The sequence below is a fragment of the Glycine max genome, chromosome 9 (assembly GCF_000004515.6).
Source record: "Glycine max cultivar Williams 82 chromosome 9, Glycine_max_v4.0, whole genome shotgun sequence".
Lineage (NCBI taxonomy): Eukaryota > Viridiplantae > Streptophyta > Magnoliopsida > Fabales > Fabaceae > Glycine > Glycine max.
The window spans coordinates 40176060-40299983 of NC_038245.2; the positions used below are offsets into that span (position 1 = coordinate 40176060).

General features: G+C 31.7%; 7 protein-coding genes, 1 long non-coding RNA gene and 3 pseudogenes across 23 annotated transcripts; 3 read left to right on the forward strand and 8 right to left on the reverse strand.

The window, feature by feature from the left end:
• Positions 1–14337: 14337 nt before the first annotated feature.
• LOC102660226 (uncharacterized) lies at positions 14338–19411 on the reverse strand. 3 transcript variants are annotated; one of them, XR_005886380.1, is made up of 10 exons: positions 18613–19411; positions 17342–17441; positions 16783–16874; positions 16549–16682; positions 16224–16276; positions 15732–16072; positions 15527–15653; positions 15166–15440; positions 14982–15077; positions 14338–14696 (listed from the first exon to the last, which is right to left on the reverse strand). It is a non-coding gene; the product is annotated as an uncharacterized lncRNA (long non-coding RNA). The 3 variants fall into 3 exon arrangements; XR_005886379.1 differs by having other exon boundaries at positions 16549–16874; XR_416046.4 differs by lacking the exon at positions 16224–16276 and having other exon boundaries at positions 16549–16874; positions 18613–19410.
• An 8054-nt stretch (positions 19412–27465) lies between these two features.
• Positions 27466–31305, reverse strand: LOC100781448 (beta-amylase 1, chloroplastic). The gene is made up of 4 exons (XM_003534038.5): positions 30546–31305; positions 28857–29067; positions 28646–28756; positions 27466–28483 (listed from the first exon to the last, which is right to left on the reverse strand). The coding sequence occupies exons 1-4, from the start codon at positions 31127–31129 to the stop codon at positions 27680–27682; spliced, it is 1710 nt and encodes a 569-aa protein (XP_003534086.1). The 5' UTR covers positions 31130–31305; the 3' UTR covers positions 27466–27679.
• Positions 31306–33819: 2514 nt separating this feature from the next.
• On the reverse strand, positions 33820–47090 carry LOC112997782 (probable cyclic nucleotide-gated ion channel 20, chloroplastic). Of its 2 annotated transcripts, none has more exons than XM_026123791.2 (13): positions 46854–47090; positions 42725–43237; positions 41734–41931; positions 41511–41609; positions 40256–40393; positions 38863–39111; positions 37914–38180; positions 37465–37610; positions 36954–37031; positions 36111–36240; positions 35299–35545; positions 35038–35200; positions 33820–34073 (listed from the first exon to the last, which is right to left on the reverse strand). In XM_026123791.2, exons 1-13 carry the CDS (start codon positions 46860–46862, stop codon positions 33953–33955), a joined length of 2358 nt encoding a protein of 785 aa, XP_025979576.1. In that variant the 5' UTR covers positions 46863–47090; the 3' UTR covers positions 33820–33952. The 2 variants fall into 2 exon arrangements, with proteins under 2 accessions (XP_025979576.1, XP_040860911.1); XM_041004977.1 differs by lacking the exon at positions 46854–47090 and adding an exon at positions 43563–43849.
• A 2622-nt stretch (positions 47091–49712) lies between these two features.
• Positions 49713–59635, reverse strand: LOC100794895 (probable cyclic nucleotide-gated ion channel 20, chloroplastic). 4 transcript variants are annotated; one of them, XM_026123793.2, is made up of 13 exons: positions 59365–59635; positions 58203–58761; positions 56555–56746; positions 56348–56446; positions 55629–55766; positions 54475–54723; positions 53745–53993; positions 53220–53365; positions 51479–51556; positions 51089–51218; positions 50519–50765; positions 50223–50385; positions 49713–49982 (listed from the first exon to the last, which is right to left on the reverse strand). In XM_026123793.2, exons 2-13 carry the CDS (start codon positions 58701–58703, stop codon positions 49862–49864), a joined length of 2313 nt encoding a protein of 770 aa, XP_025979578.1. In that variant the 5' UTR covers positions 58704–58761; positions 59365–59635; the 3' UTR covers positions 49713–49861. The 4 variants fall into 4 exon arrangements, with proteins under 4 accessions (XP_025979578.1, XP_025979581.1, XP_025979580.1 ...); XM_026123796.2 differs by lacking the exon at positions 56555–56746; XM_026123795.2 differs by lacking the exon at positions 55629–55766.
• A 6653-nt stretch (positions 59636–66288) lies between these two features.
• LOC100795427 (probable cyclic nucleotide-gated ion channel 20, chloroplastic) lies at positions 66289–74807 on the reverse strand. Of its 2 annotated transcripts, none has more exons than XM_003534064.5 (13): positions 74649–74807; positions 73196–73708; positions 72168–72359; positions 71954–72052; positions 71045–71182; positions 70361–70603; positions 69829–70089; positions 69510–69655; positions 69325–69402; positions 68711–68840; positions 68125–68371; positions 67821–67983; positions 66289–66891 (listed from the first exon to the last, which is right to left on the reverse strand). In XM_003534064.5, exons 1-13 carry the CDS (start codon positions 74769–74771, stop codon positions 66786–66788), a joined length of 2439 nt encoding a protein of 812 aa, XP_003534112.2. In that variant the 5' UTR covers positions 74772–74807; the 3' UTR covers positions 66289–66785. The 2 variants fall into 2 exon arrangements, with proteins under 2 accessions (XP_003534112.2, XP_006587444.1); XM_006587381.4 differs by lacking the exon at positions 74649–74807 and adding an exon at positions 74456–74500.
• Positions 73686–90202, reverse strand: LOC100795955 (probable cyclic nucleotide-gated ion channel 20, chloroplastic). Of its 5 annotated transcripts, XM_014762214.3 has the most exons (15): positions 89838–90142; positions 88308–88813; positions 87503–87694; positions 86570–86668; positions 85532–85669; positions 84452–84509; positions 84255–84358; positions 83547–83810; positions 83058–83203; positions 82055–82132; positions 81150–81279; positions 80365–80611; positions 79514–79688; positions 76940–77098; positions 73686–73708 (listed from the first exon to the last, which is right to left on the reverse strand). In XM_014762214.3, the coding sequence occupies exons 2-14, from the start codon at positions 88806–88808 to the stop codon at positions 76966–76968; spliced, it is 2265 nt and encodes a 754-aa protein (XP_014617700.1). In that variant the 5' UTR covers positions 88809–88813; positions 89838–90142; the 3' UTR covers positions 73686–73708; positions 76940–76965. The 5 variants fall into 5 exon arrangements, with proteins under 5 accessions (XP_014617700.1, XP_014617698.1, XP_040860913.1 ...); XM_014762212.3 differs by having other exon boundaries at positions 73687–73708; positions 84255–84509; XM_041004979.1 differs by lacking the exon at positions 89838–90142 and adding an exon at positions 89437–89571 and having other exon boundaries at positions 73687–73708; positions 84255–84509.
• Positions 90203–93850: 3648 nt separating this feature from the next.
• LOC100810686 (pentatricopeptide repeat-containing protein At1g20230-like) lies at positions 93851–96991 on the reverse strand (annotated as a pseudogene).
• A 252-nt stretch (positions 96992–97243) lies between these two features.
• LOC100796475 (glutamate decarboxylase) lies at positions 97244–101849 on the forward strand. The gene is made up of 6 exons (XM_003534066.5): positions 97244–97432; positions 97569–97773; positions 98506–98706; positions 99206–99674; positions 100502–100554; positions 101123–101849. Exons 1-6 carry the CDS (start codon positions 97338–97340, stop codon positions 101594–101596), a joined length of 1497 nt encoding a protein of 498 aa, XP_003534114.1. The 5' UTR covers positions 97244–97337; the 3' UTR covers positions 101597–101849.
• A 917-nt stretch (positions 101850–102766) lies between these two features.
• LOC100797006 (pentatricopeptide repeat-containing protein At1g73400, mitochondrial) lies at positions 102767–108859 on the forward strand. 5 transcript variants are annotated; one of them, XR_001382767.3, is made up of 4 exons: positions 102767–102842; positions 103009–105026; positions 105108–105191; positions 105429–105812. XR_001382767.3 is itself a non-coding variant. In XM_014762216.3 (2 exons), exons 1-2 carry the CDS (start codon positions 102787–102789, stop codon positions 104765–104767), a joined length of 1815 nt encoding a protein of 604 aa, XP_014617702.1. In that variant the 5' UTR covers positions 102767–102786; the 3' UTR covers positions 104768–105812. The 5 variants fall into 5 exon arrangements, 1 of the variants encoding a protein (XP_014617702.1); XR_001382768.3 differs by having other exon boundaries at positions 105117–105191; XR_005886381.1 differs by lacking the exon at positions 105429–105812 and adding an exon at positions 107222–108859 and having other exon boundaries at positions 103009–105191.
• LOC100811226 (DNA polymerase epsilon subunit B-like) lies at positions 108422–111052 on the forward strand (annotated as a pseudogene).
• Positions 111053–112864: 1812 nt separating this feature from the next.
• On the reverse strand, positions 112865–114685 carry LOC100797546 (protein-S-isoprenylcysteine O-methyltransferase A-like; annotated as a pseudogene).
• Positions 114686–123924: the final 9239 nt, after the last annotated feature.

The window sequence follows — 123924 nt, forward strand, 5'->3', positions numbered from 1 at the left end:
AAATTAATTAATCTAGTTATTAAATATGAAGTGTAAATATTTATTTAATATTTTTAAGTAAAACCATTTATTTATATTAATTAATTAGTAGAATTACAAACATTGCTTTCAGGAAAAACGCGTACGTACAACAAACCTTTTAAATTTATATTAGGTTACTTAGGAAATTCTTAAGACCTACATCTCTAAACCAGCTCCAATTATGGTATTATCATCATTTACATTGCTACATATAGCAACTCATTTTCATGTGCGTGTGGACATTCTTTGATATAAACTGTAAAATTCATGAATTTATTAGCATTATTTTAAAACTTCTAGGCAGAGGATCCCATGTGTTTGTAGCAGGGTGTCTGAGTTAAAGGTTATTCGCTAAAGCTCTTTGTTCAAATTCATTAAAGATCATCATTTAACTCTGATCACTGATCATTATTATTTGTTTATTGTAGTGTGGTCTTGCTAGAGGTTTTATAAATTCTATTCATAAAAATCTAACGACAAACATTCTACAAATGATGTGCATTTTATGCCTTAATATAGTATAAGGAAGCTGTAGTAGCTAGGCGTATGGTAGATAGCTTATGGATTTGTAAAAAAGTAATTTTTTTAAATCTCATCACATGCTAATACCTTGTGAATTGGCCCTAATATTAGTTGGGATAGTAAAAAAAAATGATCACGTTAAATAATCGTATGCTAACTACGTGTATGTTTAAATTAATATTCTTAACTCATGTTAAAATATGCGTGTGTCATTAGGATCCATGATTCAGCATAATTTAGATTGTGTAAAAAAATGACTAAATGTGTATACAATAATCAAAATCATTAATGTGTATATATGCAAAATAGCCAAAACATATTAATATACAAATAACAATGGTGAAATTAGGAGGAGATTAAATTCCGTAACACAACGATATATCTGAAGAGGGAAAAGGGATGGAAAAGAATTAAAGGATATGATATATCACATTTAAAGAGAAACATGGTTTGAATGGAAAAGAATTAAAGGATTAAAAAAAAGTGGTACACTTTCACCTTCTACCTCCCACCGACCTAGCATCACCGGTGTTAATTTTTTATTATTATCAATAAATATTAATGTGTTAGTTTTATTAGAAATATTTGGGGGAAAGATTCAAACTTGTGATTCCTCTTTCTTTTCAACAAGTTGTTGATTAGTTGAATTTTGCCTTTTTAAATAAAATATTAAATTCGAATCTTCTAAATAAAAAATATTAATTAAAAGATAAAATTTCATAAAAAATTATTAATATGGATATACTCCATATTAATAATATGATAATAAAAAAATGGTGGATATTATTCTAATGTTGCCACACACGAAACGTTGTATTACTGACTATCAATATCGTTGGTAAAAGCTATGTTTGATTTTTCCTAATAAATATGTATTATTGATAGTTCAGTTGTTGGTTAATTTCAGTATGCGATTGATTAATTACCAATGAATAGGTTATTGATAAATTAGGTGCTATTACTTTGTGTAAAATGACATGAAATTACTTACATCTATGTTGTCAATAATTTGATGTATTAATTGTCTATCGTAGTACTATAGTAGAGAAAATATAAATTACTCCAAATTAATGAATGCACGACCATAAAATATTTGTCGTTCATCATATCAATTCATTTTCTTATAATGCGCGTTGTGGTCCGGAAACGATAATACAAACAAAACGTTAAATATCATTAATTCTAAGAATTTAATTAAAATAGTAAAAGTTCTTCATACTATAATTTAATCACACTTATTGCTATGTGAATAAGTTTGTTAATTTGCATACTAACAACTTAAAAAAAAAATCACTCTAAGAATAATGTCTGATAATTAGTTGATTGTACTGTAAAAATCTTTACATGTATGCACAATATATATAAATTAAACTATTAGTTTCGACAAATAATGTTTTATTAATGGATGAATGTTTGTAAAGGTATTAAAATAAAATATTTGAAATTAAAATGTATGAGGCATTTTATTTTATTTAACATTTTTTTAGTTTCTTAATGAATGATATTAGGATAGTCATTGTATGTTGAAACCCAGTCAGTATAAATCGAACAATTATCTCTTCAACAAATTGACATGTCACATGGTTAATCAGAGAGGCAAGCCAAAATTTAAAGTGATTCATTTAAATATTGATAAGATCGCTTCAACTGTTTAATGAAGAAATAACTTTTTTTTTCAACGATTCATTATGATTTGCAGGCAATCATTGCTGCTTAATTAAACTTTTAGTGACGAGTGAGAGCATAGAGTTATGCATGTACGCCTGTTGGTTGTTCAAATTCCAGAGCCAACACACTCCAATTTTTCCTTCAATAATTTTGGTGAAAACAGTATAGCATTTACGCAGTTGGTGAAGAAGATTTTTCAGCATTAAAACTCTACGGAGTCGAAAATTTTACCCCATATGCTGATATGCATACCTATCTAAATAAGAGTAGATAAATACACACTGAAACATAACTGTACGTATATGCATATAGTCTTTACTTTTCCTTTCCACCCATTTTCAATTTTCTTTAAAGGCTACAATTGCTATATTAATAGTTTTCCTTTCACGAGTTTAATTCTTATGTATTACAAATTATTTAATATATATATTTTTTTAAAAATTATTAACTAATAAAAAATCATTGTTAAAATGTTTTTAAGATATGTAATTATTATAAACAATAAATTTATTATACATATCATTTGTGATTAAATGATTATATAAAATTGGTTTACATTATTAGTGCATGTTGTATTTTTTTATTGATGAATAAATTAATGATTAAAAAAATTCAATTAATATTTCATAATCTTATTTTTCTCACACTTGCACATATAGCTTATGAAACAAATTTTATGATTAAAACTAACTAATTTAACTAGTAATCTATAATTGAATTTTACCACTCATTATTTTTTATTTTAATTTTTATACACTGTTAGAATACAAAAAATTGCACTGTCAAAAAATAAAAAATATTATAGATACCCGTTTTAAAATAATTATTATAAAATATAACAACTTATCACATAAGATAATTAATAATTAAAATAATATTTTTTTATACTATCATATGCCAGTTATTTATTTTTTTTCTTGAACATGATCGAAAAGATATATTTATGACATAGCATATGGATTTTTGGAAATTAAATATATACAACAATAAAAAAACCTTCCATGCACAGTGATCTTCAAAGGGGTCTTTTTCTTCCTTTAAGAGAGAGAGAAGATTGGGGAGCAACTTCTGACTAGCAATGAGAGAGGCAGGTCGTGATCACCGTGTGCCTTAAACAACACTTCTTAAATTTCAGTAACGAATTAAGTTGGATGGTCCAGACCATTTGCTTTTTTATTTTTGCTACTATTTGTTTTGAGATGATAATCAAATTGAAGTAGTTGAAAAGAAAAAAAAAAGGAGAAAGAAACAACGAACGAAGCGTGTTGTCTCTTTTTGAGTTGACTTTGTTTTTTTTTTTAATCCAACTGCAACGTATATTAATTTTCCTCCACCAGTGTGCTACTTTAATATAGGTCTTGAATCCAAAGTAATCTCCTTGTTAGACATTAATTGATCTAAAACTTGTTGCTTAAGTCATTAGTCTCATATTGTTTTCTTCTACTCCTTTCTTACAAATAATGGGTGACAGGGTCTGGGTGATATTCTCATTCTCATCTTCTTAAGTTTTACATAATTTAATTACTTTGTTCTTCCGTACACTATAAGAGACATTTGAAAGTTATTTGTTTGAATTTAGAAAGTGGCTTATAATTAAACTCATTTGATAATAATTCATTAAACAATGATGTTTCATTTCATTCTGTTCACTACATCCAATTTAATTCTCTTTTAAGCAAGAAAAATATGCATCCAGTTTGTTATCCTTTTTATAGCATGTTGTGGTGTGATTTACTTGAATTATGTGAATTAAAATTGTGTTTTTAATTAGGATGTGCCTTTTGACAATTTAAAGATGTCTTAGACTTAATAAGGTTAAATCTTATACATGGTCTAAGACAAATTACGTCGATATATAGAGTAAATTAAGTTTAATATTCTTTTTCTTATTGGTTCACTGATCTTAATTGTATATCTGAATTGTATATCTCTAGCATTCAATCTCTTAATAATTAAAAAAAAAAATTGCTTATTAAAAGAACTCATTAAATAAATATTTAATTAAGTTATTTATTTAAATCCACCCTAATGATATAATCTCACTTGAAGTTTTGTTTAAGTAAACCAGATGATGTATAAACATGAGATAACAAGTGTCTTCTGCGAAAATACTTCTACCGTTCAACTTAATAAAAACAGTCTCATAATGGCCATGCCTATTTAAAATTTATGTCTTGTTAATTTATTTACTTCACATTTTGTGTGTACATACATATAGCTAGTACTCATCATTATTCCGGCCACAGCATATAATTAATGTATATAAGAACTCTCCAAAGTCCAAATTCTTACATATGATATGATATAAAGAGCAAAAAAGTCTGTGTTTCTTGATGGCCATCACCATGTGGATGCATGCATGGGCAGAAGAAGCAGCATTAAGAGGAGAAGCTAATGAACCATAATTGAATCCAGTAGTTCAACTGACAATAGAATAGGTAGCTAATAGCATTATAGTATAACTTGGCGTTAGGTTTGTCGTGTTCCCAACTGCATGCATGTTTCTTGTTGTACTGTTAACTATGGCCTTCAATATATGAATATGTCTATTGTGTGCACATATGAATACGTACGAGAGTACTAATTCACCCTTTGGCTGCAGGTAATTAACAGCTATTCTTCAACTACCTCTTTTATGTTGCAGATTAATGCATGCTGATAGATTGTTTTGATACATATATACAATCACATTCAACCCAACCAATCATGCATTGGTGTCGTACTTTGTATTGGGTGGAATTAATTTTGGAAGATTGGTGTTTAAAAATCATTTGTATTTGGGAATTTTGTTTTGGATAAATTATATAAAATTTTAATTTAATATATTATTATTATTATTATTCATATTTTTTATCATATATTATTTATTGTAACAAAATAAATTATATATTATTTATATAAAAGACACCCATATGATAAGTCTCTTTGTTTTGAAAAAAAAAGAACTGTATTGTAATATTAGATGCCTTTTTTCAAATAAAACTATACAAAACACAATATAAAAAAGAAATACAGTAAATTAATTTTATAGTTATTAAATATCACTATTTATATTTATATATAAAATAATATTTACCATATTATTAGTGCTAATAAGTTTAGTTTTTTAAAATAAATATTTAATTTTTATATTTATTTAATGGTGGTCGCAAAAATAAATGCCAATTTTTTTATTGTTGTTAGTGACCGAAGCATATGGTAGCTAAAATATATAATGTAGTTTAGCGACCGAAGATTCTCGGTCGCAAAAAACTTATATTTCTGCCGGATTAGCGAACCATGGGGATAGGCACCATTGGTGGCTTTTTTTTGGTACGGTCGCTGAACTGGTCGCTTATGCGACTGGTAATATTGGTGACAAACTTCGGTCGTTATTCTAGATTTTTCTTGTAGTGTGACGTTCAAGGGTTGATTTTGTTCTAATAATATGGTAGAATTATTTTTAATATAAAGATGGGCGTGTAGTTTATATAAAATTCACAAATTAATTCTTCGTCTATACTTAATTTTTTTTATTTGGTGAGGATATCTACACTTGATTCTACTAAATGTAAAAGTCAAAATTTTTATGTTTTTCACATATAGGAAAAAAAAGAGTTTCTTATTTTATCGAAATTAATTGATTATATTTATTTGATTTTATCTTGAGAAGCAAGGGTTTTAACCTAACAATGTGCAAAAAATGACGTGCAAACCGTGGTAAAACAAGCATGCATATTACAAATGGTTGAGATACTGATTTAATTTTTTCTAAAGATAAATGCTATGAACATATGGATGAGAGAAATTTAATATATTTTATTTATTATTTTTAATAACATAAAGGAATAATATTATTTTTTATTTTTTAAGTAATAAAGGTCTTACTTTTTATTACTTTATAAACAGATTCCCTTGTATAAAATACTCTATGAAAAAGCATGTATAGTTTTTAAATGTAGTGGTTCAATTCCGATTCTGGTAGTAAGGCTTTCAACCGGACAGAATATATAGTGGCCAGATTATTACTGGGTTTTCAATTCAACTATGAATACAACAATGGGTAAGTAAATCAAACAAGAATTTCGGTTCATTTCGTTTTTAATGACCTTTTTTATTGATAAATAAATTATTCGTTTGAAAATTGAATAGCCGTAAGTTCCTATATCATATGCTTTTGACTTTTGAAATGGATGAACTTCTCCCCTCTTTAATTTTTAATTAAAAATATATCCTCCCTTAAAATGAAATAATATTTCAATTTTTCTTTAAAATTACACGATGATTGTTTCATGGATTATTTATTTATTTCCAAGAACATGAGGCTGAGAAAACTTATTTTCACTTTTATTATGAGATAATAAAATAATTGTTTTAAAACATACCATACATTTTTTAAAATACTCGGGAATAACATTCTCATGTCCTGAAAAAAAAATATTCTCAAAATTTTAAAAAATAGTCCATGAAATAAACACCGCGCGTCCTAGTCCTAGTGTAGTTCCATCACTCTTTGTAATGATTTAAATATGAATATGAAAAAGAAGAATCATAAACTTATCTTATTATTAGCTCATTTATAGATTTAAAAAATTAAAAATAATTGAAACTCCTCCTTACTTTCAATTAAAGGAATGATTTACTTCTTACAATTTTTTTTTTACTGAGCATGCCCATCACGATGATGAATTGACGATTCACCAAAATAGAAAATAAAAAATCCCCCCTATGGTGTGAAACAGCGTAATGAACTTCACCGATTGGCCCAACCTGAGCATATCAAAAGATGGGCTTTGAAACGTTAGTCCAATGTATGTTATCTCTAATGGACTTAGTTAAGCCCATCAAACTTAATTAGGGTCCAGTATAGTGCGAGAAAAATTTGGTTTAGTGTTTTTAGATAATTTTCCTTTAGAATTTAATATAGCTAATAATTACACATTTACACTTATTTTATCTTCACAAAGCCCTCATGAGTTTTATCAGAACTTTGAATACCACTGAAACTTTTCAAAATGATTCAGACGAATCCACCTTGAAGCTTAGTGGGGGCTAAGATGAATAAAATTTGCGCAATTTTCATTATTTCGTAAAATATGAGTGAAAAGATATTTCACTATACAATTTAGATTTTTGTTATTTATTTTAATTTTATGCTATTGTTTAATTGCATTTAATATATGCTATTAATAATAATGATAATAAAATCTAGACTGGAACAAAATGATGCGGCAGGAGGAGTCAGGATCAGGACTGCTAAGTTTATGGTGGCTACGCTTTCATTCATTATTTGATTTGACACTGTATTTTTCATTTGAAAATAAACAAATTTTGATAAAATGTCACATGTATAAGGCTTAAATATTATCATACCTACCTGGTAAAATAAATTATTTTTAATTTATTACTTAAAATTGGCTTATATATATATATATATATATATATATATATATATATATATATATATATATAACATTATTTATATTTTAATGTCTGATAAACAAAATGTTACGTAATTAAACTTAATCACTGTATCTGAATTGAGGCGGCAAAGTCATCTCCCTCACCCTCTCTCTACGTCATTTTCTCCAACATCCTTGCCACCCACCACCATTTTCTCTTCTTCCATCATCGATGATGGCAGATCTCACAACTGCATGGGAACCACGCGCCACGTCGGGATGATCACGACAACAACGGAGAGGAAGTGCATGAGCAGTCACGAGGTGAGGATGGTGCCAGAGAGGTCGAGGTGGTGGAGGGCAGCATAGGCGGAGAATGCGATGGTGGGGTGGGTGGCGTTGAGGTTGTTGTTGGAAATGTTGAGGGAGGCCGCAGAGGGTGGTGGCGGGGACGGGACCGGAGAGGTCAAGAGTGGTGACGACTCCGGTTGTGGCGTCACACGTGACGGCTGTTCAATTGCATGGAGTGGCGTCGCGGTGGTTCCAGCCGGAGAGTTGAAGTTTGGCTTGGAGGAGGAAGAGACCGTCTTTGTTTAGAGAGAGAAAGGGAAAGAGAAGCAAAAATAACAATAGCTGTAAATAATAAATAATGATATGACTTTAATTTAAATACATGTTAACTGATTAGACTTAACGACGTTTGATTATATCTATCATCATCACGTGAAACATAAAAGAAAGTCAAATAAAATAAATTTTAGATAATAAATTAAATATGACCTATTTTCTAGATATGATATACATATTTTAGCTCATATACGATCATCACATTGGAAAGGCATGCACTTGAGTTGATTTGATACTGATAGGCTTGAATAATTTGTTTAGTTTTTTTAGCTGTTATACTTCCTAAGTACAAAAAGGAAAAAAAATTGATCACTATTGTATAATGATGAGTTGGATTGTTATTATGATTGTATTGATTATTAGAACATCTTTAATCACGTTCTTTAATGGAGTTTTTGGATTCAACAATTTGTGTTTATCAAATATTATTATTTTTACTTGAGAGTTCTTTATATTAGAGGTTGGATTTTAAGAGTAAAATTCAAGAATCTGAATTAGGTTCTACTATCATTAGAACAAAAATGACAAAAGTTTTTGTATTCTATGTGATATCATGAGATTGCAAAAAATGATTCAAAAATAAAAAAATGAATTCTTTTATTAAAGATGTTCTTAGAAATTAAAAAAAAATTATAAATTTATTATTATCAACTAAATTAATTACCTTTTTAAATTTTGATGAATTAGATAATTGAATCGTATAAAAAATGATTTTTTACCCAATAATAGTAAATAATGAACAAGATGAAATAAATTAAATAACAATTACATTCTTCCTGGCATTTTTATTAATTTTAAATGGGTTCATAACTTCATTAAAAATATTGAAATGAAATAAATATATAATTTACCATATTAACTTTATTTTTCATTTTTGAATGAAGTTATGAACTTAATCATAAAGTTCATCAAATTTTGATTTTGAAAATGTTATATTATTTGTTCTGTAAAACAAAATATTATATAATTTGAATAAATAATGTTTATAAAGAACAAACTTTTCTGTCTCAAAAACAATTGTTAACCCAAAAAGTTTTTAGCTCTAAAATTATCATAATAATCATTAATTTACCCTTCGTTAAAAGGAATTCCATGCAATTATGTGGTATTTTCTCAATTGGTCAAATAAGATTTCCAAATTCGTTCCAATCACGCAAGATGAAATTAAGTTGTCAGAAAAAAAAAACATGAAATTCAGTTTTATCATATATTTTTAAGAAGAGGTACATCCGGTAGTCTGGTACTAATTTAGTGTAACAATATATATATATATATATATATATATATATATATATATATATATATATATATATATATATATATATATATATCATAAAGCTAAAAATATAACAGAAGAATTGCATAGAAAAAAGAAAGTTATATTAATTGAATAAGATGACAATACAAAGTAATATAATATACGTATTTAATTAGAAGATATATATACATAAGAGATGAGTATCATGTAAACTAATATATTTGCATACTAACCCTAAATGGATATGATTACATGATCTTTAATAACTAATCTGAATACAACCGATGTTATGAGTCAACAAATTAGATTGTACTTGTTCTGGCCAATGTTATGAGCCCATCTTGACCTACATAACCGATAGGACAAAACCAACATATTGTTGCAAAAGAAAAAAAAAAAAACATCATGGCAATATTGAACCCTACTTGAGAAGGTTTCCTATGGCGTACAAGCACTAATTAATACAAGTGTAAAGCACCATAATATGACGTATAACTTCAAGCAATGAACATAAAAAATCGCGGGATTCTTTGTGAATGCACTACTCATACGCTTGTACGAATGACGCCATCCTAATACTAAAAGAACTGATACAAGTATAAGCAAATACTAACATGCCTTAGGGAACTGGTTAAAAAAATTAAAGTCAAGACATTTTTATTAAAAATAAAAAATTACATTATTTATAATAATTTTCATAATAAATACTTTTTTTATTTTTAATTCTATAATCAATACCTAAAACAAGATCCTAAGTATAGTATACGATAATGATATTGGACACTCTAATATTTGAAACAACTTATCTCTTGTTACATCAAATACTAATTATATTTATCATATTTTTTTATTATTTCCTTTCTCTGAGGATATTAACATATGAGTGTTCAAGAATCATTTTCTAATTGCATAAACTAAATCAGCATCCCGTGCAAACATGGTAAATGAAAAAACAAAAAGGAGCAGAAAAAAAAATACAGTAGAAGAAAAGAAGAAAAAAAAAGTGAATCCGCAATGCACCAGACAATTATACGTGACAATTTTTAGTCAATTCATTTTACCTGTTCCCATTGTAAACACTGACTTGAGTGTTGAATTTACAAATCACCAAACCATAATTGAACCTGTAAAACTTTCCATAAATTCTATATCTATGCCGAATATTTTGCTTCCCTGAATACAACTTATTGCTAAAAGCATGTTTGTTTTTTCGTTCTGGACTCCTCAAACCAACATTCAACCAAAGGCAAGAAATTATTACTTGTTACAAAATGGTGCTTTGGAACGTGTGCTAACTACATCCAACGTGTTTACAAACTAGTGCATTTCCTCTCCAGTCACTGGAGGTGCCCGGCAGTATGAGATAGAAAGGCACAAGTTTGTGTGGACACAAGTTTGTGTGGACCCGACCTTGTTGCTGTTTCTCAAATTTGTTCATACTCACTTATGATCCAACATGACCCCACGTTTTTTATAAGTTGGGTTGGATCATATCACGAAATTCACAGGTTGACACAACTCCTGCAACATCCTAATGACACATGCATCATGTGTGGGAGAGAGATATGCTACCTCATGAATGGGGCATCTAGTATTCTGATCAAATGTAGTCTTTAAGATGTTAAAGTTATCCAATTTTATTTCTATTTTAAAATGCTTTAAAGAAACATTTAAGGGGAAGTTCCCCTTTAAATCCTCTAAAACCATTCAAAGAACAAAACATTCCCTCTCCTTTTCCATATTACTATACAGTATGAAAGGTGAAACAAATAGAACTAAGTTCATCCTTGTATTGATCAGAACCATAATTGACACAAGAGTCATAGATGACTTGGCTAGGCAGTTGAATAAATAAAGACATGGAGAAGCTTCAATTATATAGAAGATGATTTTTTTTTAACAACCAAAAAGAAATTTTTATATCCCAATGGTACCTAAGTCATATTACAACAATATGCTATTAGTAAACAATTTTAACCAGCTCACATATTCTCCCCCACCCAACAGACTATAATATAATTCATTTTTAAAAAATAGAACACGTGTACCCAATAGCTAGCCCAACGAACCCAAACCCTGCAGCTACTTAGTGCTAACCCAAAATTACATATATAAGACTATACAGCATATATGATGTTTATCCTGCAAGCTGTAGCAATTACCAAGCCAACATCAAGAAGCCAGAGTTTGGATACAATAACTAGGATTCACGTACCAATCATAAAAAGAGTAGGAAAAGTTCTTTACTTTCGCAGAAATCGTATTAATTCCACTGTTGCATCAAAATCCATTTGTTTCCCTTCAAAGGCAATTTTATTTCTGTGACACTAAATGGACCAAGCCATTGCACACCAAATAGCTCTCCACATAATAGTTTTATTCCTTTCGAGCCAAAAACAGTTATGCATAAAGAAATGTTATTTGGGATCCCTGTGTTGAGCAATCTGAACCCCAATCCATTTATAACAGTTTTGCCAAATCTGATATGAAAACGAACATGTGAATATTAAATGACTGCTATCCTCCTCTTTCCCTGAGCAGAACGGACAAAGCTGGTGTTGTTCTTCTAACAAGATGTTCCTACATTGCAGATTTTTCCTAGTGGGTAATTTATCCTTTGATAGTTTCCACTCGAAGATAGCAACATTGTGGGGGATGGCAAGCATCCAAATTGACCTGTAGAAAAGGACATAAACGGGATTTGTATTTTCAATTAGAAACAAATACGGATCTCTAACGAAGTAACACTCTGTTAAGGCCAATTTCCACACCAATGAATCTTGCCTATCCGCCACCAAACTCGCCCCTTCCAATTTGTTCATGAAACTAGTGACCATGGCTTATCCCCATTGGAACCATGGTCTCCTCCAATGAAAATTCCACTCCCAACTACCACCAACCCACGACCCCATCACCCCTATCATCTCAACCGTTTGGTTCGAGTTCATAGACACCCTCCCATACCTATCCTTAAGGTTGTAATTTCCCATCTATGGTTGTTTCCAAAATTGGATTAACCTTCCATCACCCGCCCTCCAACATACATTTTTTGTCAAACCATTGGTCATGTGTCTCTTCCCCACACACCCCTACAAAGTCACTCCACCATCAAGAATCCTTCCTAGATTTTCTCTTAACAAGCAACAAATTACCTTGGCTATATTTAGAACATAACACTTGTTGCCAAAGGCAATTATGACCACTATATACCCTCCATCTCCATTTCCCTAAAAGAGCAACATTAAATAACCTAATGTTTTTTTACACCTAAACCTCCTTTCTCCTTTGGCAAACAAATATCCTCTTAATCTACCCAAGCTATTTTCCTCCTTCCTTTCTCCCCTCCCCACAAAACTCATTTACAACACAATTTGGTATTTTGAAAAATGAAAGGAAAAATAAAGGTAAGGAAGAAAGTACGAAATTTATGAGAGTGACCCTTCCACCAATGGATAATGTTCTTTGCTCCCATGTTGACAACATGTTTTTGAACTTTTGAACAATAGGCTCCCACATAGAGGCTCTACTATGATTCACGCCAATCGAAAAGCCTAAATAGATGAAAGATGTCTACGTGATTTTGCAATCAAGTACTTTGACATATCTTCTCATGGAAGCTTCATCCACCCCAATCCCCACCACCTTACTTTTAAAGAAGTTCACCTTCAAACCCGAAGCAAGCTCAAAGAATCTAAGGATTGCCTTGATGGTTAATACATTTTGCATGGAGTTATTTGCGAAAAACAAAGTGTCATCCGCAAATCGCAAAAGAGAAATTTCAACGTTTTGCTCCCCTACCAAGTACCCATTGAAAACATTTTGTCTCCTTGCTTGCCTCATCAACCCACTTAACCCTTCTGCTACCAACTAGAAAAGAATGGTGGAATAGGATCTCCTGTCGTAGTCCTCTTTGTGCTTTAAACTCATTGGTAGGACTTCTATTGACTAAGATTGAAATTGTTGCCGATTCAATACCCCCTTTTATCCATCTCACCCTCTTTTCATTAAAACTTAACCTCCCCATCATATAGTACAAGAAATCCTAAGAAACTTAATCATAAGCTTTCTCAAACACTACTAAAAAATTGTGATTTAGCGACCAAAAAATTCTGTCGCTAAATCGTTAAATTTGGTCGCTATTAGTGTTAGTAACTGAAATAGCGACCGATGTAACTATGTCGCAAAAAATCAAGTCGCTAAGTCCAATGTAACTGAATTTATTTTCGGCTTCTATTTAGCGACCGAAATAGTGACGCACTAAAAAATAATTTCGGTGGCTGAGTATTCAGTTGCTATTTTCCTTGGGATCAATTCTGCAACCGAACATGTCCGTTACTAATTTGGTCCCTATTATGTAATTAAATTTTATATTTAAAATAAAATCGAAAAATATTCGGTGGCTATTTCAGTCGCTATAATATAATTAAACTTAAATATAAAAAAATTGGAAGGTGTTCAGTAGCTATTTCGGTCGCTATTGAATAATCAATTTTAATATATAATTTAAAAAATTACCTTCAGTCGCGAATTTAGTGGCTAAATTTGCAATAAAATATATTTCGGTTGCTAAATTAGGTCGCTAGTATATAATTAATTTCAAAATTATTGTATTTCGGTTGCTAATTTGGTCGCTATTTAATATTAAATTTTTTAATGTATTTTTGTTTTTCCAGTTACATTTTGACCTGCTTAATAATTATCGACTGTAAACATAAATTTTAATTAAATTGTATAATCAAAATTATAAATAAAAGTGGACATTCATAATGAGTAAATATATTTAATAACAAAGTTCTATTTTAAAGATTGATAAAGTACAAATTCAAAGTTTTCAAAGTTTAATCAAATAGAACGTAAAAGTTTAATAAAGTTCAAATTCATAACTAACGTGGCCTAATCAAAGTAAAGTAAACAATAACCAAGAGTCAATGATAATTTCCCATGTCATGAGGACGATCAACCTGAGCATCATTAACATGGTCCTCTATTTGGTCTTCCACAGGAGCAATAGAAGTAGATGAAACTGATTTTGAGCAACTAAACCTTTTGCTCAAAGTACCTAGGTCGTACACGTTCCCCTTGTAATTTGGACCTCCAACAACATTCAAATATATTTCATTATCATTAACAGAAGTAGCAGTGTTAGGGGAATCCTGTGTAGATGTGCCTTCCTCTGTCGAATGTTGTAAGATTTCATCTCGACGATGTTGATATTTCTCCTTCAATATAAAGTGAGGTATGAAGATAAATTGCTAAATGTGTGAACATATAAGGATTAATATTCAAAAAAATTATCACTAATACAGGAAAAAAATTGACTTTAATTTACTATAGTAGGCTTCAAAATTTATACTTTCCAATCACAAACATTTAACACTAACTAATGAAAAGCAAATCAAGAGGTGTAAATAGGTTCAAGAGATATTCATCAAAAGTAAGAGTTCATTTATAATATCAGCCACTATATATCAAATAAAGTGATAGGATTAGAAGAAACAACTTACAACAAATTCGCGAGACTTGTCATTGACCCATTCTCCCGACTTCAATTTCTTAGTTTTCTCCATCACCTCCGAAGCAGTTGGTGGTCTTTGAAACTCCTTTAACCACATAAATTTAAGATGAGGTGTATATATATATATATATATATAATATAATATAATATAATATAATATAAAGTAAAATTACTAGTTTTTCAAAGTGAGCTGCAGTAGATATGGAACCACCACAGTATGCTGAGGCTCCTCTATCAACAGATCGATTCGCCTTGGCAGTGAAGCTCTTGTTTAGGAAATCTGTAGAACCCCAATGTTCGTCCAAGGCTGCTCGAACATTAGTTGTTATCCACTTTCCTTTATCTTGACCATTTCTGATCTTGTTCAGTGCATTTTTTAAAATACGTGAATCTTTTGTCTAAAAAACAACTCTAATGGCTCGCTCTTCTTGTGGGTGCCACCTATACTCTTTTTGCATAAAATATGAAACAAAAACTACATTAGAAATGATACAAGAAACAATAAATTTTAAATTACACCATAATACAAGTTACCTTAAACTCTCCAAACCACCTATCGCGAAGGTCAACTGACACCTTCAACCAACTTGGAGTTGGTTCATCAAATTTTGCCCTAATGATATTTGATATGATATTAGAACACCCATATGTTGGTTGAAACCTATGTACAAAAACATTATCAATACCACATTTAAAAAACATTTTAAGAAAAATTATTAGTTAAATAAAATGCACTTACTATCCTTTATATGCACGAATGAAAGGCCTTTCATCAACAGTATGTTCACAATTTGGATCTGGTGGGTACTCAGGTGTAACAGAATCATCTGGTGCTGAAGGTGAAACATCTCTAACAGGGGTAGTGAGAATTGACTCCCTTACAAAGGTTGGATTTGGTTGGTCTTGAGCTGTAGGAAGTGTGTTTGGAGTTTGTGCAACAACATGAACCATCTACTCTGAGATTGATATGTGAATGGATGAGGGGGAAGGGTTGGTGGTAATTGGAGCTCCCAAACTAAAACCACGTCTTGTACCACGATTAAATGTTCTATAACCACCACCTCTACCTCTGTCTGCCATCTGTATGTTTGATTTTGTTACACATGTATATATATATATATATATATATATATATATATATGATGTTTAAGAACAAATAAATAAAAAATGAAGTATTGCAAGCAATACACTTTAGTAAACAAATAAATCCAACTTGTTAACGAAAACTCACAGAAACATGTTTTTTACACCAAAATAGGTCACTTATCTTCTCTTTCATATTCACTACAAGAGTAAAAGTAATAATTATTACAAACATCAGTCATACAAATGCAAAACTACACACACACAGTGAACATAAGACATGCAATATATTTAAGAACAATAAATAAAAAGTGAAGTACCACAAGCAATACACTTTAGTAAACAAATAAATCCAACTTGTTAATGAAAGCTCACATAAAAATGTTTTCTACAACAAAATAGGTCATTTATCTTCTTTTTCATATTCACTACAAGAGTAAAAGACATGCAATCAACTTTAATATATGAATTACCTAAGAAGTATTTGTATCATCAAAATCACTCTCAATGTCATTCTCACTTAATATGCATTCATCATCGCCTGGTTCAACCAAGTCTAGTTGTTTGAGTAAATATGCATCTATCTCTTCTCCACCTCCATCAACATCTGCAAGAGACTCATTAATGACATCAGCGTCAACTTCCAACACTTGAAGCTCTAGAAGCTCATCATCTTGGTATGGAGCCTCTTGCTCAGTTTCACTTACTATATTGTCAGTGATTCTACTGCAAGCTTTTGTCTTCATTACGGCTAACCATCCTTGATGTCCCTCGGGATATGTTGTGTAATAAACTTGTTCTGCTTGTTGTGCAAATATGAATAGGTCATATGTTTTAGTATATCTTTTTGATTGCCTTACTTCAATAAGTTGATACTTTTTATCTACTTATGTCCCTATATAAGGAGTATTATCAAACCAATCACACTTGAATAGAACTAACTTCATCAATGGGATGCCAGTATACTCCAATTGAATAATATCAGACAACATTCCATAAAAATCAGATTCTAGTTAATCATTAGTTCCCCGTACGTGAACACCATAATTAGAAGAATTCATGCCTTTATTCCAACTAACTCTTTGAAATTTGTATCCATTTATAATGTAAACAGGCTATGATTCAACTTTTCTCTAAGGTCCTAATGCCAAATTAACCAATATTGAATCTTGAATATTATTTTCTGGATTTAGAACCTAAAAAATTTAACAATTAACATCATATATAACACTATATATTTGAATAATATATAAGGTGTTAACCTACATATTGCTTGAACCATGTAGGAAAGTTGGATGAAATGTCTTGGTTAAGTTGAGCATCCGAAGTAGTGGTGTTCAGCTCCCTCAAAAAATTCTCATAAATACTGCAAAGGAGAAAACAAATTACTTAAAGTACATAACATAACATCATTAAAATATTAATTAGAGTTATAAAGTATTAAAGTCATCTTACTCTAAATATGGCTCAACCTCTGGACAATTTTGAAGAACATACAAGTGAGCAACATGAAGATCAACTTGACAAGCATTTTGGAAATTACATTTCAGGATGGGTGTTTTGCAAGCTTTTAAAGGTGCAGGAAGAAACTGCCATTTTGCTACCTCTAAATATGGGATAAAATATGATAAATTAACAAGCATTTTTTTTTGGGTGCAAGAGAAGGGCTAAGGCCCCGAGATAAAGAATTTATTTAAAACCACGAGGGAAAGATATCTAAGCTAATATCATCTCTTATTTCTGTTTTCTATCTCCCACCTTTGTTTTCTTTCCTTCTTTTTCTTCAAATTCCTATGCTACTCATCTTTATATATTCAATATTTTAAATAATGGGACAAGGGTGCAACGAAAGGAAATGGACTATTTTTAGAAAATACTTACTTTTTAAAAGCTTTCTAAAAAAGTTGAAAAAAATGAGATTATTCATTCAAAATAAATTTAATCAAACAAGCAATTACTTCAGAGTTTAAACTAGTTAATTAACGCCCAAGGAAAGAATACTGAAATGGAAAAATTAATAGAGTATTCCTCAAAATTTAGCAGCAACAAACAATAATGCAAGCATATATTAGATTTATTTTCTCCCTCCTTTCATAGTAAAATCAACACAAATCAGAACATTACCAGTTGTAACACTATAGGCATTATCTCGGAAGAAAGCGCAAACGAAGTAATATAAAATTATTTCAAACCACACCAGAGGCATCTAGATTTAATTACTCGCTACAAAGAAGAAGAAAATTACTTTTAATAGAAATGCTGATACAGAGAATTCGTCAACGCTAACTAATTTTTCCATATGAAAGCAAGAGTAAGCATAAAAACAATGTTATTATTTAGAACAAAGAGAAAAAGAAATTGTTGGTAAAGAGAGGCAAAGTGAGCGTTGGATGCAGAGGTTAATCACTCATTACTACTTTTCCCATTAGACAAGACTTCTCGTGGATATAACCCAAGAATCAATTGCTCCATTAATATAATAACTAATTATCAGTCAATTACAGAATCTAATTATTTATTAAGAAACCAAACCAAACCTGATAGCTTCAAAGCTTCCTCTCTTGTGCAGCTCAGCAAAGTATCAAAACCAATGGATCTTCGACGTGGTTGGCAGCAGAAGCCTGGATCTACGATCGCGACCAAGAACAACTGTGGAAGCTAGCGCCGTTCAACGAAGCAAACATTGTCCATGCACAGTGAAATAGAATTAGGGTACGACATTTATGAAGGTCTTCCTAGAAAAGAAAAATATAGAGAGGAGGAGTGAGCATATGAGGTTTGCTCTTTTTTTTTCTCAACATAAACAACCACATGCATCAAAACAACAAATGTAATAAAAAAAAAACTCAGATCTAGAACAACATAAACAACAAGGTTCAGAAAAATTGCAAAATATGAGCTTTCTTCTTTGCCTCTTCATTCCCTTGTGTTACTGTTCCAGAACCTTCTCTACACTCCCCTCTTCGATTTGCTCACTTTGTCTTTCAAATCAACGATTTCGGTGACAACCTCCGATTTGCGGTTGTCTTCGGAGGCCACCGCAACCTCGATCTGGTTGTGGTTTTGGTTTGGAGGTTGTTGATTTTGTTGGTTGTTGGTTCTGGTTCTAAGAAGGGGAGGGGGAAAAGAAAAAAAAAAGGGCAGGGGGAAAGAGGACTGAGAAGGGCAGGGAGAAGGAGGACAGAGAAAAAGACCACACGTCTTGCACACCTACCCAAAATCCTCACCCTTAGTTCATTTTTAGTGGCTTCAAAAGCACACTTAAATTAAAACCTACCTTCGCTCCCCACTCAACATGCTTGAAGTCAATTCCTAGCAAATATTATAGGGGTTGAATTCTAGGAAAAGTAATAAGGGTGAGTGGTTTTTGGTATGATTAGGATGTTCATATTTCATATATTGAATATCCAACAAATTAATTACGTGAGAGATTTCAATTGTAATTGAATTTAATTTATTTTCCTTTTTATCTATATTATAATAAATAACATGAATTTCTTAATAGAGATAAAAAAATGTTGTCACTAAATCAGAAACATTATTTTAAAAGATAAATATAATATATAAAATAAAAAAAACTTATATAAATATACATATTCTAATTTATGTGAATAATATTTTTAACATATATTAAGATTAACATATTTTTATTATTTATTAGAATATTATTTTTTATTTATATTTAACTTTATTTAATGTCGTGGTTAATTTTTTTTTCAAAGAATTAAATTATATAGTAAATAAATGTACTTAAATAAAATGAGAATATTTTATGTTTTTAAAATATTTATTTATGTAATTTATTGATGGTATTTTTATCTATATTACAATAAATAACATGAATTTTTTAATAGAGATAAAAAAATGTTGTCACTAAATCAAAAACATTATTTTAAAAGATAAATATAATATATAAAATAAAAAACTTATATAAATATACATATTCTAATTTATGTGAATAATATTTTTTACATATATTAAGATTAAGATATTTTTATTATTCATTAGAATAGTATTTTTTATTTATATTTAACTTTATTTAATCAAGTAGTTACTTTTCAAAAGAATTAAATTATATAGTAAATAAATGTACTTAAATAAAATGAGAATATTTTTTATTTTTAAAATATTTATTTATGTAATTTATTGATAGTATTTTTTATCTATATTACAATAAATAACATGAATTTCTTAATATAGATAAAAAATGTTGTTACTAAATCAGAAACATTATTTTAAAAGATAAATATAATTTATAAAAAAAAACTTATATAAATATACATATTCTAATTTATGTGAAAATATAATTTAATCTTATATGTTATATTTTAAAATATAATATATAAGATTACAAAAATAAAAAATAAAATGAATTTGAACTATTTTTGCATAAAATTTATATTAATATTATATTTTGCACCAAATATTCAAATGAGCACTTAGATGTCGTCATATGAAGGAGTGTGCTTCTCATTCTAAACATCATGGTTTTTGTCCTTCTTCCTCAAGCATTTTTAAAGTTTTTATTTTTTTTAAGAAAATGTTAGTCAACTTTTTATTATAATCAATGTTTGAAATTTAACCATCAACGGTTAAAATTAGGAGTGGGTAAGCGGGCCGACTCGCCTCGCGTAAGTTCACATTGGTAGTAGACGGACCAGTCTATCCCACACTCTTACATGAACTTAATACATTAGTTGGCACCCGTCTCGTGACACTAGTTTTTAAAGAAACACTTAAATTTGAAAATAAATATAGTTTTTTCTCTTAAAAAAAGTCAATTACACTCAATTATATATATATTTTTAAAAATCTTAATAATTCTCTAACAAATACTCAATTACAAAAATTTTAACACAACCAAATAAATTTTCAACATAAATGAAAAGAAATTTTGGATTAGGCTTTTAGGATTAATTTGGTTTGGGTTGACCTTGGTTAGTAGTTGTGGGTTTGCGGGTAAACCCATGAACCCCGTTGTCCAAACCCACACAGCTTGTGGATTATGCTGGACGGACTCAAAATCTTGCATAGCCATTGATTTTATAAAAAAAATGGTTTGTCGCCTGCGCGAACCATAGGCCCTACTATCCGATCCATGAACCCAAACCTGTTTACCCACCCCTACTTAAAATCACCAACTCAAATAGTGAATTAAAAAAATAGGAAGACTAATTTGGTTAAATTATAGGTAAAATAGGGGGACATATTTTGCAATTAAGCCTTAAATTAAAGTAAATTTGGGATTTTGGTGAATGCATATGTTATGCATTGCATCTTATTGGGCCTTGCTCAATGCATATGTTCTACTAAAGTCAAATTGGATCTTCATCAATGCATAAATTTTACTTATGTCATATTTAAACTTATTGAATAATTTGTGTTACACTCATACCTTATATTTTGAATTACTTAATTTTATAAATTTTGATAATCATATATTTTTAGAATATAAAGGGTATTTATTATCATTTTTAAATATTTATTTTGTAAAAAATACAAATTAAAAGACTAATGATAAGCATGGCTTATTTATCTTAATCAAATAATGTAAATATTATTTTCTTAATTGAAAAATATTACTAATATACTAATTTCAATATTTTTCTAGTACAAAATATATTTAAGTGCATTATATATTTATTACAATTTAGGATAAATAAAAATTTTGTTACTTCACTTATATAGAAAAAAGTTATTTCAGTCTCTAATTTTGTCGCTAATTTGAAAACTTTAATATCCATAGCGACCAAATTATTTTCAGTCGCTATAATCTTCATATAGCGACCGAAGTCGCTTCGGTTGCTATTTTCAACCACATATTGATCGTTACTTCAGTGGCTAAAGTAATTTTGTTTTTTTACATATACAACAACCGAAATAGTCACCGAAGTTTTCAGCGACCACTCATTTCGGTCGTTAATTCAGTTGCTGACACAGGTTACACATCATGATCAACTTCGGTCGCAAATTCAGTCGTGAGTTGTAACGTTAATTGCTCGGTCGCTAATTTCGGTTGCTAAATTACATTTTTCTAGTAGTGAAAGTTAACTTTAAAAATCAAACAATCCTTCTTGCACCTCTTGTCTTCATCTATCACTTCATTGGATAGTAACACACCATCGAGCATAAATCGTCCTCCCACAAAAGCACTTTGTCTCATGTCAATTATTTTCCCCAACACCTTTCCCAACCTTTTAGCGAGGACCTTTGAAATTACTTTATACAAACAACCAATCAAAGAAATGGGTCTATACTCCTCCAACCCAAGCAAATAATCCTTTTTAGGTAGCAACACAATGAAGGAAGCATTTGCACCCCTCGAAATGACCCCATTTGCCCAAAAATCCTTCATCATATCCACAAATTCATTTTTCATCGTGCCACAACATTTTTTAATGAAATGAAAATTCATGTCATTTGATCCCGGACTCTTATCACTACCATAATCCCATATGGCCTCCTCGATTTCCTCATCCTTGAAAGGTTGACATAGAAAGATGTTGTCTTCCTCATTTAGTCTCTCAAAATGTACTCCATCAAGGATTGGTCTTTCCTCTCCAATTTCTTGAAAACGTGTTTGAAAGTATTCCATAGTGATTTTTTTTTACTACCACTGGATCCTCCACCCAATTGCCATTAACCTTTAATCCTTTGATGCTATTGACCTTCCTCCTCCACTTGACCATGGAATAGAAGTATTGGTATTTTCATCTTGTTCTTTTAGCCATTTACTCCTTGACTTTTTTTGTAAGATAGATTCGTTTCTCTTTGCTATCCTCCATAGCTCCTCCAACAAATCTCTTCTCATCTTCATCTCTTCCTCCCCTAACCCCATTCTCATCCACCACATCCAATGTATTTATATTTGACATAGTTGTTCTCACTTGGCTTTGTATACCTCCAAAGCTATCCATGTTCCATTCCTTCATGTGCTTCTACAAAAGTTTTAATTTCTCTTTGAGGACATAAGCCGCCCATCCATGTGTGTTATAAGAACTCCACCAATCCTTCACTTTTTGTAAGAATCCCTCTTTTTCCAACCACCAATTTTGGACCTTAAATGATTTTGGTCCCCAATCAATGGTTACATCCTTCATGACAATGGGACAATGGTTGGAAAAGGATTTTTCCAACAAATTGTTTGCATCCCTCCTACACATCAAACCATTCATTAGACACAATGTCACAATCGGGGTCATGATAGAAATTCGAGAGAAGTTTTAAAAAATGGAGGAGTTCCCACCATAATTTATTAGGAGAAAAACTACGAGAAAACCTTTTGAAAAGACAAATAATCTTTAGAACTAGATTTGAGTTCGGGAGTCGTGTAAGAAAAGTATTAGCATCCTACGTCGCACATCATGAAGATGATTATCTCTAATTAATCAAGCAAACTATTTTTAACTTTTAAAATATTTATCTCACCCCAAAATGATAATCAATGACAAATGATTATTTTATTTATTTATTTATTTATTTTTATATGAAAAGAAACAAGAGAAAATAAAAAAAGAATGGTGCTAAATTGACACAAAACATATAATGACCATTAAGATAAAATTAAAGAATGATTGAAACATAATCAAAATTGTTAATTAAAAAAAACTTTAAATTGTTTACTTTTTATTGAGAAGACAATAAATGGAAGAAAAAAAAGGTAAATGAATAACAATTAAAAGGAACGTGAGATTTTGCTTTTTAGATGGAAGGTTTTTATTGCAAAATATGTACACAACAAAAAAAAGAATAAAAGGTTTATGAGACGGTGTGAAAAAAAAAATTGCGTGAACTAACAATTAGCTAGTTACAAGCCTTTTGGAAATGCTTCGTCATGAGAAAAAGAAAAGATCCCAAGTCATTGTACAGTAAATGAACAACAATTGAGGACTAAAGGTATATAGCAATATCAATAATAAAAAAAAAGTAAAAAACCATTGAACATTAGTGACAGATTCAATCCATGTTAGTAGCCGCATGACATTAATTCCTTTATCTTATGAACTGAACCAACACCACCGAAAGTCAAAACCATTAGCCAAAAACATTTTATATCTATCTCTACAAGTATATTTCTCAATTAAAGCGAAAGGAGCTGAGAGCAAAGAAAGACATAACTTGCCATATCAAAACATGAGTTTGCAGTAAACTTATACTAGCATACATTCTTCAGAACAACATGGTTTTAAGCAGTGAAAACAACACCTTTCATACTATAAAAGCACAAAAAGGACAGATCAACACAAATGCATTTATATGAACAAACAAAACGGAGAAGCACTGCACATACATGCATTAACTGATAAAAAAAATAGTGAAGGCAGTGGTTCAGTCATTCCATCATACAGCTTGAGTGCAACAAAAAATAAAACAAGATTTCAATCCACAAACGTCATCAACCACAACAAACTCACAGTGTAGTACCATTCATGGAACGTCAAACAAATACACAGTAGGAGACATCCCTTACACAGTAATTGTGCAACAAAAGAAAACCACAGGTAATTAAAAGGATTTACCAATTTGAAGTTTCTCTTCTATTAAGAGTTCAATGCCAAAATACAAGCTGTGTTCTTCCTTCAAAACAGAAAATTACAACCGGTTCTCTCCTCCCAGTCCCTTTTCCCTTTTACAGAAAACTCTCCTGAACTTCTCCCTTTTTCCAGAAGTCCCCCCAAAAAATCCCCCCCTTTGATTGTGACCCGTTGTGGTGTTTTCTCTCTCCAGATTTGAACCTGTGGTGGCAGTATCTTGACCACCATATCATCTTCAGGTTTCCACTCTCTTTCAGTTCTTCCACAACACGAAAAGAGTAAGGATTTCCATGTATTTTTACCCACTCAGTACTGCAAATATTGTCATATGATGAAGTGCTTATCATAACCCTTGCATACTCCAAACTAGCCATCTTCTCTGTGTTTTCATCTACCTTAATAAAACTGCCAAAGATTGAAACTTTTTGTTTGAAACATACGTTGCTCCATGCGTTCAACAGCACCCCGACTATCCTTATGCAACAAGTTTTGTTTCCCGAAATGAAAAACGAGTTCCAAGGCTCAATAGATTCGAAACTTTCCCCCATCCATGCTTCAGACTCTTGCAACATGCCATTTAAATCACCTCCCTCCAAAGCCGTTAAGAGTACTATGTTATCCCTCAAATGCCTCATTTTTATTGAAGCCGTCCAACAAGAACTCATTCTGATTGAATGCGTCTTCTGGGTTTTTCATCCTCGCCACCATACTCTTGTTTAGCCATTCCATATTGCATAGGTGTCACGGTTTCCCTTCCCAACACTGTTTCTCCCCTGCCTTTGTTTCCATTTTTTGGCCTCCATGTCTGGCCAACTGGTATTACCCTTGTAGAAACTAACCGAGCATATGATCTTGCATTGTTGTGTCTCCCTGTTTTCTGGCCAGCATTCTGATAAACCACCTCCTTACCTTTCCCGACATCCTGCCCCTTTGATTGTGTTTCTTCTCTCCCTTGATGTCCTGTTGTTTTTCTTCCAATATCCCCTCTACCATACTTTTCAAATTTTGTATTCTTTGCAGACCCTGGATCAGACTTTTCAAACCTTGGTAAGTTAATGTCCAGCTTTATTTTTTCTACAAAGATGTTATCTAGTTGTCTTTCCAATCTACTCGGGTCCTCCACCTCTCCTTGGTCCTATGTGAACCTCCCAGCACTTTCCCCATTGCAAGAATACTTTTCCAGAGATCAATGACTTCATAGTTGTCCGGAAAGTTTGTGAAATAAAGGATTGTTAATCCCCTCAGTTGTTATCTGTTCACCATTTCTTGTTCGCCCCCCCTCCCCCCCCCCCTCACTATCCTAATGCCACTGTCCATTCCACCTTCTTGCCACCACCGCTCCTCTTGCCGTTCCATTCATTGCTAAAAAGTATCTGCATAAATTTCACAGTCAATCCTCTTTCTGTCTCCGTAACCTCTCTTTTCTTCTCCTTTAACTTCCATCTCTTTTCTGCATATAGAAGATGATGTTAAGGGAGATATTTACATTCATAAAAATATATAATAATAACCGATATTGTGATGGATGTTTATGGAAAAGCATATCCCTAATGTTTTTCTGGATGAGATTGGTGGAGGCATTTTGCATTATCAAAGAGGATTGAAGATGAGGACCTTACAAGTTACAATGCAATGAAGTAAGAAAATTCCTCTTAATCATTGAGGGTGATAAGGGAAGAATAGTTTTATGTGACAAGCAACTGATAATCACCTCTGTTAAGGTATAGAACCTACTGAAAATCCTTTGTATTTCAAATTTTAAGATGATTCATGACCTTGGAGAATCATATTATCACAACAATCAGTGATCAAAGATGTTAATTTTGTTGGTTCGAGCAGAATTACCTCCAGGAACGATTAACTGTGTTCAATACTAAAAAGAAGTTGACTGGTTTACTCATGGTTATCACTGAATAATTGGTGAGAAAACATTATTACAAGTGGCTCTATAAAAATTGACATAAAATTTTTCTCGTTGATTGAACTACACATAACTTTGGAATCAATGTTATGTAGTGTAGGAGATCACGCAACTTGTATAATATCAAATATGAACTCAAGTAAAACAATGAAAAAAGAGGTTAGATGCAAACGACCCGTAGAAAATCTTGAAATGCATTATCTTCTGTACAAGTAGACAAGTAGTTGATAAGCAATTTTTTGGTATTGAAATCTGCAGTAAGTCTTTCGTTAATTCTCGAAATTATTGGACAAAGACATTATAAGTGGATTTAATTATTAGGCAAGGCATCCATTCTCATCCATATCCATAGGTAAGTTTTCAGCATTATCTTGTAGTTTTTGTTTGCATACATACTACGATCAACCCTTTACTAATGACATCCATTAAAATAGTAAAAATCATTCAATATAAGGAACATATAAAGGACAAGATATAAGTAATTGTTGAAGTGTTAAGAATAGGTGGAATACCTCTTCTGGTCGTCATTTCTGAACACATAAAGTCTCAGTCACGGGATTTACACAATCCTTCAATTATTGTTTGCTAAGTGTGACTAGGATTGATATAAACTCGTGTTTGATGGTTGAAAATGTGAAAATATAACTGAATGAACATTAATCTTTCCGTAGGGTCTATTGGGGCCACAAATTCTATTAATGCAGTTGAGAATGTGAAGAAAAAAAGTGAAAAAGTCATGAGCCTGATGAAGTAGAAGATTAAAGACCGGTGAAGGTTGCTTAAATTTAAACAATGAAATCATTATGATTTTTAAATTCATTTTTGCCCAAAAAGAAAAAAAATATAGCATCAGATGCTATTACGCCATGTAGCAGATTAAGGGATGACATTTTTTTAAACCAGATTAAGTAACTACTTGTACAAAGTAGAGTAACTTTTAAGGAAACAGTACCCCAAAGTCTATGATTACGTACACAATGTAAAAGGGTCACAAATAGAAGTTTTAGGTGCATACAATACAAAACAATATAATACAAAATTTTACATCTTCAAAGCCACAAACCTGGGCTGTTGGTTCACTAAAACTTTCACACAGCCTCCTTGTGACTTATTCCTAAGCCCTATTACCACAAGGATGTTCAACAATTCTCAGTGCATCAGCACTGCAGCCTCTTGCACAAGAGGCTGTGTAACATGCACAAAATGCTCAGCTTCCCTCTCCACCTCTTCCCAACACTTGTGTGCACTCTTCCCTTCTTTCATCTTCTTCACAAACCCCACAAACTTCCTCCAGTTATTTGGTTCAAACAAATGCGGATTCATCCTCAGGTATGTGAAGGCACACATCTCTCTATCACCAGACTCACCATCAACATCCAATTGTGATGCCCTTATGATCTGCTCATGTGCATACTCGTCGTACCGTGGCAGCGCGTTTTCGCCGGCAAGTGGAACCTGTGCCTTCTGCGTTGCCAGAGCCACTTGCTTCACCAGCTTCTCAGGTGCACAAAGGGCCTCTTGTGGCTGCTCGTGATCGCGCATCTCGATACAGGTGAAGTTAAAGATGGCACCGTGGCGCGCCAGCATTTGAGCAATGGGGAGGTAGCCATCACGGAATCGGGTGTTGTAATACCCTGCAGTGAGTTCTGGGGCGTGAGACCTTGTACCATAGTGCCAGTGAATGCCGGCAACCTTCACTGAGATCTTAACTCCAGTGTTGTCAAAGATCGACGTGGCTGATGAGAGAATCCTGTCACCATGTTCCAACAGCATCTGAGAGTACCAAGTGAGGAAAAACTCACCATATGGACCATCCCATCCACCACCTTCTTTGCGGAAAAATTGAGTGTCTTCTGGCCAGTTGTTATAGTGGCCAGCATCAGTAGGGCCTGTGCTTCCCCATTCAGGCTTACCGTGAGCTTCAGCAGCAGCTTTTAAGCTACTCAACATATACTGCACCATAGCATAATTAAGTATTAGAGGTTTAGAACACATTTTACCTTGTTTTCTCCTCTTTGTTCATGAAGAAATTTATTTATCCAAACAAATCCTAAGACAATTATATATAAAGGACTACAACAAGGAGAAGGAAAAAAAAAACATAAATATATATACCTTGTCATAGCATTGGAAAGCACCAATTCCTGGGAATTTCCATGTCCCATTTTGCTCTGGGTACGAAGGGTAACGCAACTCACCTGCTGGTCCCATCCCAACTTGGATTTCCTGAAATATTGCCAGTAAAAGAAGTTCAGATGAGAAGTTATATTTAAATAGCACAACAAATCACAGCATGATGTAAAAGTGCACTGAGAATGATATTTACCACAATGGTATCACCAAGGAGGTGCTTGAAAGTGTCTCTGAAAGCACGCATGAAATCAGCATAACATTGAACTGGGGATCGTCCCTTGAGCACCGGCAAAGTATCACATCCAAGTGATATATATTCATAGTTTCTTCTTCCCCATTGATCAGTATATGCAAGATCGTGGTCATTATCAATCTCCTCCACAACCCATTTGGGCAAAGGAATACTGAACACAGGACAAACTATCTGATAAGCCCACCAATAAGACAACTGGTATTCCAACACAGTGCTAACTTATAGCAAAATTAATGGCAGTAATATCTAAAATTACACTAACTATTTATATTTTTTAGTAGATCAGATGTATCTCTAATAAGAGATAATTCTACTCGAAACCGAATAGAATCATTATGGATGCTAAACTCTCCTCCAACTGTTTAGTATCAACATTACCACATGTCCATGATTCGAATTCGAAACCATTAGATAATCTTATAACTGTCAAAAATAATTTACATAAAATATATAAACAGAAACTATGCCTGGATTATTTGTTTCGAATAACATGTTTTAAGAAAAATGGAGAGAATTTGAGGAATACTTTTTCAAAAAATGGACCGAAAAATAAATTAAGATATCGGGTCCACTAAATTTAAGGTGTCCTTAAAAGTTAGTCTACTGTATGTGGCGATGCCGACGTGAATCAGTAGAACTAGAAGTCCATCCTCACGTGGTCCCACTTTGGCACTTCCCATCACGAAAGCACACTCTTTTCTCATGTATTTTGTATTTACTTTTTACATAAGGACCACAAAAAATGAAAGAAAATAAGACTAGCATCACCGTGCTCATTACGCCTCTTTAAATCATAATATAAAGATTTATGAAATTATTTTTATTTTTTTTTCAGGAAAATTGTTGTTATTATGATAAAAATAAATATAATCATCATGTTTAAAATACTAAATTAAAATTGTCATTATCCCTAATTATAAAAGAATGTTAACTCATTCTGTATAGTACAAAGATTAAAAATTAATTTCTGTAAAAAAAGGATTAAAATTTAATTAAATTCAGAATCTTCAAGTACTAATAAAAATGAAACATTAAAATTTCAGTTAAAGAGAAATGGCTAAATAATTATCAATATCATATACACAATTCTCAAGATTCAATTATTCCAGGTTCGTAGTTGAATATTCAATAGAAAAGAAAAATACTATACTTCGAATCAAAGTGATACAAGTCCAACATCACATGGCATGGCTTCATTTCCCATCACAAAACCCCTTTTAAAACGTTTATTTTATTTTTCACAAACGAGCTGCACCGTGCTGGGCACGCCTCTCATTTTCAATCATAATCAACGAAAACACCATATAATAATAACACCACATATTTACCAATAAAGATAAAGATGTGAATTTCATGGTAAATTGAATTAAAAGCAAAAACTTAACGTTAAAAAAAACCAACAAGAATGTATCAAAAACGTAAAATCTTTTCATGGTGTCACTCAATTAGTTTTCAGATTTCAAAACCAATTCGCAGAAATTAAACTTAAAAAAAAATACTAGTAACAATTCTAATTGTTAAAACCAATTAATCTAGAATCTAATAAGATTTCGCCAGTAAAAATAAAAATCACAAATGACAAATAAAAAGAAAAAAAGAAGGAAGAAGAAGGGATTGCATAAGACTCACGTGCAAGAGTCTCCGACGTTACCGCCACATTGGTGAAATGACATAACAGCCTGCACCTTGAGGCCATGCTTCTTCGCCATTTCCATGAGTTCCACGTACCCTCCCCAATTATACTCCCCAGGCTTCTCTCTCTCCACCAAACCCCACCACACGTCCATCATCACCCCCTCCACCCCCGCGCTCTTCAGCGCAGCCATCGCCGCGTTCATCGCCTTTTTCCGGTTCACCGCGTTCCCCGCCGTCACGCTGTCCAAAGGCATCATCACAAACACCGGCACTCCCTCCTTCCCCTTCCCCTTCTCCTCCTTCCCTCCGGCAACGTACTCCTCCTCCGCCACCTCCGCCGTGAATGCCTGACACGCCGCCGACAGATCCGCCCGCAGCACCGGCGACCTGCACGGACTCAGCGGCGGCGAAAGCCCCTCCGCGCAGCCATCCGTCCTCATTACCTTGCACTTCAGACTCGCCGTCGGTGACTTCCACACCGCGGCAGCACTCACCGCCGCGGTCGATTCTCCGGCCGAGGAATCCGGCACCGTCGCACCAGCTAGGGTCCCGATCTGTTGAGTCATACTCAACGCCATTTTTCCAATCTCTACAATTCAATCAGTAAAAATTTCCTTTGGTTTATTTTCTGTTTCACAATTCGATTTCAAGTTTTCTTCAATTCAAAGAAATTTTCTTCAATGCAAAGAACAGACGAAGAAGATAATAAAATAGTGTTTTGGGTTTAGCGAATGCAGAGTGAGGTTGAAATTGGAGGGAGGGAAAGGGGGATTTATAGGGGGAAGGGGGGGGGTGAGGGGTGAGGAGAGGATAAGGTTACAATAAGTAATATTGTGGATTTGACCGTTACTTTAGCGCCACGTGTCATTTGGATGCGTGGCGGAGTTGGGGACGGGTGAGGGGGCGACGGCTACGATGGCTCGAGCGTGTGAGAGAATGGACGGTGGGATGGGGATTGCGCGTGAAGATACCAGAAAGTGCGGTGCCGAAAGATCTTCCCATGGTCGATGAAAAGGTGACACGTGACGGATGTGACTGCTCACGTGTCGTGACGGGACTTTCGGTAGGAAGGAAGGTTCTTGTAAGATTGGGACTTGACACGTGTTGTGCCATTGCTGAATGCAAACACCTTAGGCACTCAAGAAATCTATTTTTACACATTCGAAAAAATCCTCTACCTCACATGATTTTTCTTTTTTCTGGTTACCAAATTTACAGGCACAAGGTATTAATCTCGATAATTTAGGAGAAGGCCAGAAGGAGGCGTGATGTAACTTTTCTTCTCATTCTCATGACATTACTTTTGGATAAATATATTTAATTTGCCCATCTAAAATGATGTATTAAGATACATAAAAATAAATATAGATATGATAAGTGATATGATGAGTTAAAAAATATATATATATAAAAATAAAATATGTTGATGAAATATTTATTTAATCTCGTTAAGAAAGATATTAAATTTTAATCTTGTGAAGAAAAATAAAAATATAATTAAAAGAAAAAAATATCATCATAAAAATATTTAATTAAGTATTTTAATAAAAATTATTTATCGATAAAGTTGATGAATATTTCATATTAATAATATTATAACAAAAAAATTAGCTGACCGGGAGGGTGGATGACAAAGAAGAGGCCAATAAAGATGGAGAAGAATCAGATTGTGAGAGTTAAGTGTATGGATTTTTTTTTGACATTTTTCTCAAAAGTTAAACGATGATAATTTACTTTAGAAGAGATAAAAAAAATACATTTTAACGTAGGAAGTATAAGTATAATAAGTCCTGAGCATAGAGTGTAATTTGTTCTTACATAAGACCAGTTGAAAGAAAGACACTTCATATATTTATCTTTATTTTCTTTTTTTTTCAAAAGAAAAAAAATGAAAAAATAGTGATAATATTGTTTTAGGAAAAAATAGTAACATCTACATTTTGAAAGTTTATAAAAAAAAAATCGTTATATATATTAAAAGATAATTTAAAAATAATAGTTATAGATAAACATATATGCAATACAATACCGAAATACTGTATTAGTTTAATCTATTTCTAATATTATAAAAATGTTCAATAAATATTTTCCCTTATTGTAAATTATTTTACATTTCTAATCAATAAAATATTATATTTTATATGACTTCAAAAAAAATTATTATAAAAAATCAATAAACTTACCATGATAATGAAAACTGAAAATTTTAAAAAATGATTCGATTAAACGATAAAAGATCTTCCGAGCGGAGAGAATGATCTTCCTAAAGATCAACGTTGATTCCGTTCACGTATACTGCTTGGAACTCAAAGGATGAATCTATCATATATTTAACTGTCACGTAGCTTTCATTGTATTGAATCCTTAAAACTCCATCAAACACTTAAATCACAAACACAACAAGAAGCTTGTTAGTTCCGTTCCGTTCTCTAGTTACTCATTAATTTCCTTACAGTCACAATGTCATTGTCCAACACTATGCTCTCTCCCATTCTCACTCTCTTTCCATTCACAAGTTTCCTCCATTTCTTCTTTCTCATTCACAATCTTGATGGTGCCATTCTCTTATTCAATCGCATGCTATTTCTCTTTCTAGGAAAATGGAATTCAGGGGTATATTTTGCTCATTCAATCATTCCATTTCTTTATTCTCGTAGTAAAAAGTTATTGACTCAGTGACTCTCATACCGTAATCTAAGAAATATGAACTTTATTTCTGATTCTGTCTATACTGTATAGGTTGTATATTTTGCTCATATAATTTAGATTTCAACTCTGCCTTTAAAAGAAGAATATATATCGGGTACATTTTCTCTAAAAATCATCTGAGCTGTGTGAAATGAAATATTCTGTGTAAGTCTGGCTGTAACATATGAAATCTTGTTTACCAAAGTTCTTTCCTCTCTTGAGAGTTAAGAGTTATTTTCATTCCTTATAAATTCATTACTTATTGTAGACATAAAATAAAGGAGAAGGCTCTTTGCATTATAAGCAAAGCACTACTAATAAAATGTTAACCGTTGGAAAAAATTTTCTACACAACAAAATTATCACACGTTCAAGAAATCTTAGATGGAACACATTATAAAATTTGTATTTCTTGGCTCTATATATAAAGCTAAATAACAATACAAAATTTAAATATTATCATATTCTAATCTTTTAAAAAAGGAAACAAATCCCTAAAATAAGTTAAACAAATTAATAAAATATTTAAATCTAGATAAAATTCTAAAGATTTGAAATTAACATAACAAATTCCTAAAAATATCTCCTTGAATTTTCACAAGTTCCATTTATTTTGAAATTTGAATTGCTCTCCAACAGTAACATTTGCTTGTTGTTTAATTTTTAAAGGAATTGTGCATGGTAATTACAAGCAATTCAGGTGATTATACAACCTATGAGTTAAATGATTGATCTAATTTTGAGGTATCAACACAATTTTTACGTTTCTTCCTGTATCTCCATGCAACCTGGATTCGAACTGCTGCCAAGGATCTCCAGTAAGGTGATTCATACCTGACATAATAAAATGATAAAAAATGATTATGTTAGAGCCATGCACATGAAAAACGAAAGTTGGTGTATTACTAGTGAGAATCTCAAACTTGTAAACTATATACTAGGGGCTATTCTTTCCATTTTTTTTCTTTCTAGAGAGGTGAAGGAGGAATTTGGATAAAAAGTGTCCTATCAGATATCAACCATTTATTTGCATATCTAATATTCAGAGTTTGTCTCAATTTGGTATTGCTCTCGCTGCCCGCACCGAAACAACGCTTTATCCCTAGATGTCTAGTTAACTGCTGCGTATCAACGCATTTTGGAGAGAATTAGCTAGCTCTGGGTTCAAGTTATATGAACTATGATAATAATTAAGGATAGTTTCTCTTGATGAAAATGGAGCATACAGAAACTTAGACGAGTAAAAAATATAATGGAAGCATTGTTTAGGAACGAGATGAATGATTTTCATTCTAGTAAAGACAAAAGATGGTCAACATTATGTTAAACCATGAATGACTTAAGAGTACGTTTGGATAGAGGATTTTAACTAAGAAAAATAATTTATCAGAAAATTTATATTTCTGTAATTTAGAATTCATTGTTTAGATGTTCTTTATGAAGAATTTAAAATTTTGGAATTTTAAAACAGAATTTTAAACAATTAAAAATCTGAAATTTCAATTTCTTTCTAAAAGGTGAGAAATTAAAATTCTCTTATTACCTTCTGAGCTCCTAAAATATCATTCGAGTGTGAGCATAGAAGAACATATATAACTAGCACACCAATTATATTTTTTCTTTTTTTTTCTTCATTCATTTTTTTCATCCTCATAATTTTAATTTTTTTGTCCAAACACAAAATTTTGAAAATAAAAAAATTTCAATTAAAATATTTAAAATTCTTAGAATTTAAAATTTCTTCGTCCAAAGAGATTCTTCCTTATAACAGATACAACAAAACAAAGAAATGAATGACCTTAGGGATCCTTGAACACGAAGATTCCGCAAGAATCTCATGAATCGGGTTGTGACTTCTTCAAGATCTTCAGCTCGGATTGAAAAAGCCTCCACATTTGTTAAGCACTTTACTGTCCTGTTGCTAAGCCACCTCTGTCCTGGAAGCCTTACTCTTTTACCATCTGCAATTGAAACAAATATTAATGACTTGTACTGTTTCTCATTTCCAAGTAAAGTGTGGTTAACAATCATGTTGCCATTATACTAAGTATTGCTATACCTTTGCTTACAGAAGAATGTTCAAGATACCATGTCAGAAGTTCTTCACCACAAGCATCTCCTTCAGACAAGCTAACTCCAATTCCATTTTCTCCAATGCTCTCCAATTTTCCACGCACAATAAAGATCATCTTCTCTACTAGACTACCTTGACTCAAAATTATACTTCCTTTGATGTATGTCTTCTGTCTCAATCTTTCACAAATGGAATCTAAGAAAGGCTCATCCATCAGGGTGAAAATTCGGACCTAGCAACATTTTAGATCATCTTCTCTATTATGCATACAAATAGATACTCAGTAAAAGAGTAAATTATCATTTGGATCTTGATGTATCATTTTATAGGTTTGACCATGAAGTTGCATAAAGCTTTGCCTTCAAAATTGATTTTACCTTTAAGTTCCATTCATTTCTAGTATGTCACGTATAGAGTGGAAAGGCCTAAGGAATATAGAATTTTAAATGAGGCATAGTTGCTTTGACTTTGTACTTCACCCAATGTGAACCACAATTATACTCATAGTAATCGCGATGAATTTTGTAATTATAATAAGGATAAAATATATTTTTAATTTCTGTATTTTTTATGAAAATTGATCTTAGTTCTTGAACTTTAACTTTGATCAATTTGGTCCCTGAACTTTGATAAATTTTAGGGACAAAAATCATTACTTTTATAAAATCCAAGGATCAAATTGATTAAAGTTAAAATATGGGGACCAATATAAATTTTTATGAAAAGTACAAAGGCTAAAAACCTATTTTATCCTGATAATAAAAAAATCATTATGCCACAAGTATTCTAGTTCATACTTTCTTTACAAATTTGAAGAGATGGCGTCGTATCTCTCTCTGGAGATCTCCTGGCAAATTCTCCATTAGCATTTCTTCATTCACTCCCTTGGTTGCAGCCCAATTATACCGTTCAGCCTGTCGTACTTTCCTGCATAATAGACATAATATCTATCACTCATACATTAATTGTGGTCCTTAATTTAATAATTTCCTGTGACATAGAACCTAAATAAAGATGTAAAATTGTACAAACACTCTTTTCTTAACATTACTATATGCAGAAATATTTTATGAAAATGAATGCTAAGATTTGGAGGCACAATAAAAATATTTGTTGGGCCGTTGGGCCTCCTTAGAATAAAATAAAAATAAAAATAAAAATATTTGTGTCTTTACCTAACAGTTTAATCTTTTGGAATACCTGGTTCATCATAGTTCTAATTTTAATGTACACAAATAATTTTAAATAAGTTTAGAAATGAGTAGTATAAGAATAAATAAGTTAATCCGTACTATTATTACATAAACAGACCAATAAGATGTCACCTTACCAATAAGATCTTTTCACGAATATGGAGCCTACTGATGTTAATAATAAACACACCTCAGAAACATGGCAAGAAGTGTTTCAAAATTATCTTTGAATTCACTTTAAAAACTAAAGTCTCCAGAAGTTGTAACATAACTGAGTCTCTGATTATAAAACAGCAACTGTCTCCTTGTAACAGTAAATTGTTCATTTACATTGGAAGGAAAAGTTGTAGTATGGAGTTAACAAGCAATGACTTGAATAAATTAACATATACCTCTCTCACTAGGTATATCAATGTGATTTGTTAGAAGAATCAGAACATTTTGTACCTTCTTATATCTTCTGGTAAGCGACGATGGCTCATCCATTGCTCAACATCGCGGCCTCTAAGTTGCATTTCTAGCCTTCTGTAAGTGATAAGGAGGAAAATATATCAAGTGCATTATAGTCAGTAATTCACTATCAAACTTCAATAAGATATTAAAACTTGCAGCAGTAGATAAATTAAGCTGAGTAAGAAAGGGCAAAAGTTCCCTACATAGAATTAACATGATATAGTATTCAAGGAGGACCTCTTCCTAGTCCTATTTAAATAACTGAGTCCAAAATAATGGCAACATGAATTGCATAGCAAGCAGGTGTAGTGTAACTTAAGAGGTATGATGATATTATGCAATTACAGCTTATAGTTTGAAACAATTTCACTCATAGGATGGCTATCATTCATCTGTCTGCATCATTTCTAAATTTTAACCTCAAAAGTTTCTCTGAAAAGAAGTTGATTAAAGTGAAACAGATGAAAAAGAGATACGCACAGCATGCAAGAGCAGTTTGTTCTACCTCCGTCCAAGACCTTGGAGAAAGTTATGTATGTTTCCAACAAGAACCGCAAAAAGCAAGAGTCCCAATCCTATGATGGCCATTGTAAACAGGACTTCCCCCCAAAAATAGCTCGGGGTTAAACTACCAGCCAGAGTACTGATTTGCTGCATTAAAAATCACAAAGTGTTAGAAAGTCTCACACATCGCCTGCCTTAATTCTCGGGATCCAACTTATGTATGTGTTGGGCAACTTCACTTAATGCAAATTGGTTTTAAGCTGAAATCTAACACAAAGGTATAATGCTATAATTGAAAGGATATCAAATCATTCATGTGCTGTCACTGAAGGCTCCTCACTATGGGAAGGTATTGGATTTGAGTCATTGTAGTACCCTTGCATATGCACAAACCAAATTTACATAATTACTACAGAAGGAACAAATAAAGAATAAGAATGAGGTGCATACCTGGAATCCCCAAAATAGTGAATAAATATATTTGTTAGCCACACTAGTTTCTATAGTAAGAGGTACACCATTGACATAGATCCCATAACGGAAACCACTAGAGGAGGGATTCAAACAAGCAATGGCATCTGAATTGTTGCTCCACAGAGATGATGTTTGGTCTGAATAGTTGTTTCTGGTATGACCATGTCTTCCACAATCAATGACTGTCATGCATCTATCAATATCAGAATTACCGCAGGCATCTCGCAGGCATTGATTAACCCTCTAGAAGGAAGTCGTAGGAAAAGAGAAAAGTAAGTTAATATTAACCTCTGTTTACTGAACCAAATTCCTGATTCTAATTAGACCACTCATTTTTAAAGAATCCAAGACTATGATAGGTGAATTTTTACTATCAATATTAATAAATTAATTAGAAGGATTAATTTTTTTTAGCATGTACTGATATCATACTCACAAGACAGTAACACTTCATTTTGCCTATACCATGTACTACCACATGGAAATCAGATTAATTCATGAGTCTAGTAATATTTCTTTTGTTTTTTTAGCATATTCTGTGAAGGGTACAGAGAAGGATATTTAAGCAAATAATGAAATTTAGCGAGGAATAAATTTATTCCTTTTTTTTCCTGCTTTTGAAAAATATTTCACAGAATAAAAATATCAAAAAACTCGTTTGATGGATTTTGTATTAAAAGCTTGAGGAAGATATAGCAGTGGTTTGAAGTGAGAGTAGGGAATTCAAGAAAATACAATTAAAAAAAACCTAAAGTATGTTCTCCATTTTCTACTCTAATCATGGACAACATGTTTTCAAAACAAACAAACAAAAATTGACAACCCAAACAAATTATGTTTCATTTTAATTTAAACAACAACAAAAAATCAAACATTCCCTTCTCATTTTTTAGAAAAATAAGCTTCAAATGTTGTTTTGACTCACCTGTAGACCAAAGAGGTACCAACAAGATCCAACAACATGGCTAGCAAGCATGTAAATGAGAAGATTTATAATGAAATTTGCCCAAGCTGACTCAAATATAAATCCTGTTGGAGATTGTCCAATTAGCAGAGGCAGAATCCTGAATAATTTGGGAATATACTGCACAAGGATCACTGCACGCAGAAGATTCTTAGCATAGTTTGCTCCTGATGTCCCCAAGTGTTTTGGTAGGACCAAAAATATCATTATCTGCACATATTTCACCAAGAATATCATAATAAGGAGTTTGATGAACATATAATAAACCCATAGATAATTAATTTTTTCACAGGATAAAAACATTTTCTTTCCCCTGCCACCTATTTGTGCTCAAGCAAATGATCATGTCCACTGACAATATGTTCGTCAGAATGACACACCAAAAGGTGCAATCAGAGCAATTGATTTCAAACTTGAACGTGATGAAACAGAAGAAGCAATTCATTAAGATAAAGATAGAAACAAGACAACAAAAGAGGGATACATACAGGAATGGAGAGAGAAAATATTATTTTGCAACTTCAACACAAATAGGAAGGAGAAGTTTCATTCTTTTTTGTATGTTTCATGAAGGTTGTTTGGTATTTTTCAGCATTTTCCTAAAAGTTATTTATGTATGTAGCAGCTTAAGATTTTGAAATTTAAACAATTGGCTCTTAACTGTAATAAAAGTATATCCTATCATAAAAGAACCTAACAACAGATTTTCTCGTATGCATCTTATTAATTTTTCACAAGTACATCAGAAATAAATAGATCTCAATAAACAAGATAAGAAAAAAAAACTTTAAACTGAATCTCTAGCATGTCAAAAAATAAAATTCAATTAATCCTAATTGAAAACCTTATAATGGAAACATCAAGGATTTTGATGTTTTACATTGTATCGGAGATGAAAGAACAGAAAATTTAATTGTTATCACAAAAGCTGACTACACACAGTTAGACACACCCACTTAGAGGGACCGTATCCAGTGAGAGTGAGACGTGGAAGAAGTTAATCATGGCCATGCAACTATACGTGGATACTCAAGATTTTCTTTTTTTCTTTTTTACTTGAATCTATTTCTTACTATCTATTTTGGTATTTTGGTTGTATAGTCAAGGTTAACTCTTCTCAATTGATATGCTTCCTATACATGGAAAGTTATATACAAATCTGATGATTTCCAAGAAATGGAAAGAAAATATCAAAAGTTTTGTACTCAACTCTAAGGCTTGTATCATAATTCACATTAGGAACCTGTCAATATGTAAAAATGGATACCAGAAATACCTAGTCACAATGAGAAAACATAGTTACAGAAAAAGAAAAAAGAAGATAATGAAGAAAGGGAGACATGAAGAAATTTACCTGAGGAAGAGGAAATACAACAAACAAGTCAAAAAGAAAATAACCCTTCAAGTAATGAAGAGCAATTTTCTTGGGATGATCAACTAAATCTCCAGCACCAACCACTGTTGACTCAGGAGAAACATAGGCCAGCCTAAACTGCAAAGAGGCAACTTGATAGAGTTATTAAGCTTTAAATTATGAAAAAACAGCAAACTAGACCTAAAAGCTCAACAACCATATTCAAGATTCAGGACACATTAACTAATAACTCCTCTGTTTCTTTTATTTTCCTTATAATTTTGTCAACTGTTAGATAGAAGGAAAGTTAGACAAACATAGGTACAAACATGCTACAATATAATATTAATAAGGTAGAATTCCAGCTTATTTATCATTTAAGTCAAATAATCATTTCCACTTTTTTCTCAGTCTAATTTATATAATGTAGTTGACACCATATGGCTTACAATGACAAATAATACTCTTTGAAGAAAAAGAAAAAAAAGGCTCTAGGTTTCTATATTGGAAGAAAAAATCACCTACAACTGATAGATTATAATTTATATGAAATAATTGTTTCAATGAAATGGTTAATTTTAGATTACGGAAGGGAAACTCAGCAAGAATCAAGATTCATGACACACACACACAAAATGGGTTAGTGAAGAGGAAAAAGGAAATAATTGAACCGTATTACTCAAATTATGTGCACTATGGCCAAAATTACAGCTACATAAATAACTAATAAACTACAATAAGTATTTTTGTATTATCCACCAGATGAGTAAGTAAATCACCGTAACTTTCCTATTGTATATACAATGTGCTTTCTTGTTTCACTTTTTCTGGTTTGAGTATGATTATTTTCTTCGGTGTGCATATTAATAATATACTTGTGATGGAAAGGTTAGGAGCTCTAGACAGAAGTCTCATGATTTATAGACACATACCAATCCATATACACATATTCCTTGTACACCACATCTATTAAAAATGTCTATATGTGTTCATTCAAAAATCAAAGAAATCTAACAAACAAGTATTTGTGGTCTGAGAACAAACCTAAAACCTGAATTATGTTGCTAGAAAATTCTTCTGAAACATAATTATTAGAATATTTACCTTCTAAAACCAGTAAACTGAATAATAAAAACTTTCTTTTGAAGAAGGAGCTTGATTGTATTTTCCAAGCTAACAATATGGCACCATTCTTTTAATATATTATATATATGTATTTGCACACTTTTTGGAAAGGTAGTTACAGAGAAATTACCTGGAGAAGAATGTTCAAGAAATATATAACATCATTCATGGTTCTTACTACAACAAGTACTTTTGTCATGTCCCAGTCGATAGATATACATTTACCACCCTGCACACAATGAATGGGAAAAATGTAGAGTAAATTTGCAAAAACAGTAACAGGGAAATATCAGTATCTAATAATTTATAACTTGCATGATTTTTGCAATTAAATAAAAGGAAAAGAATCATACCTTTTGCACATAGATTAAGAAAAAAAATAATGGATCCACAAAAATTGCCACCATGCAAAAAATGGCCAAAAATTTGTTCCATTGTTGTACAACTTTTGAGTGAGGATTTATAACTCCAGGAACATATGAAGAGAAGAAAGACATAATTTTTCTCCCCAAACCCTTGGCATCCCCATAAAGAGCATTGTGGAAGTGAAACTGTAAACATTCAAATCATGAACAAAAATACGCTTCATTAAGTTAAAGTGATAGCCAAGTATACAAAAGGAAATGGAAAAAGGTCACATTAAAAGATCAAGAATGATGATAAAGTAAAGTTTGTCATAGTGGCCTTCAGTAAATGAGTTTGAATAAACAAGGAGACAACTTGAAAACTTTTAAAAACACGTTGCTTATCTAAGTAATGATTCTTATAAGAATTGCCACGCCAATTGCTCCAAAGGTGAAACTGCATAAGAATTGGTTCTTAAATTTAAGAATCCCATAAGCAACTCCCATTGGAGATTCCGTAACAAAATGAAAACTATGGTACTTGAGGTTGCAATAAGATTAATTGTAATTTATGAAAGATTGAATTTTCTATAGTAGTTATTTTCATAATAGATCAAAATTATATAGCAATCAAGCTTCAGATGCTTAAGCTAAGTAGGGCTTTAAGATACTAAACCCAGAATCTTTTCTCATGAATATAGTTATAAGTTTATAGCAATTGAAACAGACTATTTTTCATAGAAATACCATTCAACATCTTGATGTCTAATAATAAATATGATTAAACACGATATGCAGAATTGAAGAAAGCCGCAAATGTATCAAATCATAGTTATGCATAAACATGAAAATTGTTGGCAACTAGGGAAGCACATAAGTACATTAATTCAATAAACGTTCCCTAAACTTCTCTAATTATGCACTATATATTTAAAGTGAACTTCAAAATTTGGAAGTCCATGATTTCTATTAAAGTTAAAAAGAAATAATAGTTTATTACCTGGGGATCAAAGACAGTGGAAGCTTTTGAAAATCTTTGCAGAGAGGCCCTGAAGTAAGTGGGGCAAGTAGTACAATAAGGATCATTACACATTCCCAGTAGCCCAGATCTCAGCAAGTGTTCATTCTTTCTATCATAGTTGTTATTCCAATGATTTTCATCTTTCCTGTCAAGAGTAGAAATTTTTTCTGTCTTGCTCTCCACTACTTTGTTTCCTTTCACAAATATACTCTGATGCAATAGATTTTCAGTTCCATTGGTAGCAGATAGTGAACCATTCACATGCATTATGGGGGATTTTCTCACACTAGGAAGTGGACCAGTATGTCCCACAAGACTAGTTTCTCTCTCATATGGCTCCATGGAGACCATAGGAATAGAAATTGATGCACTTTTTGTCCTTGATATCACTTTCCCAAATCTAGAATTCTCAAGTTCATCATGTTGTGCATGTGTTTCTGATGGCGCTGGCTCCCCATGTTTTTCAAAATTAGCCACTTTTCCTTGTTGATTCTGAAGTTTTTAATTAAATTAACAAATTATTCATTACATATGTTTCTATACCATATCAATTTTAAAATAAAACACTTTAATGTAAAATGAACTTGAAAGATGAGAAAGTATACCATAAAACAACCAATATTACTAAATAGCCAGTGCTGTATGAAAAGTCAGAGATTATAGCATATGGAACAATGCATCATAAGGAAGATCCAAACTGTCATGCGGCTGAGAGTCAATACAATGACACATTTCTCTCTATGATGGAAATTTCGAATAACATAAACAATTAAGAAATTGTTCTGAGTAACAAGTGTGACTAGTGAAGATGTCTTACATTGAGTAGGAATGAGCAAGTTGAAAAACATATAAGTGAGAAGGACTCATATGCCTAAATGCCTTAAGGTTTTGGGATGAATTTAGTGTCAAGTTCACGTAAGATCGATGTGCTTTACCCCCCTTTATTCCTAGCAGAATTGAAACTTGGAAGAAATCAAAAGACATCCAATTGACCAGAGCTAATAATGAAATCATGAAAAACATACAAAAACATCTGTACATCCTTCATGTCATGGCTCCTTCCACATGCATCAGTAACTTGTATTCGAATTAAGTTAACACATTGCAACATGATGAAAAGGCTACGAACCATAAGAATTAGCACAGCAATACTCAAAAGCACTTTTCCCACTAAATGGAGTAGGTTACATGCATGAGTTAAATGATGCCATTGTGTGTTTTGTCCAAAACCATTTCTTTGGAGACTTCATTTGATTCTAGATTACTAATGATTTTATTTAGAATCTTTTTCTTAGTCTATCTATACCTCTAGTTATTGGCCTATTGTGCTATCCTCCATATGCATGAATAAGTAGCAATAACTAAGAAAAACAACAGAGAAAATAAACACAGAAAGAGTAATTAGTAAGACCTGACTGAGGAGAAATTCCCAGTGGAAGACCAAACCAACTTATTTTTACTCAATCAGTCATGCATGTTAAAGCATGCATTATTGTGAGCTTGTTGATTATGGGATAAGTGGAGAGGTGTATGTGTAAATATCAACAAAGTGAGAAAGATAGAGCTTTAAATTAATGTGAAGGAAACAAAATCAGTTATGACTTTTATGGCAAGGACGGAGCAAGAAACACCTCTGTTGGTTGCTCCACCTTGTTATGAACGAAACGGCAACAAAACTTATTAGTTAGATATTATATATGTTGTGTGTTATATTGGTACAAAGTATTCATAGTTACTAATATGTTAGGTGGGTATATTTCTTCTAACATTTTATTTAATACTTAAGATGATTGATAGAACCTTAATCAATTGATTAAGAAATGTGTCAATATTAGTTTTTAATGTTTATTTATTATAAAACTCGTCAAAACTTTAAATTTCATCCTTCTAGTAAAAGTTTGTAGAGTTAAATGTTTTTGTTCCTGAAAATTTTAATCCCTCGAAAGTGAATTGTTTCATTTATGAAAATGCCTTAGATATGGTCCTTGGGTTGCTAATTATAAAAAAAATTATATACCTTTAATTTCTTGTTTATGGAAATGAAGATTATATATGATATATTTTCATAAATAAGAGACTTAAAAGGAGATCATTTATTTTTTATGGACTAAAAGTAAATATTGTATTATCTACTTGCATTAAAAAACAATTAACTAAAGCTTTTAATTCAATTACATATTATTTCTTTAAAATTCATTCCCATTATATGTGGTTGTATTAATATTGTGAAATTGGTATTAAATTATTGTAAAATCTAATCACCAAATTGAAAAATGATGTCACGTATATATAAATATATAAAAAATATTTAGTTTTTATATGTTTCATTTACTTTTTTTTAATTTGAACTATTCAGTGTGTTATACACCTTATTGTGGTATGATGATGATACCCTTATTTTATTCAATTTTATTTTCTATTTAAACATTTTTTATTCATGCTTGCTCGGCCTATTTAATTTTCTCTTTTGGAATTTGGAGGAATATTCAATATATTTTAGAATTAAATTTTCAAAAACTCATAAATATACTCATCTTATTTAGTCAGAAGTAATTTCGAAATAACAGTTAAAAAAAGTATCCCAATAAAAAATGGTAGAAAAAGCAATTACCAAACACGAAAATAAAAAAGATCCTAAACTAAATAGATACAACTAAGCATAGTAATAGACACATTAAAGAACTGAAAATGTTTTCCGTATTTTATTTTACTTTTCAACATTTCTTATTCATAGTTAGTAGCTTGATTTATGTAGAATTACATTCTTATCTTAAAATTAAATTCAAACCTCTTTAAGTAAAATATTGAGTTTTGTAAATAAAAAAATATAATTAATATGAGAGTATTACCACCCACCCCAATAAAAATGCCCAGACAATTTTTTTGACAAATATTAAATGATACACGATTTGAAATTGATTTTGAGTATAAAATAACTGTATTGTGAGAAAAATATTTAATCATGCATAGTCATTATGTTTGGCGAAAATTCATTACTCATTTTATTAGAAACTATTTGATATCATGGTAAAAAAAAAAAAAAGGCATCAGCAAAGTGACGACACATATATACTAAATCAGAAAACAAACTGTCACAAGAAAACAAGAGGCCTTTCTTCATGGATTATGACGGCAACTCGGATCTTAAGGAACCTAGAAGAAAAAGTAATGAAAAAAAAAATCTTAGAACAGTAATTGATCTTCTATTCCTTTTGTTGTTCTTTTATTTTATTTTTCTAGTGAATTCCTTTTGTTGTTCTGAAACAACTCAGAAAGAAACAAAAATATGAGGAAATTAAGTAGAAAGCCGCTTGTTAAAAAAAAAAAATTAGTAGAAAGCCTTGTGCCATGTACAAGGATACTTGATGGTCGATTGCCAAAGTACAGGAAGTTTGGAAGAGGAGAGAGAAATATATATTTTATTTTTAAAAAATATATATTAAATTATTATATTATTCTTAAAATAAATGAAGTGAAATAAAGAAATTAATTGTGTTTTTTTCATTTTTTTATGCATGCTTCTAATACACTTCTACTAAAAATAAGTGTAATTATATTAACAATCCCTATATAATATAATGTTTTAAAAACATTATTTATTAAGTTAAGAAATTGTATTATATATATATATATTAAAAGAATAAAAAAAAACATTAGACCTAAACGACTCAAAGTATAACAAACTCATTCTCAACATTGGGTCTATTTATAAAACCTGAACATGTTAAAATTGCTTTCGGATTGGTGAGATAAAGCAAGTCATTTGTTAGCCCGTTCAATTTAGTTTTTGAATACGGAATATCATTGAATATATTTCAAAATTAAAATTTAAAAAGAAACAACGCCTTACTGATTGATCACATTATTCAATCAAGAGAAATTTTATAATAACAATCAAATTAAAAAAAAAAACTCAAAAGACAACCACCAAACACAAAAATACACAGACCCAACAACATTCTACACTCACAAATATTTAAAAGAAAAATAGCAGAAACTAAGAAAGGCAGAGACACTTTCTAGAGAAGAAAGGGAAGCGTATGGGTGGTGGCAAACAATCATGGAATAAAGGAATATCAAAATTGAAATGCAATACCAATGTTGTTACCTCTTTCATCTTCACAGAGACCTAAGAGAGTTCTTCTTCATTTTTTTTTTCCCTTTACACTTTCAAAATCTCAAATGTGTGTTAAAATATCATGAGAAAAGAAAAAGGTGGGGAAACTTACAAAAGTTGCGTATTCTGTTTCCTGTGTTGCGAAGTGGAAAGTATCTTGTTTTTGTTCCTCAGCAAAACGCGTTCCTTGTACTTGTATTGTGTGTTGTGTTCCCAACTTCCAAGTGTGCTACCACAAGTGCTTCTAAAGTCAAAAGAAAACAATAAAGACAAAACAAAAAAGTTGATCAACGTTTGCCTTTGTTTCAGGGAATGTTATAAAGAAATTCGGACCAAGAGGTAAAGAAGAAATAAGCCATATAGACCAAATAGTGTTAAGGAAAAATTAAAGTCAATTAAAGATTGTTTTAATTACTCTGACTTTGGAAAAGATATAATCATTTAATTACTCTTTTCTTTCACGTGTAAGATTTTGGTACATGAACAAACAAAAATATAATTAATAATATTGTAAATTTTATGGAAATTATTGTGGTTAACAATATTGTATCGGTTGAAAGTGATATGTGAGATTAATCCCCAAACATAATACTCTTAAGCCGGAATTGGATTATGTGCAATTATGCAGTCACACATCTAGTCCTTAAATGAAGGTTAAACAATTCATATTTTGGATGTATATTTTAAGTCTAACCTATGAGTTAAAATATGATTCGGCTTGATCTTCATTCAACGATAAACATTAACTGGCTGTGTGGATGCGTCAAAATTCTGACAGGAGAGAATTTGGGTACCTCTCAAGCCTTGGTAGCAGAATATCCTCCGTTCCTAATCAAAGGGTGAGGCCCCATTTGCAAAATCTCCTTTTCCTTTGAAACAGCAATTCCTTTCCACTCCTAATCAACAATTTACCATAAAGGTCTAAGAACATTGATAAATGATTGATTTTTTTAGAGGTTTGATTTTCTAATTGTACGTTTAGAGAAGATTTTGTTGGAAGAAACAAAATTTATTTTAATTATTTTCACGTCTTGAGGATTAGTCTCAGTTATGGAGATACATTACTTCAAAAATAATAATTTAATTGATTACAAATGATAGTATTATATTTTTTTAAACTAAAATTGATTTATATTAATTAAGAAAATTAGTTAATATCATTTAATTTTATTAATTTCCTTTAAAAAGAATCATTTTTCCTAAACTAGCTTTTATTAAAATTTGATATCTAAAATAAAAAAGAATTTCATTAGACTTTGGGCATAACTCAACTATGACAAGTCTTACTTCTGTTCCTTTTCAGTTGTATGCAGATACTTTTATGACATCTATGTTAGATAAGTAAGGATGCTTGTGTTAGTCTTATTGTTTTTGTTATGCATCTATTAACTTTAGTACTTTACATGTTAGCATTATTTTATACCTACATGGTTGAGAGTGGTACAACTCTGTAGCATAAATCATCAGTGTAGCTGCCAGTTATTAGTCTTCTTTCTTGTTGCTAATCAATCTTTCTCGATGCTGAGATTGATGCAACATATACAAAGCCTTCCAACCAGAGCAATCTTTTTAGCACTTAGCAGACCCCCCATTAAAAAGGTGCGTGCTAGGAGGAATAAGAGCAGGCACAAAGGGAATTGTATTGGGTTGGTTTCTGTTATGCTCGAATTGAGGTCTGTTGAACTTGTTAATAGCTGTACTGTATTAACAAGAGATTTCAACCAATAAGAGAGAGAGTTCAATAGAGTATGTCAGAGGGTGTGTTGTTAGCATTTCCTGTATTAACAATTAGTTAGTTAGCTAGAGATCCTAAACTGAATCATAAGAGATCACTGGGAAAAATGACAGGGTATAAATAGGAGTAGAGGTTTGTTTTTTAAAGAGTTAGATTGGATTTGTAGTAGTTTTTTTTTTTTAATCAGCAAAAATTTGGAGCGAAGAGGTTTGTTTTTATAATCAGCAAAAAATTGGAGGTTGAAGGATACTCAGGACTGTAGGATTTCCTAGAGTTGTGAGACACACCTATCTGCAGTTATTGTTTTCCATCTTCTGTTTTGAATCTGCAAGCATATTAATTCGGATTCAGGGAGAAAAGTGAGATTCAAGAAAAGTCTCAATTCTTTTCTTTCTCTCATTTGATTCCTGTTAAATTTCATGGTTGTTTCTGGCTAGATATCCAATTCTCATTTTTTTTAATTAGTTTCTTGATCTTGATGCTTAATGCATGTTTTTTAGTTGAACGTTGATTTTTTGGCTCTCTCTCCCCACAAGAGGGTGCAAGTGTGCTTGCTAAAACTGTGCTGTCCAGGATAAAAATGGGAAGATGCATAGGGGCAGGAGAAAAGGGGAAAAAGATACACTTAAAGATAACAGCTATTGTTTATTTATTTTACTATTTTTGTACTTTTTGTATTATTAATTTTTAATGTATTTTTGTATCTTTTTATTTTATATTATTACCACATCCCAAGACCACTGCCATTTCCGTGATTAAAAAAAAAAAAAAGACATGTCACCTATTTGGTTATTTGTTTGTTGTGACATGTACATGCCTATTTGGACTTGAGCAAAGCAACAATATTCATTTTTTTTCCTTTCATTTAGTGATCTTGGCTCTAATCCTCTCTTAACATTATTGGCAGCTTTGAGGTTTTTTATTTTTTATTTTTTATTTACAAGATGAATTGAAACCTGTTGAAGTTATAAGCAAAGTGACACCGAGAAAAAAATAATATATACAATGACAATGTAAAGGTTTTTTTTTAATTAACGTGTTACAATGATAAATTTATTAATTTTTATAATAAAAGTCATTAAAAATTATTTTTAATTCGTGAATAATATAAAAACTTTTTACACTAAGAAAGCATGATTATTATTAGACTATTTACTTTTAGAAGGAACATTTGTACATGGAAATAAGTGAAACTATCGAAGATATTTTGTAATTGTACAACCTATGACAAAGTGTAGCAAATAATAAGATATTACAGTACAACCTATGACATCAATGTTTGATTTGATTGCGAGGTATTAGCACGACTTAGACGCTTCTTCCTGTATCTCCATGCAACTTGAATACGGTTTGCTGCAAGGGATCTCCAATAAGGTGATACATTCCTAACATAATACAATTATCAAATCATTATGTTAGAGCCATGGTTTTGAAAACAGAAATAATGCATAAAAAATCATACATGCAACATGCATTTCAAGGTCATTTTCCCGCCAAGGAAAAAGGATAGATTTGGTTATGTGCAATGTTGACAAGTCGAGAATAATAGAAATACAAATACAACTGACATTCATTTTTGTAAGTTGAAACAAACCCAAATACAGGGAGGAAATGAAATGAAATACCTTAGTGCTCCTAGAACATGAGGGTTCCGCAAGAATCTTGTGAAAAGAATTGTGAGTTCCTCAAGGTCTGCAGCGTGCAGTGAAAATGCCTCCACATTTGTTAAGCATCTTATTGTCCTGTTGCTCAGAAACCTCTGCCCTTGAACCCTTAATTTTTTACCATCTGCAAGAGTCAGAAAACACATTCGTAAACCATGTTTTCTCATTTTGTAGCGAGGCCAAGTTGCTTATAATTGCAACTTCTGCCAAACTCCAATTTAGCAGGCATGTTATCATTGTATCAAGTATTGCTATACCTGTGCTTACGGAAGAATGCTCAAGATACCATGTCAGAAGTTCTTCACCACAAGCATCCCCTTCAGATAAGGGAACTATAGTTCCATCATCTCCAAAGCTCTCCAATTTCCCACGTACAACAAAGACCATCTTCTCTACAAGACCACCCTGACTCAAAACTTTACTTCCTTTGATGTACGTCTTTTGTTTTAGTCTCTCACAAATGGCATCTAAGATAGGCTCATCCATCAGGGAAAAGATTCGAACCTGCAGTTTTTAGATCCTCAGAAAATTAGATTATCTTAACAGAACTTACGGGATTGTTGATATGCTTTGGCTTTTGACAAGTCGCTGTTTGATTCCATGATGAATATGCATAAAGCTTTGTCATTCAACTTCTAGTTAATTCTAGGTGGTTACAGGAAGACAAACACCTAAAGAAAAACAGAATTTTGAAAGAACACCATGGCTGAGAATAGATTTCAAAGTTCACCTAACATCTGAAGACTAAATTCCACATAAACAATTAATCATAACATTTTTTTTTAATTATTACTAATCATTTATGCCACAAATTTTCTAGGGCATACTTTTTTAACAAATTTGAAGAGATGACGTCTTATGTCTGTCTGGAGATCTTCTGGCAAATTCTCCAGAAGTATTTCTTCATTCACTCCCCTTGTTGCTGCCCAACTATATCGTTCAGCCTGACGTACTCTCCTACATGGAATATAATATTTATCAGTTGTACATAGAACCTACATAGTGATTAAATGGTGTTAGTTATTAAAGAAAACTCTAATATGCAAACAGTAACTATGTCTCATTTTCACATTAAATTGCTCATGTACTTTTTCAAGAAAAGGAGTTGTAGGAAGAGGTGGGGAGTTAACAAGCAATGAATTGAATCAACCATTAGACATAACTTTTTGAAAATGTGGGTGTCATGATTTTGAAAAGAATGAGAAAATCTCCTATACCTTCTTAGATCTTCGGGTAAGCGACGATGGCTCATCCATTGCTCAACATCACGACCTCTAAGTTGCATTTCTAGCCTCCTGTAAGTGTGATGGAAAAAAAATATATCAAGCCCATTATGACCCTTACAGAAAAGAAGGATATCTGAATGTTGGGTCATAGAGTTACACGTGTTTTGTTTGTAATTATATATTAGAGTAGAAAGGGAATTATTAGTCATAAATACAAATCAAATCCCTGATTAATGACTATCATACAAATATTAACATATATATATTCTAATATAACCATGTGTAAAATATGTTATTTCACCACCCCTCCCCACCCCAAGATATGTCAACTGTGCTAAGCTTGTTACAAATATATTCAACCTGAGAACACGTAAGAGACTTAGTGAACATATCAGTCAGTTGATCACTAGTTAACAATTGTGATTTCTCTGGAAAGCTATTTTCTCTAAAAAAGTGACAATTGATCTACGTGTTTGGTCCTCTAATGGAAGACCGAGCTTGATGCAATATGGAGTGCAACTAGATTGTTGTAGATAAGCTTCATCCCTTGGATGCCCACAATTTTATTTGTTGCATTGGAGTAGTTTCCTAAGCCACGTAAGCTCACACACAATTGTTTGCCATAGCACGATATTCAACTTTTGCAATGGATCTAACAACTAGGTCTTGCTTGTTGCTCCTCCATGAGATTTGATTTTCTCCAACAAGAACACAATATTCGGAAGTAAATCTTTTTTCTGAGGGTGACCTGGTCCAGTTAGCATCAGAGTAACAAGTGATCTTTGTCCTCATATATGCATACCCAACAATCCCTATGAATGTCACAAGGGGCATTTAGAAACTAATTCACCACACTGGCAACAAAGGTGATGCTGCATCTACTGACAATGAGAAAAATAAGTTTTCCTACCAGACACCAATACCTTGTGTCTTTCCATGACTCTCGCAAACCTAGAAGAAGCTTGACATTACAATCCATAGGAGTATCACAAGGACGACAGCCAAGCATACTAATCTCTTCAAAGATGTCCAATGCATACTTAGATTGAGTAATAACATACCAAAATGTGACTAGGCTACCTCAATTCTCAAGAAATATTTAGGGGGTTGCTCCATGTAAACTTTTCCCAACAAATCATGGAGAGAATGTGAATGACGCAATTGACAAACAAGGCGAGAGCCAGTGGTAGTTAATTCAGGGGGTTGCTCCATGTAAACTTTTCCCAACAAATCATGTAAGAAGGCATTTTGAATGTCCAATTGATGGAGATACCAATGATAAATGGCAGTTATGGCATGAAAAGGGAAAACCCAAGTGATTTTAGCCACAAGGGAAAAGGTATCCACATAGTCAAGATCAAAGATCTACGTATATCCTTTAACTACCACGTGGGTTTTTAAAATAACCAGCATTGTCAACTGCTGATGCCAGGGAATTAAAACTAACAGTTTGATACAGTTACACTTAAAAGAATGGATGACATCCAGCCATCTGCATTATTTTTAAATTTTTAAATGAAAGGAATAGTAAAGAGAATTTTATTTCATGGGAAATAGATTATTTTAGTGTGTTTTATTCAGCTTATTTTGAAGAAACAAATGCTTATTTTTCTACCATTTTGAGAAAGCTTGAGGGGAAAAAAATTATTATTATCCATTTCCAAACATGCATGAAGAGCAACATTATCATCAACAATCAAGGGGTACAACAAGTGAAATCAAAAAGTTCTACCTGCGTCCAAGAGCCTGAAGAAAGTTTTGTATGTTTCCAATGAGAAGTGCAAAAAGCAAGAGTCCCAATCCTATGATGGCCATTGTAAAAAGTACTTCCCACTCAAAATAGCTTGGGGTTTGATTACCAGCCAGAGTACTGATTTGCTATCAAAGATCACAAAGGTATAATTGTTAAGGGATATCATATTAAAAACCACTATTTAGAAGTGTTTGAGCTTCTTAGATCTCAACACACAAATAGATCAATTGATCTTAGAGGAATTAATCCTGACACACATATATCGATCTTACACACAGATAGTAGTAGCTTCATAGATAGACACACACAGACTGACATATATCAGATGAGAGTGTCAGAGATTAGAGGAAATAATCTAGAAAGGTCAATATTAGTTCATCTCATGCTCTCACTTGATATGTGGCCCCTATATATATGAATGTTAATTATTAAGCTTATTTGAATCTTCATAGATGTACACAATTAATACTGAAGAAACAAAAAAGAAAAGAAGGAAACACATACCTGGAAGCCCCAAAACAGTGCAAATACATATTTTTTGACCACCCTAGTTTCTATAGTAAGTGGTACAGCATGTACATAGATCCCATATGGAAAAGCACCAGAACTGGAATCCAAACAAGCAGTGGCATTTACATTTTTGTTCCACAGTTCTGACTGGTCAGATGCACGGTCACTGCCACAATCAATAAATGCTGAGCATCCAGTAATATTAGAATGTTGGCAGGCCTTTCGCAAGCATTGATTAACCCTCTGGAAGAAGGAAGAGGATTGAAAAAGAGAAAGTTAATAATCTAATACTACCCATCATTTACAGAATCAAATTCCTGATTCTAATTGAACAGGTCATCTAGATCCAGGGAAACATAACAATTCTGATAATTGAATTTCATGATCAATATTACAAAAGAATTAGAAGGATTAAACTGCTTATATTAAAACTTTCCAAGGTCCACCTCATGGCATCCAATTTTTTCTGAGAACACACTACTATCATAGTTTATTTTGCTTATGATTCTTGTAACATATTATCATATTATATACAACCAAATTAAAATCAGAAGCATTCAAGTGAATCAAGTAATATTTCTTCTGCTTTTTCATTTTTCACTGTGCAAGGTATTTATCCTCCTTTTTAATGCAACATGAGAACTTGAAGCAAATTATAAAATTTAGTGAGGAAGATATTTTGTATTTTTTGAAAATGGAAGCTTCAAATATCATTTTTACTCACCTGCAGACCAAAGAGGTACCAGCCAGAACCAACAACATGGCCAGATAGCATAAAAAAAAGAAGATTTATAATGAAATTTGCCCAGGCTGACTCAAATATGAATCCTGTAGGAGACTGACCAATTAGCAGAGGCAGAAACCTGAATAATCTGGGAAAATACTGCAAAAGGATTGCTGCACGCAGAAGATTTTTAGCAAAATTTGCTCCTGATATTCCCATGTACTTTCGTAGGACAAATGATATCATTATCTGCAAATATTTCATCACACATGTCATGACAAGGAATTTGAAGAGTACACAATAAATCATTAGTCTTTTTCACAAATCGAAAACCCTTTCCTTCCCCTGCTGCCTGCTTGATCTCAAGTATATGTTCATGTTCATCGTCCACAGACTATTAATTCATCAGACACAATGAAAGGTTCAATCCTTGTGGTTCATTTCTATTTGAAAAAGCTGATATAGAACACTAAGCAGTTTATAAAGATAAAGATAGAAAAATGACAACAAAAATCTTCAGAGTTCTAATTGTAACAAGGTAATTGGTTGGTAACAAGGTACCATAGCCTTTATGACTAATTGTAGAAGACAGATCCCCAATTCTCTCATGTTCTAAATTAATTTCAAATTGATTACAAAATAAGTGGGCCTTTGGCATTTGTATGCTTCAAGGAGAAAGAGTTTTTGCATGCAGAGTTTGTGAGAGATGAAAACTATTTATGTGAAGGCACTTGACAATAGCAACTACAATAGTCCTATTATAGAAAACTTAATAGCTCATCACAAGAACTCCTTATTTATTTTGAATAAGAATATCACAACTAAAAACTGATATTTTGAAAGAAACAACAAAAAACTCAACTTCATATGGCAACATCAAAGACCTCCTTATTTTCTAGTAAATCAAAGATACAAAGCCACTGAAAATTCAACTGAACAGATATCACACAATATGAGTAGAGAGAAAATACCGATAAGCATTCATGTTCAATTGTAAGACTGGTACGTCTCATAATTCACATCATAAACTTTGTGCTTTGTGGCACATAAAAGTGAATACCCAAAATACTAAGTTACGATGAGCAAACTCAGCCAAGGAAATTATATAAAGAAAGTTTCCACAAAGCAAAAAAGGGAGATGGTAAGAAGTTTACCTGAGGTAGAGGCAATACAACAAATAGGTCAATGAAAAAAAAACCCTTCAGATAATTAAGAGCAATTTTCTTGGGATGATCAACTAAATCTCCAGCACCTACTACCCTTGACTCAGGAGAAACATAAGCCAACCTAAACTGTAAAGAAGCAAAAAAGACTTAAAAAATCAAAAAAACTTATTTAAGATTCAGGATACATGCACTTTTCTTTTCCTTTTGACCTGAACTAATTGTATAAAAACAAATTAAGACATACACAAATACACTGAGATGCAGAAATATATTATCAATAATGTTGAAGTCCAGCATTCCACATCATCCGAGTCAATTAATCATTTCATTCTTATCTTCCAGTTTGCTAAACATTGCAAATTGCTAAGAAATTTAATGTTACTAACTAAATTAACCAACTTTCTTACAGGGTGTGAATTAGTTAAAAGAGTCTTATATTTAGGGACGGAAGTAGTATTTATGTATGATCCAACAGCAAACCTAAACCCTGTTATTCTGTAGCTAAGAAATTCTTTTGAAATATATTTGTCAGTATATTTACCTTCTCAAAACCAGAAAAATTGAATAATAAAAACTTGTTGACAAGGAAGGACTTTCTAATTTAAGGTAACATCATTATATAATTTAAGGTAACATCATTATATTAATATATAGGTTAGCATAAGGGAATGGGGGACTTTCTAAAAAGGTAGTTACTGAGAAATTACCTGTACAAGAATGTTAAAGAAATATATCAAATCATTAATGCTTCTAAATAAAACAAGTGTTGTTGTCATTGTCCAATTGATAGCAATACATTTATCATCCTGCACATAATGAATGGTAAAAATGTAAAATTGCAAAAAATAATAGCAGGGAAAGACTAGCTCCCATACCTAGGAAGATTTAATTGAATAAAAGGAAAATAATCACACCTTCTTCACATAGATTAAGAAAAAAAATAATGGATCAACAAAAATTGCCACCAAGCAAAAAATGGCCAAAATCTTGTTCCATTGTTGTACAAATTTTGCATGAGGATTCATAACTCCAGGAACATATGAAGAGAAGAAGGAATAAAGTTTTCTTCCAAAACCCTTGGCATCCCCATAAAGATTATTGTGGAACTGCAAACATTCAAAAACATGAACAAAAGTGCACTTGATTACGTGAAAGTGACAGAAGAAAAATGTCTACAAAAGGAAATTGAAAAGGTCGCAAGATCAAGTATAAGGATACAGAAAAGTTTGTATAGTAGCCTTCAGAATGTAAGTGTTGCATAAATAATGAAAAAAAAACTGAAATTGTTTATTGACAATACTTCTATTGCCTCTATAGTGGACAATGATATCAACAAAAGGAACAACGTAAATAGTTCATCTTGAAGACTTGAATTCAGTTTTTTTTTTAATTTTAAGAGAGTGATCTATTTTAATGTACATGTACCTAAACAATGTAAAAAGCCTTTGTAATTTTAAAGCAAGGCAAAGAGGTCCATCTCCAAATATGGAATAAACTAAACTAATGGAAAGCAAATTCGCAATATTTGAAAAATATACGGACTTTTTAAAAAGAATTTGAAATATAGGGAATAAATAGAGCTTGACTAAAACAATAGTGATCAAATTAATAATTTAAACAAATAAAGGTCTATGTGATCAATGTTATGTATTGAATTACATTTGATATATTCCCCTATTTTATTTCAAGTTTTTTCCTATCTTCTTTGCATATTGTCAATATATTTTTCAAATCAAGGTCAAAATAACAGAAAAATTCTACAAGAAATATATATCCAGTAGGAAATGCTAGTTCACATGATCAGAGTGGTGCCTTCAACTTAGAGAACATAAGTTATTTCCTAGAAATCAGTTTCCTTCTTTTCAAACAGTATTTTTTCTTTAAAAAAATAATAAACATGTAGGAGCATCTAACCTGTTTAGAATCCCATATTCACAGTAGAAAAGCATAGTCAAATTAGTGTTTAAAAAATTTAGGAATTAAGTTACAGACTGCACATTAAACAATGTATAGTTTTAATTTTTTTTAGATTTTCCGAATTTTCTACAACATTGGCTACTTCTGATAGACCAAAATTACATAGCAGGAAAACTTTAAAACCTTGAAGCTAAATAGGGTCTTAGGACAATAAATCCACAATCTTTTATCTTGAATATAGATGTAAGTAAATAGCAATTGAAACAGAGAGCTTCTCATAGAAATATCCTTCTGATAGACCAAAAGCCATCACTATATTACTTGGAAAATATATTCATTGTATTGATTGATAATAACTGAACATAAAAGTGAAGCTGTGCATAAATATGAAAATTAAATGCTACTTAAGAACACAAAGTTACAGCATAATTCAATCAAATGTCTATAAATTATTAGATTAGTAAAATCATCTACATGAACTCCAGACTATGGTCAGAATAAAGATGATTGTACAGTGCAAAATCACATCTGTAAAATGATTTTTTTGGCTATGCAGCACATAATTAAAGTCAAGTTCAAAACATAGAATTCAACGTTCTCTTGAATTTAAGGAGAAACAAAAGTCTATTTTTGGAAGAAAAGCACCTTGGGATCAAATATAGCTGAAGTTCTCCGGGCTTTTGGCTGAGAAGCCTTGAAATAAGTGGGGCAAGTAGTACAATAAGGATCATTACACATTCCAAGTTGCCCAGACCTCATTAAGTGCTCATTCTTTCTATTGTAGTCGTTATCCCAATGATTTTCATCTGTGCCATTGAAAGTAGAAAACTTTTCTGTCTTGCTCTCCACTACTTTGGTTCGTGTCGCAACTATATTCTGTCGTGAAAGATTTCCAGTTCCATTGGTAGCATACAGTGGACCACTCATCTGCACAAAGGGGGTTTTTCTCACACTACGAAGTGGACCAGTATGTCCCACAAGACTAGTTTCTTTCTCATATGATTCCAAGGAGGCCATAGGAATAGAAATTGAAGCACTTTGTGTCCTAGATACAAGCCTTCGGAAATTAGAATCCACAACTTCATCAGATAGTTGAGCATGTGTTTCTGACAGCATTGGCACCTCATCTTTTTCAAAATGAGCCATGTTTCCTAGATGATTCTCCAATTTTTATGAAACTAGCAAAACATCAATGTATACATTTCTGCACCATATCATCAATTTTAAAGCAAAACAATCCAATTTAGCTCGCAACTTGAAAAGAGAAAGCATAATTTTTTGTTAAAACAAACAGTAAATGAAAAGCCAAAGACTATATTTGTTCCCAAGTGACAGTCAAATGGAACTCAATGCATCCTCATGAGGAAGATCACTGTTCTCAAATGGCTGAGAGTCCAATTTGGCTATGCGGCATGTAACTGTTGAAAATCAGAATTAATATTTTGATTCCAGTATTAATTACAGTTTATATAGGGATATTATCTTTTTTTCTCGTTAAAATAAGGATATTATCTTTGATTTATAGGAAACAGAATATTCTTCTATTTATGTATAATTAATGCAATTATCCCATATAAACACGCATCTTCCGATTGACTGCTTGTGTTCAAACTTGAAATTTAACAAATAATAACCAAATTATAAACAATATGAAGCACTATAAACTATGATAGTGAAGAATTGCAACCGGGGTTATGAATCAGTTGAAGAATTCCAGTATAATGCAATGACTAATGAGCCTAAGTTATAAGAAAAAAATGCCATGAACAAGGAACAATAATAAAGAGAAGCAAGAGAGAAAACAAACCCAGAAGGAGCAAGAGAGTGAAAACCCCACCAAGAATTCAAGTTGAAGAATGCATTTTTGAGAGCTTGGTGATCATGGTGGAAAGTGAAGTTGAGTTGAGAAGATAAATAAAATGAAGTGTGAGAAAGAAGTATATATAAATACCAACAAGGCAACAACCTCGTGAGAGAGAATTGAAATTGTGCAGAGGGAAAACTTTTTTTAGTTTTTGACTAAGTCACTTGTGTGAGAGAATTGAAATTGTCAGTGGGTGTCGTATGTTTTACCTTGAACATACAAGAGCAGACATAAAACCTCTGTGTGTATGTTCATGTTTTAATTAATTCTTTTATTTTCGAGCAAAAAAAAATATGATAAATTTATTTCTCCATTAACTTTCCTTCCTTATCATTAATGAAAAATATATGTGACATATTTAAGTATAAATTTGTCGATATTTTACACATTTATAAATAAAAATAAATATTTACTTAAAATATAATTTAATTTTTATCTTTTCTCTTTTTTAATAATTGTAAGTATGACATTATAATAAATATTTAAAAAAAAATAGAAAAGTAAACATAAATTAAAACAAATATAATAATAAGCATAATATTGATTAATAAGCATAATATATGTGTTATTTTCAAATTTATAGTCTAAGAACATTAAGCAAAGACAAAATCAAGTTGAATCTTATTTTTTTTAAGGATTAATTTAATGGTTGTTATTTTGTTTGAGTTTCATTTTTGGTGAAATACTATCACAATAAAAATTTTCAGATCAATAAGTAGATTATGTTTATCAATCAATATTATGTTTATTAATCAATATTATGTTTATTATAACTTATGTTTCATTTCCTATTTTTTTAAGTGTTTATTATAATGTTATACTTACAATAATTAAATCTTATCTCTTTTTATCTATCCTTTTTATTTATAATTTTAAATTATCATTTTTTTAAAATGTCAAAAGTTAAATATAATCTTATCTCACAGCATAAACTATTTATCATAAATATAAAATACAATTTATTTATTTCAAAATATTTATTTATTAAAAAAATTAGTTATAATATAATAATATTTATATTTAAAAACATTTATTCTAATAAGCTAAAACATTATTATACGAGATGCAAAAAAAAAAATACTATTATACGTCTGTATTTGAAAGTCAGGTTTTGATTCATTCATAAAACGAGTTGTTTTTAAGTGACTATCATCATATATATATATATATATATATATCATTAAAAAAGTAAGTTTAATTTTTGTATATTAATCTGAGCACAACTCATCGCAACAGAGCCAAAATATCGTAATCAATTTTCACAAGAACCAATGTTAGAAACAAAGAAAACAAACAGAAAATGAAATAATCCACTCAAGCAATCATGCTAAATTGCTAATATTAGGAATCATACCAAACTCAATTAATAAAATAATCCCAACACCAAAATAAAAAAAATACCCACCCAACTGAGCAGAAAATGAAAAGAAAAGTAAAAGAGTAAACGGCTAAATGAAAATAAGTTGTAAAATATTTTGTATTATTAATGGAAATTATTTACATATAATTTTTTAAATAATTATTATAAAGATGAACAACTTTAATTTATATATATATATATAATAGTTTAGGTATTTAACAAATAGGGAAAATTATTCTAATACTAGTTTTGCAAATAATTATTATAAAGATGAACAACTTTAATCTATATTATTAGAATAAAGTCTTACACATAGGGAAAATTATTCTAATACTATCTCCAAATATCTCGCAGCCACAACAAAGACTCACCAGAACTACTAGTTTTGCACTCCTAGAAAATAAAATCGACTATTTTATTATAAAATCGAATATTAAATTATGCCATTTTTATTATTGTTGAAAAGAAACTGCATTTACACACTGGGTCGTTGGCAGGCCTGCAAAGTGATAACAATATCTTAATTGTGAATTGAAGCCTTTGAAGAAAGAAGGCATCATCGTCATGCGTCACCTCTTAAATTAATGCATTGAATTTGGGACAGTGACGTTATTTCAATGGTTTAGACATTTAAATATTGTAACCACAAAATATCTGGTCAAAACATGCTCAGAACCTTGACGTAAAATTATCATTTTTATATGTTACAAATAAGAATGGTAAATGGTAAAATCAAACATAAACAAGTTTATTTTATTGATTGATTTCGCTCCAAAAGTTAAAATAAAATAAAATAAGATATCCCTTTCCTCACCCCAATCTTTGGGGTTGACCAAATGATAATAGTCCAAGGGCAAATTTGTGCTTGACAATTGGAGTCTCTTCAGTACAGGGTCAGAAAATGGAAAATGCAACAAAATTACAAAAAGAACACTTTAAATATGTACACAGTTGGAATCAACTATAACAGTGTAAGAATTCCAGTTTTACACCAATGCTAGATATTAGTTTTAATTCAATGAAGCATGTTTTATATATACATTACTGCTTTTAATATAAAAAAAATTGTGAACAATAATATAATTGTAAAAACAAATTTTGTTTAGTGAACAGTAAACAAAATTATAAATAATAAATTTCTGCATGCAATAATGTGTCATGTTGATCAAATATTGTTCCTATTCAATGAGCTGTAACTATGCGAGCAGCTAGCTTAGCTATATGATTGGACTCAAAAAACCACTCTGTGTCTCCACGGGAAAATTGAAACAAACTCCTAATAAAGTTCAATGAAAAACTAAAAGGAAACTCATAAGTGAAGTGTGACACTTTTTTCTGTTCAATAATGTGAGTCCTACACATCTTGCGGTTTGCCTTATTTAGAACATGAGTCCTAGAAGAAGGAACCAAATGCCCTTAAGTTGGTTTGCCTTTGCAATGTGTTAATATACTCACTTTTTCAATTTAATTTCTTCAAAAGAAATTCTAGCAAAAAAAATGAAATTATGAGATTCTAGAAGAAGTAAGTAGAATATGAATCACATGGATGCATTGACACTCCAATCATAATGATGATAAATTTTCAAGTGAAATAATCACCAAAATCATGTTCCATCTGTAGGTGAAGCCACTCCTTCAGCTGAGAAGTAAAATTTCCACGACGACAAGAAGCGCAACTAAGTGCCTAGGTTTTCCGTGATTACAATGTCATTGTCATGAGGTGTACTAAATAGTACAAAGGTTATCCTTTTAAAAGGAAATTGGTGTCCCATTTTTTCTCCTTGAAAATTAGCTTCCAAAAACTTTCTAAAATATGTTAAATTTTTAATCCATTCAAAAAAGTATTTTTAGGAATGTTGAAATTTCAACACATTCAGAAAAGTAGTTTTAGGAACATTATATTTTAAAAAAATATATAAAAAAGAGGTATGTTAATAAAATTGAGGGGTATACATAATAATTATCTTTTTAGGAAATAACGAGACTTGTGGTTTTCTCCCAGTGTTGCAATCACTTCTAACTATTTTTCACATTCAAATCTTTTGTTGGTAATTGCTTCCTGCACCTCCAAATTCACTTCCTGCAATCTAATCCAGAAGATAATGAATTACCTTCCGGATTAGGTAATTATTACCTTCCGGATTACATTCTGAAAAAATTAATCCGTAATGTGAAATTACATTTTGGATTGTGCTTTCCAGAAGGTTAAAAATGTGCAGGAAGCATATCTGGAGGTGTAAGAAGAAATTACCAAAGTTCTGTAATGGGCTTGGCCCAAAATCAAGCCTTTCTTGATTCCACACACATCAACTGTCATAAACGGCTAAAATAATCATCCATTGTTTCATTTATCATAAATCTAAAATTTAATTTATATGTTAAAAAATATACATTTATTATAAATTTTAATTATAATATAATTTATACATTTAAAAATACTCATTATAAATTTTAGTGATATAAAGTAAACATTTATTTTGTGCCATGCATAGGTTAAAATATTAGTATTAAATATAAATAATTGCTTCTTACTTCAATACCAGTTTGAAAGCTTCCAAGTGAGAAGTCAAAACCTTGATTCCATCAAGTTTATATTTACAGCAGCATTTGTGAAAGCCACTTAAAAACACAATATAGAAAGCCTTTGCTTTACTTTTTCTATTTGTCTTACTTTGTTTTGTTGTCTCTTAGGATTTGATGAAGTAAGAAGGAGCTACCAAATATTGATTGTGATAGTTACATACAAGTCTTGTCAATACTTATAGTAAAAAATTATAATTTATTTTACATTTAAAATATATAACAATAATAAATAGAAAAAAATATATTTGTGTATTTGAATACACGTTTTTGAAGTAACAAATTTTTTTGTAAAAAGTGTATTATGTATTCACACCAAGATCAATTTCTGCTATTAACTCTTTGATGAATGAAACTCTAAAAAATAAATACTCTTTTTACTTTTTAGATCTAAAACTAGGTTTGAACTTTTTTTATTTTATGTCTGGTACACTTTGCTCTCAGGGTATGCCTAAACTAGATAGAAAACCCAATTAGCTATTTTTTTTATAAAAAAAACGAGTCCTTTAAAAATTAGACAAACAAATTGAACAAAAGAAATTAGATAACTAAATCGAACCTAAATAATAAATTAGAAAACCAAAAACTAATTTAACCTTTTTTTGTTACCATGTTTATTGATACAGAGTATTTATTGATTTTATAGTATGATTCTTTTTTCCAACCACATTTTTTTCACTCATAAGGCTAGAACTCAAGACTTTACATAAAAGTATTGATTGTCAAAAATTTAATAATCATTTTTGACAACTTGTTGGTAGCTAATATTTAAGTTTAGCTTGTTACTCTAGTTAATCATTTTTGTTTTATTAAGAGGGAAGTCAATGATAATTGTTATGCATACGTAATTTGTGTATTTAAATAACATAGTAATTATCTAATTTTTCTCTCTTTTAATGCTTCTTTTGGGTTAAAACATTATGAATTTAGCTTCTCTAAGTTTTTATCCAATGGATGCTAAAGGTAGTTAATTTATAGTGTTTTAGTTGTATTTTTTTGTAGAATTACACACCAAAAGACATAGAAGATGATTGAAGAACTGGAGCAGCACGCTCAATGTGTCAACAATTGTTCAATGTGAGGAGCCAACTTCGAGGCCGATTTAGCGTGCATCTAGCGGCTTAGCGCATAGTTACTTATGCTAGTTGGACTTTGCATGTGCGTTCAACGTGCACATGCAAGCTTATCGCACAATCAATATTGAAAAACATGACCGTGTTGCGTTTTAAAGGGGAAAAGAGGGAAACTTAAAAGAAAAAGCACTTGAGACCAAATATGAGAGCTAAGGCACAAGAGAAGAGAGAAAACCCCTCACTTGGGGACCTTTTCCTCCATTTTCTTTCATTCTCTTTCATGTCTCTTGTTTCCTTCTTGTATTTGTAAGTCTCTTGTGACAATAAGAGACTAAACCATCAATTGTTGGGAGCTCAGTAACCAAACACTCTTGATGTAATGATTTTAACTATCTATTTAATGCTATTTCGGTATTATTGTTTCTTTTCTGTACTTATTATCATGTTTATGGTTTGATGACCCATGCTCATGTAGTGTTATAGGGTTTATGCATTGGAAAATGTTTATATCCTAAGAACTTGACAAGAGCATCTAGGTAATTCATGTCTAGGGATAAAATGGTATTATTTAGCCTTATTTATGCATCTTTATTCTTAAAGCAAATTATTAGATGTAGCTCTTAAGAGGTTAAGAGTGAAATTAGGTAATTTAGGTTGTTTCACATGAGGGATCATAATTATGGTAGGTTAGCGAATGAAGATAATAATCGGAATAACGTTAAATAGTAAAAAATTCTTAATGTTGCATCAACAGTAGTTTTGGTAGGTTAATCCTTAGCAAGTTCCGTAATCATGCTTCAACCGAAAACTCACCCTCGAGTGTTTGTGTTCTATCTCTTTAATGTGTTATGCTTAATTATCTTTATTTATGTCGAATTTTACATTTCTATATCATTATTCGACCAATATCAAATTTAATTCATTATTCGCTTAAAATTAGACATATACAAACTCCAAGTACAGGAAAAAATTATGTGGACTCAACACTCGGTCTTACCATTTACAGTATTACTTGGACGAATTGATGCACTTGTCAAGGAGTTAACAATCAATCATTTTTTATAGGTGTCAAACTCTACTAATTTAATTGATGAATTAAAAGTCTATATTAAATATATTATGTCTATAATTTTTTGCAAAAAAATAAAATCATTTAATACTTTATTAAATAAATTTAATTTAATGTATAATATACGTTTTAAAAATATAAGAATATTTGTAAACTTTTTAATTAAATATATTTTACCTAATAAAGTTACTCAATATATATGTAAGAAAATAAATCTACATGAATTGCCAAAAATAAATTTATTTATAATCACGTAATAATTTAAAAAAATATAGTTTATAAAAAAAATATCACATAATATTTGTATTTTAAGTTTAATAATCAACATTTGTTATTCTTAAAAGCATCTTCGGTGTGCATTGCTTAATGAGTTTTTTACTTTAAGACGTTGCTTAGTTTTTTACATCATTGAACAAGATCTACATTAGTCAAGTTAAATTGTTTAAAATTAAACTTCATTACTTTTGTAAGCAATAATTGTTTAGAATTAAAAAATGTGAAATTATTTACATGGTCATCTAACTTTATTTTGGGTTGCAATTTGTTCCCTTATTTATTAAAAATGGTAAAATAGTCCCTTAAGTGATTATTCTATAGCACACTGCCATGCTCATCCTTTTTTAAAATCCAATTGTTTTTAATTTTGGAACACGATTTTGAGTCTTTTTATGATTGATTCAAAGCGTAAAACTTATTCCATTAAATTCAATTAAATGAAAATCATAAAATCCAATTGGTATTCAAACTAAAAAGTGACATAAACAATATAAAAAATCACATGAAAATTGAGTCTCATAAGCAACATTTTGATTGATTATGAAATATTTTTCAGGTTTATTGTTGCAAGGTTAAATACTTAATGAATGGCTAATTCTCCTCATCTCACAATTATTAAAATCTTCTCTGCCAACTGATAGTAACTGACAGCTTGACCAATCATCTCTCAATGCTAACTGTTGTTGCTGTCATGACAACATCAACAACAGCAATACAGCATTGACAACCAAACTCCCATAATTCCTAGCACACTTTAATTAATTTGCTTCCTAGTATACACCCTCTTAATTGGGGATGTGCCATAGCATTTCTCATTTTCAAAATGCAAGGTATTGAGTGTAGACACAATAAACTTGGAGGTGGAATTAATTTACCCTTTGTTGTTTTAATTAAAAATGGACACCTTTGTATGTGGTAACAACCTAGTGAATCTACTACTATATTGGGTTGAAGATCATAAACACTATCAAATCAAATATAAAAGTGCAACCCACGACCTCAATGTTTAATCTGATGGTGAGGAATTAACACGACTTAGACGTTTCTTCCTGTATCTCCATGCAACTTGAATGCGGGTCGCAGCAAGGGATCTCCAATAAGGTGACTCATACCTAAAGTAACACAATTAGCAAATGATTATGAAAATCATGGCTTTGAAAACAGAAATGGAGCTTGCTACGAGTGAAAAATCACAAACTTGTTAGATGTTACTAGCTACATGTGGTTTGAATAACTTTTCGGTACCTATATGATTGTTTTGTTTAGCCATCTTAAACTTTTTTCCTGTTTTGGGTCTAATAGAAATTTGTTTCATTTTAGGCATTACTATTTCAATTGTAAGCTTTTGGATAGGTCCTTTTTTTAATATTGGAAGATTTTCATTTTAGTTTATACTATAGAAACATCAAGTTTTTTTTTTTTTTTCAATTTCTGTTAGCCATATCATCACTTAACAAGGACGCAAATTAAATTGAAACAAAATTTAAAAGGACCAAAATAAGAAAAAAAAGTTAAGGGGACCAAAAAGAAAACAACCTATGTTATAAGACGAAAAAGTTATTTGAGTCAGCTACATATTTACTAACGGCATTTCTTCCACCCCGTCCTCTTTGTGAGGTAAAAGATGCCCAGATTTTATACCATACCTGATATCTCACCATTTATTTTCGTTTTCAAATATGCAACATAATTGAAATGGATGGGCTTTAATGACAACGAATTGAGAATTAAGCTATGTAGCCAAGGAAGAAACATAACAGAACAGAACCCTTCATGGAAGGCATATATGGTTAACAAAAATAAAATAGCACAAACTTAATATGCTGACAAACCCCTCATTAATGCCATGGTGAACTCAGAAATAGAATATATAGAAAAGTTATAATAGAACTAACATGTTATGTGAGAGGGATTTATGAGTATAAAATGTGTAAAAGTATTATTACTGGTTTATTTATGTTCATTTATTTAAGTCATAAAATGCCAAGAAGATTAAGCAGCAATATAAATCCAGATAGATACAAGAAGACAAGGGATCAACCTTAGAGCTCCTTGAACGCATGGACTCCGCAAGAATCTTGTGAAAAGGATTGTGACTTCTTCAATGTCCGAAGCAGAGAGTGAAAATGACTCCACATTTGTTAAGCACCTTACTGTCCTGTTGCTAACCAATCTCTGTCCTGGAAGCCTTACTTTTCTACCATCTGCAGGAGAGATCAAATTGTTGAACCATGCTGTTTCTTATATTTTGTACCGGCCAGGTTGTTAATTATTGCAACTCCTTCTGGTCTACTTTAAAATATTAATTAACAGGCATTTTTCCATTGCTTCAAGTATTGATATACCTGTGCTGACTGAAGAATGCTCAAGATACCATGTCAGAAGTTCTTCACCACAAGAATCCCCTTCAGATAGAGGAATTCTAGTTCCATCTTCTCCAATGCTTTCCAATTTGCCACGCACCACGAATACCATCTTCTCTACTAGACCACCCTGACTTAGAATTTTACTTCCTTTGATGTATGTCTTTTGTCTTAGTCTATCACAAATGGCATCTAAGATAGGTTCATCCATCAGAGCAAAAAGCCGAATCTGCAGATAATTCAGATCCTTGGATTATGAACGCAAATTGTTACAAATTATAAAAGCAAATTAAATCATCATTATAAAGAACTTTTAGGGTTGTTTGACATGCTTTGGATTTTGGTGTATCATGGTTTAAGTTTCATGATGAAGATGGATAAAACTTTTCCCTTTCAATTTAAACTTTTATCCAAACCTAGCAACTTACCCAGTAGAGACCTAATGAAAACAAAATTTTAAATGAATCAGTGTCCGAGATTCTGAAGCTTGCCTTACATTTAAACCTCAAAATTATAATCCACTTAAAGAGTAAGCATGATAAATTAGTGTAATTATTTTAGTGCATACTTTCTTAACAAATTTGAAGAGATGACGTCTTATGTCTCTCTGAAGATCTTCTGGCAAATTCTCCATAAGCATTTCTTCATTCACCCCCCTTGTTGCAGCCCAATTATACCGTTCAGCCTGTCTTACTCTCCTACATCACAGACATATTATGTATTAGCTGCACACCAGATGATCCATAATTTCATGTTTCATGATACCTAAATTAAAATGGAAGTAGTGGACATAATACTATTTTCTAAGCATTGAGGCCTATAGACATGTAATGTTATAGGAAAGTTAGTTGCTCCTCATAAATGTATACTAGATTAACATTCATGTGATGCAGTTATATTAAAAAAAGAATTTAATATTTAAAAATTTGAATTATGTATTAATATATTAACAAATTATTTTCGTCAGAAAGATATTAATGAAGATTTAAATTTTAAATTGATTGTAATAATTTATAACTTTGAGTTGAGTAATCAGATGTTAATGAATTCATTCTGTCAATAAGATATTAATGAATTCATTTTTTTTTTTGTGAAAGATGGCCATAGTAAAAAGGACTTCCCACGGTGACATCTTCTCTACTAGACATTAATATAATTTCAAATATTAATTTTAATTTATACCTTCTTAGATCTTCTGGTAAGCGCCGATGGCTCATCCATTGCTCAACATCCCGGCCTCTAAGTTGCATTTCCAGCTTCCTGTAAAAGGGATAAAAGAAAACATATCCAGCATGTTGCAACAAAAGAAACATTAGAACTAGACTATCAGAGTTTAATTAAAACTTGGAGCATTAGTTAAGTTCTACCTCCGCCCAAGAGCCTGTAGAAAGTTCTGTATGTTTCCAATAAGAATTGCAAAAAGCAAGAGTCCCATTCCTATGATGGCCATAGTAAAAAGGACTTCCCACACAAAATAGCTAGGTTCTAGATTACCAGCTAGAGTACTGATTTGCTGTATCAGAGATCATCCAGGACATAACTGTTAGAGATATCAAATCATTCATGTGGCTGCTTTAGTATTTATGAGTGTTAGTACAAATCAGAGTTTCTATGACATAATAGCAAGGAGTTCAACTTTTATATAGTTGCTACAAAAGGAAGCGAAAGAAAGAGAGAGATGCATACCTGGAATCCCCAAAAAAGAGAATACACATATTTATTGACAATGTTAGTTTCTATAGTAAGTGGTACAGCATTCTCATAAATCCCGTAAGAGAAACCATCAGGAGAGGGATCCAAACAAGCAACGGCATCGGTATTGTTGATCCACTGATCTGATCTTAAGCTAGGCTGATTCTTTCCATGGCCACGTCCACAATCAATGAACTTCATGCATCCAGGTATATTGGAACTATGGCAGGCATCCCGCAGACACTGGTTAACCCTCTGGAAGAGGGAAAAGGAAGAAAAGGAGAAAGTAAATTTAGTGTTAACTTTGATTGACTGAATTAAATTCCTGATTCTAACTGAACCACTCATCTTTCAAGCATTCAATGAAACGTAATATATTTTGTAGTTGAATTTCATTTCCAATATTGCAATAACAATTAGAAGGATATCAACTATGGAAGCTGAGAATTTACTGGACATTATCATATATAGGGAGGATAAAATTTGATTTTTTTTTTAAAGTTCAATGCTATATTATATCCCCCACCTGAAGACCGAAGAGGTACCAGCAAGAGCCAACAACATGACTAGCAAGCATAAAAATGAGAAGGTTTATAATGAAATTTGCCCAGGCTGACTCAAATATGAATCCTGTGGGAGATTGGCCAATTAGCAGTGGCAGAAACCTGAATAACTTGGGGATATATTGCACTAAGATCGCTGCACGGAGAAGATTCTTGGCATAATTTGCTCCCTCCAAGGAATTTGGTAGGACAAACAATATCATTATCTGCACATAATTCACTACACGTCATGAAAAGGAGTTTGGCGAGTACACAAGCTCATGGTAGCTTTATATTTTACAGAATGAAAACCATTCCCTTGCACTGCAACTTATACTTGCTGTGAAGCACATGCTAATATCCGCAGACAAATGACTCCTCAGAATGAAACATAGAAAGGAGAAACCAAACTTGATCATGCATGATAAGTTGAGATGACAAAAAACATTTATTTTCAAATCTAATGATCACCAGAAAAAGGAGAGAGAAAAAAAAGTACTATTGATATTCAGATGTTAGGGAAACATATCACATAATTCAAAAATAGAAATTGGGTGGCATTTACAAATGGATATCTGAAATACTAAATCTAGATGAGGAAACTCAGTACAGAAAAATAAAATGAAAACAACTTCCATAGGGAGAAAGGAAAACAGGAAGAACTTTACCTGAGGAAGAGGAAATACAACAAATAAGTCAATAAGGAAATAACCCTTTAGGTAATGAAGAGCAATCCTCTTTGGATGGTCAACCAAATCTCCAGCACCAACCACCCTCGACTCACGAGAAACATAAGCTAACCTAAACTGTAAACAGGCAACTTCATAGAGTTATTTAAGATTTAAATTATGAAAAGGCAGCAATTAGACTAAATAAACTTAATCGTATTACGTTCAAAAAAAAAAAAAACTTAATCGTATTAAAGATTCAGGTGAGTTCTCTTTTTCTTTGTTTTTCCTTTTGAACTTAACTAATAAACAACAACAAAGCAAGACACACACAAGTACTTAATACTATCAATAAGGATATATAGTCCAGTCTATTTATCATTTGTGTCTATTAATCGTTTCAATTTTCATATTTTCTTCCAGCATAATATATATAAGTTAATTGACACTTAACACTATGGTTTATTTATCAGCAAATAATATATACTCTTGGATTTGTAAAATGGAGGAACAACCCATATATCTGATAGCATATATGGAATAATTGTTTTAAATGGAGTGAGGTTAAGTGAAATTAAGGATGGGTGAATAAACATGATATTAGAGATACTTTCTGAATGGGATAGTAACATTCTATTTGAATGGAATGAACTTCCTTTGCTTTGGCTTATATGAAACTAAAGCCTCTTATAATGAAGCTAGAAATCTCTTCTGAAATACATGCACCAGAATATTTACCTTCACAAAACTAAGAACACAGATCAATAGAAACATGGAATCAATGACAGAGCTTGACTATATTTTTCAAATGAAAAATAAGGTATCATTCTATGATTATAAGGATTTGCACAAACTAAAAGCAGGGGGAAGGAGAAGGAGTTAAAGAGAAGGTAGTTAATGAGAAGTTACCTGGAGAAGAATGTTAAGGAAATAAACAAAATCAGTCACACATCTAAATAAAACAAGTGCTGTTGTCAAAGGCCAGTTGATAACAATACATTTATTATCCTGCATATAATTAACAGGAAAAATGAAGAGTAAATATTTGCAAATAGTAAAAGGGAAAGATGAGTGACTAGAACTTGCAATATTTTCTATTTAAATGATAGGAAAATAATCATACCTTCTCCACATAGAGTAAGAAGAAAAATAATGGATCCACAAAAATAGCAATCAAGCAAAAAATGGCCAAAAATTTGTTCCATTTTTGTACGACTTTAGCATGAGGGTTCATAACTCCAGGAACATACGAATAGCAGAAAGAAAGAAGTTTTCTCACAAAACTCTTGGCATCCCCATAAAGAGCATTATGGAACTGCATTCAAAATATAAACAAAAGTAGGCTTGGTTATGAGAAAGTAAATGTTAAAGACACATGTCTACAAAAAGAAATGGAAAATATTATAATAAGATTAAAGATAATGATACAGTAAAGCTTGCAGTAGATTTTAGAAAATGAGTATTGGATAAATAATTAGACAGCTAAAAGTAGTCAATTGACATCACTTTGATTGCCCCTCAAAGGGAACAAGGATAACAACAATAGTAATAGCTTGAACAGTAGAAAAACAATGTGCATTGATACAACTTGAAAATACGAATTTTGTTAAGAGTACAGTAATAAGGAAAATCTTGAGGATTTAAGAGAGTGGTTTCTTGTAATGTACCTAGATTAAAGGGTATCAGGATCATATGATAGTTCTTAATACTACTATTAATAGACCTATAGTCAGAGTAAGGCACTACAAATTAGTAAATTACACTGTTCAACAACCAGATCCCCTAATCTGTTACCTTCATACAAATATCAACCACCCCTAACCCTGACCTAAACTTCTAGCTTACAATATTGTTAAACTGACTCTTGTGTTACATTAGTTTGGTTCTTGCTAGTTCCTGGCCCCATCCTCTTCTTCCTAACAAAGACATGTTTTATTACTGGCCTACTACCAATAGCCTACTTAAAATTTGTATAAGTACAATTCAACCAAATATCTACAAATTATTATGATAGCATAGTGAATTCCTGATCTTCATCACAATCAAGGTCTATAAAATGAAAACACACATCTAAAGTAAATTTTTTGTCTATGCACTAAATAATTGAAGGCAACTTAAATTATAGTCTATTTCAGGATGAAGGACAGAAACCTTTGGATCCCATCTAGTCGAAGGTTTTGGATTTCTTTGCTGAGAAGCATTGAAGTAGGTAGGGCAAGTAGTACAATAAGGATCATTGCACATTCCCAGTTGCCCAGACCTTAGTAAGTGTTCATTTTTTCTATCATAGTCATTATTCCAGTAATTTGAACCTGTGTCACGGAGAGTAGCAAAATTATCTGTCTTTCTCTCCTCTGCTTTGTTTCCAGATACAATATGCTTCTGCAGAGGATTTCCAGTTCCAGTGGTAGCATATAATGGACCACTCATCTGCATAAAGGGTGTTTTTCTCTTGCTCTGAAGTGGACCAGTATGTCCCACAAGGCTAGTTTCTTTATCATATGACTCCAAGGAACTCATAGAAATAGAAATTGATGCACTTTGTGTCCTGGTTACTGTCCTTCGAAATTTAGCATCCAAGGGTTCATCATATGGTTGTGCATCTGTATCTGAGAGCATCAGCAGCTTGTCATTTTCAAAATTAGCCATGCTTCCTTGATAATTCTGCATTTTTTTCATGAATTTAGCAAAACATCCAATACATAAGTTTCTGTGTCATATCAGCAATTTTAAATCAAATACTGCAATTTAACTTGAAATGTGAAAAGGGAGAATATAAATTATAAAATAGTAACTAGAAAGTGATTAGTGATTTAGTGCAGTATGAAAAAAAAACAAACACTAATATACTGTACAGCAGTAACACAACCAGATTGATATTGATGCAGCATAGGGGTACCGGTATTATCTTTCCCTTGCACTTATAATCCAAATTGATTCTTAACCAAATCTCAATTGGCAGCAATTTATTTTCCAGATGACGACTTCTAAGTTCTAACATTTCGGGACCATAAAACAGCAATAAGATAATGAGGATTTGTAATCATACAACGATTAAACGGAGTAGCTATTCTAGTTTTGCAACTTACCAAAACAAATAGTGAAATATAGTTATGAAGTTAGGATCTCCCCCATACTATCATTCAAGATAAAAGTAATGAATTCCCTTATGTAAAATCCTCTGGAGCTTGAAAGAAACCAATTAGGGAACCACTTACCAAAACCTATAGTACAAAAACTTAGCATTCCAACATGCATTCCAAAAACTTAGCGCACACACACACATTACTGTATTATATAGCATTCAGAAATAGCAATTAACTTTGGAATCAGTGGAAGAATTCTAGCCCGATGTAAAGGCAATGATCAAGCAATAATCAAGGAAAACAACAACACACAGAATTCAGAAACCTGTTGGGAAGCGGATTTCCCAGGGAAGGTAAAAATTTTTCCCCCCCCCCCCCCCCCCCCCCCCAACCAGCTTTTTTTGCACCAAATTAAGTGGAAGACTGCATTTTTTAGAGCTTCTTCGTCAGGGGGGCACTGGAGAGGAGATTCTCACAAAAGGGTAAGAACAAGATGAGAAATGAATAGAGTCAAATACCAAACTGAGAGCTGTAAGAGTGAAAATCTGTATTGTGAAGACGAATTTTTTGAAAGAAAGTTGGAATTGGATTGCAAGTCTATTGGTTGTTGGAATGATATGTTGGAGCGTTGGAATGTGCATTACGGCATAAAAACATATAAAGACCTTTCTTTTTCTATTTCACTTGAATTTATGTACAATACTATTAGTAAAAATTCACGATATTACGACATTATTTTATTTTATTTTATTTATTTATTAATATAATGTGTTGATGGGGTGAAATCTTATTAAATAGTATTTGCGTAAGAAAAATTATGCACATAAAAACACATATAAATTACAAAACACCTTCTGTTTTTCGTGTAACTTACTTCTTTGATTCTCTTTTGAGAAAAGTATACAAAAGAAAAAGGCAGGAACCTAGTTTGAGGAAAGTACAAAAGAAGACACGAACTTAGGTAACAGTGACAAGTGACAACATAGGAAAGCAACAGTTCAGTTTGTCTATTCTTATGTTGAGTAGAGTAGCGGACTAGGAGTCTATTTTATTGAAAGTGAAATAAATATAAAATTTAAAGTTTAATCATCATGCTCATGTTTTGTTTTTATATTTTTCATATTGATTAATCATAATTTATTATTTATATAATTTTTAAAATGGTAGAGTACTCTGATTGCTTTGTAATTGCTTTCCCCACAAAAAAAAAAAGAATAAAAAGTGATGACAGTTGGCAAGCGCCTCCACTGAATGCCTACTGAATGAAATGAATTTATGCTTGGACAAAATGGAGGGAAAACTGGATGGGCCATAACTATCATTTTTTTCTTTTTAATTATTATAAAGGTATAGAAATATTTTACCATCATTTTTAGTTACTTTCTAGTTTTTCTATTGATTGAAAAGTTCGTTTAATGATTTAATAAATAATTTTTTAATAATTTGTAAATTTTTTTGAAACGATGTTTTTTCAGATAACATTTTGGCTTCTAGCTACTAATATTTTTTACTTTTTACTCTTGATAGGAGTATTATATTTACTTGTATTTCTTTTTACATGAAGTAGTTTTATTATTTCTTTTAGTTTTCTCTTTCAATCATTTGAGGACCCTTGACCCACCACTAATTGCTGTTTTTCTTCTCCCTCGTCCTCTTTTCTAGTTACTCCAAGTAATGCAATTTTTTTCATTTGATTTCTTGTTTTGGCTTGTGCACTCCCAATATAATGCTCTTTAGATTAACACAACATCGCCATGCACTAGCTTTTTCCCTTGTCCCGCAACAATATAATTAAAATTTCAATTAAAATTTAAATAAAAACTATAACAGTTTAAAATTAAATATAATTCAATAAACTAATTTAATAAATTTCAGCAAACTGCTTTCAACTATCAACCAACTAGCTTTTTGTTTAATTTTGTTGTAATTATTTTTCTGCAGAAGATTGAGAATTTGGGCTAAAAAAATTTAATGGGTCATTGGCCCAGAATTTTTTTTGGGCTTTGTTATTCTTACACACCCCTTTTGCTAAGTTTGCAGTTTTATTTTTTAAAAATTAATTGCAGAAACATATTTTGGTTGTCATCAATAGAAAATATGAATTCACCACACATAACAGAAATAAAATACACAATAGAATCTTTTTTCTGTTGTATTTAAATTCACAACACAATAAAATCTTGTTTCCGTTGTATTTGAATTCACAACACACAACGAAAACTAATTTTTATTGTGTATGATGAATTCAAATACAACATAAATAAGTTTTCATCATGTATTGTGAATTTATACATGACAGATTCTGTTGTATTTGAATTCATAAAACACAGTGAAAATGAATATCTATTTTGTATGGTAAAATTCAAAACATCCTTACAACAATTTTCAATACCAATTATCAACACTTATATCAACCTGTATGTCAATTATCGATGCTAGTGAAGTGATTACTTATATTTTGGGCTGAAAGAGTGTAGGAAGCAATTTATGAAGATGCAGGAAGCAACAGTCTTAGTACAAAGTTGATTTTTTTTTTACAATGGTTTTAGTGAGTTTTTGAACCTAGGATTTCATATATACTATCCCAAACCTCTCACTACTAGGTGTTCCTAGCGGTTCAGTACAAAGCTGATATAATCCACAAGGGTAGATATTTCTAATAAATTAAAAGATAAAAATAATTATTTATATAATTTATCTTGTATATTTAACTCATGACTGAAAAGACTAAAAAAAAATATATTTATTTTTCTAGGAACTTCCAATACAAACTAGTGAATTTACAATATATTTTTGTAGCTATGCATACCTATTGTGTCTAATATACCTTAGATATTACAGTGAATTGTAAATCTTTGATATTTCATTTGATCGTGTAGTGTCAGCACGACTAAGACATTTCATCCTGTATCTCCATGCAACCTGGATGCTTGTTGCTGCAAAGCATCTCCAGTAAGGTGATTCATACCTAAGATAAGATAATGGAGCAACAATGCTACGTCATTAAGAATTTTAAAAGAAAAACATGCCAAGGAAAATGGATCAACAAAACTAGCTAGTACTTAATTTGATGAAATGCACAATCAATGTCTAATACACTCTTTTATACTCGTAATAATGAAATTTGTGTGTGTGTGTGTGTAAAAAACGTGCTAGAAAAAGTGCATTTGAGAGTATAACGCAGGCATTCCTCTTTCCATTATTTAAGGACTAACAGCATGATCAATCTTTATAGGGACAAATATATGACTATTTACCCTGCCTATTTTTATTAGCTAGGTCATTAAACTAATAGCATTAATAATAAAAACAAATCATAGCCTAAAACAAGAAAAAGGGGGAAATTAAGAAAGAAATATAAATAAATGAAAAGTAGAAACAAGAACAATAAAAAAAATGTCAGAAGGAAAAATTAAGGGAAGAAAAACAGTTAGCAAACAATTAAGGGTATAATATAAAGCAGCCCTTGCTCATGGTTCACAATGTGGAAACAAAACCAAGACGGGGAAAGGAAATTGACTTGGACAAAGAAAAGAGGTGCCACATGCTGCAGCTTTATACACAGGTTAAAATGGTACTAAAGTAGCTATTGATTATTTAATAGGTGAAAATATATTTTTTATCTCTATAAATATCAAAAAGTTCAAAATTTGTTCTTACATAATTTTCAATGTGTTTTTTATCCTCATAAAATTAAAATGTGTTATTTTTTAACCCAGAGTTAAACTTGGACAAATGTGATTCTCAGTATCCACTAAAATTTGAACACATAAAACTATGTTTTCTTTTTCCTTCTCTCAATTCTCTCTCCTTTGATCCCTTTTCATTTTCCTTCAACCACAACTTCGACCACCGCACCATCACCACCCTACCCATCTCATCCGCGCCACACCACTGCCTACACCACCTCCTCCACTATTTGCACCAACCAACCCAGCATTGAGATCATAGATATGAGGGAGAGAGGAATGCTTGCAATGTTTGGTGGTTTGATGGTGGTGTTTGGGGTGACTTTGAGGGTGGTGTTTGGTTTTGATGGCGATGACAATGATGTTAGGGTGGTGTTTGGTGGTGGCTGTATTTGATTAAGGAGAAAGTTTTTTTTTTTTTTTTGCCAAAAAAGAATCCCACAATTTGTGGTGATTTTTAATTGCCAAAAATTGTGAATTGATTTTTTTTTTAAAAAAATGTTGTAATTTGTATTGATTTTTAATTCCTAAAAATTACATTTTAAAATATAAATTAAAAAAATATCTCATAAATTCAAATTCGTTCAAATCTAGTTCCGAACCAAAAATAACACATTTCAATTTTTTGAGAACGAAAAAAATTTCAATAAATCTGTAAGGACGAATTTCAAACTTTTTAATATTTATAAGAATGAAAAACATATTTTAACTTATTTAATATTTATGATATGAGAAATGCTTAATAATACTTTGCTCTTTTTTTATATATTGTTATTGTTAAATAAGTTTTTTAGGTGAACTTTATTAAATGATAAATAGACACATTATTTAATAAGAATTACGTAAAATTCACTAAATAATTAATGCACGTAAAAAATGTGTTTATACTTTATGGAAAATGCTTATTTGTACGAAATGTTTTCGTAAAGATGCACGAATTCTTTGTATTACACAAAAGCAAGTTTTACAGCTTTTTTAATTTTTAATTAAAGATTATTTTTAAAAAAGATATTGGTCCACGTTATCAATCCATGCGTTTCATACTGTGTTTTGTTTGTAACAAATAGCATTGCTCAAGATACAATTAGACACCAAATATGAATACTTTGGGAGAATCTGAACCTAAATAAATTAGTTTTTTCTGCTATCCAATGGTTCTTCCACTTTATTTGTGCTGTAGCATTTTAGTCCTTAAATCCTTTACTGACTTTTGACCAAGTCCATGGAAAAGGAGACCAACTTCTAATATGTTGGACTTTGTGTTAAATCAATATTCAAATATGAACGACGGTAAAACCTTAGATAAGTTAAATTTCGTCTCTATATTTTTTTTAACAGAATTTAATTCAAAATATACCAAACATTATAAGGATTAAAATAAAAAAAATAGATGTATTATAGGAATCAAAACAAAATCGCAAAAACTAAACCCAAAAATTGAATTTTACGAGGACTTTCAAAATAAAATTATAGGGTCAATTTTTTTAAAAAAAACAAACTATAATTAAAGAGACGAATAAGATATTTAAGCTTGAAAATTAATATGCCAATTCTTGAATTGAGTGAGAAAAAGACATGTTTTCTACCTTTATAAAAAAAACAAGCACTTGATACAAACCCATATATAATGGTGTAAGAAAAGATTCCAAAAAAAAAAAAAAAATAGATACATAAATATAGAACAAGAGAATAACCTTATGGCTCCTTGAACACGGGGACTCCGAAAGAATCTTGCAAAAAGGCTTGTAACTTCTTCAAGGTCTGCTGCTCTAAGGGAAAATGCCTCCACATTCGTTAAGCAGCCTACTGTCCGGTTACTAACCAACTTTTGCCTTGGAATCCTTGCTTTTCCACAACCTACAAGAGAAACTTAATTGAAACTAAGTTTATGTTGTTCACTTTTGCAAATTCAGCATCCCACTACTTTAACTATGACATTGACACCAATTCTAGAAAGGTTCTTGCTAATAAGCACTTTAAGAGACGGGTTAAGAAGCCTTAAACATACATTATTAATTACTTGGCTTAATTACACTTTTGATTCTTCAACTATCTTCATTTTGCAAACTTGATCTCCAAATAATTCTTTTTGGTGAATTTGGTCTCCTATTATTTTAATTGTGCATTTTTTGTCCATCTCTATTAATTTCACATTCAATATTTAATGGAAATGTTAATGTAACACTCTATTACATTGGAACGTGTTTATGCTAATGTGACACTCTACTACACTACCACATCAGCATTTTTGTTATATATTGAATGCTATGTTAGTAGATGGATATTGCACAATAAAAATTATTGAGGATCAAATTTGTAAGAAAAAAGAGGGAACTAAATTCGTGAAATGACAATAGTAAGAGAAACAAAAGTGTAATTAAGCTTAAATATTTCAAATTAGTAAAAAAATGCAAGAATTAAATGATTATTATAATTTTGATACAGTAAATGCTTCCTTTTTTCAACATTTTCTACTTATATATCGTGCAGTACCTTAGAGCACTTGTTACTTTGTTAACATTTGCCTTCTAGAAATGAAATGTACCTTTGCTTGCTAAAGGATGCTCAAGACACCATGTCAGAAGTTCTTCACCACAAACACTTCCTTCATAAAGGGGAGCACTAATTCCATCTTCGCCAACACTCTCCAATTTTCCACGCACAATGAAAACCATCTTCTCTACCAAACCGCCATCATAAAAAATTTTGCTCCCTTTGATATATGTTTTTTGTCTTAGCCTCTCACATATGGCATCCAAGATAGGCTCATCCAACAAGGCGAAAATTCGAACCTGCAGCAAGACAAGACGATGCAATGTAAATCACGGAATTAAATCATCACAGAATTCAATTTTCACGTTTGTTAACCCATTGAACATTTTTTATGCATTATTGATTCAACCACATAAGCTTTGCCTTTAAGTTGGGTGTTAGTTTAGTTACACGGAAGAATTGTGAACTGTGCCCAACATGACTCTCACACAACACAAGATCCAATTTAGGCTTTAAGTGTGGACAACGCACAAACTCACCCTATCTTGTAATATTGTAATGAAATTCTACTGATTCAGTCTTTTAGCACAATGGGAACAAGGATCAAATTCTAGAGCACATTGGATAAATAGTATGTCATGAACCAACTATCTAGGCTATAATACTATGTCATGAACCAACTTTCAATAAAGCTTGAACTGTTAAGTAAAAGTAGCCGAATAGTTTTAATATCTAACAATAACTGCATAGCTATATATAACCTGCCTCAAAAAAATAAAAATGCAAAATCAATATAACCATTGAATTGACATATGGCCAAGAAACTACTGTACTCACTTTCTTAATAAATGTAAAGAGATGACGTCTGATGTCCCTTTGGAGGTCTTCTGGCAAATTCTCCAGGAGCATTTCTTCATTCACCCCTCTTGTTGCGGCCCAGTTATAACGTTCAGCCTGTCGCACTCTCCTACATCACAGGCCAATCATATAAGTGGACTGGAATCTCTCCATCACTTTATATCATCCACACATTAGAATGCCTGTATTAAAGTAACAGGTTGTAGATTTTTTTTAAGCATTTGCTCTAACAGACATGCAATAGCCTCCTAAACAACAACAACAACAACCCAACCTTATCCCACTAGGTGAGTTCAGCTACATGAATCACACAACGCCATTTGGTGTGGTTAAAAGTTGATTGAGGTAATATGCATAAATAAATAAAGCATATTGGCACTGAACTAGTACTAAGGTTGGTATGTAGCTAGCCTCTTTTTCAGTTGTAAATAATTCAGAGAGTCAGACATAACATGGTGGACGCTTTACTTATCCATCAATATTCTCATACTTACATGTCCCTCTATGTTCTTTCTCTTCCTAGAGATTGCATAGGCATTTTAGCAAACAAGCTGAGCATGCATACAAGTGGAAGCGTAGTCAGGCAGACATAAATAAATAGAGGCTCAAGAAATTTCAAATTATCCTGATAAAAAAGAAATTACAAACTATCATTGGTTTCTCAATAAAAGAGTATTTTAAGTCTTTAAAAATTGATGACTTGAGTGAATCTATTTTGACCTGTAAAAGAGTGATATTTTCTATTTAAACCAGAAGTAATATATACATTGCCAAGAAATGGTGTTTTGGAAGGGAGCCGAGTTAACAAGTGGGGAATTTAATCAATTTAACAGCAAATACTATAAGAAAGATACAAGTCTGGCCAAAATGAGGAAAAATGGTACCTTCTCAGATCTTCCGCTAAGCGCCGATGGCTCATCCATTGCTCAACATCACATCGTCTAAGTGACATTTCTAGCCTCCTTTTAAGAGAAAGTAAGAAGATGAATTATATATATCATCTTATTTACTAATTAATAAATAACCACAAACATTACTACTGAAAATTAAATATTAATTAACAGGATTAGATAAATTTAGGATTTTACATATAAGAGAAAAGATACAGCACAAAAAAACTACCAGGCTATAATGTCCATAAGGACTCTTCCTAGTCCATGTGACATGTCTAATTTCAAAATAATGATAGTTAGGACACAACAACATGATAATTGCTGCTATGAGGGGATATTTGTAACTGCTTTCATTAACAGTAATCTACTACAATGCTGAACATGGCATAAGACAAACAATCAAGCATACAGTTCAAGACATCTACAATAAGACAAAAAGAAACAGAATTTCCCTTTGTCTCTATCGCAATCACTAAACCATGAGTTTAACTTCCATTAATGATTATAGATAAACTTTTTCAGTACTTCTTAGTTACTGCTGCAAAGAAAATATAGTTTTTATAGAATCACAATCACTCAGTTCATGTACAGCTAAATTCATAGTTAAAGTCATCAATTGGTTCAATCTAGATAGTCTCAATTCCAAAATCATAAAACCTGTAAGCTAAGGAACATATAGTTAATTATTTGTAGATCAAAGTAAAAGCAACAATTTTAGAAAATGTAGTATGAACCCAACCAACTACAGGGAAGATAAAGCAGTACTACAATTGTATTTCCCTCTATGAAGCACACAAACCCTTCAATCTTCAAGTTAGCACATTTGATCATTTTCTAAACTATTCCTTAAAGGATACCTAAAACTTCACATAATTGAGAGAGGTGGAGTAAAAACAAGATTGTCCTCAAACAGCACTTGTAAGTAGTAACTCATTAGATCGTGATCTAATTATGACCTCAAGAGGTATTGCACATATGAAACAAGGCATTCTACCTGCGCCCAAGAGCCTGAAGAAAGTTTTGTATGTTTCCAATGAGAAGGGCAAACAACAACAGTCCTGATCCTATGATTGCCATGGTAAAGATGACTTCCCAAACATAATAGCTGGGGGTTAAATTGCCAGCCAGAGTACTAATTTGCTGCACAAAAACATTTAGTAGCATTAGTATGATTTCATTTATTTTGGATATATATATATATATAGAATCAAAAGGCATGTCTATATACAACACTGTAGTATCTTGTTACAAAGATAATTATGTCGTTTTCCCACATTAATGAATAATGACTTCGGAATTTCTGGCTCTAAAAGACAGAAGTGTGCATGTTGTCATGCCTCACTCCTTGCCTCAATTTTCACCACTAGGAGAGCTTTATGTCACCAAAGTTTTAGTAAAAACACCTCATAAATATACTGGTAACATAATGAGCTTGAAGGTAATAAACACAGTTACTATTGGAAAAAAGAAGTAATTGATATACCTGGAATCCCCAAAATGATGAATATACATATCTAGTGATCACATTTTGATCTGCAGTAAGGTTAACAGCTTTATTATAGATCCCATATGGAAAACCATCTTCAGTAAAACAAGAACTTGCTTCAGAATTGCTCCTCCAATTATGCAAGGTTGGGTTATTTTGATTTTCTTCAGCTTGACCATGCCCACAATCAATGAATTTTGCGCATTCATTATGTTCTTTGATTACTTTCTGGCAGACATCTCGTAGACACTGATTAACCCTCTGAGACAAGAAATAGATAGAATTCTGAAATTAATAATCAAGTATGAACCTTTATTTAATGTAACCACCTAAATGAAATTCCCTAATATTAATTGAATCTCATCATCATTTCATTATCAATTGGTAGTAATAAAAAGTGTGTGTGTGTCTGAGACTGAGTGTGTGATGGATTTTGTTCATTTCATTAATAATGCACTTTGCTTTGACATAATTTACATCCCATGCTAACAGTAATGCACTATATTATGCAACCATTTTCTTTTTCCTGTTCTCATGAGTGCTTGAGAGTTGAGATTAGCCAAAAAATCATACGGACTCGTTTCCTTTTCAATTTAAACTGAATTTGAAAGCTATATCAATTTAAAATTAGAAAAAATAATTGCAGGAAAATGGTTGTCACTGAAAAAGAAAATACAATTATATAAAGGAAAGGCCTTAACCTACCTGCAAACCGAAGAGGTACCACCATGATCCAACAACATGGCCAGATAGCATAAAGGTAAAAAGATTTATAAAGAAACTTGCCCATGGTGACTCAAATATTAATCCTGTTGGAGAAATTAGCATAGGAAGAAACCTACACAATCTGGGAATATACTGAACAATGATCACGATACGCAAGTGTTTCGGTAGGAAGAAACCTGCATAGTTTGCTCCTGATGACCCCAAGTGTTTCGGTTGGACAAACAATATGAATATCTGCAAATATTTCACAGAATTATACCATGACAAGGAGTTAGGCATGTATATACACCCAAAATTGCTTCTATGTTCATAACAAATGGCATATCCTTTCAATCTTTCCTTCTTCTGATTCCATCTATTCATTCTTAGACATATATGTTCATGGACACAAGTAAATATGGGTTCACTATCTTTTTAGTCCCTAAACTATTTAAAGTTTCTGCTTTTAGTCCCTTGACCTTTTTTGACCGGTGCAGCGGTAAAGTTGTGCCTTGGTGACTTGTTGGTCATGGGTTCGAATCCGGAAACAGCCTCTTTGCATATGCAAGGGTAAGGCTGCGTACAATATCCCTCCCCCATACCTTCGCATAGCGAAGAGCCTCTGGGCAATGGGGTACGAAGTTATTAACGTCTTTTAACTTTTTTTTGTCCTTATTTTTAGTCCCTTAAATTTTTTTCATCCTTAAAAGTAAGGAAAAAAAATTGAGGAACTAAAAACCATTCAAGGACTTAAACAGAAATCCTAAAAAGTTTAGGGACTAAAAAGATAGTAAACCAATACATATTATTCCTCAGGTTGTCCACACCAATGAGAACAATAAATACATAACATCTGAATTTCAAACATGAGGATGTAGAACTGGATTCAGCTTAGAAAGAAATTAAGAGAACGTCACATTTATTGACAGATCAAACACCCAAATAATCTGAAGTTCTTTAAAAAGAAAATTATAATATCCTAAACAAAACAAGGAAAGGGAAAGCATTAAATTTAACTGGGCAAGCAGATTATGTGGGGAGAAAATTTTCTTTCTAAGGATGGATCACTTTACTGGTAAGATCTTCATATATATATGGCAACTGAAAATTTAATGACGGCAATACACATTGCATCTTAGATTTAGCGACCATAAACAAAATCAGATAATTGCTGTTACTTTATGCATGCTTGTACATAAAACAAGCACACAAATTAGATGATTAGACATATGAGATACTGAAGTTATAATAAGCAAGAGAGATGAGGAGAGACTTACCTGAGGAAGTGGAAGTACAACAAATAAGTCAATAACAAAAGATGTCCGAAGGTAGTGAAGGGCTATTTTCTTAGGATGGTCAACTAACTCCCCAGCACCAACCACCCTCGACTCAGGAGCCACATAAGCCAACCTAAACTGCAGAGAATCAACTTGAAAGAATTAGTTGTGCTCTGCTGCATCATCAGAGTACCAACCTAGACTTGTGAACAAATAAAAGTATATTTAAGATTCAAGACCGTCAGTCTGTCACTCTTCTTTTGGTGCAAACATAACAGGCACACTACAGTCTCAACCTCCACAGTTATCACTAATCATAGTTGTGACTGTTACACAGCTCAAAGGAAAAATAAAATTGGAACAAAATGGAATCCAAATTTTAAATTCAATAGAAAGTTTTTATTATAATAGACAGATTTTATGTCTGATGCAAAAAGAAAACAAATAGCATGAAGTTGTTTTAAGGAACATTCAGCAGATTATGTTCTATCCTCTTACAAACATAGAATGTGAAAAAAATTAAAATTTATAGAAAAGCAGCTTAAATATATGTCTCAAAGTAACAATATAGTATCTCTATGTTAATATAAGAAAAATAGTTACTGATACGAATGACACAGGGAGGTACGAATGACACAGGGGATCTGCAGGAAGTAAGCACTACAAGGCCCAAAAGGAAGGATGCACCTCCAGCCTACTTAAGGGAGTACGTACAGCATGGTTAATAGTAGGCATCATTCAGGAAACCACCAAATCGCGCCATTTAGATAGTGTGGAATATTATGGATATCATTCGGTTAGGATATTCCATGATTGCGTTTATCTTTCTGTTATTGCTGTCAGGAGTTTGTTCCCTGGCATCTAGCAGTATATATGTACGAAGCGCTTCTCTTTTGGAATATAATAAAAATTACCAGAAAAATTCTCTCTTCTTTTCTCTCTCAGGAGGCTTGTATTGGTCCTCGAATTCCAAGACCTAACAGTTACTCAATTAAAACAAAAGAATTAAACAACTGCATGAAAATTCTTAAAAGTTACCTGAAGAACAATGTTTAGGAAGTGTATGAAATCATTCATGCTTCTAAGTACAACCAGCATTTTTGTCATAGTCCAGTCTATAACAATACATTGATGGTTCTGAATACAAGAAGCCAGAAAAATTAGAGTACGTAAGCAAATAGACTTCCCAGAGAATTGAAGATAAGTTAATTTACTTAATCAACGACAACATCAATCACATAGTGACTATTAATTGAATAATGATGCTTATAAACCACTTAGGAGAACACCTATAAATTAACTTCCTTCTTTTGCGAATACAATTTAGGTCAATAAAATAATAAAAGAGAGTATTGGAAAAGATATCAATTCTGTTTTTTATCTATTTCCTTTGCAGAGAGAACTTGATTTCATGGATATTTCTATCATCCTGCCTTATCTATAGTGAATGACTACTGACTTTATAGTTTTGTTTGAGGCATGTATCCAACATACTCCAATCTATATAGCAAATTTAAAGGCCAAGGTTCAGTCCAAGCTTTGATCTCAACAGGCAATTAGTTGATGAATATTTCTTATCATGTCAAAGGTTAAATTATCATCATTTATAATAGTGAAATGTAAATAGCCACTTGATAAACACTAGTTGAGGCAAGTTATTCGGCTTTTCTAGCATGCAAAGACAAACTCATCAATTTAAATACAATTTCTATTATATAGTTTCAACGGCTATAGATTTGATCAATATGAAATAAAATAAGATGAAAACACCAAATTCTAAGGTGTCTTGACAAGCTGGAGTGCTTCTTGACCATATTAAGATATAAGGATCTCCATGCCATTGATATAATTATTTGTTATGAAGTGATTAGAGCTTGTATCAGTAAACAAAGATTACTAACTAACTCGATACAACTTAAGAATATTTAGAATTAAAATAAAGAGGGGAGGGGGGGGGGGGGGGAACCATACCTTCTGCACAGAGAGCAAGAAGAAAAATAATGGATCCACAAAAATTGCCACCAAGCAACAAATTGCAAAAAATTTATTCCATTGTTGTACAAGTCTATTATGAGGATTCATAACTCTAGGAACAAGTGGAATCAAGAAATCAAAAAGTCTTCTTGCCCAATCCCTAGCATCCCCATAGAGGGTATTGCGAAACTGAAAATAATCAAAGTTTAAATTTGTTGAGTAACAGAAGCTAATATTGTCAAAGTGATTCATAAGATAAAATGTCTACAAATTGAAAAATACATTTAAAAAATTGAAATGTATTGCCTACATAACCAAAAAAAAAGATTATAACAAGAATTGTGACATTTTTTTGTTTATGCATGTACACACCTCACACGATGACATGTAACCCTATTTTGGGTCCAACACCAGTATTCCACATCTCATTACATTTAATTGCTTGATACTGAAAAAATACTTAAACAAAATAAAGACTATATAAACATCATAGTAATCCACAATAAGAATAACATAAGTTATTTATAAATATAGAAACCATTGGCTGTTTGAGTAGCTGTAGTATAGTTCAAATAATGACCTAGGCATCATTACAGAATCATCATATCAAATCATAAGAGATTCTTATAATAAAACTCCATAGCAGAAATATACACATGTAGAATAAAATTCTTGAGCATGATACACACAAAAAATTTAAGAACCTTGCCACAAAGTGTAATCTAAGGCAACTTCAACATATAGTAGCCATTAGCTTCTTAAAAGAGAAAAAAAGGATAATTTATTTTAGGAAGAAAGATACCTTAGGATTGAATATACCCGAAGCTTTTGAAGTCATTTGTTGAGTAGCCTTGAAGTAAGTTGGGCAAGTTGTACAATACGGATCATTACACATTCCAAGGGGACCGGACCTAATTAAATGTTCATTCTTGCCAGCATAGTTGTTCTGCAAATCATTTTCACCCATGCCACAGCATGAAGGAAAATTTTCTGTCTTACTTTCTGCTGTTTGGTACTCTGGTGCCACTCTATTCTGCCGGAAAAGGTTTCCAGGTTTATTGGTAACATACAATGGACCACTCATCTGATCGAATGGAGTTTTTCTCTGACTCCGTAGGGGACCAGTGTATCCCACAAGATTAGTATCTCTTTCATATGGCTCTGTGAGTGTCGCAGGAATAGAAATTGATACACTTCGAGTCCTAGGTACACGCCTTGGGAATTTAGAATCAACAAGTTCATTTGATAGTTTAGGATGAATATCTGAGAAAATTGGCACCTCATCTTTCTCAAAATTAGCCATGTGTTCTGCAAATTAACAAAAATATTAAATACCTACATTTCTATGTCAAAACAGCAATATCAAAGTCAAAACTAATTCAATCTATACTCAAAACAATGAATAAATAAAAGGAAACAAAACATTAGGGGCAGCATGAAAAGCATCCAAAGACCCGTATATAAGTGAATAAGCCATGCGAAACTTAATGTACTATAAGGATACAAGGAATCTCTTTCACATATACTTACAGTCCATCCAATCAAGACTCAAATAACTGGAACTGTTGTTAGAACAATTCAAAATTTTTGATCCATTATACAAACACATAAAAATGATGGAAAACAACATCCAAAGATTTTATTGGTGAGTTCATTCTTCTTCAGTTGAGGTTTGTTTTCGTCTAATTTATTTATTTATTTTGGAAACTCCCTCATCCCCACTCATATTGTCTCTATTCCTCCTCTTCACAAAATCCCTTGCCTTCATCAAGAAAAAATAATGAAAAAAAAAATCCAACAGCTTTTGTGGAAGCACCAGTAGGTTTCCAAATTATACAGGTTCAATCAGGGGGTCCTCTATCTCATTACTTCCTAAGAAATGAAAATGAAAAGTAAAGCATGGACTATTACTATAATTAAATATAACCCACCATAAGTTCATCCCCTCCACTAACCAAGCTTGTTGAACATGGTCTCAATATCTTAAAACTGAGTTATTTTCCAAGGAACAACATTGTATGTTGGTCCAAGTGAAATTAAACTTGGATTCGTTAAGCAATGAGTTTAAACCTTCCAGGTGAAAAAAATGTGGTTAGAAGAAGAAACCTCATTAAAAGTGATAATCATCTAAAAAAAGCATTAAAAATGGTGACATCATTAACCACCGAAGAAATATGGTAATTGGCACTACCCCATGTAGAATCCATGCATGATATAATAAGAGTGACCAAAGCAAGCAAAAGGGCATGATTGCATGAAGAAGTTAAATGAATAAAAGATGATGGATTCCATTTCCAAGTAAAGAAAAACAAGGAAACTAAGGGTAAGAGACCTGTTTAAGGTGACAAAATACTCAGAAGTCAGAACCCCCACTAAACGCTTGACAGTGTCACAATGCAGACATTTGAAAGTAAAGCATGGCATAAAAGGAGAGGAAACTCTCACTGATATAGGTAAGGATTGTAAAGGGGCCATGAGTGAGAACAGAGAAAAGGTGAATAATATGGTGACTGAGTCTGAGTCTTTGAGGCAACTTTCACGACAATTTCCTGAATACTGTCTGAACAAAGCAGAAAGTAAGCAGCTTGAACCGTGACAAAGCATTGTGTTCGTGAGGGTCTTTCCCTGACACTTTCCTGTTTGCCCCCTTTAACAAGTTCGCACCTTCGGGTACGACGTTTGCATAAAAAATAGTGAAAAGAAAAATGAATAATAAAATAACATATAACTCAATTTTTACACTTTATTTTAATAAAAAAAAACTTTCATCAGAATTTATTTTCTTTTTTCTATACTGAACGGATTCTAATGGTCAAAATTTAGATTTTAGATGGAGCTGTGATTTTTGAATAATCTATTTTTCCGAATATTTAATTTCTTTTTTAAAATTTAATAGTTATGCAATGTGAATGGAAAGACTCTCGTAGGGTGAATCAATCAGAAAATTAAATGTTATGGAAATAATTTTAAAGTAATTATTATTTATCATATATATTATTAATGACTAAATAAAATTAAAAAATTATTTTTTTATTATTATCACTTAATTTATTTTTTTTCTTGTCATATTTTATCACTTATCATACGATTTTATATTTTTCTTTGAAAGATATGTGATTTTCCTATTTTTAAAAGGTGTCATATCAAACCGAGGCTTAAATTTAATTGTGATTTTTTATTTTTTAAAATTTGTACTTTTTATTCCTTTATTTTAAAATAAAAATATTTAGTTTTAATATTTTTTAAAATTTTTAATTTTTATCTTCCTATTTTAAAAGAAAGATATTTAATTTTTTAATTTTGTATAATTTGCATACTTTCAAAATATTAATCGATAAGAAATTAAAATTATATGACTCCAATTTCATGCATGAAAAGATATTATTTGTTAAATTTGTTATAGTCAATATTAATTCTCAATACTTAACACAAATTTTATATTTTATTTTTGTTAGATTTTAACTTCTCGTAAGACCAAACAACATATTATCAATTATGTTACAAGACAATTGATTATGTTATGTTCTAACATATATAGTTGATTATGGTTTGAACTTTAGAGCATTGAAAGTTAATAATGATTTTAAAAACCCATGTAAAATCAAATTTTTGCATTTAAATTTTAATATTTCAGATATTAATTTATTATTGTCTAACATTTTTAAGAATCAAAATCCATATTTGACCAATTGCCCTTATTTCTTGCCTTCTTTCCCCACACAAAATCCCACTCCCCTTTTCTTACTTTGTCCTTTCTCTTCCGCGGCATCAAACACACTGTAATTAGTTATCTTTCATGTAGGCTGAAATAGTCAAATCACCCACTTGACACGTGGCTTGTTTCTTAAATCTTAACCTTTAAGAAATGTTTTTGGCCAAAAATAGAAAACAGGGAGATACGTGTCTAACGCGGTGTCTTGTCTTTCTTTCAATATATATAGTAATAGTAATGAAAGTGAGAAATAATAGATTTCAGAACCAATGAAAGAATCAATGTCATTTGGACGAGCACAAGTCAGTCCAAGTACTAAGTTATTTTACTTTTGCGTCAATGGATTGAATTAGATCGAATTATTTGTTGACTAAATTTAAATATGTTATGGATTTATTTTTAGGTTTGAGTTTGATTTTTGTAAAAGTCTATTAGTTTTGGTAACTCATTTAAAAGTTTATATAATGTTCAAAAGTGTAAAAAATATTATTTTTTAAATAAAATCAAATATTTTCATTAAAAATAAAAGATAATTTTAAATTGTAAGATATGAATAAAATTTATTTATAAATATTACATGAGACATATTAAAAAAGTATTTTAGGTCTCACTAAAAGAAAAAAGAGTTTATATTCTTGTTTCTTATATATACTTATATCAACTAACCTATTTTAAATATTGACTAAAATGATTTGAATCATCAAATTATTAAAATAATTTTGTAATTTAAATAAAATAATTGTAATGTCATATATCATATTAATAATATTTTTATTATAAAATATTATTACTAAATAGATCAGTGACTTAATAGATTTTTCTTAAGGCCTATGATCACATTAGTCTATAGTCTGACCTATTTAATTGAATAAGTTATTTAAAAAGTTTAAACTTAACATTTTTGTTAAATAAGTTGGGACAGACCAAACTTTAACACAGACCGAATCATAGACTTTCAATGGATAATCTCTACTACTTTCATTCCTACCCACAAGAAATCATCCCTGAATTTCCCTAAACATAATCAATTATGATCGTGATTCATGAATCCCAAGTATCCAACATTAACCCTTAAATTATGAGAAATCAATAAGTAGTATTGCTTAAAATTCAATCATCTAGGCCCAAATGTAATACTTATTGTTGCACCAAAGAAAAAGAAAAAATGTACCAAAAAAATATATTTATTGAAAAAATTCAAGTCTTACATCGACTCGAGATAATAATAAGATAGAGTATATAAGTAAAGAGTAATCATCATTTTTCTAGCCAGTTTTGTATAATTGTTAAACTCAAATCCAAATTGTAAAAAAAATTTACCTACATAATTTTTTTCTTCTAAAAGTGTTTGAATATCAATTTAGTCATTCAATATCTAAAAAGATGATTAAACTATTTTACATACTCATCTAATCACAAAAATTATCGGTTAGATCAAATTGATCATTCCATTAATTTATCACAATAAAGCGATCAACTTAATAACATGTGCCAAAAAGTAAGTAATAAATGTAAGAAGGTTTTTAGTATATATTTTTGTTGCAATAAATTTAAGTGAATAGTTGTTTTAATAATAAAGGGGCATATAAATGCAATAAAACCTTTAAACAATAAAGTAATATAGGCTCTAGTGTTTTACTAAGAGGGTGAAGTTCAATTGATTAAACAAAATGCGTGAACTGTTATAAATTTTTTGATGCTTGACTTCAATTTTTACGGATAAAAGAAAGTAATGTAGGCGCTCTGAAAAAACATTTTACCTTGAGGAATTTTTGGGGGATTTTGGCAAAGGATATTGGTATAGTTGCGCATGTGAAGAACCTTAGGCAATACTTAACAAGTAGGTTTTCAAACATTTGGGCCTTATCACTGTTAGACTCCATGACTTACAAAAAGGATTTAGATCTAGTTATTAATAACAATCAACAGTTAAAATTATCATAGTTTGCTATAAATGTACATATATTTTATGATTTTTATCGTAATAACAACAATTGATTTTCTAAATAACAGTTATAACTTCACTCTGTCCTGTAAAGTACAACCATACTTTACAAGAATTAAAACCAAACGGAGAATTATTAGCTACAATTATAAGGCTGTTGCTCTCATATGCACTGGTACTTCTGAATTTTTAATAAGAATATATAGAAGTTAAAACTTAACAGAGATAAAATATCCAAATCTCATTCGAGTTTAGATATATCTCATCGAATTCTATGTTGAATGATCAATTCAAATAAAGGCTCATTTACCCTAGTTCTACAAAAAAAAACACAAGGCAAACTGCTAACATGCTGGTATGCTTCTTAAATGTATGCTGGTCTCCCCAGAATCTTGTACAAGTTGAGAGTAGTGCGTTACTACTGAATCCCATAATGAGGAGAATCAAAGCCTAAAAATCAATTGCAGCCAAGCAAGTAAAAGGATTAAGTAACAAATTAACAATATCTCTAGAAATTGCCAATGGATGCTTCTCCAATTGCAGAATCCCAAAATTCGCATTGTCATGCAACAGAAGTAAACGAATATCATCTCTAAAATTCATCAGATATCCTTAAACTGTGCCTTCATACCCACATAAAGTCACAGTTAAAGAAGCAACATTTATTATGATAAAAAATTTAATTCCATTTGACAAAAGCAATGTAAATAGTAGAAATTCATGCTCTGCTCCAGAGAAAAAATTTCTGGAAGATTTTGAGCCTGTGAAGACTCTGAGGAGAAGTATCACAAATTAACATGTGTTTGAATCTACTAATTGATGCAAACTCAGGTATCTATCACTAACATGGACATAATGACCCTTGTAAAATCTACAGAATCGGGCCATGAGTTCTCCGGAAAATATCCTAGACGATATGTTAGTCACAAAAAGGTTGTTGGAAAGAGCCAGAAAGTAGGTGGTTTGGCAATTCAATATGCAATTTTCTTGGAGTTCTTCCTCGTCACGTCGTTCCTCAATCGTGCTGGTAAAAGCATATCAGGCTATGAAAAGGACAGAGGAGGGCCCATATGAAAGCCATTTACATTAACATGTCAACTAGCTTCACAGATACTTATTCTCAAATCTCAACTCTCAACTCTCAACCATTAAAAGGCTTCAAATAATAGAAAATAATATAATTAGACAAGTAATAATGTCAGAGTTCCTCAAATTTTCTGCCCGCATAGTTGCATACTGAGACCTGAAATTTGTCTCCCCTCCATCAGGCTGCTATAAATCTTGATTACAAGAACAAAGGGAAGTGAAGAGAAAAGTTTACCATACTGAAAACGACTGGAGCCACTGAGAATTATTTAGCTGCCAGTCACCAAAAGATGAAGCACACATATCTGCATTCTCGAGAAGTTTAACTCCATGGCATAAAATTCTTGTCAATTCAAATAATCTTGATTATTATCGGTTTTCTTATCACTGGAAGGACCAGTGGCAGAGAATTGACTCTCCTCTTTAAGATAGTCCCCAGACAACCAAGATCAATTTACCAAAAATCTCCACAAGAACAAACTCCGTCTTTGAAATGGTGTAAACGATTTGTGTCCCTTACATAAATTTCTCTTCCTTCCAATCTGCTTATTACTTTAATCACAGCATGGCAGTCATCACAGATTCTCAGGTTCTTAATCACTTGAAGAGGTTGTCCTGGACTTGTGTTGAGTAGTCCTAATACTACTGCCAACTTCTCACTGTGCCCACACAATATCTGCTCCTTATCATGTTCCTCCACATCTTGCCACACAAAGTTAGACTTAGGGAGGTAACCAGACTTTTTCATCTCCATATTCAATTTATCCAACTTCTCCAAAATATCTTTCATTTGTGGATGTGATTGGTCACCAGCAAGAAGCATGTGTATTTTGTGTCCAACTTCAATCCAACTATAGCCTGGGTTTTTCCTCAATCCCTTACTTTTCATCACTTCACGTATTCTATTTTCTTCATCCCACAAGCCCTTTGAAGCATAGATATTGGACAGAATAATATAGTTCCCAGGGTTGGTTGGTTCTAACAGGAAAAGCTTCTCTGCAGTAATCTCGCCTAAACTCAAATTATTGTGAACTCTGCAAGAACTTAGCAAGGCTCCCCGTACACATGCATCGGGTTCAAATGGCATTTCCTTAATGATAGAGTAAGCCTCTTCAAGTTTTCCAACACGGCTGAGAAGTGTCACCATGCAAGCATAATGTTCCATTTTAGGCTCAAAGCCATGTTCTTCGGACATACTATTATAATAGCGCCACCCTTCTTCTGTCAGGCCATTTTGCGCGCATGCTGATAAAACACATGTGAATGTAACCAAATTAGGCTTCTGGCCACTCTGCAGCATCATATGAAACATTTCCATGGTTTCCTTAGCCTTCCCGTGCATTGCATACCCACTCATAACAGCATTCCATGAAACCAAATTCGGGGCCGACATCTTATCAAAACAACACCGGGACAACTGAATTCTCCCACACTTGGCATACATGTCTATCAATGCACTACCTACATATACATCATCAAAAATCCCCCTTCTGAGAGAAAAGCAATGAATTTCCTTCCCGTGCATCAACGCCGAAATATTCCCACAAGCAGGAATCAAGCTCGGGATTGTCACAGCATTAGGCTCCACCCCATCAGCCTGCATATCTCTAAAAAGCTCCAAAGCCTCCAAATCCTTCCCGTTTTGCGAACAGCTAGCAATTATCGACGTCCACGTCACAACATTCAACTCCATTTTCCGGTCCTTAAACTTGTTAAACACCTCCAACGCGGCATCAACCATACCATTCCGCGACAACCCAGTAAGAAAAGCATTCAACGACCCAATTTCCATTTCCTCCACCTCATCAAACACCCGACTCATCTCCTTGACACAGCCACATTTCCCATACATATCAAGCATGGCACTAACCACAAACTTGTCACACCCCAACCCCTGCTTGATCACATAACCATGAACCTGAGCCCCCACGACCGCATCCTCCAAGCACCCCACAGAAGGAAGCACACACGAAACAGTACTCCCGTCAGGCCAAAACCCATCCACCAACATCATCCGAAACATCCCCAGCGCCACATCGTACAACCCGTTGTTCCCAAACCCAGCAAGCATGCCATTCCACGATACCAAATTGGGCGCCATCCCACCACTCCGCATCTCCCCAAAAAACTCCTTGGCCTCGTCCACGAGGCCGAGGCGCGAGTAGCCGGCAACCATGGCACTCCAGACAACCACATCCCTCTCAGGCATCATATCAAACAGTTTCCGGGCATCCCGGATTCGGTCGCATTTGAGGTACATGTGGATCAAGGAGGAGGGACAATGGAGTCAGCGATGAAGCCGGAAGCGGCGGCGAAGGCGTGGAGCTGTTGGCCAGAGTTGAGGGCGCGGAGGGAGGCGCAGGACACGATGGGGGGAGGGGAGGAGGAAGGCGTCGGGGGTGGAGGTGGGAGAAGGCGGTGAGGACGTGGGGGAAGTGTTGGGAGAGAGCGAAGGAGAAGAGGGTGGGGTTGGGAAGGTGGGAGGAGAGGGTGAGGGAGAGTGAGAGAGCGTTGGCGTAGAAAGAGAGAAGGCTGGTGGTGAGGTGGGTGTCCGAGAACATGTTCAGTTTCAGGATGAGTGCGTGGCCTTGCCTCGCCTGCGACAAAGACTCACCAAACCACAATCACAAGGACTTGCAATCAAGTATTATAAAGCACAGCCAGAAACTTCACTTTTTCTAGGTGCTCACTTGTCACCACGTCGGTCCTTTTGTTATCTACGTGTTGTGAGATTTCTCATCATGCTTACTTATTAAAAACAATTTAATTAAATTTTGCTAATAAAATTAAAAGTAGAACATGTAATAAATTATGTAACGTAATAAGCAAGAGCTAGATGAAAATACAATGTAAGTATCAATATCAATATGGTACCAAAGTGGCAAACACTGGACCACCCACAGTTATTAAAACGGTATAATTAAAGCAAGAAAAATATCTTACGGTACCATGATTGCATGGAATTTAATTAACCTTCTGGATTCTACCCAAAAAAAGATTAAAAAAATTATCATCTCCTAATATAATATAAGTGGTGACCCTGTTTCAAACTTAGATAATTGGCTCAGAAGAAAAAAAAGCATCCAAAAATGGTTCTCACATCCACTGCCACTCACCCAGATGAAAAAGACCAGAGCCTAAACTCTACTTTTGCTTCCAGATATGTGCGTGATCCTATTCCAAAGTACGTTCCTTTTTCTCAGAACTTCACACTTTGTTGTTGGTCCATTCTGTTGAAGAAAGCATAAAACAAATATATGAGTTGGTTTCTATTGAAACGAGGTTAATTTCTTTGTTTGTGATGAAAATGTTGAGAGCAGATTCAAGATGCCAGAGAAATCAATACCAAAGGATGCAGCTTTTCAGATAATAAACGATGAGTTGATGTTGGATGGTGCACCAAGGCTCAACTTGGCTTCGTTTGTGACCACTTGGATGGAGCCTGAGTGTGACAAGCTCATAATGGCTTCACTTAACAAAAACTATGTTGATATGGATGAGTATCCTGTCACCACTGAGCTCCAGGTCTGTCTGTGTGTCACTTCTCTCTCTTCCTTGAGTATTTTGGTGTCTTTATTATATCTGATTATGACATTTAGGTCCTTGAAGTTCGGTCTGTCAAAAAAGGTTTTTAAAAAGTAGTCTGTAACTGGAATTTTGGCAGCAACGTCAAGTTCAGGTCTTCATGACCACAATTGTAGCTGCATAGGCCGTATTTGTCTACAATTTTCTGCGATATCAAGGATGGGGAGAAGACTCTGACCGAAATTTAAAACCTTTGTTAAAATAAATAGAATTGTTTGAAATATGTTTTATTTTTTTAAGTTATTATAGTGGGAAAGTGTTTGACTATTCATTTGTTTAATTATGTTGGATTTTAGTTTGTTGTATGCCAAATATTTCTATTTTTTCCCCTTCCTTTGCCCCCCTAAAATTATCATTCTCCTCTCAAATTGCCTTTTGGATAAAAGGGATTTTTTCAAAGAAAATGTAGGGTATTAAGAAAAATAAAGTACTGCTGATTTTTCTGATACATATGAAAATTTAGTATATCTGATGGTAACTTCTTAGATCTTATGTTTTTTGTTGTCAGATGAAGATTCATAGTAGATTACTTTGTTTTAAGCAAAATCATTGCATACCTATGTTCTGTATCTGAAGTTCACTAGTAAATTTGAAGTCTGTAAAACTGATTATTTTCAGATGAAGTTTTTGAGACTGAAAGATTGATTAGTTTCATATTGTTAAATTCTGCAGAACCGTTGTGTTAATATAATAGCAAATCTATTCCATGCTCCTATAAGTGAAGAGGAGACTGCAGTAGGTGTGGGAACTGTGGGGTCATCAGAGGCAATAATGTTGGCAGGTCTTGCTTTTAAAAGGAAATGGCAGACAAAGAGAAAAGCAGAAGGCAAACCATATGATAAGCCCAATATAGTTACTGGGGCTAATGTGCAGGTGGGTCTCAAATTGTGTTTGATGCCATGTAGTTTCAAACAACTTTTAATTTGTGTTACGTGCATGATCATATAATGGGAAATAGGTACATGTAATCTAGTATGTTTACTTTGAAATATAGTAGAAGTGTAGAACCAAAGTGCTTTAGTGATTAATGTGGCACAATATAGTTAAGAATTCTCTCAATAACCCTTTGTACTGCTTACGGAATTCACCGAACCACATGCTGCATACTGGTTCTCTTTGAGAAAGTCCTATAATAATAACATTTTTTTTATCGTCAAATGTTTATTGTTAGTTTGTTAGTTTTTGTTAGCAGAAGGAATTGAACCTGTGACCATTCTCTCCTTCCATTCTTTCTTAACCACCCAACCAACCTTTTATCTCTTCCTATAATAATAATGTAAAAAGTGACGAATTGCGTAGCCATACCAAGTATTTGGTAACTATGTGCCAGACTTTGGGGCCTTTAGACCTCAATGTTTGATGTTCGTTGCAGGTTTGTTGGGAAAAATTTGCAAGGTACTTTGAGGTAGAGCTCAAGGAAGTGAAACTCAAAGAGGGATACTATGTGATGGACCCTGCGAAAGCTGTTGAAATGGTAGATGAGAACACCATCTGTGTTGCAGCCATTTTGGGATCAACTATGACTGGAGAGTTTGAGGATGTGAAGCTTCTCAATGAACTTCTCACTGAAAAGAACAAGGAGACAGGTTGGGATACCCCAATTCATGTAGATGCTGCCAGTGGGGGGTTTATTGCCCCATTTCTATATCCTGATTTAGAGTGGGACTTCCGTTTGCCGTTGGTGAAAAGCATCAATGTTAGTGGCCACAAGTATGGTCTTGTCTACCCTGGTGTTGGTTGGGTTGTCTGGAGGAGCAAAGATGACTTGCCAGATGAACTTGTTTTTCACATAAATTATCTTGGATCTGATCAGCCCACTTTCACATTGAATTTCTCCAAAGGTAACAAATATATGACTTGATACATGTGTTTGATTTTTTTTATGCAATTAATATCTTTGTATATATATGCTGTTTAGGCGGTTTGTATATGTCTCACTTTTTTTTTATCGGCAAATGTTAATTATTAATTTTTAGTATTTTTGTTAGCAGAGGAATCCAATCCTCGACTTTTCTCTTCCTCCCTTCTCCTTTTACCATCAAGTCAATCTTATAACTCCTTTGTATGTCTCATTGCCAAAGTATTTAGTTCAAAATGCAATTAATAGATGTTTTGAAGAATCTCTCTCTCGCTTTCTTTGTCTAAATGATAGAATCCATCAAAACCCTTTTTAAGTGAGCAGCAACTATCTTATTTCAGCTTAGAGTGCTATGTTATCTCTGATTCAATAATGCCTTGCTGTCTGAAAAAAATGATGTTTTATTGAGAACTTTAGATTGAGTTTGCCCTTTATAATTTTGAATCTGCTTAAGTCCTACCCCAAAATGTAGATTTTATGAGACCTCTGAATGTTATTGCTAAATTTCAAACAGATTTGTTTGAGTGCTGTTGTTTGCAAGCTATTTTTGGGAGGAAAACTTTGTTTCAAAACTTGTGTTCTTGTAAACAAAATCCTGTTCAACCCCATAGAATTTGTCTGCATCATACATGTGATAAAAAGGGTTGTGTGTATACATCTAATTCTTTAAATATGTTTATTAGATACTTGTAATAATAAGCATGGGGAAATCCATTAGTGTTATTTGGTTTCTATGGCAATCATATGAATGTTTTAGCATAATATTCTTTTTCTTTTGTCCTTCACATTTCTTTGTATTTCTGTTGACAGGATCTAGTCAAATTATAGCTCAATATTATCAATTGATTCGGCTTGGCTTTGAGGTAATCGTTTCACTTTTTTCTTTGTCGTATACTCATACAGAATTCACTTAATAATAGTTTTCAATTACGGCTGTATGATATATGGGATTTGGCTTACTAGATTAACTTGTTTAAAAATCAATAACATCGACTTCATGACAAGAATGATATTCACCAATCACCAAAGTTACAGCTATTAACATGAATGAAACCATTAGTTCAAATGGCCAAAACTTTGGCTAAACCAAAATCAATGTAACTTATATTAATATGCAGATGCATCAATTTTCTTGGTTGTTTCTCCCTGTTATCAAATCCCAATGAAGATATACAAGAAGAGAGTACTTGATTAGTTTCAAAATTCATCAGTGTCCACAAATTTGATTGATAAACCAAAATTTAGAAATAACAACTGCACGGTGAATGGTTTAGCGACATCCAAGGCAGAATTGCACACATATTTGCTTCATTGTGTAAACATTACGAATAATCATACACTTCATGTTAAATTGGTACCTTAGTGCCATTTTGTGCAATATTTATTTCCTCTTACACATTTGGTTATTCTTCTTGCTCTTATGAACACAAGGGTTACAAAAATATCATGGAAAATTGCTTGGAGAATGCAAGAGTTTTGAAGGAAGGAATTGAGAGAACAGGGCGGTTTAACATCATCTCAAAGGATATTGGCGTGCCACTTGTAGCCTTTTCCTTGAAAGACAGTAGCCAACACACGGTGTTTGAGATAGCAGACCATCTGAGAAAATTCGGGTGGATAGTTCCGGCCTATACAATGCCACCGGACGCGCAACACATAGCGGTCCTCCGGGTGGTGATCAGGGAGGATTTCAGCCGTGGCTTGGCCGAGAGACTTGCTGCTGACATAGAGAAGGTTGTGAAGCTCTTGGACACACTTCCTAGCCCCCTCACTACCAAAGTTGCTCATATCACAGCCATCACTAGTGAGACTAGTGAGAAGGTTAAGAGTGCAATAGAGACTCAGAAAGAGATTGCTTTGTACTGGAAGCGACTTGTGGATGGCAAGAGACTTGGAGCATGTTAGGCTTACCATATATTTTTGCCTTATGGCAACCTTGTTGTGAGTTAAGTTGGTGGTTTGTTATCTATGTGCATATATGTGAGTGTGTAATGGCTATGTAGCAATAAGCAATGGCAATGCATGACGGATTCTAGTAGTCATTGCTGTTCTTGCTTAAGAGAACATTTTCTCTTTTGTCTTTTTGAGGTGTTAGTTTGGTACTCCTGAGAAGGCACTATTATCATATAATATTATAATGCAAGTAAATTTTATTAAAGATGAAGGAAAAGAGAAGTGGAGGAAAAAAAACATTTTAAAGACTCAAGATTATAGTTGTGAATCAGTTTTATGTGTTACTAAAACTTTTCATCAGTATATAATAAAAACTGATATACATCTTAACCATAATCTTTTTACGAGAAGTTCTATTAGTTATGTTACAAAAATCTACTAAACCAAAATAGATTATATTATTTATTGAATTATCTTTTACGATAATAGTAGCTTATACCAAAAAAATTAAGAAAAAAATGTTTTTAAATTGTTGAAAATATAAGAAAAAGAATATTGCGTCATTTGTATAAAGAAATTCCATTGATCTTAGCAGTTCAACAAAAAATATATTTATATTTTTAAATATTATCATTAATTATTGATTAAGGTTTAAAAGACATGTGAGTTGTGCACAATAAAAAATAAAAAGAGAGAGTGTACATGAGAAATGTTAATTTAAAAGACCCACTCAAATATAGAGGTTATCAATTGCAATGTATGACTTTTTTTTAACTTTAAATTTTGAATCCATATTTAATGTAGGTTTTTTTAACCTGATTTATCAATGAGAGCAAACTTAGCCTATAAGTACTCACTAAAAGTCCCCAAAATTTATTTTTATAGGACTCAGTTTTATTTTAGAAACCTAATTGAATCCAAATATATTTTACTTGACTTATCACCCACAACTTGTATAGGTCGACCAACATTATGTCCAGTAACCTATTTATGTCACTTTAACTCAAATACATTTTTAGATCCTGAAAAAAAAAAAGAGAAGACTTTTAATACATAGTAAATAAATTAATCTGACAATAAATTAAAATTAAATTCATAAATAGATAGATAGACATAAATTATTAATTTTCTCAATCATAAAATAAAAATAAAAGCTCGATGTCACACATGAAATAAAAAATTCAAAATGATGGTGCAGGTCTATGGTTTTCCTTCGTCCCCTTTTCTTCGTCGAAACGAAGCAGCAGCATCCACCACAGTAAGCTCCTCTTTCTCTCTCCCTCTGTTTTCAACTCAATTCACAGAAAAATCCACACATACCCAGATATCAAAACTGCATCTTTCTTTCTGAACCCCTTTCTCACTCTTCCTTCGTTGCCTTCAATTTCAAAACCAAAAATAACGATGATGGGTATGTTTTATAGGTACATAATAAATTCTCTGAAAAACCCTTCCTTTTCATCACTCACCCACCATCATTGTCAGGTCTTCAGAAATAAAGTTCTGCAACAAATTGAAACCACACTTCAACATACAAGGTTTTCACCCTTTCATCACCTTGCTCATTGCCAAAGGCCTTCGTTATCTGATAACAAATCTTCCTGTGTGCACTTGATTCAATATTCGTTGCCCTTGAACTATTATTATATTGCTTGTCATGTTTCTAACCGCCATTATTGTTCAGAAACTGTTTCCATGAACAAAGATCTTAGTTGTAGTGAGAGTGGTGTTGTGGAGGGTAATGGTTTTGAAAGTGACGTTGATAAGGTGTATAGCATTGTGATGGATAATTTAGCTGGATTTAACAATATGGAGAATGCTCTTGGCCAATTGGGGATCCCTTTGTCCACCCCTTTGGTTACAGGGGGGTTGCATAGGCTTAGATATGATGAAAAAATTGCACTTAGGTTTTTCACTTGGGCTGGTCATCAAGAGGATTATTCACATGAACCTTGTGCTTATAATGATATGATGGACATCTTATCTAGTACTAGGTACAAGGTGAAACAGTTTCGGATTGTTTGTGATGTGTTGGAATATATGAAGAGGAATAACAGGACTATGGTTCCGGCTGAAGTTCTCTTGGTGATTTTGAGAAAGTATACTGAGAAGTATCTTACTCATATGCAGAAGTTTGCAAAGAAGAAGAGGATAAGGGTGAAGACGCAACTAGAAATAAATGCATTTAACTTGCTGCTGGATGCTCTGTGCAAGTGTTGCTTGGTTGAGGATGCTGAAAGTCTATATAAGAAAATGAGGAAAACGGTCAAGCCTAATGCGGAGACGTATAATATATTGGTTTTTGGGTGGTGTAGGGTTAGAAACCCGACTAGAGGGATGAAATTACTGGAAGAAATGATTGAACTGGGTCATAGGCCTGACAATTTCACGTACAACACTGCCATCGATACCTACTGCAAAACAGGTATGATAACAGAGGCTGTAGATCTTTTTGAGTTCATGAGGACAAAAGGTTCAACTATATCTTCCCCCACTGCCAAGACTTATGCAATTATAATTGTGGCTCTTGCCCAACATGATAGAATGGAAGATTGTTTTAAGCTTATAGGGCATATGATTAGCAGTGGCTGTCTTCCTGATGTTACAACATACAAGGAAATAATTGAGGGAATGTGTATGTGTGGAAAGATAGATGAAGCTTACAAGTTCTTGGAAGAGATGGGAAACAAAAGTTACCGACCAGATATTGTTACTTATAATTGTTTTCTCAAGGTCCTTTGTGACAATAAGAAGTCTGAGGATGCCCTTAAACTCTATGGAAGAATGATTGAATTGAATTGCATTCCTAGTGTCCAGACATACAATATGCTGATTTCAATGTTTTTTGAGATGGATGATCCTGATGGGGCATTTGAAACTTGGCAGGAAATTGACAACAGGGGTTGCAGACCGGACACTGACACATATTGTGTGATGATCGAGGGGCTATTTAACTGCAATAAAATGGAAGATGCTTGTTTTCTTTTGGAAGAAGTGATAAATGAGGGAGTAAAACTGCCATATAAAAAGTTCGACTCCTTTTTGATGCAACTGTCAGTGATTGGCGATCTCCAGGCCATTCATAGGCTCTCAGAACATATGAAGAAATTCTATAATCATGGTATGGCAAGGCGTTTTGCACTAAGCCAGAAGCGTAAGAGCTTGAGTTTAAGAGGGAAATAATAGTGCTAGAAATTTCTCTGTCATTGTGCTATCTGTCAGAAAAATTTGAAGGGGCAGAATTAGGGGGTTCTTATCATGATAGGTCAGACAAATATTTTCTGGAAGCATGGCAGGTTTTAGTATTAACTATTTCAGATACTGCCTTCAAACTTGCCCTGCATTACATATTGAACTACTTCATGATGATAACTAGTTGCATCTTTGAACATGTTCTATTGGTCATGCCATTTGCTGCCAATAATTTTTGCATGAAAAAAATGTAAGTGTCGATTTTTTTTTATCCATCTAGAGAAACAATGGAAGCTGTCATGACATATTTTGATTGTGCGATGTTGGTTAGTTGATGCAGCCTAAAGGCGGGAAGATCCATGTATATATTTTATGGTTGCATCTGAGGACAGAGGTTGCGCAGATTTGCTTGATGGTAAAGTTTGTTATCTGGTCAAGAATTTGTTAATTACTTCAGCACCAAAGTAATACAATTTATAAGATTTTATCTTGCATTTTTTTTTTGGGGGGGGGGGCATAGTTTACTTTGACTTTTTCAAGTATCTTCACTTCAATAACGATACCATATACTTTTTCTCTTCAAAATTTTTGGAACCTTCTATATTTCTGTTTGCATAATGCATGTCCTCGTTTCTTTTTATGTTTCTTTCAGTTAGGAGGCTTGTTTGTTTTGTTGGAGATCCAGTTGTGGAAGGATGGGGTTTCTTAAAACATGTCAGGCCAGTGTCTTAATATATGATTAAGATCATTGTCTGTGAATGTTTTCTCTATTTTACAAACCATTCCACAAATGTATGCTTATATATTAGAATGTATTATGATTCATGTTTTAGCCTTAGTTGAAAGCTGATGTTTATCCTGGGGATTTCTTTTTCCTCAGCTAGGCAAAGATTTCAAAGTATTCATGTCAGGTAATAATGGTTCCAGTTTGGCTACATTGAGTCCACCATTGCTAAGCTGTGAGCTAAATCAATTACTATGTAAACTATCTTGTCTTGTGAAAAGAGATACAGAAAGACCAATAAGGATATTGAAGGAAAATATTAAAAATAATAATATTTTTGAGAATTTGTTTTTTTTAATAGAGCACAATCGCATCGTGTGATCCTTGTAGCCAATATCACCTAGTAGAATGAGGTCATTATTGGTGTTGACAAGCATTACATATTTGGAGATAATTAAAAAGAAACATTTTTCAGTTAATTTTTTCTTATTTATCCCTGAATTAGATAATTTAAATACAAATTTAATTACTACAATTAATTTCATAGTATTTTCTTAAATAAATTTACTATGGAAATTCAATTATTTTAGACAATATAAACAAAACAGATGATTTTAAAATCACATTTTTATAATATAAAACTAATTTTACTTTATTAAAATAATCTCTAATTTAAACATTTAATTCCTATAAACAAAACGAGTCTAACTTTATTCAGTACGAACCAAGCTAGTCTATTCGAGTTAATTTTATTTTAGCTAAGTGGCCTTTAATTAAGCTTATAAAACATATTCAAACTAAGAAAGTAATTAAAGAAAGTGAAATGTTGACAAGTATATTACCAAATAAAAACAAAAAAAAAATAGAAATGTTCATAAGTATCCAATATATTTTCCATTGGTTAAAATATAATTATAATTTTTTGGAACAAAAAATATTATCTGGATTTATATAGGTAAAAATAGGTTAAGTCAAATAAGATTTTGATTTTTTTATGTCTAGCCTAATCTAAGATTGATATAGGCATTGTTAAAGGCATTTAGGTTAATTATGTTATAAAATAATTAATGTCATTATATATAACACTAAAATTTATAATGTATATTTAATGCACATGTAAATTTACATAATAAATTTTATGACAATTAATTTTGTTCTATTATATTTAATGTACCAAAATTAATTATCACAAAATTTATTATGTAAATTTGCTAGGGTAATTTTGAAAATAACAAAAAATGTTGGATGCAGGAAATCATATAATGGGCTCAAGGGGATGAGCACTTTGGGCTACTACTATTCCCATTTCATAATTTTCTAAGTTCACTCCCACGTTTCCTTGTCATTTTTCTCTCAAAATTACTATTAACCGAAGCACATTTATGTTCACAAATCACAACACAATGGAAATATGTTTCAAATTTTTTTTGTAGGGGTGTGCCAAAGCAATACAAAACATACACACGTTTTTGTTTCATATTGGTTCACAACACAAAATGGAAATACAAAGAAAAACACATTTCAATTTTGAATCGTGTTGCAAATACAACAAAAAAAAAAATCTTTTGTTTTAAGTTAATTTGCATCATATGTTGTCAACTAAGCTAGATTGTTTGGGTATCCTACCTGATTTGGTACCTACTCTTACATCTCTATATATATAGTAAGGATTTCTTCCATTATCTTAGGTTGGGCCAACAATTGTGCTCTTTCTATTTCAGAAGGATGAGTAGAGAAATAGTTCCAACCAAACATTTTGTCAAGCTTCTCCCACAATATGTCTGAGATTCTGTCAAGCTTTTTCTCCCACAATATGACTGAGATTCTGTCTTCCTCCTCCAACAATTTCCCATGCTCCTCCCACATTTCGACTGCCACCCGGGGATCATAGCCGGCTGATGCCATCAACATCAATCCAATGTAATCAGCTTCTTTTTCAACCTAAATTTGTGAATAAATTGGGTTGTTACAAAAGTTGTAGCCCAAAAAATCATAAATTAAAGATACATCACCATTATTAACCCCTCTCCTTTCCATCCCAATGTTTTCTTTCATTTCAAACGAAGTGTTAATGACATGTAACAAACATTAATTACCTTAGAGTTTTTTTCTTCTTTATCTCAAAGGTTCTACAATGATGAGTACTAAGTTATGTGACACCTAGTGGGATAAGGCTTTGTTGTTGTTGTTGTAATATTGGAAATACCCTTTTAGATGCAAGATGAAACTAGTTTTTGTGTTTGTTATCTTATACACCTTTTGTCTTTATGCCTAACCTGTGATGGAGTGATGCTACCTGCACAAAATCACAAGTAGCTGCATGATTTTAATAGGGAAATATCTAAGTAGTCCTGTTTGAATTCAGAGAGAACCACTTGTGTATTTGTAGGCTTAGTTTTGCATAGAGCTGTATACATCATTTGATGGTATATGATATGCTTGCAAGGAGGGAGGTATGGTTTCTTTAGTTAATCTCTTGGAGAAAAAATAAACTAATAAATATGAGATAAGAAAGCCATGGTTTATAACTTCAGTGTTTATGGAATTAAAATTCATCGTGTTTAGAAAAACAGAATTTCACACATAAATGTCATTAAACATCAAAAAATAAAAGTTAATAGTTTTTGTACTTGAAAATTTACATGAATGTGTGATAATATTAATATTAATTGGACTGTCAGTAGGCTTTGTTTTTGTATTGCTTCTGTTGACTGTTTTGCTAGTTTGTAATTTAAATCGTATAATATAACTTGTAAGGTAGTATGGAGCAATTTTTTACCTACAGAATAAATTATGCGTCGAGAAAAATTGACCTTACCTGTTGGCTGTTGCCAACTTTTAAGGTTTTACCTTGCTGTTTTGGAAGTGCCAATTTTCTCCCCTATATGTTATTTTTAACCAATATTTTCCTTTGAATATACATGCCTTGTGAAGAAGAATTGTTTCAAGTTTCAACATGCTTGCCTATTGATGACTTGAAGGTTGCTAATAGCAAAGGAATGAACAACTTTAACTTCCGTTTTCGAATGCTTTCTTGCATTCTTGAACCTATATATAAAGGCTTGTGTCTTGATTATTTTTTCTGAAGTTCTTGGACTTGTTGAAGTTGATTTAATATCGACAATTAGGTACATTTGTTCTTCTGACATTTTCACTATGATATCTGCATAATTGGTGTGTCTTTTTTTTCCTACAAGTCTTAATATGTGGATTTCCTCCATTGGAGGATAGAGATAAGTCACTTGAATTCCTTTCAGGGCATGACTTTTTGGATGGTGGTATTTTTACCAAAGAGGAAACTGCAACCTTACTTTGCCCTTCCTTGTATTCAGCTGGCACATATTTAACTAAGGGGGTCTAGCTCAGTTGGTGAGCAGGGTGTATGAGTGCTATAAACCACCTGGAACCATATTCAATTCTTACTCATAAAAAAAAAAACCTGACACGTTTATTTTTGTTACAAAACCTTAAATTTTTTTGGTATCATACTCCAAGGAAATATATTTTTCCTATACCTTTGCAATAGATCAGACTAAGAGAGATGGAGAAAGGAACAGTCAATGACATGTTTGTTATACTTGCTGATATTTGGCTAGACAATGAAGAGGTAATTTGCAATGTTGATTTGTTTCTCTTCCTTCCTTTACTCTAGCACCTTGTCGTAGCTTGATATAATTTCAATGCTGTTTTTTTTTTTTTTTTTCTGTTGAGAAGGCTTTGAGAAAACTAGAGACTGTTCTGGATGATTTTGAGAGTGTGGAAGTGGTACCTTCATTATTTGTTTTCATGGGAAACTTCTCTTCTAAGCCATGTAACCGTTCATTTCATTCTAATTCGAGCCTCAGGTGAATTCGACTTACGATATGTTTGTATTTCATTTATTAACAGTGATGACTATAAGTCTGAAACTAGGACAGCATTGCTGGTATTAGACCACATTATTTGATGTGTCATGTGTCATGATTAGTATAACTACTAGTTCTAACAACATTGCCATTAAGAAGAGATATTTTATTATTGTGTTAAAAGGTAAAAAATTATCAAAAACCTTAATATGCAGAATGTAGTTTGGTAAGCTAGGTGAAATGATTGCTTCCCATCCACGGCTAAAAGAGCACAGTAAGCTTCTGATTATTCCAGGTCCTGATGATGCAGGTATTGACATTGTTAATAAATTAATTACCCCGCGCCTCCTAATTTTTTTTCCAGGTCCTTCGACAGCTCTTCCTAGGTGTGCTCTTCCAAATTATTTAACTGAGGAGCTCCAAAAGCACATCCCTCATGCCATATTTTCAAGCAACCCCTTCAGGTTAACGTTACATTTTAAATAGGATTGTATGGAACATTTTTATCTAACTGCACATTTTGTGCTATATAGTTGCTATGGAAACTGATTCTTTTTACAATATATCATATCTGATTGGTTACAGGGTTAAATTCTATACACAAGAAATTGTATTTTTCCAGCACGATCTGCTGAATAGAATGTGACGCTCTTGTTTGGTGCCTCCGTCTACAGAAGAAACTGATGATCTTTTTCAGCATGTAATTTGTCCTCCTGTGTGTTTTATAATCTATTAACTTTAGATAACTTTTGTTTTTCAGAATCTAAAAACTCATGGTTTTTGAGTTCAAATTGCAGCTTGTTGCTACCATAACTCATCAAAGTCATCTCTGTCCACTCCCTCTAACAGTACAACCCAACATATGGAATTATGATCATTGCCTTTATCTTTATCCAACTCCTCACACGGTACTGCTTATATTTGATTTTTTTTTACTTTTGTTAAAGATATTTGAATCATATTAGGCATTATAATAAGCTGCATTGCATACTGACCATAAATTCCAAGTTTTTGGGCCAAGTGTCACAATAGAAGGGTGGCTGATGAAATTGATATGCATTGCTTGAATGGTTGAATCTCTAAACTCATTTCTTTTTCTTCTTAATGGAAGTAAATAGATCAGAGTAGGCAAATTCAGCATATCTTTGAGTCACTACATTTTCTAACTTTTTGAACAGTTGAACTTTGTATTTTGAGAAAGGAAAACCAAAAAAGGCCCTAATGTTAAATAACAATTTCTTATATCCGCTTTCTACTCTATTTGGTATTTTACATCTCAAGACCTTGAAATAATTTTTAATAAACCATGCAAGTGAGCTGTACAAATGACTGATGTAGTTTATTAGTATATTTTAGCTCTTAAAACCCAGAAAGAATGCTCTGACGCTGATTTCTTTGTCGTGGTCTTCTGATGCAGATAGTCTTGGGCGACAGAAGTCTGTGGAATGCATTCAAGAACACAGGAATCACTTACTTTAATACTAGTTCCTTCTCAATTGACAGCACATCTGTGGCATACTGTCCTTGCTCTCAGGAAGTTAAATTGTTAGGCTTGTAAACCGACCATAATATATGTTGGTCTGTCTCAGACATGCTATGCTGACTTCACTATTCTTTATATGATTTACTTACTCATAGGGATGCCAATGCCATAAAGCAAAAAATGTGTTTTTCAAATAGATACGATCAGTGATTATTGATTATTAACCACGGATTATATGATTTACTCATAGGGATGCCATATACCAAGGAAGGCATAACCATGATGACAGAATGACAGATTAATTTTCATCAACGTTATAACTATGCTTATAAAGTTAGAAAATGCAGTGACTCAAAGGATGAGTTGTTATTATGAAAAAATTTAACCACTGAAGGGAAACAAAAAATCAATCCCCAAAACATTGTTTTCTGTAAAAACATTAGGGCCTTTTTGGATTTTTTATTACTTTTTTTGTAAATAATTACAAAAAAATATTTTTATTTTATGATTTGAAAATATATATATATATATATATATATATATATATATATATAATAAAATTAGGATTTTTAGTGTTGTTATTTTCTATATGAATCTTTGAAAATAAAATTAAAGTAAGAAAGTATTTTTTTTGTAATTATTTTAAAAAAAAAGAAATAAAAATAGACATTAAAGAAATAAATATATGACTTTATTTGATAGCATAGAATAGAGATATCAATTTCTTAAATAAGTTTCAATATCTTGATTTTAGAAATTAGTCTTTGACTAAAAGATAGCTTAAGGAATTTTTTTTAATATATGACTTGTTATATGGATATTTACATTACCTTTTAATTAAGGTAATGAAAAATAATAATCATGCTACATTAATGCATATTTTCATTACCTTAATTAAAAGGTTCATGAACCTTTTCCTTAAATAAAACATGGACCTTACTGAGTAGACCTCTAAATTTGTTTCTAAAACATTATTGGTAATTTTCGAAATTATATAATTTTCACCTTAATTTTTACAAAATAAAAAATGTTAGTAATATTAGTCTTTAGAGTTTAGACGCCAAACATATTGTATGAAAAAAATTAAAATAATTAGGCATTAGTTTGTCCATCAAATTTCTCAAATTCAGACTGTTATAAATGATTTTACACCTGACAGTGGTGTAGATGTTAAATCTAAGAAAAATATTAAAAAATAAATTCCACATGTAAACCCAGATTTAATAATATTAAAAAAATCTGAGAATAATATTAAAATTTATTTCACTTCTTAATTCGAGATTTTATACAAGTTTATATAAGTTTTATTTGAAATTATCATAAGAAAAATTGACAGTAAATTAATTCATTTTCTATGCTTAGAATTATAAGTTTGAGTTCGACACCAATGCTTCCTTCGTTTCAAAATAAAGTTTTTTCGCAAAAATTATGATCAGTAATAAATAATTATAATAAATTGAGTGAAACAATTATATTAAATTATCTTTATTATTTATTCTCTGTCTTTTCATCACGTTTCTTTTTATTTAAAAAATTTGAAATTAAAAAAAAGCTTCATTGAAAATTTAAAACATCACTTAATATGATTTCTTCTTTGTGTGTTAAATTGTCACTTGTTTTGAAATGGAGTATTATTTCCTTGAACGGCCTACTCCCCGATACTTATATTTTAGCATTATTCATATGAATGCATTTAGAACATCTATATGCAATCTAATAGTGTTGCACTGATGCCAGTGTGATTACATTTTGTTTCTCTAGTTTTTAGCATTTTTGTTCCAGCAAGTGATGAAATGTTACAACAAGAGTGCAAATGTTGAAGCAAGATACATCAAAAGAGGATACCCAAACAACAAAATCCTAGTTAAATAGTAGCCAAACTAATTTTACTTGTTTGAGCATGCCTGATCAGTGCATTCCAGAACCACTGCCAGTGGTAAAATCAGTAGGCTTGCTAGAAGCCCATGAATAATCTTCAATAATCTCGTCCAACCATGAAACCTAACATGATCACCATCTAACCCAACCCTGGATTTTCATTTCACAAATGGCACCCCTGACCCAACTCTTGGGGCATATTCCTCATACCGTGTTCCTCCGAAAAACTGTCTCAAAAAGTATTCTTCATAAGGTACCGCTTAGCAAAAAAGCACCAGACAACAGCTGCAAAAGCAATAGTTGATATGGGATTGCAGAGCATTATTTGAGTGCCAACAGACCAAATGAGGAAACCACAGTACCATGGATGACGGATGTAACTATATATACCATGAGTAATCAACTGGTGTTGCTCCTCGTGATATATCTTTATAAGATGTGTGAAGGCTTTCCCTGCTGTTAAAATTCCCATCTTCCATATAATTTCCCCAATCACAACCAGTGCCAGACCCAAATCACTGATCACCAGTGTTCCTTTAGCTCAGGTACTAAAACAATCTCAATGATGTATTCCAGCAACGAGAAGACCATTGCCACAATATACTGTTAGATAATCAAAAGAGACTTTAGAGTTACATTTGATCTCCCATGAATGACAGCTGCTAGAAAGTATTCAGAACCGTGAAACAAGGCAATCCCAAGGAACATTTGAGATAACTGTCTGGAAGCGGTGTAGCTAAGGATTTCTGTCATTTTTGCTAAATGGAGTCAGTAAGTATGCCTTGTTTTGTAGTCTGGTTAGTCCTAATAAAATTTGATATGCCACAGAAAGACTTGGCCGGTGAAACTATCTGAGGTACAGGGGTCAGACCTGAAAAAGATGCTTTGTATTGTAAAATTAGTACCGGAAATTGTATTCCGTCACCAAGAAAATGCTTTATGTAGGACATCCTTAAAACAATGGATACACATAGATAAAAACAATTAAGTTTAATTCTCAAGCTTTCTCAAGCAATCAGTAACTTCAGAGCTTGTTTCGGATTAACATAATCACATTCTAATATGTCATGCATTACTGCAATGCAAAAATAAGATACAGGTTACAGGTTTAGAACACTGACATGGTGTTTGATTAGTGGAGGGCATTACCGCAATTATCCACAGCTTGACAAGCTAAATAAATTGTAACAAAGGCAACCAAACCTTATTCCACAAGGAAGGGTTGACTACACAAGATCAAACGACACCACAGGCTTCTATCAAAATCCAAATTTGCAGCATATGTCATGCATTGTTGCAAATCTCTACATAATAGCCAATCCCAATCACCCATAAAAGATAAGGGCTGCACTAGGCAGTGGACAACCAACTTAGAACTTTGTCAAATATTTATGATAAGCTAAATCTATTATATTGCAAATTTTAGTAGCTCTAATGTTCTACTTTTACCTCATTCTTTCAATGGTCAAAACATCTTTGCCTTGATGATAAAACAGGGTTATCTAAAACAGCTTTTAAAAATAAAATTACCCACAACACAAACAGTTAGAGTATAACCATGATGAAGCATAACATTAATTAACCAAAAATGCAGATGCCAATTACAAACACGATAACAGCAATTCCAATTAGGTGAATGAGTTCAAGAAATAATCAATTACACAATTACTTTACGGTGAATACCCCTTCCCAGCTCCGAGAATTATAGCTGATTGAAATTATAAATAAAAAGTATCAATCTAAGTGTCTAACAAAAAAAAGAAGAGGAAATAGAGAAAGAAGCTTCCAAATTACAGTACCAGATTTAATTCACCATTTCTGAAACAGCAACAATAAAGCAGAGTTTATACAGCAATAGGAACCAAAACACCTTACCGTATTGCGATTGTTCGAATCGCAACGTTGTGCTGAGATGATTGACGGTGGCGTGTGCGGAGAAATCGACGCAAAATGCGACACTCTGAAAAACCCTAACTAATTCAGCAACAAATGATTGCGCTAGCAAAATGGTCACACTTGTATTTGGTTTATTAATCACTCCCTCCATTCTCAAATATTCTTTTTTTAATATAAGAAAATTTTAATTTTTTATTTATTTAATATTACTATATTTAAAATACTATTCATTTAATCGATATGATATACAATGAAATGTTATTAATTACGTTTCTCAGTTATCATCATTTTTATCCTTATATTTAATTTTTCCTTTTGGTATTTAAACTTAAAACAAAATAGTTTAAAAAAAATATTTTTTCTAACCAGATAATTTACTCTTTTAAAAAAAGTGGAAATTTTTTCTTTAAGAAAACAGTTTAGTTAAACACAAAAAAAAAAATGTTTATTTTATTAAAAATATCTTTTAAAAAAAATAAAGTTAAACAGACATGCACTTATCATGCACTGAATCTTCATATATATATATATATAATATTGATGTGGTGGTGCTCTTCGGCAAGCTCTCGATGATATAATTTTTTAAAAGATAGAGATATAATTTTTCTTTCACAGAATGGATAAAGAAATATGTTAATTTCAATTTCTTTCATAACATACACTCTTAGGTACATGCTTGATACGTACCTTAAAAGTAATCATATGTATCCATTGACCATTGAAGTATTCAATTTATAAAAAAAAACAACAATTTTAATACATATCCATGAGTACCCAACATACGTATCCGGTACGTGGTACGTATATAACATGATTTTAGAAGTACTTCAGATAAAATTATCTTAACATCAAGTGGCCTAATTCCAAATCAAAGTGAGTGAGAAATCCACACCATTTAGACTGCGCCTAATCTTGAACACCCCTATCAAACTTTACACACTAGTGATACATCTACTTGTGATTCTCCATAACTAAAATTTTTATTCAATAATTAAACAATATTAACACACAAAATTCCAATAGCTACCTGAGTGATACAGATACTCGTGATTCTCCATAAATAATAGTTACAACCATGAGGTACTTGTCCTAATTCACTTCTGTTATCTCTGTATAACTTGTCCTTGGTTGTTAGGTCTAAAATAGTTATTAGTTAGAGATTAAATAATAATATCTAATAAGATCATGTCATCATTTGAAGTTTGTAAAGCAAAAAGTGAATTGGATGCAACAAATTAAGGGTACAGTTTGATAGCACTTAGGATCATTAAACTGCATTATCAGTTTCCAGTCAAAGATAAAATGATGATTATATGCTTTGTTTCAGTGCTTGCATGATAGGAATTGGAAAGTCTCATAAAAAGTAACTTTTCAATGTATTGCGTGAGCTCTCTTTTGTATTTAGTATAATTGATTTTTGACTGCTATGTGAATCAGAACAATAAATCCCACAGGAAAACAGTAAATTCGTGTATATTCCTTCATATGTGCTCTGGGATTTTATTATTTCTTCCTTTGTGGTGTCCAACATGACAATGAATTCAATTTCAAGTTCCTAACATGTGGAAAATTATGTTTGGTGAATAAGTGCGTGGAACAAACTTTAGTGACAGTATCACTGTATCTGATGTTGTCATTAAGTGATGCAAAAGACTGTAGAATCTTTATCGGCATGATTATTGTTACAAAGAAAATCAGCTTTCCACGAATCGAATTTATATTTATATTTATATATGATAAAATGTTGCAATCATCCTTATAAACCTATTATTTTCACCACTCAACACTTAAGCCGAAAGATATGGTCATAATAGGGTCTATGTTCCACATGTTATTGATAAATTCCACTACTCACAACAAAAGAAAAAGATTTCGTTAACTTCACATCAGTATTGGAATTCCTAATATCAATGGAACAATTCCTCCTTATATTTAGGTAGCTACATGTCACTTTTTGTTGGATAATGGGCCCTATCATTCATGTTACCAAATTCTTTTTTTGATTATATGCAAAGGGTTAAAATAGTTGTGTACTACGATTTCAGTACCAAAACATTAATCATACACGTAACTTTGAGGCCAAAATTGGAGGAATATACTGTATTAACTAATTAGAATTATAAAGGTGTTACAATATATTCCCGTCAAGGTCAATATATAGACCTATTGAATGTAAACCTGTCCTACATGGACATTTATATCTTTGTCCTATACCTAATACCCATAACCTTATAAGTAAATTGCACTCATTGTAGTGCATTCAATCTCCATTTCACTCACATGCTAGTCTCAAATAGTATTGACTATAAATTAATTAAATGCAAATAAATCAATATATAGCAATGAAAGAGACGACCAATGATATTGCTATATCAGGTAATATAAACTTAAAAATTGGAATTAGAGATGTAGGAAGTATGAAAACTGAGGGCCTATTAATCATTTAGAGTAAGATGGGTGGGTGTACCATTCTTGGGTCATGATAAAAAAAAAAAAAAAAAAAAAAAAGCAATTCCTTGGAGCATTTGGAAAGTTGGTTTTCAATTTTCAGCATTTTGTCCGGTTCAATGGTGGATATAACTTCCTAAAACAGAAATACTTCTTCCAAATTTAGGTGACTGCATCAAATCTGAACCAAGTAGAGAAAATGAAACTTAGTCCGTTTATTTCAAGAAAATGTGTTTTATTTCCTTTTTCTTTTATGTTTTTTTATCAATAATTACAAAAGTGTTATTTTATTTTCTCTTGTTTTATTTTCAAAGATTTGTACAATAAATAATAAAAAAAATAACGGGTTTTATCATTCAAAACTAAAATATGCATCAACTCACACAAGATTATTTTAGTTTATACGATAATTTTGAATTTAAGCTCCAGATATGCACTTGCGTTAATATTTAGAAAAAAAAATTATTAGTCATAACAATCCTATTTTGTTTAAATAAGATTGTGTCCCATATAAGAAAATGTAACCTTAAAAAAATATTTGATTCGATAAAAATTTCTTGGGGGACAAGGAAGTTGGTATTCTGCAATGGCAGATCATGTCAATGTAAGCTTCATCCAATAGGAGTCCTTAAATTTATTCTCTCCTAAAAACCAAAAAATCACCTTAGAGTACTTAGTTGATCAACTGGCATGGATCTTTCAGCTGAAGCTTCACCATTTAAGCATCACAATCTACATTGACCTGACTTGGGGGGTTTGTTAATTAATTGGTTGGAATAAATGAGGAGACAGAAGGAGGAAAGTTAATTTGCTATCCATTTGGTTGTTATGTTTGTTGATGAGTTATCTTCCCGGTTAGGAGAGACTAATAACACAAGAAAACTCCTACAATGATATTTCTCAAATTAGCATGCAAGTACATGAGAATTTGAAGTTCTGGTACTTCCAAAACTAATTCTATGTAGCAGCATAATTGCCCCAGTTTATAAGGGGGAAAAAAGTAGGTAAAGCAGGTGAACAGTCAATGATCTACTTTGTACATGAAATGAAAGTTGAGAGTTGAGAGTTGAGACTTCCATATCTGTCATGCTGCCACGTGTAATCTATATATGCACTCTAATCTAATTAAAAATAGTCCAACATCATACCATGGATTATACTCTTATAATTCCATCAACTATATATCATCTATACTAATTACAGGAGACTCAATAATTATAATTCAGTTGATAACTCATTAAATATATAAAAAAAAGCTTAAGTTTGATCCTCACATAATATATTTTTGAGGAGAAATGAAAAACTTTAAATTTGATTAAATTCGGACCGAGAATTATAATAGTAAAAAAAAAAAAACTAGAGTAACTACTACAATATAATACTTGTGTCCCCTTAATTGATATGTGACATGTGAAATATTTACAAAGAGCATATTATAAGCAAAGAAGACATTAGCTTCAATTCTCATGCTGCGATTGGAGTCTTAAAGAGATAGAGGTTTTGTTGACATTTGAAGAAAACGGCTGCGTTAGCAATGACACATACCAATCTTGAGACAGATGGGTGGGTGAAAGATTTGGCTCACTTTTTAAACAAGCAATAACAATAATTGTGCAACTAGCTATAGGGACCGGCCAAGTTAGGCCAACACTCAATCCTTTGATTTTTGCTCTCATTAAATATAACGGAATGTTTACCAACACTTTAAGTCTCTTGTACTATCTATCACCTTTTTTATTTTTTTTTATCGGTAAAAGTTAAATATGATATTAGAGTTTTTTAATATTTATATATTTTATTCCATCAACTAAACTAAATTAAATTGTCATATGTTTATGCTTATATGACCAAAAGGATATTTGGCATATATACTATTATTATACTTTAATTAGAATCTAATGATAATAGTGTAACTTCTTTTCACATTATTATTGAATCAATGATTGTGGATAAGTTTATTATTAATTTTTATAATAATTATTTCAAAAATCATAATTAAATAATATTTAATTAGCCCTGAGTGTAAAATAATTTACACTAACATTATATGAAAATTAAATTTTATTATTATTAACTTGCACATACATTATTAAGTGTCTAAGTCGCATGAATCAATTGACATAAATTAAATTATTCTGTTAAATCTTAAGTATGTATTGTATTAAATATTTAAATGAAGGATTTTATTATAATCATCTTATCATGACTGTCTTCAGGTAAATCCTGAATAGCAACCTTGTTCTACTTAATAACATGTTTTACAAAGTGGACACGTAGATTTCGGGTTCTTCAGTCAATTAAGGCTTATTGTTAGAAAGAATTGTAATTCAAAAGTAATTGAAATAAAATATCCATGAGTTGTTGGAACCCTGTTTATCAACAAAAGGGAGTTATTATGAACACTAAATTAGTCAATTGACACATTCTCATCACTTACGTATCATCAAGCACTTCCTAACCGAATTGGGGCAACTATTTACGCAATTTAAAATTTTCTATTAATTATCCAGGTCATTTTCTATTGTAGGTTACATATTTGTTAGATATCCATGTACATAAATACATGTGTAAAATAAATTTCACATTTGAATTTTTTTGTAATATAAGTTTTCTATTAAGATTTGTTAAATTGAGCTTTTGTTTGTTTTAACAGAAATGAGACAAAAAGGTCGAGAGACTCAATAACTCATAGGGAAAATGTATTCCCTCCCTAATACAAATTTGTAGCGAAAGGAATATAATTGAGAGAGAATTACCCTCGTATAATATGAATAATAAAATTTTAGTAAAAATAAAGATATTTTTCCATAGATAGAAAATTTTCACTCTTTCTTATTTTTATCTAATCTAAATATTATTTTTTATTATTTTTTTCTTTTTTTTCACTCTTATTTTTTTCTGATCATTTCTCTCCATTATTTTCTTTCGTCATCAAAGCAACGAGCTAGTATAAATAATTCGATCTTTATGAAATTCAATATGATTCAATTCGGACGTTGACTATAATATATATAGTAAAGGCATCTCAAATATCAATAAACAATAGTCATCCTAGCTAAAAGAATGATATGAAGTAGTATATCACTTATACGTATCTTTAAAAATTTAAGGATATTAAAATTAAAACGGTAAAAGACTGCACATATATTTTAAATATAAGATTTCAGATTTTTTTAAGAAAAATTAAATATATTTTTATTTGTATAATCGATTTTGTTTTTTTACAGCAGTACAACATTGTAAATAGGCTTCAAATTGTCAATTATTCAGGATTAGAAAAAAGTTTTTTTGTGATTTTGACAACAATTTTATTTTATAGCCCAAGCATACAAGTCGCTAGTTAAATTTGAAAAGACTGACATAAAATGATTTATAAAAATATGAAGATAAATAAAATAATTAGAAATTTTAAAAAATGACAATTAGATAAAATAGCGCTACTTGCTAGGCATTTAGTTATTAAACTATTATCACATGCGTCACTTTCATTTTGCAATTGCCTAGTTAAACACTTCACCTGTCTTTTTCTGTTTTAGTTTTAAGTTTGATTTGCTTGCATGTTTCTTTAACTATCTCCAATTACAAACTAATTAGTAATTAACTAATCATTATATATATTTATTTATATGATTTGCACATCATTTCACTAGCTTAATATATAAGTGATAGAAGCGTATTTCATAAAAAAAAAGTACATAGTAAAAGGACAAACGGAGTAGTTAATAAGATATCATGTTGTACACCAAAAATGTGTTAACAATGTTATTTTTCTAGTTTTTTTTATTTCTTTGGAATATTTTTACGGGTATATTGTGAGTCCAATCTGACATATACATGACGATAGGGAGCGTTATCTAACTTGCAAGCCCATCTAATCTAATAAGTATCCAATCCAAGGAAGAATCCCCTTACAGTTAAAATATAACTGCATACATCCAACATATCTCTCTCTCTCTCTTGAACAACAACAACTCTCTTTTATTTTTCAGTTTGTTTATAATTTTATAAAATGATACAAATTTTATGTATTGAGATTTTACATATAACTAGTATTTCAACTCATACAATATGTATAGGGAAATTTCATATTTTAATACTATTTGTTATTTTTGTTGTTACTAAAATTGAAATTAAATCAAATTTAAAAGATCTTAAAGAGTTTAACACATATTTAAGATCTTAAATATTTGAACAAATATTTAACATCTTTGAAATCTAGTTCAACTTTTATCGTAAAAAAATTTGCCAGTGGTACGTCGACTTTCAACCTAACAATGACAAACTATTGTTGAAGTTGATGGAGGTATTTGAAAGGCTCGTTAAATAAATTCTGAAATTCAATCAATTAGAATGAGAGTAGACAAAATTGTGAAATATATTTGTATTGGCATGGCCACTTAATTGAGTTAAAGAGTTATTAAAGAAAAAATAATAAAAAATAAGAATTGCTTGCACAATGTAGATTGTCTTAATTATTTGGCCAAAAAGGCAGGCCATAATTATGTATAAAACATTTCATGGGAACTAACGAGTAATGTGGAGTATAAGACATTCTTGTTACTGAAGTTTTCAAGTTTAATTTTCTGTTAGATCACACAAAGTCATTTTGAAAAGTAATTTCCTCTGTTGTATTATATAAATCTAGAGAGATTAAAATACTTCTTCCACTTTATGTTTTATAACATGCATTAATTATAAGGATATTTTAGTTAAAGTTTACTGAACAACAAAAGCAAAACTGACACCAATATTATTAATGTTGATTAATTACTTTGTTCTTTTGTGTCCATACTACCTTAATTAGCTACATCGTTAATCCCCACCACTTTCAAAGGTGGACAGAGGTAAAAGATTCAAGTTGTGGGAAATAATTTGGGTTGGGGGTGATAGTTTGAGTCTTGAGACGGACACTAATAACATCTACTCTCATGTTTTAGTGTTGGATTTTGATTGACAATTCTAATCAAAATTAGTATTTGTCGAAAAAAAAAATATTGTTAATTTATTGGGAAAATTCTAACTTCCTCTTTCTTTGGCTTTAATTTAATTATTATGTGTTCAAGGTGATGATGGTTTTTATAATTTATGTTTCTAGATCCCCAGGCGCCTTGGATTAATCTTGGGGGTAGATTATTTGACCTCGGCATGCAGCAATGGAGAAAGCAATTAACACATTATGAGCATGGAGCTGCCATGGCCAGCACCTTTTAAACATCAAAGTATTTGAATATTGCTGAAATTGATATAGAAAAGTTGTCAGATTTTATCTGGTTTTTGTTCTCACTTAGGGCCAGTTCTTTGTTTAAAGTTTCTAAAGCATGATGTTCTTACAAATAATTTTTAAAAAAAATAGTAATACTTATAGATAAATAATATTTTTTTTAAAAATGCAGTAAAACAATATATTTAAGAAAAACAGACGTGATATACCGTAAGTGCATACATTAAACAAATCTGGTGTAATGTTTAATATATACTTAAAAGCATTTATCATGATTCATGATAGGATAACACGCACAAATGCGTTTTCTTCTGTTTTCTGTTTCATGTCATCACGAGGTTAAGATCATGAAATGGTAGGTACCTTTTATTAGGACATTCTCTTTTCAACTTATAAATCAATTTTATTAAATTTTTCTAAATAATCAATTTGGTCTGAATATTGTAAGTTACTCATCGGGTTATTGGTTGAAACCAACAAGTCACGAGTTGAATTAATTGCTACTTAAAATGATAAATGTAATTTATCCAAATATTTTTAGACTAGCTTATAATATATTCTAACCTTGAAATTAATCAACTCCCTATATAGAAATATATGTCTTCGAAAAATGTCAATGTATAACTACTCCCTGATATTATTAAGAACGCTTGTCCTCACGTCTACTTGCTTTTATTTCAAATACCTGTCGTTATATTCATACTTTTATACATCTCTTGAAGAAAATGGATAAAACATGTGATGTAATTTTCTAAAATAATACTTGACATCATCATGCAATTACACTATATAATATATAATTAGAAAGAGAATACGAAAGAGATTTCTATTATTTTTTTTACAAACATAAAGATAAAAAAAATCATTTTGTAACAAACACTTATTAAACATTAAGAATATTTTCTCCGCTATTAAATTTTATTTTAAAAAAATTAAATTATATTAATATACATATTATGGGTGTTCTATACTATTAATATATGATGTACATTATATTAATATTTAATTTAACGTTTTGTGTGTACGTACACACATACTAACAAATTAATTATTTCTAATAGATAAATATCATATTAACAAATTTTAACCAAACATTAAGCCATTAGAAATATCTTTTGTAGGTGAAAGGAAGGGGTGAAAAAAGATTAAGATTTTTCCTTAATCAGTAACAGGAATCCATCTAGAAGGTAAAACATTCATATATAGAATTATTTGTTGTATGTTCTTATGTGAATAGGGAGTTGGGGAGACAAATTAAGAGGGCCAAGACCAGATGTTTGACTCAAAAGGAAGTATAGTTTTAATTAAATGACGAATGATATATGGAATAGTCCGCAGTCCACGTGCAATTGTAAGTATTCTAAGCCAAATAATGTAGTTAGTTACGCCCCAAAAAAGTTAAACAAATACAAACCTAAAACATATCTATCCCTCTGCGTATAGCTTCCAAATATAGTCTAACAAGAATACCAAACTCTCCCAACGATTAAATTTCTGATGTAATATCATATATATTCCTCCATTTTGTTATTTTGCATGTCACACACAAACGTATATGTCAAAACTACTTTTCTTAGGTGAATAGTATGCGTTGTGTGTTGAATTTTCTGTTAAAGAATATTGGACATGTACACGCACGGCTTAACTTATTCA

Coding starts and splice junctions, on each gene's coding strand:
- LOC100794895 (XM_026123793.2), bottom strand. CDS start 58,703: ATGGCTCATTTTGAAAAAGATGAGGTGCCAATGCTGTCAGAAACACAT. Junction 56,447..56,554: donor TCTTAATCTATGTGAAGAAG/GTGTGATTATTT, acceptor CATTATGTGCAG/GATGATAAATGTATTGCTAT. Junction 53,994..54,474: donor GGTACCTCTTTGGTCTGCAG/GTGAGTAAAAAT, acceptor TCCTTCTTCCAG/AGGGTTAATCAATGCTTGCG.
- LOC100795427 (XM_003534064.5), bottom strand. CDS start 74,771: ATGCACATTCCAACGCTCCAACATATCATTCCAACAACCAATAGACTT. Junction 72,053..72,167: donor TCTTACTCTATGTGGAGAAG/GTATGATTATTT, acceptor AATTATATGCAG/GATAATAAATGTATTGTTAT. Junction 69,656..69,828: donor CTCTTTTTTGGGGATTCCAG/GTATGCATCTCT, acceptor TCTCTGATACAG/CAAATCAGTACTCTAGCTGG.
- LOC112997782 (XM_026123791.2), bottom strand. Junction 41,610..41,733: donor TCTTAATCTATGTGCAAAAG/GTATGATTCTTT, acceptor CATTGTGTGCAG/GGTGGTAAATGTATATCTAT. Junction 39,112..40,255: donor TTGTATTTCCTCTTCCTCAG/GTAAATTTCTTC, acceptor AAATATGTGCAG/ATAATGATATTTTTGGTCCT.
- LOC100796475 (XM_003534066.5), top strand. CDS start 97,338: ATGGTTCTCACATCCACTGCCACTCACCCAGATGAAAAAGACCAGAGC. Junction 98,707..99,205: donor TTACTGGGGCTAATGTGCAG/GTGGGTCTCAAA, acceptor TGTTCGTTGCAG/GTTTGTTGGGAAAAATTTGC. Junction 100,555..101,122: donor TGATTCGGCTTGGCTTTGAG/GTAATCGTTTCA, acceptor TATGAACACAAG/GGTTACAAAAATATCATGGA.
- LOC100795955 (XM_014762212.3), bottom strand. CDS start 88,808: ATGGCTAATTTTGAGAAAGATGAGGTGCCAATTTTCTCAGATATTCAT. Junction 85,670..86,569: donor TCCTAAACATTGTTCTTCAG/GTAACTTTTAAG, acceptor GATTCTCTGCAG/TTTAGGTTGGCTTATGTGGC. Junction 82,133..83,057: donor CTTCAGGCTCTTGGGCGCAG/GTAGAATGCCTT, acceptor TTCTCTTAAAAG/GAGGCTAGAAATGTCACTTA.
- LOC100781448 (XM_003534038.5), bottom strand. CDS start 31,129: ATGGCGTTGAGTATGACTCAACAGATCGGGACCCTAGCTGGTGCGACG. Junction 28,757..28,856: donor TCCTTGGTGATACCATTGTG/GTAAATATCATT, acceptor GCAATATTTCAG/GAAATCCAAGTTGGGATGGG. Junction 28,484..28,645: donor CTTTCCAATGCTATGACAAG/GTATATATATTT, acceptor GCTATGGTGCAG/TATATGTTGAGTAGCTTAAA.
- LOC100797006 (XM_014762216.3), top strand. CDS start 102,787: ATGGTTTTCCTTCGTCCCCTTTTCTTCGTCGAAACGAAGCAGCAGCAT. Junction 102,843..103,008: donor AAGCAGCAGCATCCACCACA/GTAAGCTCCTCT, acceptor TATGTTTTATAG/GTACATAATAAATTCTCTGA.